The sequence below is a fragment of the Lepisosteus oculatus genome, chromosome 14 (assembly GCF_040954835.1).
Source record: "Lepisosteus oculatus isolate fLepOcu1 chromosome 14, fLepOcu1.hap2, whole genome shotgun sequence".
NCBI lineage: Eukaryota > Metazoa > Chordata > Actinopteri > Semionotiformes > Lepisosteidae > Lepisosteus > Lepisosteus oculatus.
Window position 1 is genome coordinate 49,468,482 of NC_090709.1, and position 129,645 is coordinate 49,598,126.

The 129,645-nt window shown below is 46.2% G+C and overlaps 1 protein-coding gene, 2 long non-coding RNA genes and 13 other non-coding genes across 18 annotated transcripts; 7 read left to right on the top strand and 9 right to left on the bottom strand.

The window, feature by feature from the left end:
- Positions 1-2,774: 2,774 nt before the first annotated feature.
- trnal-caa (transfer RNA leucine (anticodon CAA)) lies at positions 2,775-2,887 on the bottom strand. Its single transcript has 2 exons — positions 2,850-2,887; positions 2,775-2,820 (listed from the first exon to the last, which is right to left on the bottom strand). It is a non-coding gene; the product is annotated as a tRNA-Leu (tRNA).
- A 15,135-nt stretch (positions 2,888-18,022) lies between these two features.
- On the top strand, positions 18,023-18,135 carry trnal-caa (transfer RNA leucine (anticodon CAA)). Its single transcript has 2 exons — positions 18,023-18,060; positions 18,090-18,135. It is a non-coding gene; the product is annotated as a tRNA-Leu (tRNA).
- Positions 18,136-20,890: 2,755 nt separating this feature from the next.
- On the top strand, positions 20,891-21,003 carry trnal-caa (transfer RNA leucine (anticodon CAA)). The gene is made up of 2 exons: positions 20,891-20,928; positions 20,958-21,003. It is a non-coding gene; the product is annotated as a tRNA-Leu (tRNA).
- Positions 21,004-36,734: 15,731 nt separating this feature from the next.
- Positions 36,735-36,807, top strand: trnaf-gaa (transfer RNA phenylalanine (anticodon GAA)). Its single transcript has one exon. It is a non-coding gene; the product is annotated as a tRNA-Phe (tRNA).
- Positions 36,808-39,569: 2,762 nt separating this feature from the next.
- Positions 39,570-42,106, bottom strand: LOC138243399 (zona pellucida sperm-binding protein 3-like). Of its 2 annotated transcripts, XM_069198967.1 has the most exons (9): positions 41,385-42,106; positions 41,168-41,283; positions 40,989-41,095; positions 40,735-40,909; positions 40,540-40,657; positions 40,241-40,341; positions 40,087-40,160; positions 39,737-39,919; positions 39,570-39,661 (listed from the first exon to the last, which is right to left on the bottom strand). In XM_069198967.1, exons 1-9 carry the CDS (start codon positions 42,018-42,020, stop codon positions 39,654-39,656), a joined length of 1,518 nt encoding a protein of 505 aa, XP_069055068.1. In that variant the 5' UTR covers positions 42,021-42,106; the 3' UTR covers positions 39,570-39,653. The 2 variants fall into 2 exon arrangements, with proteins under 2 accessions (XP_069055068.1, XP_069055067.1); XM_069198966.1 differs by having other exon boundaries at positions 39,570-39,919.
- An 8,304-nt stretch (positions 42,107-50,410) lies between these two features.
- On the top strand, positions 50,411-50,504 carry trnai-uau (transfer RNA isoleucine (anticodon UAU)). The gene is made up of 2 exons: positions 50,411-50,448; positions 50,469-50,504. It is a non-coding gene; the product is annotated as a tRNA-Ile (tRNA).
- A 6,680-nt stretch (positions 50,505-57,184) lies between these two features.
- Positions 57,185-57,266, top strand: trnal-aag (transfer RNA leucine (anticodon AAG)). Its single transcript has one exon. It is a non-coding gene; the product is annotated as a tRNA-Leu (tRNA).
- A 1,013-nt stretch (positions 57,267-58,279) lies between these two features.
- On the bottom strand, positions 58,280-58,353 carry trnat-agu (transfer RNA threonine (anticodon AGU)). Its single transcript has one exon. It is a non-coding gene; the product is annotated as a tRNA-Thr (tRNA).
- Positions 58,354-62,708: 4,355 nt separating this feature from the next.
- trnad-guc (transfer RNA aspartic acid (anticodon GUC)) lies at positions 62,709-62,780 on the bottom strand. The gene has a single exon. It is a non-coding gene; the product is annotated as a tRNA-Asp (tRNA).
- Positions 62,781-63,801: 1,021 nt separating this feature from the next.
- Positions 63,802-63,874, top strand: trnag-gcc (transfer RNA glycine (anticodon GCC)). Its single transcript has one exon. It is a non-coding gene; the product is annotated as a tRNA-Gly (tRNA).
- Positions 63,875-70,285: 6,411 nt separating this feature from the next.
- trnav-aac (transfer RNA valine (anticodon AAC)) lies at positions 70,286-70,358 on the bottom strand. Its single transcript has one exon. It is a non-coding gene; the product is annotated as a tRNA-Val (tRNA).
- Positions 70,359-70,467: 109 nt separating this feature from the next.
- Positions 70,468-70,540, bottom strand: trnaf-gaa (transfer RNA phenylalanine (anticodon GAA)). The gene has a single exon. It is a non-coding gene; the product is annotated as a tRNA-Phe (tRNA).
- Positions 70,541-71,564: 1,024 nt separating this feature from the next.
- On the top strand, positions 71,565-71,636 carry trnad-guc (transfer RNA aspartic acid (anticodon GUC)). Its single transcript has one exon. It is a non-coding gene; the product is annotated as a tRNA-Asp (tRNA).
- A 266-nt stretch (positions 71,637-71,902) lies between these two features.
- trnav-cac (transfer RNA valine (anticodon CAC)) lies at positions 71,903-71,975 on the bottom strand. Its single transcript has one exon. It is a non-coding gene; the product is annotated as a tRNA-Val (tRNA).
- A 13,305-nt stretch (positions 71,976-85,280) lies between these two features.
- On the bottom strand, positions 85,281-92,905 carry LOC138243402 (uncharacterized). Of its 2 annotated transcripts, none has more exons than XR_011192113.1 (3): positions 92,825-92,905; positions 90,507-90,562; positions 85,281-86,036 (listed from the first exon to the last, which is right to left on the bottom strand). It is a non-coding gene; the product is annotated as an uncharacterized lncRNA (long non-coding RNA). The 2 variants fall into 2 exon arrangements; XR_011192112.1 differs by lacking the exon at positions 92,825-92,905 and adding an exon at positions 92,293-92,792.
- Positions 92,906-95,972: 3,067 nt separating this feature from the next.
- On the bottom strand, positions 95,973-108,003 carry LOC138243401 (uncharacterized). Its single transcript, XR_011192111.1, has 5 exons — positions 107,940-108,003; positions 97,223-98,271; positions 96,798-96,853; positions 96,241-96,404; positions 95,973-96,112 (listed from the first exon to the last, which is right to left on the bottom strand). It is a non-coding gene; the product is annotated as an uncharacterized lncRNA (long non-coding RNA).
- Between the last annotated feature and the right edge of the window lie 21,642 nt (positions 108,004-129,645).

The following is a 129,645-nucleotide window of genomic DNA, read 5'->3' on the forward strand; positions in this document are numbered from 1 at the left end:
GGTAATAACACTAATTAGCGATTTGGTAACCGAACGATATATATTGACATATATTCTCTGTTGTGTATCTCTTTGTGTTTGCATCTCTTCGAGATTATATACAGTGCCTTGCGAAAGTATTCGGCCCCCTTGAACTTTTCAACCTTTTGCCACATTTCAGGCTTCAAACATAAAGATATAAATTTTTTATTTTATGTGAAGAATCACCAACAAGTGGGACACAATTGTGAAGTGGAACGAAATCTATTGGATTTTTGAAACTTTTTTAACTAATAAAAAAAGGAAAAGTGGGGCGTGCAAAATTATTCGGCCCCCTTGCGTTAATACTTTGTAGAGCCACCTTTTGCTGCGATTACAGCTGCAAGTCGCTTGGGGTATGTCTCTATCAGTTTTGCACATCGAGAGACTGAAATTCTTGCCCATTCTTCCTTGCAAAACAGCTCGAGCTCAGTGAGGTTGGATGGAGAGCGTTTGTGAACAGCAGTTTTCAGCTCTTTCCACAGATTCTCGATTGGATTCAGGTCTGGACTTTGACTTGGCCATTCAAACACCTGGATACGTTTATTTGTGAACCATTCTTTTGTAGATTTTGCTGTATGTTTGGGATCATTGTCTTGTTGGAAGATAAATCTCCGTCCCAGTTTCAGGTCTTTTGCAAAGTAATACTAATAGGTTATAGCAGTATAACCCTGTATATGCGCGGACAGCACATACAAGGGTTAATTGCACAATGAACTGCGCCAAGAAATTTAAAATAGTCTTCTTTAGGTGTGATACAGTCTTTTAATACAGTCTTTGCTGTGCTCTTGAGGGTCCTTGTGGTATTTCGAGCTCTGGTTGAATGATAAGTGTCGCAGTTTAAAGTGTCGCAGTTTATTTATGGATTGCAATTTAGAAAAAGTCAAAAACCCGCACTCAAAATGCAATTTAGAGCTTTCTGGCAAGAGGAGACACCCAAATTAAAAATGTAACATGCCACTGCTTGTGCATGAACAAAGTAATACTTGTATGTACTTGATATCTCTAATCAATCCACGGCGATATAGTTAAAGCAGAGTCCCCGCACAAAACGAAACTAAAACGCCCTGGGCATACCGTTTCGCGCTTCTTATCAGATGCTCAAAAGTAATTTGACCGTATGAAATGCATAATATAAACCTAGAAACATATACGTGAGCAGTATTTACGTAGTATCGGTGTCAAGACATACCTCTCAAATACTGTAAATCAAGTTAAAAATATCTCAAGACCGATTCTGGTCATAATGAAACCATGTTTCGTGTATGTTTTCTTTAAAGTACCGAGACCAGCCATATACTGTATGTTTATGTTCCAAAATTAATATTGTTTATGGCCTTCACACGCCTTACAGTATGCTCCTATTCTTTTTATGCTCAGCTATTAAGATTTCCCTTCAGTGGTAAAATTCCATATGAATATTCAATACTACAACGGGCACAGTAAAGACGTTAACAGTAAATTTTTCTACGACAGACCAACAGACCAAGAGTGCCCCTGTCGGTCAACCAATCACATACCGCGGTACCCCGCGTCATCTTGCATCATATTCCTCCAAAATGCGCAACGCCGTAGCCAATTACCTCCAGTACGTGTCTGTACCGGGCACTTTGAATGGCTGCATCTGTATAAATTGAATTGTTCTATTTTTCAGGCTTGCATATCATATTTCAGTTAAACCTTTTCTTCTATAGTAATTTCATTTGATATTAAAATTAGTCCTGATTTAAGAATTTTATAATAAGTTTCAGTTTCAGTTTAATCATGCCCAGAAGCTACCAAAACTGGTAACGTTCACATAATGTGTAATGCAAAAGCAGCAGTTGGGGTGGGAAACAAAAGGCATTTCTTGGTATGAATCCTAAAACTTCATAGATGGCGTTCTAGGACTTCTCGCTTCAGATAAAGCTGTCAATACATCATAGATTTCTACTCAATCAATATAAGCAGTGTTATCACCACCGAACGCTAAATATAGATCCTGGCAATAATTCATGAGTTGTTTGTTAGAAAATTGTTTATGTTTTTTTTTTAACATATTTTCAATACCAGACAAAAAGTCGGAAGTTTCAATTTCATGCAACTGATGAAATCTCTCTTCGATGGAAGTTATAAGTACAGTACATCCAAAATACTGCGGAATCAATCAAATTTACATGTTTCTTGTGGATCCAGTAGATCATTTTGAGACTCAAAACATGCCTGTCTTTTCTTTTTTCGAGGACGAAGGAGTAGCAGCAGGAGTAGCAGTTATGGCAAGAACGTGTTTAGAGTTCAGCACTTCTCATTTCTAATGCAGAGCCATCGACTCGGAAAGCACCGCCCGCGATAAAAGAAATTGCAGAATTGGTCTGTTCATGCTGCCTACACGCTTTGAATTGCTGGCATTTTCTGCAAGCGTTCCTTTTTGAGGGTTCATGAAATTCCTCACATTTGAGCCAACACTAAAATATTTCATTCGGGGTCGCCTAATTCATAGTGCAAACCAAATCTACAGGGGAATGCTGTGGCACATGAAGCCGTTTGTTATTCTGTTGTGAGGTGTGAGGGGCGGAATGCAAATCGAGTTGGTGAATAGAAAATGAAACAGGAGTGACTTCTTGAGCTACGAATTCCAAAAAGTATGAAAACCTGTGCATTTTAACAGTGCAGAATACTCACAAATTGCACTGAGTTGCTTGCTTTCTTCTGCTGCTTTTATATTTCAGTCATTCACTGTAGCACTGGAACAATTCAAGAGAGGTAAAAGCAGAAGCTGTCAGGAGTGGGATTCGAACCCACGCCTCCATTTGGAGACCAGAACACCCAAGCCAGCTGGAAAGACACATGTCCTTGAGTCTGGCGCCTTAGACCACTCGGCCACCCTGACAAGCAAGAGCAAGTGGTGTGCTGAATGCACCAGTAGTTGACTAAACTGAGTTTCTTCCCTGAAATGATTTGCTTGCGAAGAGCCAAGTTGCCTTGAATGGATCTTGGAAATCAAATATACAGATGGATTGTTATTCGGTTGTGAGTTTTGAGGGGCATATTATAAATTGAGTTGGTGAAAAGGCGCTTTTTGTTAGTCTGTCGGGAGGCTGCACAAGGTGTTTAGAGGGAGAACTTCTGAAAGGCAGGCTCTCTATGTTTAACATCAAGAAAGATTTTTTTTCTCAATGGAAATGCTCTTTGGCGCTTTCAGCTTTACGTAGGGAACAACGTCTGCCAAGACCACTTTTGAGCCAGTGCAAATGGTAATGTGCCACCAAGTACATTTAATATTGGCTGTGGTAGCGAGCTGCTTTTGTTTGTGAAGCTTTTACTTCTTTAAGCTGAATCATCGGCAGGAGTAGCTTATTAAATCTTTGCTCATAGCTCTCCATCAGAAATACCTTGTCCATGTTCAAAAGAGATCAGAGGATTTACTTCATGCTTTCACATGGCATACCTAACACGAAAGATTTAAATGGGGAATTGATTGTGCTTCTTGATGTTGTTCCTGTGGTTGCCTCGGTTACAATGGTGATCGTTCTACCACGTTCTGCTAGAGTATCCACTGGGTGGGCTTTATCAATTGGCTCGGATAGGTCATCAGTGCTCCGTCTCCAGAAAAATAATCAGCACTGTCTTTTTTCTGTGCGCATGACCGTCTTTTAAAACATATAAAATCACAAGTTCATTGATTTCTCCAAATAACAACAATACATTTTAACCCTTCAATCCAATAGTTTTACTCCAAGTAAAAAGCAGCGCAATATATAGAGAGATGATATTCAAAGATTTCAACGTTCTTTTTGGATTGCCTGTATGCAGATATCGCTCAGAATTGCTAATATGATTTTAATTCAGTTTTTCTCTACTTCTTTCAGAGTCTTTTATTGACCTTGCTGAAGCAGAGAAGTGACATAATCACAAATGCAACCAGTTGTGCAGCTGTTTCTGGATAATAATCATTAATGCGAAAAAAAAAAGCTCCTTGCATTAAGATCAAGAGCAACCAACGCGCTCGCTTGTTGAGTTGGGTATTTTCCGAGCTACTCTTCCTTAGCTGTGTAGAGGTTTGATGGGTTTACTGAGACAATTATTCATTGCAGCAGCAATCACGAGATGATTCGTTGTGGCTTTTAGAAAATCAATTGTCAGAACAACTAACAACGCACACACACGGGTTCAATACACGAGATACAGTTATTAATATAAATTGTGCACCAAACATATACCAGTCTGCCTGGATACAAGCGGCAGACCTTACTGTGAGGGTTATCAATACACAAGGTATATAATCTCGAAGAGATGCAAACACAAAGAGATACACAACAGAGAATATATGTCAATATATATCGTTCGGTTACCAAATCGCTAATCAGTGTTATTACCCACTGTTACTCTAAACTCGGAAGTAAATGCAATACTCATGAATTAAATTGATAACAACTTATGTTGAGGTACAATTGAATTCTCGAGACGCAATGTAGAACATGGGGTTTACTTATCCGCTGTGTATGGATTTGGAATTTCCCGGCACGAACACCAAACCAGCTGACAGGCTCTGTTGCAGCCTCGGTTCCAGCGGTTATCCAATGGGCATTGTCCCGGCGTCCTCTGGCTACCGACCAACCAGTCGAGGTGCAGCTCAGAGTTGGACGGGCGGAGGAATCTGATTGCGGCGCGCAGGGCAGTCATTGCTCCGAGGGGATCTACCAGCAGTCCGGCTGGCTAGTAGAAAGTGTCTATGCACAGAGTGTGACCGCGAGTCCTCACAAGTCACTCTTTTGCCCGGGAAGAAGCTGGTCCGTTCCCGGACCAGCGCTGCTTCTGAATAAGCTATTCAGGTTGTCGACGGGGGTCCAACTGTAGGCTGCCATTGATCAAGCAGAGCATTCACGTTGGTAGAATTCTGAGTACGTACGGGATCCTCGGCCTCGCGCTTAGAACAAAGTCCAAGTCCCAGTGCAGACAACAGCAGTTGTCACGTGATTGTCTTTAAGGATGCGCGAAAATGGCCAAGGAGAGCCCCGATCTGAGCTTGCGCTCCCTTTTTGACCAAGACACAGATGTGTGCTGATTGGTTGAGAGTTTGGCGGGCATTGGAGACCCACGTGGTGTTACCACGCCCTGCCAATCCCTGATTGGTTGATCAAGGTGAGATATGAGTCACTTACTCCTGACACTTAGGAATACAGTCCAGATGTCCATTCAGCACTCCCTAGACAGATAGGCGCCAATGGATGACCATTGATCATGATAGTTAGGCTTAGCTAAGTGCATCTCCGTTTAAGAGCTGTCCCTTATCAAAAGAAAACATCTTAAATCAGCCTGCATGAATACTTTCTCAGTGGCTGCACCACAGAGAGGGAGAGTGAGATGGGGCCTCATTTAGGAAAGCTCAGCAATGCTTAATTCTGTCTTATTAACAAGCATTGCCGCTACAGCTGTAAACTTATTTGGTGAGCATGGACCTCTGAGAAGGAGTCTGAATCCATCAAGAAGACAGGAATTCTAATATCGCACTGCCGTCTTGTGTACAAAATATTTGTTCAGCTCTAACGTCTGTGTGCGTTGACAAGGCATCTCAAAAGGACGTATTAAATAAGAAAATTATCCTTTCTGTTACCATTCCTGCGGTTGGAGCGTTGTTTCACCCTTTTACGTTCTACAATATTTACAGACAAGGTTTTATCACTGGAGTTGTGAACAAGTGTGCATCAGTCCATGAAAATCATCAGTACTGCTGTTTTACTATGCATAGTTTAATCAAGAGCACTTAAAAGATGCAAAAGATGGATTGTGTTCTGTGAGCACCTGCACATCTCTAAGTCACTTCCACAACCTTCTATGTCGGGGATGTTCAGATGCAGCCATTCAAAATGGGTGAGGTATTTCGCGGCATACCGCGACACGCCCACCGGGGTATCACGCGGTTCACGTGTGTCACGTGACTAACTATCCGGCGTCGCCTTGTAAAACCGCCAGGGGGAGCTTAACGTCTCATGTACAGCATTTGAGCCTTTAATTTTGAACTGTGTATTACAGCATGTTAATCATCAGTCATTAAAATGTTGGTATATTTTATGAAAGCAAGATTGCTCAGTTGGACAAAAGTACACAACCTACCTTTATCAGAAATATTTATGCATCAAAGCCTTTACTGAAGATATTACTAATAGTATTAATAATGGATGACTTTGGACAAGCTGAATACTCAAAGTATAATTTCTTTAGCACATTTGTACAAGCACTTGGAATCTGTCCAAGCCATACTTTGTCAGGCATTTTGTTTTACTTCAACGGGCATAAAAACTTCCTTGCTTTTAACAGGGCGTTTCATAATTTCTAACTACGAAAATGATTTAACATGCGACACCTATCATGAAAAGAAAAAAATACACACCAGTATTCCATTTCTCCCTAAACATTGTAAGCTTCGAAGTCTTTAACTAACGTGATACCGGAGTCAACAAGCATACTTTTAGAATTTGATTAAAAGGGAATATAATATGGAATCGCGTATCTCAAGAATTTAATAACGGTATGATTATATCTGTGTACTGCGGCAGGGCTGTGTAGGGCTGTATCGCCTGCCTGTTCATGCGAGCTGTCTTGTAGCCTACTGGTCTAGGTGCGTGACTACCAGCTAGCAGGTTGTGTGTTTGAATCCAGCTGGTGCTGGACCTTCCAGTTTTATTTATTTATTTTTTAATCGCGTAACATAAACATATTACCGTATGCAAACTGTACTGTATACAATATGTATATGTATATTTAATGTCTTAACTGTGCCCGTTTAAGTATTGAATATTCATATCTAATTTTACCACTGAAGGGAAATCTTAACATAAACATACAGTATATGGCTGGTCTCTGTACTTTAAAGAAAAAAATACACACCAGTATTCCATTTCTCCCTAAACATTGTAAGCTTCGAAGTCTTTAACTAACGTGATACCGGAGTCAACAAGCATACTTTTAGAATTTGATTAAAAGGGAATATAATATGGAATCGCGTATCTCAAGAAATTAATAACGATATAATTATATTCATGTTGCAAAAGAACTGCAACGGACATAAAAACTCCCTTGCATGGTTTCATTACGACCAGAATCGGTCTTGAGATATTTTTAACTTGATTTACAGTATTTGAGAGGTATGTCTTAACACCGATACTACAGTGCTTAAGTACTGCTCACGTATATGTTTCTAGGTTTATATTATGCATTTCATACTGTCAAATTACTTTTGAGCAACTAATAAGAAGCGCGAAACGGTATGCGTTTTACTTTTGTTTTGTGCTGGAACCCGTGGATTGATTAGAGATATCAAGTACATACAAGTCATTTTTTAAATGTTGTAGTTCGTCTTGAAAAAATGTTACGAGTACATCATCTATCAACAATCACACAGGTTCTGTTTCCATATTGCGGATTTTGGTTAGGTATTATCAAATCCAGTGGCGCTGTGTGTTACTTTACTGAGTCCTATGTCACATGGTCTGTGATTGAAACCTGTAAAACCGGTTTAATTCGTCACAGCCAGCACTCTTCAGGTGTGAGGGTCTTCTGCTCAGAATGAAACGCTAAAATGTTTGTGTATATTCTAATGGTAGTGGGGGCAGGGTGTGTGGGAACAGGTTTGGTTGAAATTGCATTGGAGATCTATGTTCTTCACACCTGAAACATTTTCTCTGAAAGCATTTTCTTCGCAGTTTAACCAATCTTGCTACAGCATGTTACAGTTTACTATTATTAACCATATTAATTTTAAGTGCTTAATGTAAAATCTTGTGAAAATATATTTTCATTGTTCAAATATACATTAAGTCTGACTATCATATAATAAGTTAAATACAAAACTAAAGAAAAAATAGGGTTAAATATAATTCAAAATATTTTGCTAAAAATGTTAACTGTTTATGAATAATAAAATGTATTAACTAAGGAGTAGGATGGCACAGTTGTTAGTATGTTTTTTGTTTTGTTTCTTTTTCATAAATACAACAGTAGTACCTGATGTCTCAGTGGCTTTCAAAATTAAATTATGCATGCAAACCTGTGAACTAGAAAGATAACTAACATATCCATCCATTATATTCCATAATATCCATGAAATATATGGCGCCAGGGCACCTCACCGTGTCAGGCCACCAGTGTGTCACACATATTTCAGCGCCATATACGCGATTAAAAAATAAATAAATAAAACTGGAAGGTCCAGCACGAGCTGGATTTGAACACACAACCTGCAAGCTGGTAGTCACGCACCTAGACCAGTAGGCTACAAGACAGCTCGCATGAACAGGCAGGCGATACAGCCCTACACAGCCCTGCCGCAGTACACGGATATAATCATACCGTTATTAAATTCTTGAGATACGCGATTCCATATTATATTCCCTTTTAATCAAATTCTAAAAGTATGCTTGTTGACTCCAGTATCACGTTAGTTAAAGACTTCGAAGCTTACAATGTTTAGGGAGAAATGGAATACTGGTGTGTATTTTTTTCTTTAAAGTACCAAGACCAGCCATGTACTGCATGTTTATGTTCCAAAATTAATATCGTTTATGGCCTTCACACGCGTTACAGTATGCTCCTATTCTTTTTATGCTCAGCTACTAAGATTTCCCTTCAGTGGTAAAATTCAATATCTACAACGGGCACAGTAAAGACGTTTACAGTAAGTCTTTCTACGACAGACCAACGGACCACGAGTGCCCCTGTCGGTCAACCAATCACGCACCGCGGTACCCCGTGTCATCTTATCTGCGGTACGTGTCTGTACCGCTCACTTTGAATGGCTGCATCTGTACACACATAGACACCGCATCCACTCTTAGGTACAGATACACTATAACTAACACTAATGCAGATACTGCCAATATTACAACACTAACACTATCATCAAACCCTATCATTGTTACTAACACTGACAAAAACAACTACTAGACTAATAATATGTATAATAACAGTAATACTGTCATGAAACCTAACATGATGATGAGTGTTAATACTCTGACACTAACAGTATAATTATCACTAAATTTAACATGAAAACTAGCATTAAAACTAAATTTAAAAGTATCTATCATCACAAAGTCACATGTATACTTGTATTATTAGTAAAACTACCAGATATACTCTCATCAATATTAACATGAATACTAGCATTAATACTGAAACTATCAGTAATGTCATGATCATTAATACTCACATAGACACTACACACAGTCTATTTCCCTGCACTATTTCACTCTTGCTTCCTTCCAATAAGGACGGAGCTGCGGGAGAAAGGGCGTTATAGATGATCGCTGTGAAGAGCTGCTGCTGTGCTTTGACATCTGAGCTCTGTGGAAAACGATCTCAATACAATTCTGAAAAACGCGACTCCCAGAACGCCAGCCGAACAAGTCTCCACAGCCGAAGCTGTATCTGCTAGGCGGCGCAGTTGTCGTGCACAAAGAAGGCTTTGAAAAGCATCAAAAGCATGTCATTCCGAGTTGGTCGTTTGTGTTTTCCGTTCAGATGTGAAATACCGGGAGACAGAGAGCGATGTCTTCCTCGTTAGAGACCGTGGTTTGATTCCCCGACAGCGAGTTGCTCTCCTTCTACCTCCTTATAGAAAGGACTGCCTTTCACTTCTTTGCATTTTCTTTCACAGCGTCGTGCACCTTTTAATCACTTTCAGAGCCTGTGCACAGCACACGACTCGACATCAGGATGCGCATTGAAGTGACAGCAGGAAGCTTTGTGACATGCACTGTGCAGATCCCATAGATCCCCACACTAGGAATCCCCAAACAGTGAGCGTGGCCACTGTGTTTCCACCCAGTTTTGAACCAGCGACCTTTCGCGTGTGAGGCAAACGTGAGAACCACTACACAACGGAAACGATGGGAAACCATGCACAGTGACCCAGCCCTGAGCTTCGCCAATGCTATTCAGCTGCTTCCAGTGCCTTCGTTGGAGTGCGCTGATTGACCGTGCTCACCAGAGACCAGCACGCCTGTCATGGACGGAGCAGGAAAGGCTGCGCCACATTCTACAGCCCTCTCCACGCAATCGACGCAATCGGGCTACTGAAGTGGAGAAAATCTCCTCTCCAGAAAGTGCAAATATCATCTTGGAGAGTATAAATTCTATTGCCGAAGGTCAACACTATCTACCAGAGTCACCCCTCCCACCTCCTGCAGGTTTCCGAGCTGCAGTGATGATCACTTCGGCTCACAAGCGAGAGGTCCTCGGTTGGAAACACGCGCCCCTTCTTCTTGTACGTTTTGCACATGATCGAGTGGTTTTAGTGTGGCTCCTTCGTACACGGTGCTGATCTTTTGGAAAGCAGGAGGCAAAACTGACACATTCCCATACCAGGAAATGAACCTGGCCCGCCTGGGTGAAAACCAGGAATCCTAACCACTAGCCCATATGGGAGCATGCAGCCTTCTTCCGTGTGTCATGCAAGCAAACTGTAATTGCTGTTTGCACTTAGAGTGTCGAAGGGTCGATGTATACTGGGGCTCAGTTGAAATGCAACATCAGGACTTTTCCGACTCCTGTCACACGAAGAGAGCACAGCCTTTTCTGCCCTGCACGTGTGTATTGGTAACTCGCCGTAATTGTATAGTGGTCAGTACTTTGCGTTGTGGCTGCTACAACCCCGGTTCGAATCCGTGTCACAGCAGAATAGGGGTGTCTGCTTTTACTACTTGCACAAATGAAGGCAAAAAAAAGCCTATCGATGTGAACAAACGGCGGAGTACTGCCTGAGTGGATCGTTGATGAACGACAGAGGCCACTCCGACCTCTTCTCGGTTTTCTTCAATGACTTACTAAGGATCTTCTTCACATTTGCCCATGCAGGGGAAGCCAGTTACACCAAAGCAAATGCAGGAAAGTGCATTTCAAGCAGAGACCAGTGCATTTCAAGGAGGGACCTGTTTACACCGAGAGTGGTCGGAGTATGGAACAATGCGCCAAATGCTGTTGCTGTATACGATTCTTGATGAGATCTTGGGCTCACTAAGCAGGTAATGACAGGTACCGCTCGCTCCCAATGCTCGCTCGAAGACAGCCTTTTCCATCGGCCAGGGCCCCTGGCACTTTACTGTCATTCCCATTCCCTCCGTGCTAGCCTATCCCGATCCGTGGTTACCGTATATCCTGGATACCGATGCAAGTGACTTGGGGGTGGGCGTGGTGCTGGCACAGGAGGGGCCAGATGGGAGCGGGTAGTTGCCTTCTACAGTCGGGCTTTGAATAAGGCTGAACGGAACTACTGCGTGGCCCGTCGCGAGCTTCAGGCCATACCTATTCGGGACCCGATTCCTGTTGAGGACCGACCATGCGTCCCTCACCTGGCTGCTCCACTTTAAGGAGCCGGAGGCGCAGATGGTGCGATGGATAGAGGTCCTGCAGGAGTATGACTTCACTGTTGTGCACCGTGCTGGATCTCGCCATCTCAATGCCGGCATTCTCTCGCGGCGCCCCTGTGAGGTTGCGGACTGCCACTACTGCGCCCGGTGGGAGCAGTGTGAGGGAGCCGTCTGCACAGTGACGGAGGCGAGCACCTCGGCCACAGCCCTGGAGGGGCTGCTGGGGGTGGGCATGTCAGACCTGGCACAGCAACAGGCAGCTGATCCTGACGTGGGGCCGGTGCTCCGCTGGAAGGCAGCAGGAGCGCGGCCTGTGCGAGAGGAGCTCCCCCAGCACCCAAAGTCCGTCAAGGCCCTCTGCGTCCTGTAGGAGGCCTTGGAGGTAAAGGACGGGGTGCTGCGCCGGGGGTGGCAGGTACCCTCCAGTGGCGAGATATGGTGGCAGCTGGTGGTGCCACAGTCGCTCCGCGTGGCTGTGCTCAGAGTGGTGCATGGCCAGCCGGGCATGGGGGATTTCGGCTGTAAAAAAACCCTGCAGCGTCTCCGAGGCCATTTTTATTGGGGTCTTTGCCACCGGGACGTGGGGCGGTATTGCCAAACGTGTGCGGTGTGCGTGGCGCAGAAAGGTCCCCTCGAGTGCTCTCGGGCCCCCCTCCAACAACACCAGGTGGGGGCTCCTATGGAGCGGGTGGGGGTGGATGTTTTGGGCCTGTTTCCGCGCACCGAGGCCAGAAACCACTATATCCTGGTAGCAATGGACTATTTCACGAAGTGGCCGGAGGCCTATGCCCTCCTGGACCAGAGTGCCCCCACGGTGGCCGATGCACTACTGGAGGGGATGTTTGCCAGGCTGGGGGTGCCGGAGGAGTTACACAGTGACCAGGGGAGTAACTTCAAGTCCCAGGTCTTCGCCAGAGTGTGCCAGCGCCTGGGGATCTCTAAGACTCAGACCATCCCGCTGCATCCCCAGAGCGACGGGTCTGTGGAGCGGTTTAATCGGACGCTCCCCACCCAGCTGGCCTCCCTGGTGTCCTGTCACCAACGGGACTGGGACCGCCACCTCCCCCTCGAGCTCTGGGCTTATCGGACCACAGTCCAGGAATCTACCGGGTGTACCCTGGCCTCACTCATGCTGGGCCGGGAAATGCAAACCCTGGTGGACCTGGTCTTCGGCCCGCCGCCCGGAGACGAGTCGGCACCACCAGCTGGACCGGACTACGACCGGACAGCTTAACCCGGACCCATCTGACTCAGGCGGGAGTCCGGCAGAAGCGGCACTACGACCTGCTCTGCAGGGGGCCTGCCTTCCTGCCCTGGGACTTGGTTTGGGTGTACAGCCCGCACCGCCGCAAAGGCCTCAGCCCTAAGCTGGCGCCTTTGTGGGAGGGGGCCGCTGAGGTCCTCAGGGTGGTAGGCAAGGACTGCTACCAGGGGAGAGTGGTGGTTCTGCACCGAGACCGCCTGGCCCCCTACTGGGACCGGGAGGAGGAGCCCCGCGGGGAGGCTCCGGAGGAGCAGCCAGGGCCGGAGCCGACCGACAATGGGGTGACCGCGGGCCGCCGGCAACCACCGCTTCGTAACAGCTGCTCACGCAGAGTTCCACAGCCTTTAGCCTAGTATGAGTATAGCCTGAGGGGGGTGTTCGATGTCGGCGGGACGCCAGACGCTTCAGGTGGGGACAGTGTAACCCCCCTGGCCCGGTGGTGAGGAGGAAGTGCACCTAGGCACTCATGGTACCGTGGAGCAGGTTGGGAGATGTAGCCGGGGAGAGTGAGGGTCAGCTCGATGACCAGCAGCTGACTCTGCATATGTGAATAGTGTTATAGTAGTTTTAGTGTCCTGTGTAGCCTTATAAGTGTATAGCCTGTTGTTAAGTAATTACCACCCTAAATATGTGAACGTGTTCCATCAGTCTCCTCATGTGTGTGTATGTCCTGTGTTTGGTTTTGTGTGGTTTCGATAAAAGAATAAAGCTGTCGCTTGGTTAACTATCACGTCGCCACTTGTCCTTTTCCTGAGGGAACCTGAAAACAGTACAGTATTATAGCATGAACCCCTGACGATTTTCTTGATACGTTTTATGTGCTCGTTTGTATTGTATGTATTTTTGTTGTTCAAATTAAAAGTAAAAGACACAACTTTCCGGATGCGGCTGCTGTAAAAATAAAATGACATCAAGGGTGCTGTACGCAGAGGTCTGAAACCTGCTCCACAGAAGATCTTTATCCAGAGGTGTTAAAGAAGTCGAGATCTCGCCATGAGAGGGGAAGCATCTCAGAAAAAGCAGGTGCAGTCGGTTCCATGGTCATAACGCCACTAAGTCGGGCGACAAGAGCAAAACCCACCCGGCTTCCTCCGGGCAAGTAATGACCAATAATATTTCAAAATTACAGTTCGGATTTATTAGAAAACTTCACAAGCATTATTAGGTTAGGACTGTAAAATTGTTTTTTAATATCTTGGTATATTTACCTTCATTTTAATATAGATATAACCATAAATGATGTTAAGCATATTGAACTTTTGTCGTACTTTTTAAAACATTTTAGCTGAGGACACACGGCGACTATTATACCTTGTGATACATGCAAGACATCTGTAAACGAAGATGTAATTACAATAAAATTGGCAATTAACAGAAAACCACAATTTGTATAATATTATTCCTCAATATCAATGATCAATTGAAGGATTTGAAGAAACTATCAAAGAAACAGCAGCAATAGCAGATGATTTTGGTTTTGAACCCATCTTTACACCTCAATAATCCATTTGTCCTCGAAAAAAGAAAAGACAGGCATATTTTGAGTCTCATAATTATCCTCTTCTCGATCCAAAAGAAACGTTGATTGCTTCTGTACTTTTTTGGATTTTCTTACGAAGATCTCACGAAGTATTGCCAGGATCTATATTTAGCGTTCGGTAGTGATAACACTGCTGATATTGATTGAGTAGAAATCTATGATGTATTGACAGCTTTATCTGAAGCGAAAAGTCCTAGAACGCCATCTATGAAGTTTTAGGATTCATACCAAGAAATGCCTTTTGTTTCCCACCCCAACTACTGCTTTTGCATTACACATAATGTGAACATTACCAGTTTTGGTAGCTTCTGGGCACGATTTTCCTAAACTGAAACTTATTACAAAATTCTTTAAGATGAACCATGTCCAAAAATTGTAAATCAGGACTAATTTTAATATAAAATGAAATTACTACAGAAGAAAAGGCTTAACTGAAATATGAATAAGACTATGCAAGCCTGAAAAATAGAACAATTCAATATTTATATCTTATTTTTTTATTTTTTGAGAAATGGGCTCACACACCGGAAGACACTAACGTTTCTCTTCGTTAGAGTATGTGAATAACAGTTTAACCCCAAATGTTTGTAATTGTGATTCTGTTCAAATTTAAAAAAGCATCTATTAATAGTAAGAAATTATTAAGAAAGTAAGAAATTGTGTTATTTCATAAACTGTAAGACATGAAGACATTTACAGGTTATATCCTTTGCTTTGTCTTTTAATGCAAGCGGTCAGGATCCAAGCCCATGTTCGGACGGTTGTGTTTCTCTTGTACTCATCAAATGTCATTGTTTTGTCCGTCAGTTCTTTCCCGAGTTGTACCATGGATATTTTATACCATCAATACTTTTCATGCTCTTTTGCATTTTTCTTCACATACGGAAAAGAACTCAAGGCGTTCTTGTCACTGTGCTGCACAGTACAGGACACGCAGTGAGGAATTCGCTAACATAAGAGATACTCACATAAAGTGCTTTTACTGACCATATTACAAATCACAGGAAGTAAGGTCTTAAAACATTGGGCAGTAGTGGGATTTAAACCCACACCACTGAGTGAGTGGAGCCTAAAATCCAGCATATTAGACCATTCAGCCACACTACCTCTGGCCCCCTCGCCTTTCCTCACGTTGCTTATAGGTGCCTTCATGAAATTGAGCCAGGTTTGAATCCCAGCCAATGCATCTCCAAATCTTTTCAATTGAATCTGTGATCCTGTAGCACATCCTCTGAAACCAGCAATCGAAATTGGAAACATCTTCTTCAACACTGAAAAGCTCAATTAGGACGAAGCAGTTGTACACAGGACAGCAGTACCATATGTGTTCTTGATTGATTCAGACTCGTTCTCAGTGGTTCTTGCTCACCAAAAATCTTAAAAGCTAAATGAGGCCCCATCTCACTCTCCCTTTCTGTGGTGCAGCCACTGAGAAAGTATTCATGCAGGCTGATTTAAGATGTTTTCTTTTGATAAGGGACAGCTCTTAAACGGAGATGCACTTAGCTAAGCCTAACTATCATGATCAATGGTCATCCATTGGCGCCTATCTGTCTAGGGAGTGCCGAATGGACATCTGGACTGTATTCCTAAGTGTCAGGAGTAAGTGACTCATATCTCACCTTGATCAACCAATCAGGGATTGGCAGGGCGTGGTAATACCACGTGGGTCTCCAATGCCCGCCAAACTCTCAACCAATCAGCACACATCTGTGTCTTGGTCAAAAAGGGAGCGCAAGCTCAGATCGGGGCTCTCCTTGGCCATTTCCGCGCATCCTCAGAGACAATCACGTGACAACTGCTGTTGTCTGCACTGGGACTTGGACTTTGTTCTAAGCGCGAGGCCGAGGATCCCGTACGTACTCAGAATTCTACCAACGTGAATGCTCTGCTTGATCAACGGCAGCCTACAGTTGGACCCTCGTCAACAACCTGAATAGCTTATTCAGAAGCAGCGCTGGTCCGGGAACGAACCAGCTTCTTCCCGGGCAAAAGAGTGACTTGTGAGGACTTGCGGTCACACTCTGTGCATAGATACTTTCTACTAGCCAGCCGGACTGCTGGTAGATCCCCTCGGAGCAACAACTGCCCTGCGCGCCCGTCCAACTCCGAGCTGCACCTCGACTGGTTGGCCGGTAGCCAGAGGACGCCGGGACAACACCCATTGGACAACCGCTGGAACCGAGGCTGTAACAGAGCCTGTCAGCTGGTTTGGTGTTCGTGCCGGGAAATTCCAAATCCATACACAGTGGATAAGTAAACCCCATGTTCTACATTGCGTCTCGAGAATTCAATTGTACCTCAACACAAGTTGTTATCAATTTAATTCATGAGTATTGCATTTACTTCCGAGTTTAGAGTAACAGTGGGGAATAACACTGATTAGCGATTTGGTAACCGAACGATATATATTGACATATATTCTCTGTTGTGTATCTCTTTGTGTTTGCATCTCTTCGACATTATATACCTTGTATATTGATAACCCTCACAGTAAGTTCTGCCGCTTGTATCCAGGCAGACTGGTATATGTTTGGTGCACAATTTATATTAATAACTGTATCTCGTGTATTGAACCCGTGTGTGTGCGTTGTTAGTTGTTCTGACGATTGATTTTCTAAAAGCCACAACGAATCACCTCGTGATTACTGCTGCAATGAATAATTGTCTCAGTAAACCCATCAAACCTCTACACAGCTAAGGAAGAGTAGCTCGGAAAATACCCAACTCAACAAGCGAGCGCGTTGGTTGCTCTTGCTCTTAATGCAAGGAGCTGTTTTTTTTTTCGCATTAATTATTAACCAGAAACAGCTGCACAACTGGCCGCATTTGTGATTATGTCACTTCTCTGCTTCAGCAAGGTCAATAAAAGACTCTGAAAGTAGTAGAGAAAAACCGAATTAAAATCATTTTAGCAATTCTGAGCGATATCTGCATACAGGCAATCCAAAAAGAACGTTGAAATCTTTGAATATCATCTCTCTATATATTGCGCTGCTTTTTACTTGGAGTAAAACTATTGGATTGAAGGGTTAAAATGTATTGTTGTTATTTGGAGAAATCAATGAACTTGTGATTTTATATGTTTTAAAAGACGGTCATGCGCACAGAAAAAAGACAGTGCTGATTATTTTTCTGGAGACGGAGCACTGATGACCTATCCGAGCCAATTGATAAAGCCCACCCAGTGGATACTCTAACAGAACGTGGAAGAACGTTCACCATTGTAACCAAGGCAACCACAGGAACAACATCAAGAAGCACAATCAATTCCCCATTTAAATCTTTCGTGTAAGGTATGCCATGTGAAAGCATGAAGTAAATCCCCTGATCTCTTTTGAACATGGACAAGGTATTTCTGATGGAGCGCAATGAGCAAAGATTTAATAAGCTACTCCTGCCGATGATTCAGCTTAAAGAAGTAAAAGCTTCACAAACAAAAGCAGCTCGCTACCACAGCCAATATTAAATGTACTTGGTGGCACATTACCATTTGCATTGGCTCAAAAGTGGTCTCGGCAGACGTTGTTCCCTATGTAAAACTGAAAGCGCCAAAGAGCATTTCCATTGGGAAAAAAAAATCTTTCTTGATGTTAAACATAGAGAGCCTGCCTTTTAGAAGTTCTCCCTCTAAACACCTTGTGCAGCCTCCCGACAGATTAACAAAAAGCGCCTTTTCACCAACTCAATTTATAATACGCCCCTCAAAACTCACAACCGAATAACAATCCATCCGTATATTTGATTTCCAAGATCCATTCAAGGCAACTTGGCTCTTCGCAAGCAAATAATTTCAGGGAAGAAACTCAGTTTAGTCAACTACTGGTGCATTCAGCACACCACTTGCTTGTGCTTGTCAGGGTGGCCAAGTGGTCTAAGGTGCCAGACTCAAAGACATGTGTCTTTCCAGCTGGCTTGGGTGTTCTGGTCTCCAAATGGAGGCGTGGGTTCCAATCCCACTCCTGACAGCTTCTGCTTTTACCTCTCTTGAATTGTTCCAGTGCTACAGTGAATGACTGAAATATAAAAGCAGCAGAAGAAAGCAAGCAACTCAGTGCAATTTGTGAGTATTCTGCACTGTTAAAATGCACAGGTTTTCATACTTTTTGGAATTCGTAGCTCAAGAAGTGACTCCTGTTTCATTTTCTATTCACCAACTCGATTTGCATTCCGCCCCTCACACCTCACAACAGAATAACAAACGGCTTCATGTGCCACAGCATTCCCCTGTAGATTCGGTTTGCACTATGAATTAGGCGACCCCGAATGAAATATTTTAGTGTTGGCTCAAATGTGAGGAATTTCATGAACCCTCAAAAAGGAACGCTTGCAGAAAATGCCAGCAATTCAAAGCGTGTAGGCAGCATGAACAGACCAATTCTGCAATTTCTTTTATCGCGGGCAGTGCTTTCCGAGTCGATGGCTCTGCATTAGAAATGAGAAGTCCTGAACTCTAAACACGTTCTTGCCATTACTGCTACTCCTGCTGCTACTCCTTCGTCCTCGAAAAAAGAAAAGACAGGCATGTTTTGAGTCTCAAAATGATCTTCTGGATCCACAAGAAACATGTAAATTTGATTGATTCCGCAGTATTTTGGATGTACTGTACTTATAACTTCCATTGAAGAGAGATTTCATCAGTTGCATGAAATTAAAACTTTCGACTTTTTGTCTGGTATTGAAAATATGTTTAAAAAAAACCATAAATAATTTTCTAACAAACAACTCATGAATTATTGCCAGGATCTATATTTAGTGTTCGGTAGTGATAACACTGCTGATATTGATTGAATAGAAATCTATGATGTATTGACAGCTTTATCTGAAGCGAGAAGTCCTAGAACGCCATCTATGAAGTTTAAGGATTCATACCAAGAAATGCCTTTTGTTTCCCACCCCAACTGCTGCTTTTGCATTACACATTATGTGAACATTACCAGTTTTGGTAGCTTCTGGGCACGATTTTCCTAAACTGAAACTTATTACAAAATTCTTTAAGATGAACCATGTCCAAAAATTGTAAATCAGGACTAATTTTAATATCAAATGAAATTACTACCGAGGAAAAGGCTTAACTGAAATATGAATAAGACTATGCAAGCCTGAAAAATAGAACAATTCAATTTATAGAACTTATTTTTTTATTTTTTGAGAGATGGGCTCACACACCGGAAGACACTAACGTTTCTCTTCGTTAGAGTATGTGAATAACAGTTTAACCCCATTTGTTTGTAATTGTGATTCTGTTAAAATTTAAAAAAGCGTCTATCAATAGTAAGAAATTATCAAGAAAGTAAGAAATTGTGTTATTTCATAAACTGTAAGACATGAAGACATTTACAGGTTATATCCTTTGCTTTGTCTTTTAACGCAAGCGGTCAGGATCCAAGCCCATGTTCGGACGGTTGTGTTTCTCTTGTAATCATCAAATGTCATTGTTTTGTCCTTCAGTTCTTTCTCGAGTTGTACCATGGATATTTTATACCATCAATACTTTTCATGCTCTTTTGCATTTTCCTTCACATACGGAAAAAAACTCAAGGCGTTCTTGTCACTGTGCTACACAGTACAGGACACGCAGTGAGTAATTCGCGCAGCTTTCAGAGGAATCCAGAGGGAGGACCCTTAATGCAAGGAGCTTGTTTTTTTTTCGCATTAATCATTATTAACCAGAAACAGCTGCACAACTGGTTGCAATTGTGATTATGTCACTTCTCTGCTTCAGCAAGGTCAATAAAAGACTCTGAAAGTAGTAGAGAAAAACTGAATTAAAATCATATTAGCAATTCTGAGTGATATCTGCATACAGGCAATCCAATAAGAACGTTGAAATCTTTGAATGTCATCTTTCTATATATTGCGCTGCTTTTTACTTGGAGTAAAACTATTGGATTGAAGGGTTAAAATGTATTGTTGTTATTTGGAGAAATCAATGAACTCGTGATTTTATATGTTTTAAAAGACGGTCATGCGCACAGAAAAAAAACAGTGCTGATTATTTTTCTGGAGACGGAGCACTGATGACCTATCCGAGCCAATTGATAAAGCCCACCCAGTGGATACTCTAGCAGAACGTGGAAGAACGTTCACCATTGTAACCAAGGCAACCACAGGAACAACATCAAGAAGCACAATCAATTCCCCATTTAAATCTTTCGTGTAAGGTATGCCATGTGAAAGCATGAAGTAAATCCCCTGATCTCTTTTGAACATGGACAAGGTATTTCTGATGGAGCGCAATAAGCAAAGATTTAATAAGCTACTCCTGCCGATGATTCAGCTTAAAGAAGTAAAAGCTTCACAAACAAAAGCAGCTCGCTACCACAGCCAATATTAAATGTACTTGGTGGCACATTACCATTTGCACTGGCTCAAAAGAGGTCTCGGCAGAATTTGTTCCCTACGTAAAGCTGAAAGCGTCAAAGAGCATTTCCATTGAGAAAAAAAAATCTTTCTTGATGTTAAACATAGAGAGCCAGCCTTTTAGAAGTTCTCCCTCTAAACACCTTGTGCAGCCTCCCGACAGACTAACAAAAAGCGCCTTTTCACCAACTCAATTTATAATACGCCCCTCAAAACTCACAACCGAATAACAATCCATCCGTATATTTGATTTCCAAGATCCATTCAAGGCAACTTGGCTCTTCGCAAGCAAATCATTTCAGGGAAGAAACTCAGTTTAGTCAACTACTGGTGCATTCAGCACACCACTTGCTTATGCTTGTCAGGGTGGCCAAGTGGTCTAAGGCGCCAGACTCAAAGACATGTGTTTTTCCAGCTGGCTTGGGTGTTCTGGTCTCCAAATGGAGGCGTGGGTTCAAATCCCACTCCTGACAGCTTCTGCTTTTAGCTCTCTTGAATTGTTCCAGTGCTACAGTGAATGACTGAAATATAAAAGCAGCAGAAGAAAGCAAGCAACTCAGTGCAATTTGTGAGTATTCTGCACTGTTAAAATGCACAGGTTTTCATACTTTTTGGAATTCGTAGCTCAAGAAGTGACTCCTGTTTCATTTTCTATTCACCAACTCGATTTGCATTCCGCCCCTCACACCTCACAACAGAATAACAAACGGCTTCATGTGCCACAGCATTCCCCTGTAGATTCGGTTTGCACTATGAATTAGGCGACCCCGAATGAAATATTTTAGTGTTGGCTCAAATGTGAGGAATTTCATGAACCCTCAAAAAGGAACGCTTGCAGAAAATGCCAGCAATTCAAAGCGTGTAGGCAGCATGAACAGACCAATTCTGCAATTTCTTTTATCGCGGGCGGTGCTTTCCGAGTCGATGGCTTGCATTAGAAATGAGAAGTGCTGAACTCTAAACACGTTCTTGCCATTACTGCTACTCCTGCTGCTACTCCTTCGTCCTCGAAAAAAGAAAAGACAGGCATGTTTTGAGTCTCAAAATGATCTTCTGGATCCACAAGAAACATGTACATTTGATTGATTCCGCAGTATTTTGGATGTACTGTACTTATAACTTCCATCGAAGAGAGATTTCATCAGTTGCATGAAATTGAAACTTTGACTTTTTGTCTGGTATTGAAAATATGTTAAAAAAAAAACATAAACAATTTTCTAACGAACAACTCATGAATTTTTGCCAGGATCTATATTTAGCGTTTGGTAGTGATAACACTGCTGATATTGATTGAGTAGAAATCTGTGATGTATTGACAGCTTTATCTGAAGCGAGAAGTCCTAGAACGCCATCTATGAAGTTTTAGGATTCATACCAAGAAATGCCTTTTGTTTCCCACCCCAACTGCTGCTTTTGCATTACACATTATGTGAACATTACCAGTTTTGGTAGCTTCTGGGCACGATTAAACTGAAACTGAAACTTATTACAAAATTCTTAAATCAGGACTAATTTTAATATCAAATGAAATTACTACAGAAGAAAAGGTTTAACTGAAATATGAATAAGACTATGCAAGCCTGAAAAATAGAACAATTCAATTTATACAGATGCAGCCATTCAAAGTGCCCGGTACAGACACGTACCGGAGGTAATTGGCTACGGCGTCGCGCATTTTGGCGCAAGATGACGCAAGATGACGCGGGGTACCGCGGTACGTGATTGGTTGACCGACAGGGGCACTCGTGGTCCGTTGGTCTGTCGTAGAAAGATTTACTGTAAACGTCTTTACTGTGCCCGTTGTAGTATTGAATATTCATATGGAATTTTACCACTGAAGGGAAATCTTAATAGCTGAGCATAAAAAGAATAGGAGCATACTGTAAGGCGTGTGAAGGCCATAAACGATATTAATTTTGGAACATAAACATACAGTATATGGCTGGTCTCGGTACTTTAAAGAAAACATACACGAAACATGGTTTCATTATGACCAGAATCGGTCTTGAGATATTTTTAACTTGATTTACAGTATTTGAGAGGTATGTCTTGACACCGATACTACGTAAATACTGCTCACGTATATGTTTTTATTATGTATAGGTTTATATTATGCATTTCATACGGTCAAATTACTTTTGAGCAACTGATAAGAAGCGCAAAACGGTATGCCCAGGGCGTTTTAGTTTCGTTTTGTGCGGGGACTCTGCTTTAACTATATCGCCGTGGATTGATTAGAGATATCAAGTACATACAAGTCATTTTTTAAATGTTGTAGTTCGTCTTGTAAAAATGTTACGAGTACGTAATCTGTCAACAATTACACAGGTTCTGTTTCCATATTGCGGATTTTGGTTACGTAATATTATTTTCTAATTTCACGTTGTGAATATATGATTTGGGCAAACAGAGCCGCAAAGAAGTACATTATGGGTTGTTGTTTTTTTTTGCAGTTTTATCTAGAACAAGCGATGCTTAAACCTTTGTCTGATTCTTGTGAAACTATCCACACGAGAGTTACCTAGGAGTTGACTTCAGTGATGTCACTGATGGGATGTTTCTAAAAATCCGTCCACTGTAAAACGTCTTCTCCACTTGTCCTGCATATGTATTCGCTAATGAAGCTGTGTGTTCTGAGCCTGGTTCTCTATATTTCTGTATGAACCAGCTAAAGACAGCTTGTGTTTAAATTGAGTGTAAGGTAATTTATGCTTCTAAAGTCGTGGTCAGCATTTATTATTGTACTGTGCTGTAAACTTGTTCTGTGCCTAATTACATTATTTTATAGCTTTATCAAATCTGTACATTGTCTGTCGATAATTTTTCTGTAGTGCTTTTTCAGCCCTCAGCATGTGACTGTGCTGGTGGCTCTGTGGGTTAGTTTCCTGATTCCCATGTAACTATGACTTTATTTTTTAACAAACATTTCTTTGAAAAAATGAAACGTTTCCCTTGGTCAGAGATTAAATAAAACCTCACTCGCACCAAACAAATTTATATTTCTAAATATCACAACATGATCGAATTTAAGTATTTTTATTAACAATGAATAGTCACCTATGCGTTACAAAATAAACATTTATATTGATTTGAATCGCGTTTTGATTTAAATCGTAAATGCGTGTTTAAATATATGTGTTTAAAGGCGATATACTGTATAAATGCGCTGATTCTTATGGAATGTGTTCCGCCGGGGATTCAAAAAATTATATTTTTTTAATCGCGTATCTAAGGAAAATTGCAGTATAACTTTGTTCATGCACAAACAGTGGCATGTTACATTATTAATTTGGGTGTCTCCTCATGCCAGAAAGCTCTAAATTGCATTTTGAGTGCGGTTTTTGACTTTTTCTAAATTCTAAACTGTATTACAGCAGCACATTGGACAATGCAACGTAAATTGCAAAAATGCACTTGGAATCTGTCCAAGCCCTACTACAAAAATTATTTAAACTGCGACACTTATCATTCATCTTTAAATAAACTTTATTTTATATAGCGTTTTAAGCAAATAGGTAATTAGATTGCTCATAAACCTAATTGCTTTTTCTACATAAACACAGCGTGATTGCTCTCTGAAAATGCTTTTTCTTTATATTTAGGCTCAGATTTCAACTATAGATCGTATTATTATAAACTTTCTTGGAAAAATGTCTTTTACGTAAACCATGTTTGCTATTAATTCATTTAGGGCTAGAATACGTTCATTGTCTTCCAATCGAGTCGAGTTGACATTGGAAGCTTGCCATGCCCGGACTGTTACACCAACGCATTAGCATGTTAAAGCGATTTCATTGATTTATTTTAGTTAAAATTTTATATATCACCTTTAAAAGTGGAATCTCAAAGCAAAGTAAATACCCAACAATGATTGTACCCATCTGTCATGCTAATAAAACACCTTGAATTGAATTGAATTGAGGGAGAGAGGGGGGGAGGGCGAGTGAGATAACCAGGACATAAGGCAAATAAGATACAGTACACTCCACAGACATTCACAACAGCGACATATGAAACGTTTGCACATATAGTTAAGTTATTACTTGGTTTTCAAAGTTCAATGAAATACAATATTGTTGTTGTTGCTGTTCTTGTTGTTTTTATCCTGTAAAGCGTTTTGAGAAGCCACCTTTAAAGGCGATATATACTGTAAAAGCGCTGATTCTTATGGAATGTGTTCCGCCGGGGATTCAAATTTTTTTAAATTTTTTTTTTAATCGCGTATCTAAGGAAATCTCAGTATAACTTTGTTCATGCACAAACAGTGGCATGTTACATTATTAATTTGGGTGTCTCCTCTTGCCAGAAAGCTCTAAATTGCATTTTGAGTGCGGGTTTTTGACTTTTTCTAAATTGCAACCCATAAATAAACTGCGACACTTTAAACTGCGACACTTATCATTCAACCAGAGCTCGAAATACCACAAGGACCCTCAAGAGCACAGCAAAGACTGTATTAAAAGACTGTATCACACCTAAAGAAGACTATTTTAAATTTCTTGGCGCAGTTCATTGTGCAATTAACCCTTGTATGTGCTGTCCGCGCTCAAAATGCAATTTAAAAAAAGTCAAAACCACGCTCAAAATGCAATTTAGAGCTTTCTGGCAAGAGGAGACGCCCAAATCAATAATGTAACATGCCACTGTTTGTGCATGAACAGGGTTATACTGCTATTCCCTTTGATACCCGATTAAAAAAAAATAAAAAATGTTTTGAATCCCCGGCGGAACCAGGCATCCATATGAATCAAGTAACAGGTTTATTCCATGCTGAAAAAAAGAAGAAAGAAAACACATTCCATAAGAATTGACTGAGCTCCGCTCTGTACCACGCAATGATCCCCCCAGAGTCTCAGCCCCAGGTTATTTGGGTTTTTAGACAGAGGGTAAAAAACTCTCTCCCTGGCTTGACCTCCCCCTCCCTGTGTATTGTCTGTTTTTTTGTTAACAAGGCTCGCCAGCTAATGTGAATCGAAACCTGTCTTTCTAGCTTTTAAAGTCGTGCGAAGTGTAAGCCACAATTCAAATAGAGAAAAAAGAGCTGACTGACAAGATTTAAGATGTGGCTATCAATGTTGGATTAAAAAAAACACATTGCCAGACGTTTGTTGCATTCCTTGAAAAAAAACTTTATTTCGAGAGACTGGATAAGTATTTCAAGTGTTTTTTTTTTAACTTCCTGAAAAACAACTAATAATTTAACTATATGTGCAAACGTTTTATGATAAGTCACTGTTGTGAATGTCTGTGGACATGTGCTGGCTGGACAGGAGGCTCTACTGTACACAGAGAGGGGCGGGAGGAGTGGACAAGCCGGTACATACTCTTAGAGTTTGATTAATAGGGAATAAAATACAAACGTTGTTTGGTGTTAATGTGTTGTTAAGTGTGAATTTGTACCTGTTTCCCTGAGGTCTGTCTTTTTTTCTGGAAAACCATAACTCTGGTCTTGTCCAGATTGACTGTCGGCGCCCAGGTCTGACAGTAGTGCTCCAGCAGTGCCAGGTTCTGGCGCAGCCTCTGTTCTGTGGGCGACAGCGGGACCAGGTCGTCTGCAAAGAGCAGGAACTCGATTTCCATAATTAATGCAGATCAGTAAATCAAGGGACAAAACAATTATTGCGCCCGGCTCCTCAATGGGCTTTGACGTGCTAATGCGTTGGTTTAACAGTCCGGGTGTGGCAAGCCTCTAATGTCTCCCGACTTCGGCAAGAGGCACCCGCCTTTCATTGGAAGACAATGAACATTCTAGCCGTACATGTGAATATAGCATAAATACACAAAGGGATTGGGTGAGCTCCCATCACAAAAAAAACTGCGAACCTGCACTACAGCGACCACAGTACAGTATGGAGACCAAGACCTTTTACGGGAAGAGACGGGGTGCTTCTGCCGCCCCAGCTTCCAAAGAGCGAAGGGTCAGCAAATACAGCAGACTTCATCTGAAATACGTGATTACAGCGTATATTACAAGGTATTATTGCCATTTTGAATTTTAAATTCAATTATAATTATTTCTTCGTAGCCTGTTCTTCAAGAAAACACCGCACGGGCGAAACGATCTACCACCAGGACAGTAAAAAAGAAAGCGGTAAGACGGAAAAAAAGAAAAGTTAATTTTGACTTCTGTTCCGCGACTGATGAATACTACTGTGTGACTTTATTTCTTACATGAATTATGTTATTTTGCCACAGGCCGTGGGTCTCTGCTCTCGGCCACTGGCCAGGGTGCCAACCTGTAGAAGAAGCACCTGTGTGGAGACATTTCGGCAGCAGTGGGAGCAGTACGATGCATTACTGGGGAGGACTGGGAGGCTAGAGACACTCCTGAAAATGCAGAGGAAGGAGACAGTATGTTCCAGCAGTCAAACAGTTGAGCAGCTGTCTCCTGAAAAGTGCCTCCCCCCGCCGCACAGGTTGCAATGCCTGGCGAAAGCTCTGCCCCCCGCAGAGCACACACCGCCTCAGGACACTCCATCCCGGCCTCTCCGTTCACCACCGCATGGGAATTGGTTGATGCTGTCCCCGCCGTCTATCTCCCCCCAGGAAGCACAGCGGAATTCACAGACGCCAGTGGGACGAATAATTCTCCCAGATGTCCAACTGCTACCCATCACTCAGGAGATGGAGGGGGGGTTGTACTTGCAGTGCATCGGCATAGACGGGAAAGCAAGAGCCGACTGCTACGCCGCCCTCATGTTTCGAAATCTTGTGACTTTTGAAATTTACTGGGGGTGGACCACGTCTGTAAATTTCGATGGGTCCAGAGGCAAAAGTGCCTTGCCTTGCAATCTCCGGGAAACCATTAGTAGCATGGTGAATCGGAGATTCTCAACCCCTACTTTGTGCGACTGGAAAATAATTCGTGATCGGATCAACGAAATGCTTCGTAGAAGGAGGTGCTCTTTTCCTCTCGTCTAACAGTCTGTCCAGAAACAAAACATTCCTGTTAGACAAGAGGAATGTAAAAAAACAATTACGTTTGTCAATGGAAACCTGTGTGTGTGTCTCTCTCTGCTGGATGTCCCTCTCACTCTCTGCTGAATGAATAAAAGCATTTCTATTAAAAACGCGTTTGCGTTTGTCTGGTATTTACTTTGGTCCCTTTTAACTGTTTTTTCCCATCTACTTTTTTGCTTTGAGATGCCACTTTTAAAGGTGATATGTAAAATAATGTTTTTTATTATTGTTATAGAGAAACATGATCAGATTTTCCCTGGTTCAGAAAAAAAGATCTAAAGTGCTACATCTAACTTTCTTAATTCGATGTATTTAAAGCAGTGAACTACTGTAGATGTAACATAACATTCAGAAATACAATCGAGAATAGTTTTGTGGTGTTTGTTTAGATGAAATGTTCCTAAAACGTATAACGTAACAAAATTAAAGACGATTAAAATCTGTAATCTTTCCACTTGTACTGTATGTCATCGGAAAGTTCCTGCTTTGTGTAAGGATGGTATAGAAAAGTAATCTTAAGTGGTGAGAAAGCTGTGCTCAATGTATTTAAGGGACTTAAAAGTAAAAGAAGATGCTTCATATTGCTTGACTAATTTTAAAAACTAAGTTATAAATGCAGACGCTCCCTCGGTGCCACGCCGGATGTAAAGATCAAAATATACATTCGTCCCGGGCAGAGGCCGAAGAGTGCCCGGCTGGGGTGCGCGGGGAAGAGCAGGACAGGAGTGAAAGTGGTCAGGGCGGGGTTTAGGAAGGCGTACAGTCTGGGCAGGTATAGATTACACTTTTCTAAAACGTATTTGAAAAATAAAAACGATTACAATCTAATCCTTCCACGTTTGATCCCAAAATCCCAAGAAAAATTAATCTAAACGGGTAGAAAGCTATGCTGAAATTTTATTAAGATACTTAGAAGACAAAGATACTGTATCAATTTATGTTGCATTAGCCTGATTATGATTAAAAAAACACATATAATTAAACATGCGTTTGCGATTTAAATCAAAACACGATTTAAATCAATATAAATGTTTATATTGTAACGCATACTGTCCAGCCTCCATTTCTCTATAAAAATTTACTCTATTACACACACACACAATAGAAGCAGGAAGCAGAAGCAGGGACCGTTGTCAGAAGGGAAGAAGGTGACTATTCATTGTTATCAAAAATGACTTAGAATCGATCATGTTGTGATATTTTGAAATATAAAAGTCAATTGATTGTCCATAATATTGCTATTCTATTTTTTCGAAGAAATGTTTGTTAAAAGAAAAGTCCAGCACCAGCTGAATTTGAACACACAGCCCGTGAGTTGGTAATCGGGCACATAGACCAGTGGGCTACAAGGGAAGTCGCATGAAGAGAGAGGCGAAACAGCCCTACACAGCCCTGTCGCAGTACACGACTATAATCATATCGTTATTAATTTCTTGAGATACGCAATTCCATATTATATTCCCTTTTAATCGAATTCTAAAAGTATGCTTGTTGACTCCGGTATCACGTTAGTTAAAGACTTCGATGCTTAAAATGTTTAGTGAGAAATGGAATACTGGTGTGTATGTTTTCTTTAAAGTACCGAGACCAGCCATATACTGTATGTTTAAGTTCAAAAATTAATATCGTTTATGGCCTTCACACGCGTTGCAGTATGCTCCTATTCTTTTTATGCTCAGGCACTAAGATTTCCCTTCTGTGGTAAAATTCCATATAAATTCCATATAAAGAATGTTGACCAGGCCAATACTTTGAGTTTACACTTACAGCTCGTCCAAGGTCATTCATTATTACTACTATTAGTAATATCTTCGTTAAAGACTTTGATGGCGACAGCTCAAACATGAGAGGTTGAGCTTTATTAGCTCCACCTTGCGGAAATTCCGGATACTATAATTTTGCTTGCCGTATTATAGGAGAATTTACGGTAACTCGCGGTAGACTGCGTACAGCGTACTGGAAAATAATGCGGTATCCCCCACGCATTTTGAATGGCTGCATCTGTATGTTCCAGCAGTCAAACACTAGGGTGTCAGCCGTCTCCAAACAGACCTTCATCTCCTGAAAAGTGCCCCTCCCTGCCACACAGGTTGCTGTACCTGGTGCAATGCGTATCTCCATACGACCCTCCACCCCCAGCAGAGCACACCCCTTCAGGACACTCCATCCTGTCCTCTCTGCTCACCACCACTAATGAATTGGCTGGTGCCGTCCCCACTGTCTCTCTCCCCTCAGGAAGCACCATCTACACAGCAGAACTCACAGATGCCACGTACAGTTCTCCCAGATGTCCACCTTTTGCCCATCAGTCAAGAGAAGGAGGGATTGAATGTGCAGTGTGTCGGCACAGAGGGGACAGCCAGAGCCGACCGCTACGCCACTCTTCTGTTTAGCAATTTTGGGACTGGGGGTGAACCACATCCATAAATTTTGACTGGTCCAGAGGCAAAAGGGCTTTGCATTCTCCAGGAAAACATAGGTATGTTGAATTGGAGATTCTCAGAACTTACTTTGTATGATTGGAAACCGATACATGATAGGATAAACAAAATGCTTCAAAGAAAGAGGTGCTATTTCTCTCTGGTTTTAGTCTGTGCAGCAATAAAACAATCAGATTAAACAAGAGAGAGTGCGACATTACTTTTCGTCAATGAACAAATAGTCTTTTCATGTTTATTTAAGTGTCCTTCTTTCATTTGGATTGCATTAAACAACTCGGGAGTTATTGTTATGATTACTCTATTATCGAATCCTCAACTCGTTCACTTTTTGTTATTTTGGGAACATTTTGACATGTTGCTTTTAGCCGTCGATTCTGTTGAATTCACTCAGTTTGTAATGTAGGGTAAGTTAAACTTTGATACAGGACAAATGTATTTCCCACAAGCTGTACTGTAGTAGCATTAAAAATATACAACATGACACTGTATGCATGTGGCACATCTTTGTTCAACTTAAGAAAAAACAGGACATTTGATTGCTGATTGCCTTATGTTAAAGGCCAACAATGACATCAGAAAACTGAAAGTTCCTTCCCCTCCCCAAGTAGAACTGTCTAATCTACATAAACACAGTGGGGTGTAACACCTAGCCTAGACTTTGTGAGAAGTATGGAGCTGCATTGCATTAAAATGGCTGCAATGGAATATACATAGTAGGCAAGAGTTAATTTCAAGCTGAAAAGAAAAGACTCAACATGTCCCATTAAAATCAGAAATTTTCTTACAAGTGTAAATCCAACTATTTTCTAATTGCTTTATCCAGGACAGGTAACAGTTTCACCAATATTATTTGGTAACTTTTTACGATTGTCAGACTTCAGAATGCTTCAACTGATGCTTAAAGATATGACATAATGTGTACTGTGTTAAAGAGCTATTGAGCACAGAACATCTTTACACTTGTGAAAAGATTTGCACGTGCAGTTTATTCTTATCTGTGTGAAAACAGGAAATATCGATGGAGTTTCAGAAAGTAAACAGAGGTCTGGAACACCATATCTAAGATGTTTAATAAATTGAAGTTTGTGAAAACAGTGACAAATCACCCGCAAACAAAATACAATTTTAGAATACAAGCAGTTTGAAATTATTAGTTGTTATTAATAAATCACTTAACTTTGAACATCTTGTGATATTTAGAAATACATTTTCTAGCAACAGCGCAAATGCTGCACATGAGACATTAAGCTTTCATAGCTCCGCCTGGCGGTTTTACAAGATATTTCACCCTACTTTGATACATCATGCGATATCCTACAGTTCTTTGCAGAACAAGCACTGCTATTTACTGCACATTTTGAATGGTTTGATCTGTAGTTCTACTCAGTTTGGTGTATTCTTGATAAACCAAACTGGTGCCCTCCCTCCAACTCACCATTCCTCCCTTATGGTAGTGTATGCAGAGAAACCCATGTATATAAACCCACAGGGTCAATTGCAATGGACATCCCAAGTTAAAACACAGCCGCGTGCTAAGTTAGTACGGTACATTCTGGAGATCATCTCCCGCTCCGAGTTCAATTGCAGCAAAAACATGTGGAACAAAGCTGGAGCTCAGCTCAACTTGTGCTTAATCCGGTTCCAAGGGCTTGGCCTTGTTGAACTAATTAGCCCGAACTGGAGAGGACTGTACATCAGAACACTTCTGATTAGTAGAATAATACATAGGCCACATTAATATACACTTACTTTTCTGTTTCTTCTTTATATTCAAACTAAATTTCCTGACAAATCAGTTAGTTTTTAATTTAAGAATTGCATTTAGGCTACAATTCACCTGATGAGGCTACGTCATTATTAAATGAGATACCCAATTGTAATTAGTCATGAAACAAATGAGAACCGCAGCTGTGCATTTGAAATTAAACACTACTGTATTATTGCAGCATTAATTTTGTTTAACACTCCAGATGAATAAGTGGACACATCGTTATAGCTAAATCATTACAAAACACACCGACTAATAACCAGTAAAGTTAAGTTTAATTTTTAACAGAACTGTAAATTAAACTTGTGCAAAAAAAAAAACAATTGTTCCTCTGACCTAAGCATTTTTTTTAAGGCAATACATTTCTTTAGCAGGGTGTGCCTTGTGCTTACTTTTCAGAACTTTGATTTTCTCCCTCTCCTGTATCAGTAGGAGCGTACATTTCAAATTAAGTTATTTTTTAGTCAGTTCCAATGTCTTCCTTTCAGTTCAGCTCAACTTGTGCTTAATAAACATTTAGAACCAAGTTGGAGCTCAGCTCATTTAGTTTAAATATAGTTTTAAAATGTAAGAATTGCATTGAGGCTACAATTCACCAAATGAGGGATACTCAATTGCAATAAGTCACAAAACAAATGAGAACTGCAGCTGTGGGCTTGAGACAGGACACTACTGTATTAATTTGACATTAATTTATTTTTAACAGAACTTTACTGAAAATTAAACTTATAAAACTACCTGAGCAAATAAATACAACAATTATTGTTCGTCTGACCTTCTCAGAATCAGTTCCAGCATCTTCCTTTCAAAGTGGGGAAGTGCTTGCTGGCGTGTTGTTTTGCTAACTCATGCTTATCCTTTATGACGGTATCTTCTGACACCTGCGCACAATCCAACAACATTACAAGACCAGCACTATAACAGGAGTCATAAAAACACAAGAAGCCACATTGAACGAGCTTTCAGAATTGTAAAACAACGCTTTGCTTGTCTGTCATTTGGTTTGCATACCAGTCCATCAAGAGCTAGCACAACCCTGGCTGTTTCAACACAGTCATTGGATCACAGCCACAGGACAGAAAAGGGACTGTAAACCATCATAAATCACTTAAGATGCCGAGTTTTTTCCTTTAACATGCTTGGGTGCCACCTATTTCCTCCTCATCCCTGCTTTCCTCTGATAACCGCAAATACGGAGACCCATCACTAAAATATTTAACAAATCTATCCAGTTGACTCCTCGATTTTATAAAACACATTAAAGGCTCACGCTACATTTATATAAATAATAGCTTAGGTTCTGTTCTCTTCACTCCCTAGCACCTTAAACTTCACAGCTACTAGTAATGATTAACATTCAACATAAGTAAATGTCACTTTTGTAAATACACATATTAATCAACTTCATCATGAATAAATGTTGTATGAGTGTTAAGCAATTTTAATTAAATATTACAATGTTTCCAAGCGACGGATGCATAAATTCAGTACGTGGTAACGATATTATTTCCACTATATTCTGGAGCCTTCTAATGCAATTCATCGTTACACCAAGTATGGTACTAAGTTGCTCAAGCCATATTAAGAGGTGGTTTAAAATAATTCACTAGTTTAGTCACTTCTAGAGGGCAACAACTATTACTCTGTGTTCGTTGCAATTGAGAACAGGTTTAGTACGGTGCTGGACTAAGCACAGCAGCAACGTTCGTTGCAATTGGACTTAAGATGGAGCACAACTTCAGACCACAGCTGCGTACTAAACACGGGTTGAACGCCTGTTAGTACTTCACTTTCAGTTTGTTGCAATTAACCCCTAGACTTTGCACTATGAAGGTGTAAATCAAGCTCAAGCAGAGACAACCCATTAATGGCTTTCATAACTTCCATTAGTCTCCACCTCTGTCTTCCCTAACTCATTCTTGATCTTCCTAAACTAGGCGTTTAACTGAAATTCAGCCCAATGATACTGTTTAGTCTGAGAAAAAAAAAATATAATAAGCGCTATTCCTGACAGCCTGAAAAGAAACACAGATTCCTATAGCCTCAACTGAGCAAAAGAGTCCGTTTCTGCACCTTCTGAAGTATTATTTAAAAAAAAAACTCCAGCACTGGCTGGAGAGGCTGTGGGTGTCCGGGCTCAGCGGTTATATAGGACAGGACTCAGCGCGCAGCAGGTGTGACTCATTGCTCTGCGCTGCCCGTGAGGAATGCGCGTCTCTTCCCTCGACACGCCACCGCCTTCATACTCCCCAGCGGCAATAACATCTCCATTTATTAAATTTATTCTTCCATCTTAACCCAGAAACCTCCTGGGACGTTTCTGTGAACCGGTAAAGCTCTCTCTGTTGGTGGTCACAAGTAGAAACAATGCACGAGCTGAAAGCAGGAAGTCAAAGCACTCCTCCCTCACTGTACGAGCGTATCTGGGTCCTGACTTCCGAAAACTCCTAAAAGTGAATTTCCAGAAAGCCATATTAAAGTCTCCCATCCGTTCGTTTCAAATACATAAATTAGATGAGTTCGGGTTCTTTTCTGATGTATTTTAATAGTTTGGCACTGTACCTTGTTAAATATGTTACAGGCAAAGTTTATCAACTTCATGCGAGGTTTTGCGTGGATACAAAAACATTATATGATATCTATAACACACGTGAAGAGTGAATCTGAATTAATCAGAATGCCTCGCTGCACCAGAATTGTTATTTACGTATTTTAAAAATACATCTGGTGCATCTGAAGACAGAATAAAACCCAGAACTGTAAAAGGACGACAGACCATTAAACTGTCTGGTGATATTGCTGCATGGGGCGCAAGATCACAATAGAACACGTTATTGTAAAAAATGTTTACATTCGTGAATGAGTATTTTTTTTTTAATTATACCAAATGTCCGTTAAATAATGAATTACGTTTATCAGACCATAAACACTATTATATGAAAAAAAAAACATTTACTATATATGCATTTAACTTGCTTTTTTAAAAAACATGACAATACGGTAGATAAAAATTGTTGTTCAGCGCTCTTGCATTAAATATACTCTACCAGCCTTTTAAGTCATGTGTCAGAAATAAAGTGTATAAAATTCGCTAAATCAAACAAAACACAAGCGCTACGAAAAAGAAAAAAATGTGTTTATCCTGCAATTTTATCTTGCTGAAACGTTTTTTTTTCTGTGGCACTAACGGGCTAACGGTTAGGATTCCTGGTTTCCTGATTACATAGAAATGTGTCTCTCTTGTCTTACGGTGTCCAAATGACCAGTTCAGTGTAGAAAGGAGCAGTGTAAAACACCGGGGTAAAGTTAGCTTGAAGTTCGAAAACGATTTTGCCACGCCTGTAGCGTTTACACGAAACCTCTTAGAATCGCGAGAATACTTGCTTTGTGCATAAAATACATTGTGAATGCTTTCTCAGCCTTTACTTATTCGTTTATATTACATTTCTTGGACCAAGCACGAATAGTCTTTTGTCCATATCTTCGCAACGGACGCACAGAACGCCTTCAAACCAAATGCATTTTAAAGACCACGACGTGGATATTTCCACAGCCTCTACATCAAAGTATCAGTGAGCTAATTATCTTTTTTTAAACCTCCGGTTTTTCATCGATGCGTAATTACGCACTAACTGGAACCCGGGGGACCGCTGTATACACAAGTTCACAACGCGAGAAATACTGTTCAATACGGCTTCATGCGAAAAACCCGTATATGACCATAGGCAACAGAATAGCGCAGTCTCCAATTACTCAGACTGTAAGCACGGGAATAAAGCTTTGTCTGAATTCTGAAACCCTTCCTTTACGTCCTGTTTTCATTCAGGTAAGAGTCAACTATATGCACAATACTACTGACAGCAGGAAGATTAAAATATTCTTTACTCAGCAGCTTATTAAAAACAGCTCCCATGATGTTCAAACCGATTTTTTACACAGAACACTGACACAGCTTTGCGTTCTGAATCTCTTTTTCTCGTGTGTTTATTTAATGTGGCACAATGTACTGGGATAGGGGTATTCTGTTCACAAACCAATATCATTTAAACCACAGCACCCACAATGCTGCAAGTAAGTGTTTTGCACACTAAGCAGAGAGCGATGTCTTCCTCGTTAGTATAGTGGCAAGTATCCCCACCTGTCACGCGGGAGACCAGGGTACATCAGGACATGCATTGAAGTGAAAGCAGGATGCGCTGCGACATCCACTGTGCAGATCCCGCCACACTAAGAGGTGAGTGGGTCTGTTCGATCACAGCGCTAGGCGAATCCCCAAACAGTGTGCATGGCAACAAACGAAACGGGCCTGTTTCCGCCCGGTTTCGATCCGGGGAAATCGGGCCCAGTAGTGGCAGGATCTGTACAGTGCATGTCGCAGCGCTTCAATGTGCTTCCTGATGTCCTACCCCGAGAACAGAAAAGACAGCATCCACAGCAACAACAGCTCAGGTCTCTGAACAGGAGCTAAGCTGCCCTCATCTCCTCTGCTCTGCGGCTCCTGCGGAGTGGAGTCCTGCCTGGAGCCGTGTTTGCAGGCGGCGGCTCCCCGCGCCCTGTCTGGGCGTCGTGTCCAAGAGCTCCTGGGAGGAAGAGCGAGCCCTCCCACTCGGGGGCTTTTCCACGGTCTGTGTGAGGAGGGGCGGGTGTGTCCAGTAGCTTATCGAGCGGAAGCCTGGGGCGGCGGAGAGCTGTGATCGTGCAGACCTTGAGGTGTCACCTCTTTGTCTGCTTTCCCGCCCCCCCTCCGCCCAAGCTCTGCTCCAAAGTAGCCCGGCAACCCCTCACACCTGCACGTGTCACAACCTAAGGTGCGGTCATGAGACACCCATGGGGTGTCGTTCTGTTCTTGCTAATTGTTTCCTGCCCGTCGCAGGCAGGAGTCCATGCGAGGAAGATGCGCTGGACAGAGCTCAGAGGGCGCAGCTGGGTGGCTTTCCTTCTGAGTGACGTTCCTGCAACACTCTCCCGCTACTCTTGGTGCGCTCATGCCACAACACAGGAAGGCTGGAGCAGGTGGCTGTGGGCTTTGCGCACCGCCGAAATAGCTCAGTTGGGAGAGCGTTAGACTGAAGATCTAAAGGTCCCTGGTTCGATCCCGGGTTTCGGCATTTTGTTTCATCGCGCCCTTTGTTCCTCTCTCCAGCGCCCCCTTCCTAAAGTGACGCGTCCCTTTCTCAGTGTACTCTGAATGATGTAGTCTCACATCAAGATGTACTCTGGGTAGCATGAATGAGTCAAAGGTAGCATGTCAAAAGAAAGGAAGTGACTTCTCCCCAAATATCTACTACAGAGGTATCAGATATTGACAGTGAACTTCCTCATGTGTAATTCCTAGACTGAGATAATGTCTCCTACCGTGTTTATACATACTCCAGATGTTATTCATCCTGTTTGTTCCCAATGCTGGTTCTGGTATGAATTCTCGAGGAGTAATGTAGACATTTAAGATTAGTGTTCTAATGACAAGGGACATCACTTAACTCTGTTTTGTTTTGAAGGCAACAACACCTCAGGACCTCGTGACCTTCAAAAAGGGGGGATATGTAGCGGCGAGGCTTAATAATAAGGCAGAATTAAGTGTTTCTGAGCTATCCCAAATTAGGCCTCATTTCTCTGTTCATCTCTGTGGTGCAGCCACAGAGAAACCATTCATGCAAGGTGATTTAAGGTCCAAGGACAGCTCCCAAAGGGGATGCACTTAGCTAAGCCTGGCTATCATGATCAATGGTCACCCATTGGCGCCTATCTGTCTAGGGAGTGCCAGTTGGACATCTGGACTGCATTACTAAGTGTCAGGAGTAAGTGACTCATATCTCACCTTGATCAACCAATCAGGGACTGGTAGGGCCGAGTAACCCACGTGGGACTCTGATGCCCATGGAACTTTCAGCCAATCAATGAGCTGAAGTTCCTCCAGGTAAAAACAGGCAACACAGAGATTCAGATTCAGATTGAGATTCAGCAAGATTCTGGAGAGGATTCTGTGGACTGTTCTAAAGGGAATTCAAAGGAGAATTCCAGGGCAGGACGGCCCAGGAGCAGAAGGCTCCCAAGGGCAGGACATTCTCGCAGCGCGCCTCCTGACCATCCTGAGACTCAGCCCGGACAACCATGGAACGGCCAGTGTGTCCGAGTGCCAGAACCTTCCTTTGTTCGAAGAGTCTAGAGTGGAGGTTGCCAGAGAGTAACCAGCAGCAGGCCTCGTGAACAGGTCGGAACTGTGGAAAGCTGAATCACTATTCAGAACTAGCTCTTCATCAGGAACGAACCGGTCCTCTTCCTGACTTGCTGGGACCCACAGTCATCTTTTCTCCTGTGCACAAACTTTGCTAGTTAAAGCCAACAATGAGCATCAGCAGCGCACCGTCGCAAGCCGCACAGCACAGCCTGGCACCGAGCCAGAGAGCGCGGATTGGACAGCAACAGCCTGCAACTGTTCCTTTGTGCCCACAGGAGATCTGAATCCCCAAAGATTGGATGAGTATTCAACTTCAATGCATTACAGCTCGAGAATTCAATTGTTATCCCAACCAGTTGATATCAATTTAATTCCTAAGAGTTATGTACTTGTTTGAGTATCTAATGTAGAAGTTGTAACCAAGTCCACTTTACGAAACGGTCTTAATGAATGATATACTGAACGTATGTCCTCTTGATGTGTAACTCTTTGTAACTGATTGAATATATATCTTTTGTATTCTGATAACCCTCTCGATAAGATCTGTTAGGTTTATATGCATATTCTATGTATTAATAAATGTATCCTTGTGCATTAGTACCTGTGTGTGCGCGTTGTTTGAGTTATGTCGCATGGTTGGATTCTAAAGCCATCAAAAGAATCAACTTTGTGATTTACTGCTACAATTAAAAATTGTCTCAGTAAATGCCCAAACCCTACAGAACTGGTGCCTTCAGAGAGCCACTATGATTACATATTTGGCGTCCCTGAACCGGCATAATCTACAGTACCACCATCCATGGTCTCCTCTGTCTATTGGAATTGTTTTATCCTGTGTATTCTTATTGTAATTATTTCAAGTGCTTTGCGAAGCCACCTTTGGAACCATTATATAAAATAGTTTATCCTAAATCCTTGAAACTTTAATAGGGCATTGCAGTAGGGCTAAAAATTAACAGTGTTAGTGGGCCAGCAGGATTTGTGCAAATTATAGGTAGTCACAACGGGAGACTAGGATTCACTTGAAATTCATGACATGGGACACTGAAACAGTGGAGAGGCTTTGTGTAGTAAGCGTTCAGTCTCAATCTACACAGTCTGTGCTGCTGGTAGAGGTGGTTGTGAACACCCGTCCTCCCAGTCAAGTACTGGGATCTCCAGTCTCAATCCTAATACTTCCCGTGACTGTCCAATACTGTGAAACCAACACCCATAAGACAAGACCTCCAAGATTCTAACTGTACCTTTATTCACTGATGTTTGGGCACCAGAATTGTTCCTCTGCTAAGGAAGGGAAGGCCTACTTTACACCAAGCCCCTGTTGACAATCCCTTCCTTGTGTTTCTTTTAGGAAGTTTGTGCAGCCTAGAATAGGACATCAGATCTCACTCTTACTGGGCACTACAGTAGCAACTCACACTCCATAAGCACTACCCCTCTAGGAAACAGGAGGACTGCCAGTATATTGAACACCTCTGTCTCTCCCCCAGTAAAAAAGTCACAATGACCTGCCCAAGGAATAGTGCGGCTATCTTCCCCCAGTACAATGCTTTATTACTCCAGCCATTTTCAGTCCTCATTGGCAGCAATACGGGAAGCATTCTTGAAAGGGGAACCCCCACAAATACTTCCCTTGAATTCCTCCACCCCATTCAAACCTATAAACCATAAAGAAACAAGGGCAGACAGAAGGGTCTTTCACAGCTTTATTGAGATGTTGCCATTACAAGGCAAGTGGAGGCAGGAGAGTCACAAGGGCCAGGCTGGAGCCTTCATTCAGGCACCTGGGGAGGAAGGAGAACAATCCAGCTACACTGCAGGACACCACCCCTACAGGAGCTCCTCCTGCCAGACCCTACCTGTCCACTGGCCAACATCTCCAAAGTCATCTGCTCCCTCCACATCCTCACTGGTGCTCTCAGCATCTTCACTGGAGGTCTGAGGGTCTCCTTCCTCATCCTCAGTCCAGTCAGCTCCCACATCCAGAGGAGCTTCTACTGGTGCCACAGCCACCCGACTACTGGTCACCAGGCTCCTGGGACCTGTGGACAAGCAGCACCCAGGAGTGAGGGATCCGCTATACCAAGAGACCCACAGTCTACTCATCTAAACAGTCCCTTTGTCCAGCACGGGATCATTCCTCAGTTGTCCAAGCATGGTTGTCTCTTGGGCAGAGATGCATCCACAAGGGATAGAGAACCAGACCCACCTTCATTCCGACTGCCAGCACACCTGGACTCACAGCAGGCACAGACCTCATGGTCACCATACAGCTCCTCCCACCTGGAGGAGAGGAGGAGGACAGGTGAGGCCTAAACCTGGCATGTCCCAGAGCACCCTCAGCAGGCTCCTTGCAGAAGTACCTCTTAGCCTCCCTGTTGTAGGTGCAGGACTTGGTCCCTGGTGTTGCTTTAGCAGGAGCCACAGCCATGACACAGTGCATGTACAGCTCAGTCACTTCATGCTGCAAGAGGGAAGGTCACAGCATTAAGGGATCAAGGCCAATAGAGGGACAGAGAAAGACCTTCTGCCATCAGTGAAGGCAAGCTGGCAGCTCTAGGCACTACAGCTGCCACAGTCTGGTTCACATCTAGATCATGGATGTGAAAGCAGACCATGGATCAGTAGAGCAAGAAGGCTGAGCAGCCTTTGAGAGCAGTACCTTCCTGGACAGCTTCTTCTGGAAGAGGAAGGCATCAATTGTGAAGCGGAGCACATCCTTCTGCTTGGAGGGGACAAACCTGGACAGGCAGCCATCTGCCTTGCTGTCCACCATGCACCTGGGGACAAGGACAAGGATGAACCCCTGCAGGCTCTCAGGGCTCCTGCCCACCTCCCTTCCCAGAAGGGGCCGTACCCCAAGTTGTCGATCACAGGGAAACGGGGCTGGGAGTGCTGGTCTGGTTTCTCCGTTACATAACACGAGTGGATGTACAGCCTCTGCTCTGCTGTGGCAAAGTAGGCAGTGGCCTGGAAGTACATGGGCTGACCCAGGAAGTACTCATCCTTAGGAGAGAGCCGGACCCAGCGGGCTGGAGAGAGAGAGGCAGCATTACACCTGCACACAGCACCCCCTGCAGGCAGGAGGAGCCACTCACTCAAGGAGCTTACAGTTGGTGGTGAGCAGCACAAAGCTGTGTTTGTTCTTCAGGTCCTTGAAGAAGGTCCTTCTCCTGGCCCACGTGGGGACATAGCCAACCTTGTAGGAGTAGTGGAACCTGCAGAACAGAGGGGATGAGGGGCATCTGGACACTTTCCTAGTGGCTTCTCAGCAGCAGAGCCCTGCCTACCTGTTGTAGGAGCACTTGACCGGCACAGAGAAGGGAATGAAGCGATGCACAGGTGCACTGGAGGAGGGCGGGGCATAGCGGAGAGTGTTGGAGTACACCAAGCGGCCCTGGACAACCTGCAGGGTCACAGAGGAAGGGATATTCCCAGGAAAGGCAACCCCGACACTGGCCCTACAGCTCACGTCGATACACTGCCTGTAGATGAAGACCCGCTTACCGATCGCTCGGTGCCGCACTCGTGAAGCCCGTAGATGAAGTAGAAGTAACTGCGTGTGGTTCGGCTGACGCTGCAGTTGCCCAAGGTCACCTCCGATGGCCGACAGCTGAAGCCGAACAGGAGCCGACTGACCCTCACGTACATCCTGCTGGAGTCGCACCACACAGCCACTCCTCGGGTGCCCCCGATGGCCGGGCGAGCCGGCTGCCGCCCTCGCTGGGGAGGAAACAGGACGCTCTTGATGTAGGCGGGTAAGGGGCGGCTGCCGGCTTCGGGCTTCATCTTCTCCTTGTCGAAGTAGGGCGAGTACGCGTCTCTGGACACGGGAAGGCGGCGAAAGTCGGGAGCCAAGGACTGCGAGTCGTTCTCGCTTGCAGACAGGTCTTCGGAGGGCGCATCTGCCAGGTTCAAGTCCTCCAACTGGGCTGCGTCTTCAGGAGCCGGGAGGTCGGCCTGGAGCGCCAATTCCCGAGAGTCCCAGCCAGCCGGCCCGGCGGAAACCAGTGCGGGGAGCCCGGCCCCTGTGCACAGGCACAGCATAAAGAGAAACGAGCGCATCGCCAAATTAACGTCCCGCTCAATTGCTACAGGAGTAAAATAAGTAAACCAATAAACTGTGTTGAAGCAAGAAAGCATAAAGTGTGAACGCGGTGACTAGGTTTTTATACTGGCAGGACCTGTTACCGCACACCTGGTCACACAATCAACACAATCAATTACATACAGAGATCCGGATTGTTCTCAGCGTCTAATTAGAACCTGATTTCAGTCTGAGGCGGGACTCCGTGAAGCCGCCTGAACATTTTCCCGTGTGTATCTGACCTCAGCGGAGGAGTTCCACGCAATTTCGACAGAATTAAATCACCCACACGTGTAAAATTTGCTCAGATTAATTTATTGTTCAATTAGTTTCTAATTTCCGTGGAAAGTGTGTTAAACTCGCTGTCAGACAGAGTACGGAACATGCGACAAGTCCGTCCACACTTTCTTTTATCGAGGGGGCTGTTCTATCAACACGTACCGCAATGAAAATAATTTTACTATTTTTCATGTGTAATTGCATGTCATATTAAAATGTGTAATACAAGCATTTCTTTGCTTCCCAGTAAAGAAATACTGATCAGCTTTTGACATGATCTGATAATAATTTGTCTGATTTTCCAGAGATTGCTTTTGCTTCGCAGCACTGAGAACCTATGGAAGCCCGGTTCCGCCAGGGAGTAAAAAAAACGCACTATGGTATCTCAGAATTGTGACTTAGAATCATAGAATTGCGACATAAAAACTCAGAATTTTGACTTTATCTCTCACATTTGCGACTTCGAAAAGCCCATATTTCATTGTCTGACCTTTTGTTATTGTAACGAATTCGGGTTCTAGGGCTTGTGCCCTCGCCGCTCCCACCCTACTTCGTGCCTCACTGTATTGGCTCAAACCCAGGCCTTGCTAGCTAGAACCCGAATCCGTTACAATAACAAAAGGACAGAAAATGAAATATGGGCTATTTCGAAGTTGCAAATGTGAGATATAAAGTCGGAGTTGTGAGTTACTAAGTCGCAATTCTGAGTTACTTAGTCGGAATTCTGCGATACCATAGCGCGTTTTTTTGTAACTCCCTGGCGGAAACGGGCTTTCATACATTTCAATTAGTCTGATCAGTGCAGGACAAGTTAATGTAGAATCATTACTATGTCTGTCTCTTGTTTGTATATAAATGAATGTCTTTGACAACTTAATGTTAGTTTTTAATTTAGTTTTACGATGTAGGTCATGTGTTAACATATGCACGAGCATACGAAATGTCTCACTCCTGATTCAGCTCATGCTCCATAGGAGAGAAGAGATTCCTCCTGCTTCTCGTACAATCATATCAGAACAGAAGCCCGTGTCGCCCAGCTTTGATTCAAGAGCGACTCGCATCTTCAGCCCTTTTTTTCTTCGTGATCCTAATTTTCTTTAGTTATGATCAATATTGAACTTTTTCTAAATAAAACGACAATAATCAAACATGCAGGCAGACTTTTAAAAAGTATTAGGAGCTGACAGGGTGCCCCTTTGGAATAGTTGTCAGAAAATGTGAGAAAAGGAAAGGTACGTAAGCTCTCACACACAGCATTAGAGATTGGCATCTGATGAAAAAAAAACTACCTGTCTCCCCGGCATTTATCGGTGCTGTTGTTTTGATTTTACATATTGTTAGCATTTTAATGAATTGTTAAAAGATTGATACACAAATCGCTAAATAAGAAAACGTAAAAACCCTAGCTGTAAGCAATTGGCCATTCATATTCCTGAATTTTAAATCCCTGTGTTTTTCTGTATCCGAATGCCTGGTGCAGCTCATTTGAAAGCAGAGTCTACCATTTACTGTATTACAGAAGCGTATTGTTGCCACCAAGGAAAAAAAAATCCTGAGTTTACAGGAGTAAAGAGGAAACAAATGCAAACACCGTTTAGAAAAAACACACACGTCTCAGGCCTTAACCATGACAAGGATAGGATTTGAACCTAGACGAACAGAGCACAATGAATTAGCAATCCAAAAAGTGACTCCTGTTTAATTTTCTTTTCGCTTGCTCGATTTGTAGTACGCTCCTATATCCTTACAACCGATAAACAAAACGGCTTCATGTGCCACAGCATTCTGCTGCAGGTACGGTTTGCACCGTGTATTAGGCGAACCCGAATTAAATATTTCAAATATGTGAAGAATTACATGAAACCTGAAAAAAGATCACAGCCAATGTCAGCAATTCAGAGCCTGTAGGCAGCTTCAACAGAACAAAACGATCTGAAGCCGCAATAATTTCACAGAGTGTATTGTGACACTCAAACCACGTTGTTGCTATTACTGCTACTTCTGCTGCCGTTGCTTTAAACTCTACTCAGCGGGCAAGTAAAGTCGTACAAAGAATAGACTACTTTGAGCAGTCCAAATTCCATTATGTGAATTTAAGCTTTTTTTTTATTAATAACAGCATTAGTAATACAATGCGTGCTCAGAAACCTTACTTATTAGCTTATGAAGCAATAGTGTTTCGACAATTTGCGGTCTTCAAAAAGTAAACGCTGAAGTTTTTATACTTCCTTGTGAGCAGATCACCTTTGATTTAGAAAAGGAAAACTTACTCCCCTGTTGCTTTCATTGCAATATCTGAATCGAGACCCAAGCGCTAAGAAAGCTGAAAAACGCAGAAGTCATAAACCCGATTTTAATTTAGACACACATTTTCTAATGCAGCCTTCATTACAAGACAGTCTATTTCTCGAAAGCGTGTTATGTAAAAAAGAGAAAAACGAAAATATATGGATGACAATATTTAAAAGCTGAAGATTTTACTTTTGAGAAATTGTCATTTTATGTATCTAGACGCTTTTCAACCACTGCTTTTAGAACTTTGCTGTGCTTCCTGAATCATTTTCAGCGTTATAAACTGGGTGTGGAAGTAGCGATCACTTTGTAGAGCAGTTGATAGACTGGAGCTGTTCAGACTACTCTTGTTATTCCTCAAGTGCTTCCATCATTTTTCTTTCAGGCTAGGACGCGAGTGTGTACGTGTTTGGTTTTCGTTTCACTGATTCCCATTGAAGATTTGTGAATTAACAAGGAAAGAATCAGTTGCCTCGGAAAGCAAAAGGTTTGGTTCTCAACGATCTTGAAGACACGCCCATGTAGAGCAGCGTGTGATGATTCGTACTATAAAAGACCAAGTGCTCAAAGTGACGTCTGTGTTTGCCGTTGAAACTTTTCATCTCGGGCGCACTTTTAGAAAGCAAAGATAGAGCAGTTGTGTTGAATCACACCATGACAGCTGTCAGCAGAGTGGTGCAGCGGAAGCGTGCTGGGCCCATAACCCAGAGGTCGATGTATCGGAACCATCCATTGCTATACACACCGTCAGTCTAATGAAGTGAATTTACACTGATCTTTTTCTCTCGTTCACACAAGATACATTGTTTAGTCTCCCCTAAACAATGTATCTTGTCAGATTATGATGTCAGTCGGTTTAATAATGTTGTTGAACTCCCTTCAGCCAAAATACAGAGGAGCCCAGGCCCAGAATGTTACACATACTGACAGAGAGTGATCTCATTATGTGTGTCATGATGGTGCTGTCTGGCTGTCCTGCTGGTCTGGATGAGGGGTGCGTAGTGTGGTGCAGGTACTTGTCCCATCCTGCTCTTGGTCCAGGTTGGAGGGTTGCACCGATTCTGAGTCTTGTTAGCTGGTATGGATTGGTTTGGGGGTGTTGATACCAGAGTGGTCCAAGAGGGGGGTGCAGATGTCTCGGGGGCATTCTTGATTTTCTATGACTTCACGTTGATTCTGTTGGTTCTGAGTGTCTTGGTTACATACGCTTGTGTGTATAGATGAAAAAGCTATTGAAGAGCACCTCATTCATCTCGGTGGAAGTTCCCATGTTCAAAAAATCCTAAAAAGAGAATTAAAGTTTCTAACAACAAAGCATGACTGTGAAAGGTCAGGAGGCCTGCCTTGTGTGCACAACACTTGATTACAGTCAAAAAATCATGAAGCCATGAAGACGACCCACCTGTCCCAGTGTATTACCTGTAGTGTAATCTTCAGAAAATCATAAAAAATTAAAGAAAGGGGCCACAGCCACAGCAAGGTTGTACGAGGTCCAGGGGCATGTCTGGTGTGTAAAACACTTGGTTTCAGCAGAGTGGGTGCTGTATTTAAAATGCTATTGAGCCATGAAGACGACCCACCCGTCCCAGTGTATTACCTGTAGTGTTATCTTCAGAAACTCATTACCAAATAAAGAAAGGGGCCACAGCCACAGTAAGGTTGTATGAGGTTTGGGGGCCTGTCTGGTGTGTAAAACACTTGGTTTCAGCAGAGTGGGTGCTGTATTTGAAATGCTATTGAGCCATGAAGACGACCCACCTGTCCCAGTGTATTACCTGTAGTGTAATCTTCAGAAAATCATAAAAAATTAAAGAAAGGGGCCACAGTAAGGTTGTATGAGGTTTGGGGGCCTGTCTGGTGTGTAAAACACTTGGTTTGAGCAGAGCGGGTGCTGTATTTGAAATGCTATTGAGCCATGAAGACGACCCACCCGTCCCAGTGTATTACCTGTAGTGTTATCTTCAGAAACTCATTACCAAATAAAGAAAGGGGCCACAGCCACAGTAAGGTTGTATGAGGTTTGGGGGCCTGTCTGGTGTGTAAAACACTTGGTTTCAGCAGAGTGGGTGCTGTATTTGAAATGCTATTGAGCCATGAAGACGACCCACCTGTCCCAGTGTATTACCTGTAGTGTAATCTTCAGAAAATCATAAAAAATTAAAGAAAGGGGCCACAGTAAGGTTGTATGAGGTTTGGGGGCCTGTCTGGTGTGTAAAACACTTGGTTTGAGCAGAGCGGGTGCTGTATTTGAAATGCTATTGAGCCATGAAGACGACTCACCTGTCCCAGTGTATTACCTGTAGTGTTATCTTCAGAAACTCATTACAAAATAAAGAAAGGGGCCACAGCCACAGTAAGGTTGTATGAGGTTCGGGGGCCTGTCTGGTGTGTAAAACACTTGGTTTCAGCAGAGTGGGTGCTGTATTTGAAATGCTATTGAGCCATGAAGACGACCCACCTGTCCCAGTGTATTACCTGTAGTGTAATCTTCAGAAAATCATAAAAAATTAAAGAAAGGGGCCACAGCCACAGTAAGGTTGTATGAGGTTTGGGGGCCTGTCTGGTGTGTAAAACACTTGGTTTCAGCAGAGTGGGTGCTGTATTCGAAATGCTATTGAGCCATGAAGACAACCCACCCATCCCACCTGTAGTGTTATCTTCAGAAAATCATAAAAAAATAAAGGTTCCATAACCCAAAACAAAGCTGGGAATAGTCAGATGACCTGCTTAGTGTGCAAAACACTCACCTGCAGCATTGTGGGTGCTGTGGTTTAAATGCTATTGGTTTGTGAACAGAATACCCATACCCAGTGCATTGTGCCACATTAAATAAAAGCAAGAGAAGAAGAGATTCAGAACACAAAGCTGTGTCAGTGTTCTGTGTAAAAAGTCGGTATGAACATCATGGGAGCTGTTTTTAATAAGCTGCTGAGTAAAGAATATTTTTATCTTCCTGCTGTCAGTAGTATTGTGAATATAGTTGACCCTTACCTGAATGAAAACAGGACGTAAAGGAAGGGTTTCAGAAATCAAAAAAAGCTTTATTCCCGTGTTTACAGTCTGGGTAATTGGAGACCGCGCTGTTCTGCTTCCTATGGTCATATACGGGTTTTTCGCATGAAGCCGTATTGAACAGTATTTCTCGCTTTGTGAACGTGTGCACACAGCGGTCCCCCGGGTTCCAGTTCGTGCGTAATTACGCATCGATGAAAAACCGGAGGTTTAAAAAAAGATAATTAGCTCACCGATAGTTTGATGTAAAGGCTGTGGAAATATCCACAAGTCGTGGTCTTTAAAATGCTTTTGGTTTGAAGGCGTTCTGTGCTTCCATTGCGGAGATATGGACAAAAGCATATTCGTGCTTGGTCAAAAAAATGTCATAAAAACGAAAAAGTAGAGGCTGAGAAATAATCCACAATGTATTTTATACACAAAGCAAGTGTTTTTGTAACTCTAAGAGATTTCGTGAAAGCGCTACAGGCGTGCCAAAATCGTTTTCGAACTTCAAGCTAACTTTACCCCGGTGATTTACCGAGTTTAATCGTTTTCAGAAAGTGTAATTGTATTATTTTATGTACCCTTGACGATTCTACTGATGTTATAAGTGCTCTTGTTTATATTGAATCTATTTTGTTGTTCAAATAAAAAGTAAAAAAAAAACATTCCGGATGCGTCTGCTGTAGAAATAAAATGACATCAAAGGCGTTGTACTTAGAGTTCTGAAGCCTGTTCCACAGAAGAACTAGCTGAGATGAAAAGTTCGATATTCTACTGACAGGGCTATTCCCATCAACTCAGTTTCTTTCTGAAACAACGTTTTCCAAGAAAAACTTACACTATGCAAAATTTGAAATAAAATACTTGCTTAAAAGTGCAGATTATTTTTTCCCAAAAACTGTAAAAGGAGAAAACCGACCCGTTGGAGTCTCTGTCGTACCATTGCTCAGTGCGGTCAGGTCGGGACTAAAACGATAGTAAGGTGCTGGTTCAAGCACATCTAGGCATGCCTTTCTCACTGTTCCATCGTGAATATCATCTAGAGAAAAAGTGGCATGTAATGTTTAATACATTATTGGCCTTATTAATAATTTGAGGGAATATAAATGCTTTGCATGTATCGAATTACAGCACGTAACAACTGAGTACCTGAGTCGATATCACCGGGCAATTTCCAATAACGACCAACATCAGACACTTCAAGAAAAATAAGATTCCATATCTTGGAATGTAGGGCGGGAGAATTCATGTATACTCCTGTTGCATCTTGAGCTAAACTTTTAAAAAAAAAATATGACGCAGATTTGCTCAAGATACTTGTAATCGCCTTAAAGAGAGTTTTCATGAAAACGTACATCGGCTAGCTCTCCACTGTTAATTGACAGAACTTTTGAAGAAACTGTTCTTATATAAGCAACATACAAATTACACATCTTAATGAACATGAAGGGAAATCTATGGAAGCCCGTTTCCGTCAGGGAGTAAAAAAAAAACGCGCTATGGTATCTCATTGTATGTCCTTTTTTACTTAAAAAGGGTCTTCTTTAGCTCAGCTGGCAAGACCTGGGTTCGAGCCAATGCAGTGAGGCACGAACTAGGGTGGGAGCTGCGAGGGCACAAGCCCTAGAACCCGAATCCGTTACAATAACAAAAGGACAGACATTGAAATATGGGCTATTTCGAAGTCGCAAATGTGAGATATGAAGTAGGAATTCTGAGTTACTAAGTCGCAATACTGAGTTGCTAAGTCGGAATTCTGAGATACCATAGCGGGTTTTTTTTTTTTACTCCCTGGCGGAAACGGGCTTCCATAGAAATCCGGGTTGTGAATAACAACTGTAACTACACACGATTGAGTTCTTGAGGCTGGCATCTAAGACCACTCAGCCATCCTGACAAGCAGTGAAGGATGCCCGTTACTTTGTCAAAGGATTATTAACTACTTTTCTTTTCTTATTATTACAGAGATTTCTACATTGCAAGACAATTGACGATTTAGATAAAGGTATATCGTGGTACGCAAACCAGGCACGGACAGGGTTTGAACCCGCGCTCTTCGGCTTACAAGACCGGTGCCTTACCACTTGGCCACCGCGCACACAATTTAGTTTTTCTCCCATCAAGGCTAATATATTTTGAAAATAAAATGAAAAATCTGTGCGCAAATTGCAATGGCAGGAGAAGTAAAACAAATATGATTATGATGTACAGTAATTGTTCACTTAGTGAAATACTCACTTTTTTGGACCACTGAATATAGTTCTTCTGTGGAGCTGGCTTCAGACTCTGCTTATAGCGCCCGTCAAATAAAATAGATATTTAATTTTTACAGGAAGACGCATTCCGAAATGTATCTCTGCAGTTTTAGAAAAGTTTTGAATGGCATATTTTATACAACGCACAAACCGTATTCTAATTGCAGACTGCAGATCTGTGCAGCAATCGTACTACATTTCACTGTGATTCTGAAATACGTCTAGCAAACATATTCAGGTTTCCTTGAACTTTTAATAAAAAACGACTTCGCTTTCAATCTCTGATGTCACTGTAAACATCGGGCGTGATGTTCCGCAGATGTGCAGTGTGTGCCTTCTTGTCTTATTCAAGTTTATTGGATTTTTGAAACGAAAATACAAACTGGACAGTTTCAGACACATGAAGACTCATAAATAGTGTAAATCCGCCGAGCTGATTTACGTGTCTGACCATCTCTCTCCTCCCTCTTTTGCAGTGAGCACTATTTTTTCATTTTCTTCCCTTGTAGTTTCCTCGCTCTTTTACTGTCCCTTTCTCCCACGGAGAGACGGAAAACGTGCCGAAATCGTTTTCACCCTGTGTTTGTGCAACGTCAGTGTGTGAAGGGAAAGCACTTTCCGCGGCTCCAGTGGCGCAATCGGTCAGCGCGCGGTACTTATACAGCAGTGCACAGCGGAGTCATGCCGAGGTTGTGAGTTCAAGCCTCACCTGGAGCAGCGTGTCCTGTCTTTAGCTACTGAAAGCAACTGTCCACTTTAGATACTGCTACTTATAGGTCGTCCTTAACACTTTATCTAACGAGATTGTAGCCTGTTAGGTATTTGCTGGAAATCCGGTCTAAATTAACATCAAAGGAACAGGTAAAGGTTTATTCCACGTCACACCCGAAGAAGGTTCCATGTTGTGTTTCCTTCTCCTTTCAGCATGGAATAAACCTATACTTTTTCCTTTGCAGCTGACGCAGGTCACTACTTAAATTCCCATCAGCTGTGGACCCCCAGCTGATCTCTACACAGATAGATGAGAGATATCTTCTTAGATGAGAGGTCTACTGGGACTAAGGGAGCATGATGGGGTACCAAAGACTTGAAAAAGCTCTGGCATTAGATTCTGTTTTTGTTGTTTCCCAGATTTGTTTTTAATGTTCTTTTTGTTTTGAAGTTGTTCCTTTAAGTATTTTTTTTATTTTATTTTCTGTAGTCGTTAGACTACTACACTGATTTACCTAGGTTCCCGGAAGGCTTCTCGCATCGTGGTTGTTGTGTTTTTGGGTTACAAGTATTTTTTTTCTATTGATAGGACCCCACGCATTACTGTGGGACTAGTTAACTTAAGTTCTTACATTGTACCTGAAATTACCACATAAACTACTACTCTGTTTTTCTTTTTTTTAAATAAAGGCACAAATTATGTTTTTTTTTCTTGCAGCTGATTGGCAATGACCCTACAACGGGTCATTGCAACGAACGTGGCTGCTGAAATTTGTCAGCAGCTCCATACTAAACCTGTTCTCAATTGCAACAAACCTAAAATAACATATGCTGCCCATTAGATGTTACCGATGTAGGAGACTAACTTAAACCACCTCTTCACAGGGTTTATGTAGCTCAGTAGAGGAACAGTCGATCGCATTTGAACTGTTCTGAATGTAGTGGAAATAATATGGTCACAAAGTAACGAACAAACGCACCACTCGCTTGAAATATTTACTGTAGCTAAAATTGTTTTCTAGACACCACAACTATTCACAATGAATTTGATCAATACATGTCTTTATTAATAAAAGTGTAATTTATTAATAATTAAGATTAATGTATATCTTTATTAGTAGCTGTATTACCGGTAATGCATGTACAGTCCTTAATATGGGATAGTGAACTTTCAGGTATCCTGGGGAGGTAAGAAAACTGAAATGAAGGAATTACATATTTAAAGGGGGTGTAAGTCTTAAATGTGTTCTGTTACATCTGGGTGTTAACTGAATAGATTGTATTACTTATTGTGATTTGACACATGTCTTTCTCAGGAGACAGCAGAAAAATTGGGGAATTTGCAGGTACAGAAAATAACTTGAACTGAACAGGCAAATGTAAGGTTATCTTAAAGAAAAAAAAAACGTTGTCACCTTTTTCAACATGATTATTTAAGACAGTTTATCGGAACCGTATCTCTCCTCCATTCTGTGGCTGTGGTCCAACAGTAACGGTGGTGAAACAAGCAGAATGTGCGGAAAGAATTGGAGACGTAACGGGAGACTCATCCACTCGATAGAAGGGTTGTGTACACTGAGAAGTGTAGTTTAAAAACTTAACAAGCCAGGGAGGAATCAAACCTACAATCTTCTGATCCAAAGTCAAACATATTATCCATTGCACCACTGGCTCTGATACCCTAAAGCCACCACTGTGAGCTTTGCGCTGCTATTAGTAATACTGTAGTACTCCAGTGTTCACAACAGCCCCCCACCACCAGGGACTCAAACCCAGGCCTCCTGTATCACTCAACAAGGACCTAGCCTGTTGAGCTAAAGAGCAATCTCCCTTCAGTCCTGTGGCTGTGGCCCTGCTATTACAGGGAAGGGTGGTGACATCACCGCTCTGGTAAGCCGGCTCTTACACACTCAATGGTGGCCGTATGCGTTACACTCTCCCCCGCTTAACTCACCAACCTTCACAAAGGGCTATCCCATCCCACTGCTGACACCAATGTAACGCTCCAGGGTTCACATGGGCATCCTCGCCACTGCCACATCAGGTCAGTCCCCCAACGTCAAGGACTCAAACCCAGGCCTCTGGCATCACTCAACAGGGACCCAGCTATGGTGGCGGTTGAGCTATGGTAGCGGTCGCAGGTTTGAGTCCCCGACGGTGGGGGGCTGACTTAAGTGGCAATGGCAAGGGTGCCCACCTGAGTCCCCAACCATTACAATACTATACATTGCTCCGGTCCTAATTTTCTCAATTAGATTCCTGTGTTTTCTACTTGTATTTAGCTAATAGGTCTTTCATTTGGTCTGTTTTAAAAATAGCATCTCAAACGATGTTATGTGTCATGCTGAAATTCACACACGGGGGATGTCACATGAAAGACAATCACAGATAAGATGTTGCATTTAAAAAGAAATCCAGAGTGGCAGTAGAAAACAAAGCCTTATACACGAGATGCAAGTGCTCTACCACTGAACTAAACTGACAGGCACTTTTGCCTGTGGCTCTTTAATTGAGTTAGGGAGAGTGAAGGGTCTACACAGTGTACAATTTAAAGGTCGAAGCAAGACAATCTGATGCGAGGAGAATTCACAAAACGAGCCACTGCTTTATCGTTTACTGAGCTTTCAATGAACATCTAAGTGAAAGACAAATTCACTATTTTCACTTTTTGTTTAAAGAACACTTTTATCACCTGTCTGAACTTTTATCGCCCTACTCCCCACCTCGCAACCTCCGCTCTTCAAATTCTGCTCTCCTTACTGTCCCCCAAGCCCGTCTACATTGTATGGGCGACAGGGCCTTCTCCTGCTATGCCCCCAAGCTCTGGAACTCTTTGCCCAAGGATATTAGAGAGTCACCTTCTCTAAACTCCTTCAAATCCAGACTCAAAACCTTCTTCTTCAGAAAAGCCTTTACTTAACTGGTTCCATTCTTCACCCCTCTGCTCTTCTTAATACCATCTTCCACAGTCTCCTCTATCTTTATTGTTGTATTGTTGTAATTATAATTGTGTCCTGTCTTGTGAAATTTTCTTATTTATTGTTTAGTCTTCTTATTTATTGTTATTGTCATCCTGTAAAGCGCTTTGAGAAGCCACCTTTAAAGGCGCTATATAAAATAAAGTTTATTATTATTATTATTATCACGTTCTGCACTCCCGATGGTATTTAACGGTGCTCTTTTCTACACTCCTGATTTGAGGATCCCGAGCTAAAATATTTTTTAAATACAACAAAATTCTAATATATTGAATAGTATTTATGTTTACATTTATATTCACTCGTGCCAAAAGCTTGTGTTCTCTGCATATATCAGGATGTGGAAAGAGGCCCAATCACATCTGGAGTAGATAGGATTTAGGTCAAAGCTAATTCGAAGTGCATCTCTGGGTGTGTTTGAATTACCTACGTGTTTGACTGAAGGACAAGCTCACGGTGCCATAAAAATTGACATTCGTCATCTTTTCTTCTACATTCACAGGTTTTACGCTAAAGACAAAAAAAAATTGTTGTCGTTTTCATACCAGCTGGCACTAATTATTCTGCACCAACAGGGAAGATTAGTATTTTATCTATCGCAATATGTGTGGAATTTGTTTTTAAAAAAGTTGTTCCAGAAATGAACACTTCCATTAAAGTTAAGGCAGACACCTGTTGCTGTCCACAACGACCAACTCTGCATGGCAAGAGAGGAAGAAAAGCACTATGGTGATTTGAACCCAGAAGCTTATTTACTAGACATGCACGTTAACCAGCTAAGCCACAGCACCAACAGAGCACTCTCCTTTTACGGCCTCTTAGACACACCGCTCTGAGATACCTGCGTTCTGTGTGCGCTGAAGCCTGCTCGCTGAGCAAGTGATGAGAAATGGCTTTTATCTGGTAATTTCAAGTCCAAGGAGCTCAATATGCTTTTTATGTTTGACATCTTCAAGGAAAATGGTGAAATCGCAGGTGGAAGAGGAAAATGATCCTTGAGTAGAGGAAAGACGACCATCTTGAGCACTAACTCATGTCAGGAGGCTAACTTCTGGGATGAGGTGGTGGAGTGGTAAGGCGATGGACTACTAATCCATTGTGCTCTGCACATGTGGGTGTGAATCCCATCCTTGTGAAGTTCAGCAGTTGACAAATGTGCCTTTTTAAACTGGGTGTGCTTTCGTTTCGTCTTTCGCTCCTGTACTACAGCAGTAATATTTCTAGATGTGCATGAACATGGTATAGTAGGCTGACGGCAGGAACATGTGGCCCACAAGCAGTGACAGTATCAGAGGTGTCTGCAGTGTGTTGGTTTGTGAGCACTAATAAAATAACTTGCCGTGGAAGCACGTGTGCCTGCATTAATACAGCTCCATTGAGCAGAAAAAGCAACACAAACACCAACTTGTCAACAGGAAGTTTCCGTAGCTGAAAACACAGCCATTGTGCTCCAGGTGAAGCTTGTGTCGCAGGATGTGTGTCATTGAGGCAGTCACGGTCTGGGATTGATTGGGTTATGTTGATTTGTGTTACAGGGTGTGGGTCATTGAGGCAGTAACAGGCTGTGATTGATTAGGTTATGTTGATTTCCAGGATGGTGTCAATGTTGCCTCTCACTCAAGGGGGTGACTGCAGTTGTCCCAATACAGGAACAGTCAGTAAAAACAGTCAAACCCAAGTCGTTCAGGGAGCAATTAGGTATCGAGACTTGGAGGTGTGAGGAGTCACTGAGCCAGTTTTAGCCAGACCAAGGGGTGAACTGATAAGGTTCCATGACACCTAGCTCAGCACTCCAACACCCCTCAAACAACACAAGCTTCCTCCTGGACCTGTTTCTGACAGGGACAGTGGAAACCCCCCTGAAAGGGATTGGCTAAGGAGAGGGATAAAAAGACCTGAGACAGAACAGAGGGGGCTCCCGATTCCCACTGGACCCTGGAGACGACACAGGCAGCACAAGGGAAGCTGCAGAGTGCAAGACCCCGGAGGTACTCTGCAGAGACTTCTAATACCTGGAGGCAAGGATCTACTGGTTCAGTAACTGACGACAATGAGAGACATTGGCATTGAAACAGAGGTACTGTACAGAGACTTTTAACACCTGAAGGTGAGGAACAAGGAAACTGGCACAGTTAGCCGATTCAAACTGAGAGGAATGTAATACAGTCGCAGAGGATTGCTATTGTTACCTGAACAGAGACTGGGGAAATAGGACTGGGCGATACCCCTCTCCTCAAAGTGGGCCATCAGAGACTACAGGTACTAAGTAGAGACGTTCGAGTGACCTCTCTTTAGTATTTTACAGGAAAGACTGCTGCCCCTCTCTATTCATTTTGACCCTGGGAAGGACCTCTTGCTGCTGTGAATTCTGTTTTCGTTGTGTTTTTGGGTGATAGTGCATGTGAATGTAGTTGGAAAATAAACAGGGCACTTATACAATACAAATGCTTGTCGCTGGTCTGTGTGTGCATTGGTAATTCTAGGAGATAACAGAACCTGTGGTAATGTAGAGGGGCCCTAGCACCCCGTTTGTATTGCTAGGTGGTGTAGTCGTACACGAGGCAGGAACATCCCTCGCCCATAGGGTTCACCTTACTGTGACACCTTCTTCGTCTATGTTTTTTGAGTGTACTGCAAATGATCTTAGTATCGAAGTGCCGTCCCACATAACCGATCCGAACAGTCTGCTTTACAGAGGAGCACTGCCGGAGCTTATCGTTGGCAAACTGAAGACCAGGCTGACCTCTTCTGTGACTCTTGAACACTGAGCCTCAAGGTTGTGAATTCAATCTCCACGCTGGCGGGAAATTCCATAGGTAATGATCACATTTTCTTGCATGCTAATCAAAAGAAATATTAAGAAACTCTTCCCGATACCAGTTTTTTACAAAAGTAAAGGCACATGGCACATGTGTGCCACATCACGTCCAAGTTTAGTGACAACTACCTCAGAGATTGTAAGCTGGGTAGTTTCAGATCAGATCACTTTTTATATCAAAGGTTCAAGCAAACCCAAATACTTTTGCAAGAGACATTTCAGAATCCCAGTCAAATCCAGTACGATTGCTGGATCCTTCGAATTCGACTGAACTATAGCACAGATCTGCAGTCCACCATTAGAATACTGTGGGTGTGTTGTATAAGCCATACCGCCCAAAATAGTTCTAAAACAGGAGATGCATCCTCGTTTAGGAATGTGGTATAAAGTGAAATGGTCTGGGAAGAGTCCTACGTTTGAACAGTTCAAAATAGATGTAAAGGGGTATTTACGGACTCTTTCGAAATGTAAGAACAACCTGTGCGGACCTTAATTGTATTTACCTTGTGTAATAGTTTTTCATAAAGTATAATTGTATTATAGCATGTACCCCTGACGATTTTCTTGATACGTAATATGTGCTCTTGTTTGTATTGTATGTAGTTTTGTTGTTTAAATAAAATGTAAAAGACACAACTTTCCGGATGCGGCTGCTGTAAAAATAAAATGACATCAAGGGTGCTGTACGCAGAGGTCTGAAACCTGCTCCACAGAAGATCTTTATCCAGAGGTGTTAAAGAAGTCGAGATCTCGCCATGAGAGGGGAAGCATCTCAGAAAAAGCAGGTGCAGTCGGTTCCACGGTCATAACGCCACTAAGTCGGGCGACAAGAGCAAAACCCACCCGGATTCCTCCGGGCATGTAATGAGACAAAGAGACAGCACACAGTGGGTAGCGTGGCCGAGCGGTCTAAGGCGCTGGATTAAGGCTCCAGTCTCTTCGGGGGCGTGGGTTCGAATCCCACCGCTGCCAGGTGCTTCTGTCAAGACCCCTTTTCAGCTGGCTTCAGACAAAAGGGAGGGAACTGCTTTTTGGCAGTCTCTCGAGAAACTAAGCAGAGTGTTTAAAGATACTTTCTCAGCTTGACATCAAGGCACAAAACAAAAACCTTCTTGCGTCCTCTCAACCCAAAAGCGCTTTGCCACTTTTTGCGTTATGCAGGGAACGACGTCTGCCCAGATCCCTTTTGTGTCAATGCAAATCGTAGTGTGCCCTCCGTTTTAATGTTGGCTGAGCTGGCGTGCTGTTTCTGTCTGTGAAACTTGAATGTTCTGCTTGTTCACACCGAATCGTCGGCGGGGGTTGAGCTTGTTAAATCTTTGCGCATAGCGCTCCTTTGGAAGTACATTGTCCAAGTTCAAAAGCGATCGTGGGATTTACTTCATGCGTTCAAAAAGCATGCCTCGCACGACAGATTTAAATGGGGAATGGAGCCTGCTTCTTGCTGTTTTTCCTGTGGTTGCAGTTACAAAGTTGATCGTGCTTTCACATTCTGTTAACAGTATTCACTGGCTGAGCTTTATCACTTGGTTCGTAAAGGAATCTCTGCTTCGGTTCCAGAAAAGTCATCTGTAGTGTGTTTTTTTCCGTGCCCATGGCAGTCTTTTAAAGCTGGTAGTAATGGCGGCGAAGTTAATTTTTTATCCTCTTTAAAAGAATAAGATCGGGCTGGGGCGAGCTCCATTTACCACTCTTTCAGCTAACCGCCGAACTCGCGAACTGATTACACTGCAGAGCCACAGGCGCCTCGCTTTTGTCCATTCTCTGGGTTAGGGTGAAAAAAGAACTTTGCTGGTATTAGCTGGCCTGCTGGGAGTACCTCTTCTTCACTGATAAGCAAGATTTGTGTTTCATCTTTCGCAAGCTGTATAGATTTCTTTCAAAACAAGTTGTTCCAGAAAGGAAACGAACACTTGCATTCACCTGAATTAAAAGGCATGGGATTTGCCCATAAGGATAAATTCTGTACAGTAAGACAGGAAGAAAGGCACCGCTGGGAATCGGACCCAGGATCTCCTGTTTACTAGACAGGCGCTTTAGCCAACTAAGCCACGGCGCCGGCAAAGTGCTGTCCTTTGACAGCCACTTGGACACGTCTCAACTGCTCTGAGACATCTGCGTTCGGTGTGCACCGAGCCTGCTCGCCTTGCAAGTTGCCTCATTTACATGCGATAGTTCCACCACTAAGAGAAAGGATGAGAAATGGCTTTTATCTGTCACTTTTCATGTCAGAGGATCTCAATCTGCTTTCCCTGTACAAGAGGATGTCCAACTCATGTAGCTAAAGACGTAGACGACAGTGCTCCACTGAAATCTTGATCTCACAACCCTCGGCATGACTCCGCTGTGTTCTGCTTTAGACAAAGGGGGGAAAAGACTTCTTTCATCACACGTTTTGCACTGTTTACGGTGTTTGCAGTGCTCTTTCTTAAATGAAAACCAGGAATCGGCACCATATGAGGTGAGACTAGATAATATTGGAACAAGTAGCCTCGCCATTCCATGCGTGACGTGAGCAAAGTGTAATTCCTGTCTTTATAGTGTGCTTGTTAGAGACATAGCTGGCACCCAGAGCGCTTTAAATCCGGGAGTCAGCAGCCCAAGACAAGAGAGTTTCCTTCGTCTATGTTTTTTGCGTGAAGGGGGAAACCACGCGTGTGCTGCAAACGATCTTAGTATCGAAGTGCCGTCCCACATAACCGATCCGAACAATCTGCTTTACAGAGGAGCACTGCCGGAGCTTATCGTTGGCAAACTGAAGACCAGGCTGACCTCTTCTGTGACTCTTGAACACTGAGTCTCAAGGTTGTGAATTCAAGCTCCACGCTGGCGGGAAATTCCATAGGTAATGATCACATTTTCTTGCATGCTTCTGTAGGGTTTGGGCATTTACTTGGACAATTATTAATTGTAGCAGTAAATCACAAAATTGATTCTTTTGATGGCTTTAGAATCCAACCATGCAATATAACTCAAACAACGCACACACACAGGTACTAATACACGAGGATACATTTATTAATACATAGAATATGCATATAAACAGATCTTATCGAGAGGGTTATCAGAATACAAAAGATATATATTCAGTCAGTTACAAAGAGTTACATATATCAAGAGGACATACATTCAGTATATCATTCATTTAGACCGTTTCGTAATTGAACTTGGTTATAACTTCTACATTAGATACTCAAAACAAGTACATAACTCTTGTTGGGATAACAATTGAATTCTCGAGCAGTAATGCAGTGAAGTTGAATACTCATCCAATCTCTGGGGATTCAGATCTCCTGCGGGCACAAAGAAACAGTTGCAGGCCGTTGCTGTCTAATCCGCGCTCTCTGGCTCGGTACCAGGCTGTGCTGTGCAGCTTGCGACGGTGCGCTGCTGATGCTCATTGTTGGCTTTAACTAGCAAAGTTTGTGCACAGGAGAAAAGATGTCTGTGGGTCCCAGCAAGTCAGGAAGAGGACCGGTTCGTTCCTGATGAAGAGCTAGTTCTGAATAGTGATTCAGCTTTCCACAGTTCCGACCTGTTCACGAGGCCTGCTGCTGGTTACTCTCTGGCAACCTCCACTCCAGACTCTTAGAACAAAGGAAAGTTCTGGTACTCGGACACACTGGCCATTCCGTGGTTGTCCGGGCTGAGTCTCAGGATGGTCAGGAGGCGCGCTGCGAGAATGTCCTGCCCTTGGGAGCCTTCTGCTCCTGGGCCGTCCTGCCCTGGAATTCTTCTTTGAATTCCCTTTAGAATTGTTGGATCTGAATCTGAATCTGAATCTCACACGCTCTCTGTGTTGCCTGTTTTTACCTGGAGGAACTTTAGCTCATTGATTGGCTGAAAGTTCCATGGGCATCAGAGTCCCACGTGGGTTACTCGGCCCTACCAGTCCCTGATTGGTTGATCAAGGTGAGATATGAGTCACTTAGTCCTGACACTTAGGAATGCAATCCAGATGTCCAACTCGCACTCCCTAGACAGATAGGCGCCAATGGGTGACCATTGATCATGATAGCCAGGCTTAGCTAAGTGCATCCCCCTTTGGGAGCTGTCCTTGGACCTTAAATCACCTTGCATGAATGGTTTCTCTGTGGCTGCACCACAGAGATGAACAGAGAAATGAGGCCTAATTTGGGAAAGCTCAGAAAGACTTAATTCTGCCTTATTATTAAGCCTCGCCGCTACATATCCCCCCTTTTTGAAGGTCACGAGGTCCTGAGGCGTTGTTGCCTTCAAAACAAAACAGAGTTAAGTGATGTCCCTTGCCATTAGAACATTAATCTTAAATGTCTACATTACTCCTCGAGAATTCATACCGGAACCAGCATTGGATACAAACAGGATGAATAACATCTGGAGTATGTATAAACACGGTAGGAGACATTTTCTCAGTCTAGGAATTACACATCAGGTGTTCACTGTTCACTGTCAATATCTGATACCTCTGTGGTAGATATTTGGGGAGAAGTCACTTCCCTTCTTTTGACATGCTACCTTTGACTCATTCATGCTACCCAGAGTACATCTTGATGTGAGAGTACAGCATTCAGAGTACATCCAGTCATGATCCAGCTACCCGGCAGTAGTGTTACAATAACAACAGTTCCTGTTCCCAGCCCCCCGATAAACCACAACTGGATATATCAATGGATAGATCCCACACTGTATTATTATTATTTAGAGATAGGCTCGCTGTTTGTTCCTCAGGCTAGTACAGGAGATCACGCACTGTATTATTATTATTATTATTGAGATACAGGCTCACTGTGTGTTCCTCAGGCTGGGACAGTAGATCACACTGTATTGTAATTATTGAGAGGCTGACTCACTTTTTCCCAGACTGGGACAGGAGATCACACACTGTATTATTATTATTGAGAGACAGGCTCACTGTCTGTTCCACTGGCTGGGGCAGGGAATAACACACTGTTGTAGTGTGCTCTCATGAGGCACCAGTTCTGTAGGGGTTTGGGCATTTACTGGGACAATTATTTTTGTGGCAGTAAATCACAAAATTGATTCTTTTAATGGTCTTGGAATCCAACCATGCGATATAACTCAAACAACGCACACACAGGTACTAATACACGAGGATACATTTATTAATATATAGAATATGCATGTAAACCTAACAGATCTTATCGTAAGGGTTTCCATAGTGTAGTGTAGCCACGCACAAAAGGGGATTGGGGATTCACCTAGCGCTGTGATCGAACAGACCCACTCACCTCTTAGTGTGGCGGGATCTGCACAGTGCATATAGCAGCGCTTCCTGCTTTCACTTCAATGTGCTTCCTGATGTCGAGTCGTGTGCCGTGCGGAGGCTCGGAAAGCAAGAGCAATGAAAAGGTGCACGACCATAGTGCCTTTAGTGTAAATAATGTTCAATCTGAAATTAAAGAATTATTATTCAAATGATTGTTTAGGCATTGTATGCTAGAGCTTAAAAATTCTGTTCCAAGTTGATAAATTTGTGTAGGTAACAGTTTAAATGCATTTTTCCACTGTTTACAAATCATCAGTATGGTAACCACAGCAACAGGCGCCACGTCACTGTCCACGGCTAGGTGTCTCGCCTTCGTCACAAAGAGCGGTGTGACGTCACGGACAGCAACTAATACTAATCTTAGTGTCTTCATGTTAAATTTAGTGTGAGTATAATCGGTAGTTTTAATATTAATGATAGTTTTCATGTGAGTATTAATGATGATAGTGCTATTGATTGTTTTAATGCTAGTATTCCTGTTAATATTAGTGATAATTACAGAGATAAGGTTAGATTATTTACACTAGTAGTCATGTTAGTTTTAGTGATAGCATTACTGTTATTATTAGTATTATTAGTGTAGTAGTATTTTGTGTCAGTGTTAGGATGATAGTGTAAGTCTTAGTGATAGTGTTACTGTTGCAATATTAGTGGTATTTGTATTAGTGTTATTTATAGTGTATTTGTAGTTATGAGTGTATGTGTCTGTTTGTGTGTGGGGTTTGTGAGGAGTGTGTGGTGTCTGTCAGTGTGTGAGTGTGTGTTTGTGAGTTTGTGGATGTGTGTCTATAAGTATTCGTAGTGTCTATGTGTGTGTCTGTGAGTGTGTGTAGTGTCTTTGTGTGAATATTTGGATGTGGGTCTTTCAGTGTGTGTGCATATATCTGTCAGTGTGTGTGAGTATGTGTATAGGTGGGCTTGGGATCCACTGCTGTGTCTGACAAAGGTGACCCATCAACAGGTGTTGAGGTCCAGAGTCACTTGTGAGCGATTCCTGCTTTCACTTCAACGCGCGTCCTTATGTCGAGTCGTGTGCCGTGCAGAGTCTCTGAAAGTGAGAGCAATGAAAAGGTGCACGGCGCTGTGAAAGAAGACACAGAGAAGTGAAAGGCAGTCCTTTCTCTAAGGAGGTTGAAGGAGAGTGACTCCCCGTCAGGGAATCGAACCCCGGTCTCCCGCGTGACAGGCGGGGATACTCACCACTATACTAACGAGGAAGACATCGCTCTTGTCGACACCCAGCATCGTGTCCCGACCCAGCATGCTGGAAGCCGACGCGTGCTGTGATTCCTTTACGGAGCAGAAATGACAACCAAGGAGCCGAGAGATCATTTCAGCATTTCGCGTCTGAACGGAAAACACAAACGACCAACTCGGAATGACTTGCCTTTGACGCTTATCAAAGCGTTCTTTGTGCACGACGACTGCGCCGCCTAGCAGATACAAATGGGTTGTACAACTTTGAACTAGCAAATGGAAGAGGGCTGAGCCCCCTATCTTTTAGCCCAGGTTCGATCTGTCTCCCAGAATCACCAGGGCGCACGCACACACACACACCAGTAACGTCGAAGTGCTCTGCTTCATTTCTAAGGGCAACTCAACTTTCACTCCTACCCTGAGAAAAGAAAAGACAGCGTCTGCAGCAACAACAGCTCAAGTCTCTGCACAGGAGCTAAGCTGCCCCCATCTCCTCTGCGGCTCCTGCGGAGCGGAGTCCTGCCTGGAGCCGTGTTTGCAGGCGGCGGCTCCCCGCGCCCTGTCTGTGCATCGTGTCCAAGGGCTCCTGGGAGGAAGAGAGAGCCCTCCCACTCGGGGGCTTTTCCACGGTCTGTGTGAGGAGGGGCGGGTGTGTCCAGTAGCTTATCGAGCGGAAGCCTGGGGCGGCGGAGAGCTGTGATCGTGCAGACCTTGAGGTGTCACCTCTTTGTCTGCTTTCCCGCCCCCCCTCCGCCCAAGCTCTGCTCCAAAGTAGCCCGGCAACCCCTCACACCTGCACGTGTCACAACCTAAGGTGCGGTCATGAGACACCCATGGGGTGTCGTTCTGTTCTTGCTAATTGTTTCCTGCCCGTCGCAGGCAGGAGTCCATGCGAGGAAGATGCGCTGGACAGAGCTCAGAGGGCGCAGCTGGGTGGCTTTCCTTCTGCGTGACGTTCCTGCAACACTCTCCCGCTCCTCTTGGTGCGCTCATGCCGCAACACAGGTAGGCTGGAGCAGGTGGCTGTGCACTTTATGCAGCGCTGAAATAGCTCAGTTAGGAGAGCGTTAGACTGCCAATCTAAAGGTCCCTGGTTCGATCCCGGGTTTTGGCATTTTGTTTCATTGCGCCCTTTGTTCCTCTTTCCAGCGCCCCCTGCCTAAAGTGACGCTTCTCTTTCTCAGCCCGAAACGCAAGCGAGACACCAGCAGTGGTCCCTGCAGGTTTCAGTAGTGTAGTGTCTATCACGTTCGCCTAACACTCAAAAGGTTCCCGGTTCGAGACTGGGTGGAAACAGCCTCGTTTTGCACGCTCCTGTACTTCACAGAGGTCTTGAGCGACCGGTCATTTGTTCCCAATGTATTTCCGGTGCCTTCGTGCACTCTTGTACCAAACGCACGTTCCTTCTGTACGCGGAGCCGATCATTTGCAATTGGGCTGTGCCGACAGACCAGGACGAGCTCTGTCGGCTCAAAAGCAGCGCAGGACCTGCAAGAACAACAGAAAGATTAGCATCCAGCGGGTGCTTCTTAGTGAGCCCAAGATCTCATCAAGAATCGGCTCCAGCAACAGGGCTGGGCGCATTGTTCCATTCTCCGACCACTCTCGGTGTAAACAAGTCCTTCCTGGTCTCTGCTTGAATTGCACTTTCCTGCGTTTGCTTTGGTGTAACTGGCTTCCCCCGCATGGGCGAATGTGAAGAAGATCCTTAGTAAGTCATTGATTCTGCCGTGGCCCTATTCTGCCGTGACCCAGATTCGAACCGGGGTTGTTGCGGCCACAATACAAAATACTGACCACTATACGATCACAGCGAGTTACCGAGACAGACACAGGGGGGTTGGAAAGGAAGTACTCTCTTCGTGTGACACTAGTCGGAAAAGTCCTGACGTATTTCAACTGAGCCCTAGTATACATCGACCCTTCGACACTCTGAGTGCCAACTCTCTTGTGTGTTTTCTCCACCAAGCAGGTCATGAAGGCAGCAATTACAGTTTGCTTACATGACGCACGGCACAACATGGCTGTATGCTCCCATATGGTCTAGCGGTTACGATACCTGATCTTCACCCACATGGCCTGGGTTCAACTCCTGGTATGGGAAGGTTTCCATTCTGCCTCCTGCTTTCCAAAAGATCAGCACCATGTACAAAGGAGCCGCATTTAAACCACTCGATCATGTGTAAAACGTACGAGAAGAGGGGGCGCATGTTTTCAAGCGAGGACCTCTCGCGTGTGAGCCGAACTGATCATCTCTGCAGCTTGGAAACTTGCAGGAGGTGGGAGGGGTGACTCTGGTAGACAGTGTTGACCTTCGGCAATAGGATTCATACTCTCCAAGATGATATCTGCACTTTCTGGAGAGGAGATATTCTCCACTTCAGTAGCCCGATTTTGTCGATTGTGTGGAGAGGGCTGTAGAATGTGGGACCCTGGTGTGAGAGCATGGTCAATCAGCGCACTCCAACAAAGATACTGGAAGCAGCTGAATAGCATTGGTGAAGCTCAGCGCTGGGCCACTGGGCACAAGTTCCCATCGTTCCCTTTCTCAGCCCAAAATGCAAGCAAGACACCAGCAGCAGCCCCTGCATGTTTCCGTAGTGTAGCAGTTATCACGTTCGCTGTGTGACTCTGTTGGTGAAGCTCTTCTGTGCCTAGACCTGTAGGAGGAGCTTCTCCCACACAGCCCTGTCAGTTTCACAGTGCCCATCCTCTCCCTGAGACACTGACACAAGGAGGGTCGGGACCTCAGTTTTCCGCCTCCCCCGAAGGACAGCGCCTGTTTGCGCAGTAGAGTGTCGCCATCAGGATGCTGGGGCATGAGAAAGCCACATGGACCGCAGGGTGAGTGCTCCATACTGGTCCCAGTAACACCTCTTGCAGGAGCAGCAGCAACATGAGCTTTTCAGGGGGGAATCTCCCATCCTGATGCCGGCCAGTCTCACACCTGCTGGGCTGCTGTGGGTGAGCCCAGTCATGAGTCGCAGTTACCAGGGAGAAACGATACAAGCGAAGGATTACTCAGCTCTCAGCACTTGAAAAGACCAACAAATGACTCGTTCCCGCCGGAGCTGAATGTACCTGCATGTGTTGTGTCGTCTACTTCCTCCGCCCCGTTGTGTTTGCGGTTATTGTCTTTGAAGCCGGCCCCCGAGACGAGACGGGCTGTTCCTGTGCCCCAATTAACACTTTACAGGTGCATTGTGGCCATTGTCGGTGGTCACACGCGATAAGATAAGGTGGAGGAGAGCGGGGCATGCCCAGCGCCAGACATTCGAAGAGGGGGCTGTGCGAGGTGAGGTGAGGTGCAACATGCCGGAGCCCTGACGCTGCTAATGCGGAGCACTTGTTGAACTGGCATTGAAAGGACGTGTGCGCACGGAGCGAGCCTTCCCTGCGGCGGAGCGTGGAAACTTTCTCCCCGCGCTGCAGGAGTTGTGTGCGCTGCAGTGGTGCCGAGAGAACAGCACAGAAGGCAGCAGGCTCTGGAGAGCGGGTAAGAGATGGAGCCTTGTGGGCAGGCGAGCAGGCCCATTTTTTGGAAATTGCTGAAAAGGCTCCAGTGTTTGTTCGCTGCGTGGCAGGCGCACGACGCGAGCTTGCGTAGCGATTTGGTGTTATGCAAATGAGGCCAAATTGCATCCCGGGACATGCTGCGAATGCGCATTGGTGACTGCAGATGTGTAGGAAACGGCGTGCTCGTTTTCTCGTTTTGCCCACCCTTTTGAGTGTTAGTGTGGCGTGTGAGTGTGTGAAAGAGTGGGCCCAGCAGGAGGCGGTGGTGTGCGGTGCGAGGAGCTGGGCTAGGCTGTGCACTTTGTGCTGTGGGTGTGGGCCGCTTGCAGGGCCTTATACAACTTATACTTACCTGGCAGGGGTGATACCTTGATCATCCTGTAGGTGGAGTAGTTGGATTGTTTGCTTGTTTTGTGGAAGCAGTGTTTGTTTTGCAGTTTACGAAATGGCAACTTTTGGATCCCGCAAGAATGCTGTGCGTTTTGAGGTTTTGGATGACCTCTTCATGGATCGCATGCAGTTCAGTAGAAAAGTGTTGCAGAAGGAACTTGGCTTTGAACCTCGGCACTTGGATTTCATCTTCGGTCTCCCAGGTCAGAAAGCATTTGAGGTTGTTTTTGCTACCTATTCTCTGTTTGAACGATGTGTGGATGTGTTTGAGGCAAAAAGAGGGAAAGTTCCTGCCCTTGAGAAGATCAACTTGCAGCCTCTGACACAGAGAGAGAGGAAAACAGTGCATGTTGTTATGTTCTCGAATCTGGCAAAGACGGAGGACATTCAAACCTGGCTTAACCAGTACTGCACCGTCCACCATGGAACTGAGGTTAGAGATGTTGACAGTATAAAAACAGGAGGCAAGGAAATTCGAGGTTTGTTTGCTACCGGACAATGTAAATGGAGGCTTAAGGCACCTGCCCTCTACAATCCGGCTGGGCACCTGCAATGGCTATGTTTTTTATGTGGGACAACCAAAGGTGTGTCAGCGCTGTGGTGCTGTGGGACACCTGGCATTGTCCTGCACTGTGAAATGCTGCAAGACCTGTGGCAAACAGGGACATTTATCCTCTGACTGTTCAATGCTGCCAAATTGCAATTTATGTGGCTCGGAAGGACACGTTTTTAAGAACTGCCCTCACGCCTACGCCAATAAACTCAAAATAAGAAAGGATGAGGCAGTGCTTGTTTCAGCCAAACCGGCCTGAAAATCCAAAGCAAATAACAAGTCAAACAAAGAACCCTTGTTGGACAAAGACTCTCAGCCTCCAGCCAGGATCAGTCCTGCTGTGGCTCCGGGGCCGGTGGAAGAGAAATCCACTACGCCCCCACAACTGCAGACTGCACCAGACAAGCACGAGGGTTTGAAAACCCCCGAGAACAGCGAGGACCCCTCCCCCACTCCTGCTCCTCAGAACGAGGGCCAGTGTGGGGCCCCCCGGTGAAGCGGGTCCAGCGAGGATACCCAGGATTCAGCAGAGCTGCTTTTCTCAGACTCTGCAAGTCCTACAGATGCCCTCCTCTCCTCCATCCAGTCCATCACGGAGGATCTGCAGCAGCTGGTGGGTGAGGGGGAAGAGGAGACTGGTGCATCGGCTGCACCCCTTTCCCCTCAGTGCTCCCAGGAGCTGGACTTGAGGAAAAGGAAAAATGACTCTGTTTTCTCCCCGAGCGAGGAGGAAGGAGAGCATGGTGATGGGGACAGCTGGAACCCCTGCACCCCTCCCTCTACCCCCTTCCCTGAAATGGACTCCGTGAACGCTATTACTGCTGCCACCCTGATGAAGGCTCATTCAGAGGATGGCTGGCAGGAAATTGGTAAGAAGAAAAAGAAAAAGAAGTAAATCAAGAGAGGTATAAAAGCTTTGAAGATAGGTGGGATAAAGGGCCTTCTGATTGGTCAGGGGACAATAACAACAGAACCTCTGGCGTGGCCATTCTTTTCAAAGGATGGGCATTCAAATTGAAAAGTATTCAGAGGGTCATAGATGGCAGGTTGCTGTGTGTGGATGTGGAATGGGGGACCGTTAACCTGCGTCTAATCAATGTGTATTGTCCTACTGACGTTGGAGGAAGGGTGGAGCTACTCAAAGCACTCTCTCCCCTATTGTTATGTAGCACAGACGTGATAGTGGGAGGGGATTTTAATTGTATCTTAGAGCACACAGATAGGCAGTCTAGCTCTCCGATAAAATTGGATTCCAGCTCACTGGCCCTGCAAAACTTAGTTCAAGACTTTAAACTCTCAGACACATATAGATGTATATATCCCACAATAGCAGGATATACATGGTCAGGGAGGAATAGCAGCTCCAGAATTGACTATTGCTTTGTCTCAGAGAGAGTGAAAGTTGTTGGGGTCACTCTTCAGCCTGTCTTCTTCTCAGATCATCAGGCTTTAGGGTGTAGAGTGGAACTCCAGGGCGGGACTGTCTTTGGCCCAGGCCTCTGGAAACTCAACACAAAGCTGCTAGAGAATGAGGGGGTAGTATCCCGCTACAAGGAGAAACTATCACAGTGGCTGTCCTTGCAGTGTCTGTACGAGTCAGTAGGAGAGTGGTGGGAGGAGGTGAAGGTGAGGACAAAGGCCTTTTTCATGGATGAGGGAAGGAAGGCTGCTGCCAGACGGAGAAGAGTGCTAGCCAGGAAACAGAGGCAGCTGCAGCGTCTCTACACGAGACAGTGGCTTCGATGTGCTCGAGGATATCACCCTTTTAAAAAAGGATGTCCGGAGCATAGCGGAAGAAAGTAGTCGAGGAGTGCTGTTAAGAAGCAGAGTGCAGTTCTTGGAAGAAAATGAGAAGTGTACTTGCTTCTTTTTCAGGAAAGTGGTAGGCTCCAAGTCTGTCATGGAAAGTGTAGTTGATGAGGAGGGAAGAGAGAGAACAGAGCCGAGTGCTATCCTCTCCTGCATCGAGGCCTTCTTGTCACGGACGTCCAAGGGGACTAACCGTGGGGAGCAGGAGGGCGGAAAAAGACCCATATGCTTAGCGGCGATACGGGAAAAAGGCCCGGGCTCATTAGTGCAAAGAGTTCAGGAATGCCGTATAGAAACCTGTGCCCTCAGGGAGCGGACGTGGGGCGCCCTGGTGCTAGGCGGGTCTCAGGACATCCGAACGTCAGTGCTGAGCGAGGACAGAGTGCAAGACCCGGAAATATTTAGCCAAGGGAAAGAGAGGGACAGGAAGGACAGCAGACCGGAAACTAGGGACAGGACAGAGAAGGACCGCCCTCTGGCTGCAGAGGGCGTGACACTTCTACTCAAGACTGTACAGCTCTACAGAGGTAAAGGATGAAGAAATTCATTTTTTTACCTCAAAGCTAGAAAACGTTTTGAGTGAAGAAGATAGGGAAGTACTTGAGGGGGATTTGACAGTAGAAGAGCTGAGAGGCTATGGAGAGCTTACAGAAGGGGAAAACGCCGGGTGCTGACAGGCTCCCTAAAGGGGTGTCTGCTTTTACTACTTGCACGAATGAAGGCAAAAAAAAAGCCAATCGATGTGAACGAACGGCGCTTTACAGAGGAGTACTGCCTGACTGGATCGTTGATGAACGACAGAGGCCACTCCGACCTCTTCTCGGTTTTCTTCAATGACTTACTAAGGATCTTCTTCACATTCGCCCATGCAGGGGAAGCCAGTTACACCAAAGCAAACGCAGGAAAGTGCATTTCAAGCAGAGACCAGGAGGGACTTGTTTACACCGACAGTGGGCGGAGAATGGAACAATGCGCCCAGCCCTGTTGCTGGAGCCGATTCTTGATGAGCTCTTGGGCTCACTAAGAGGCCCCCGCTGGATGCTAATCTTTCTGTTGTTCTTGCAGGTCCTGCGCTGCTTTTGAGCCGACAGAGCTCGTCCTGGTTTGCCGGCACAGCCCAATTGCAAATGATCGGCTACGCGTACAGAAGGAACGTGCGTTTGGTACAAGAGTGCACAAAGGCACCGAAAATACATTGGGAACAAATGACCGGTTGCTCAAGACCTCTGTGAAGTACAGGAGCGTGCAACACGAGGCTGTTTCCGCCCGGTCTCGAACCGGGGACCTCTCGCGTGTTAGGCGAACGTGATAGCCGCTACACTACGGAAACCTGCAGGGACTGCTGCTGGTGTCTCGCTTGCGTTTCGGGCTGAGAAAGGGACGCGTCACTTTAGGGAGGGGGCGCTGGAGAGAGGAACAAAGGGCGCGATGAAACAAAATGCCGAAACCCGGGATCGAACCAGGGACCTTTAGATCTTCAGTCTAACACTCTCCCAACTGAGCTATTTCGGCGGTGCGCAAATCCCACAGCCACCTGCTCCAGCCTTCCTGTGTTGTGGCATGAGCGCACCAAGAGTAGCGGGAGAGTGTTGCAGGAATGTCACTCAGAAGGAAAGCCACCCAGCTGCGCCCTCTGAGCTCTGTCCAGCGCATCTTCCTCGCATGGACTCCTGCCTGCGACGGGCAGGAAACAATTAGCAAGAACAGAACGACACCCCATGGGTGTCTCATGACCGCACCTTAGGTTGTGACACGTGCAGGTGTGAGGGGTTGCCGGGCTACTTTGGAGCAGAGCTTGGGCGGAGGGGGGGCGGGAAAGCAGACAAAGAGGTGACACCTCAAGGTCTGCACGATCACAGCTCTCCGCCGCCCCAGGCTTCCGCTCGATAAGCTACTGGACACACCCGCCCCTCCTCACACAGACCGTGGAAAAGCCCCCGAGTGGGAGGGCTCTCTCTTCCTCCCAGGAGCTCTTGGACACGACGCACAGACAGGGCGCGGGGAGCCGCTGCCTGCAAACACGGCTCCAGGAAGGACTCCACTCCGCAGGAGCCGCAGAGCAGAGGAGATGAGGGCAGCTTAGCTCCTGTGCAGAGACCTGAGCTGTTGTTGCTGTGGATGCTGTCTTTTCTGCACTCGGGGTAGGAGTGAATGTTGAGTTGCCCTTAGAAATGAAGCAGAGCACTTCAACGGCACGGGTGTGTGTGTGTGTGCGCCCTGGTGATTCTGGGAGACAGATCGAACCTGGGCTAAAAGAGAGGGGGCTTAGCCCTCTTCCATTTGCTAGTTCAAAGTTGTACAACCCATTTGTATCTGCTAGGCGGCGCAGTCGTCGTGCACAAAGAACGCTTTGAAAAGCGTCAAAGGCAAGTCATTCCGAGTTGGTCGTTTGTGTTTTCCGTTCAGACGCGAAATGCTGAAATGATCTCTCGGCTCCTCGGTTGTCATTTCTGCTCCGTAAAGGGATCACAGCACGCGTCGGCTTCCAGCATGCTGGATCGGGACACGATGCCGGGGGTTGGAGAGAGCGATGTCTTCCTCGTTAGTATAGTGGCAAGTATCCCCGCCTGTCACGTGGGAGACCGGGGTTCGATTCCCCGACGGGGAGTAGCTTTTCTTTCACCTCCTTAGAGAAATGACTGCCTTTCACTTCTCTGTTTTCTTTCACAGCGTCGTGCACCTTTTCATTGCTCTCGCTTTCAGAGCCTCCGCACGGCACACGACTCGACATCAGGAAGCACATTGAAGTGAAAGCAGGAAGCGCTGCGACATGCACTGTGCAGATCCCGCCACACAAAGAGGTGAGTGGGTCTGTTCGATCACAGCGCTCGACGAATCCCCAATCCCCTTTTGTGCCTGGCGACAAAAGATGTCTGTTTCCGCCCGGTTTCGAACCGGGGACCTTTCGCGTGTGAGGCGAACATGATAACCACTACACTATGGAAACGGTGGTAAGACGTGCCCAGCGGCCCAGTGCTGAGCTTCGCCAATGCGATTCAGCTGCTTCCAGTGCCTTTATTGGAGTGCGCTGATGGACCGTGCTCTCTCTCCAGAGACCAGCACGCCTGTCATGGACGGAGCAGGAAAGGCGGCGCCACATTCTACAGCCCTCTCCACGCAATCGACGAAATCGGGCTACTGAAGTGGAGAAAATCGCCTCTCTAGAAAGTGCAAATATCATCTTGGAGACTATAAATCCTATTGCTGAAGGTCAGCCCTGTCTACCAGAGTAACCCTCCCACAGCGATGATCAGCTCGTCTCACACGCGAGAAGTTTCGGTTGGAAACAAGCGCCCCCTCTTCTCGCACGTTTTGCACGTTCGAGTAGTTTTAATGCGGCTCTTTCGTACACGGTGCTGATCTTTTGGAAAGCAGGAGGCAAAACCGAGTCGAACCGCCTGGGTGAAAACCAGGAACCCTAACCGCCTTACTATATGGCAGCGAACAACCATGCTGTTCCCGGCATCATGCAAGGAAACTACATAAATATGAGAAAACACGCAAGAGAGTTGTCACTCAGAGTGTCGAAGGGTCGATGTATACTGGGGCTCAGTTGAAATGCAACGTCAGGACTTTTCCGAATTATGTCACACGAAGAGAGCACAGCCCTTTCTGCCCTGCCGCGTGTGTCTCGGTAACTCGCTGTGATCGTATAGTGGTCAGTACTTTGCGTTATGGCCGCAACAACCCCGGTTTGAATCCGGGTCACGGCAGAATAGGGGCGTCTGCTTTTACTACTCGCACGAATGAAGGCAAGAAAAAGCCAATCGATGTGAACGAACGGCGCTTTACAGAGGAGTACTGCCTGACTGGATCGTTGATGAACGACAGAGGCCACTTCGACCTCTTCTCGGTTTTCTTCAATGACTTACTAAGGATCTTCTTCACATTCGCCCATGCAGGGGAAGCCACTTACACCAAAGCAAACGCAGGAAAGTGCAATTCAAGCAGAGACCAGGAGGGACTTGTTTACACCGAGAGTGGTCGGAAAATGGAACAATGCGCCCAGCCCTGTTGCTGGAGCCGATTCTTGATGAGATCTTGGGCTCACTAAGAGGCCCCCGCTGGATGCTAATCTTTCTGTTGTACTTGCAGGTCCTGCGCTGCTTTTGAGCCGACAGAGCTCGTCCTGGTCTGTCGGCACAGCCCAATTGCAAATGATCGGCTCCGGTTACAGAAGAAACGTGCGTTTGGTACTGTTGTAACAGAAGGAATAAGGTTCTTGATCCCAAGATGAAGTAAAACAGATGAGTTTATTGCATGCAAGGAACAATAAAGCCGAAGTCTTGTTTCCCGCAAGAAACAACAAAACCGAAGTATTGTTCGATGTGCCGGTACAAACTTTTAGGTTATATAGTCCTTGCTTGCTGCTTCAGACGTCATTCAATGTTATGGTAAGGGGTGGGGTCATGGTATTTGGCCAGTTAAGAGGCCCTGGCCAAATGGTCAGTCTAAGATTATGCCCCCAGGGGGTTCCTTGTTCGCATCTGGAATCCTTATCAGTTAACCCCCTTTCCTGCCATAAACCCCTGTTGCTTAGAAGTCTAATTTTCAGGCAGAACTGACTTAAGTTAACCCTTTTTACATCTTATCTCTTACTTCATTCCCCCCTTATAAAATATGGCATACGTCAGGACTGCCTATTTTTACACATACAATGTCAGGGCAGATCTTTCCTTTTTAGATGTACAGGCATGCATTACCATGACATTGTGTGTTCCACAGTTACAACAATATGTTATTGATGTTTTTGTACAAGTGATAGTTACAATTATACATATAAAACAACCCTAATCCTACAAATACATAAAGTCCTACTCCAGGACCCAAACGCAGACCTCAGCCATGTGGAGATCTATCGTCAGGATCTTGGAACAGCAATACTGACCCAACTCCGATTATAATTTTTTGGCTTATAGATATGCCAACACCCGGAATGTATTGATACCATATCCCCAGAAATGCTCCTCAGGCCTAACAAGCACACTGTTGGTCTTAGGAAACATCAGACACAGAAACGGTAACAACATCCTTCTTTCTGTTCACTCAGTCTCTGGTGCCGTGGGTCGGTGAAAGTGCGATACGCGGATCCAGCGATCTCATCCTGTCACTCAGATGGCACAGTCAGTAGTTGGTGGCACTTGATATGGTCCCTCCCAGCAGGATTGCAACGTCTGGCAGGGTATCTCTTCTTCACCTACACCCACTCACCAGGTATCCGGTCGTGTCTCACCTCTACTGGAGGTCCCCAAGCGTCCGGCACCTGTTCACGAGCCCTGTGCACTGCTTCAGTTAACAAACCTACAATACTTTAATAGAGAGTTAGTTAATTCATCAGTGCGTTAGCCAAACTTGGCCTCCAGGGAGTTTCTTTGGCTGCCCGTGATGATCTCAAATGGGCTCAGTCTCACAGTTCTGTTTGCTCCAGCCCGCAAACCGCACAGGACTGCAGGTAGAGCATCTACCCACGGTGTTCCTTCAGTTGATATTTCCTTAGTTGGTCTTTCAGACTGTGGGTGATGGGGGCAATGTGACTTCTAACTTACCCCTAGTGAGGCAATTACAGCCTGGCACACCTTCCCAGTGTAGTATGCCCCTAGATCAGTATCCAAGGGGAAGGGCAGTCCGTACCACGGGATCATCTTTGTCATACACTTGGGTATGTGCCAGCCCACATCCCATCATTATACAACCCCACATTTTTACACATTTGTTCTAACCACTATTAAACATCTATTAAAGCCCTCAACCTGAATTCTCCCCTTTCCCCAATAGAGGTTTCACAGGGGTCTCAGACTCCCGCTCTCCCAGTGCCGCTCGTCTGGCATCTGCATCTGCATGGTTGTTACCTTGAGTTACTGGAATTCTTTATTTATTGTGTTATTTACACCTTACTCAAGCTGCTTCTGTCGGCAGCTGTAAAACTACAAATCAGTTCAGAGACAAGCCCAGTATTCTTAACTGGAGTCCCTGCCGTTGTGAGAGAATCCTATTTCTCCATAGCCATCCAGAATTGTTGCCTACATGCAACAAATACATACATTATATACATATACAGTAACCCTTTGTCCACACTTACATATAAAGGAATTGTTGATCCATCTGAGGAAACCCCAGTCTCAGCACCTGTAAGAGAGCTTGTTTCAAATTATTACAGGCGGCTTTTGCTGCTGGAACCAAGGCAATCTTGTCCTTGTACTGCACTCCCCCCTTAAGCAGATCTGTTAAAAGTTGTGCTCACCCCGTAAAAACATTGCACCCTGGCCCTGTTAATATTCCACAATGCTCGACACAAAAGGGCCTTATTATAACTGCTTAATATTAGACACTCTAAAGCTGAAGCAACTCAGACTTGTGGGTTTCCTCGTCAGGGGAAGAACTCAGAATACTATCAACATACTGCGTGATCACAGTCAGTTGAAGCCATGTGATACCCTGTTCTGGATAGTCATTCTTTGTAATGCATAATATTCCAACCCAATAGATCTGGGATAAAACCACCCATTAAAATCTGGTACTCGGCAAGTAAAACTTGCTGCCCCAATACTCCTGTGGCTTCCTGCCGTCTCCCCATATACATTACTCTATAGGACACTGTTGAACAGAGGAGTGAAACAAGCATGACAGTAGTGCTCCAGTATCCCCTAACAGAGAAACCAACACTCCATTAACAATACATTTTTATCCACTGGACTGGGACAGACTTAGGGAGGCTACAAGGGATTTACAGGATCTAATCGTTAGGTAAACAGATCTTCTCACAAGACGTTATTCTCCCCAATCTCGATTCTAAACCTACAGCGTTTCAGCATGTCTGGTTTCGAGACATTCGAAAAAATCCAAATTGTTTCCACTATTGCAACTAATTGTATAAAAATACAAAAACTGTTTATCTAACTACTTTTACGTCCACCTGTACTGTACTTATACGTTTCAGACGCTCTTATATTTTCCAATCTCCTTACAGATGCAGCCATTCAAAGTGCGCGGTACAGACACATACCGGAGGTAATTGGCTACGGCGTCGTGCATCGTGACGCGCGATGACGCAAAATACCGCGGTATGAATGGTTGACCGACAGGGGCACTCGTGGTCCGTTGGTCTGTCGTAGAAAGACTTACTGTAAACGTCTTTACTGTGCCCGTTGTAGATATTGAATTTTACCACTGAAGGGAAATCTGAGTAGCTGAGCATAAAAAGAATAGGAGCATACTGTAACGCGTGTGAAGGCCATAAACGATATTAATTTTGGAACATAAACATACAGTATATAGCTGGTCTTGGTACTTTAAAGAAAAAAAGACACACCAGTATTCCATTTCTCCCTAAACATTGTAAACTTCGAAGTCTTTAACTAACGTGATACCGGAGTCAACAAGCATACTTTTAGAATTTGATTAAAAGGGAATATAATATGGAATCGCGTATCTCAAGAATTTAATAACGGTATGATTATATCCATGTACTGCGACAGGGCTCTGTAGGGCTGTTTCGCCTATGTGTTCATGTGAGCTGTCTTGTAGCCCACTGGTCTAGGTGTGTGACTACCAACTGGCAGGTTGTGTGTTCAAATCCAGCTGGTGCTGGACTTTTCATTTTTATTTATTTATTTTTTAATCACGTAACATAAACATATTACCGTATGCAAACTGTATACAGTATGAATATGTATATTTAATGTCTTAACTGTGCCCATTTAAGTATTGAATATTCATATCTAATTTTACCACTGAAGGGAAATATTATTACATGGGGATTCAGTTGTCTGAAAAAACGCGTTTATTTCGGGCTGAAAAACACGTTTTGAAAAGTGTGCTGTTACTGCCCCATAACTTACATGGGGTTGACCAAACTTGCAGAAACATGTTTATTTCTGCTGAGAAACACGTTTTGACCCTTTCTGCACACTGGGGTTAAGAGCTGAGTGTGTGGGCTCTTCTGAGCATAAAAAGAATAGGAGCATACTGTAACGCGTGTGAAGGCCATAAACGATATTAATTTTGGAACATAAACATACAGTATATGGCTGGTCTCGGTACTTTAAAGAAAAAAATACACACCAGTATTTCATTTCTTCATAAACATTGTAAGCTTCGAAGTCTTTAACTAACGCGATACCGGAGTCAACAAGCATACTTTTAGAATTTGATTAAAAGGGAATATAATATGGAATCGCGTATCTCAAGAAATTAATAACGATATAATTATATTCATGTTGCAAAAGAACTGCAACGGACATAAAAACTCCCTTGCTTTTAACAGAGCGTTCCATAATTTCTAACTACGAAAATGCCAGGTGAAAGGATTTGTAAACATATTTTGTTAAAGCAAGTCAGTTTTTTCCGCAACACATAAAATACATTTTTCCAAGAAAGTTTAGCCTTTGTCACTAATGAAACCACTAAATAAAGACATAAATATAGAAATCTTAAGATTTGTTTTATTTAATGTTGGTAGCAGGATGAACTGTCAGAGTGTATATTTTGTCGCAGAGTTGCTACCAGATGTTAACAGTGAAAAAGGTATTTAGAAATGAGTTATTTCAAGATGAAAAAGAAAACATACACGAAACATGGTTTCATTATGACCAGAATCGGTCTTGAGATATTTTTAACTTGATTTACAGTATTTGAAAGGTATGTCTTAACACCGATACTACAGTGCTTAAGTACTGCTCATGTATATGTTTCTAGGTTTATATTATGCATTTCATATGGTCAAATTACTTTTTGAGCAACTAATAAGAAGCGCGAAACGGTATCTGTTTTAGTTTCGTTTTGTGCTGGGACCCGTGGATTGATTAGAGATATCAAGTACATACAAGTCATTTTTTAAATGTTGTAGTTCGTCTTGAAAAAATGTTACGAGTACATCATCTATCAACAATTACACAGGTTCTGTTTCCATATTGCGGATTTTGGTTACGTAATATTATTTTCTAGATTTCACGTTGTGAATATATGATTTGGGCAAACAGAGCCGCAAAGAAGTACATTACTGGTTGTTGTTTTTTTTTTGCAGTTTTATCTAGGACAAGCGATGCTTAAACCTTTGTCTGATTCTTGTGAAACTATCCACACGACAGTTACAGTACCTAGGAGTTGACTTCAGTGATGTCACTGATGGGATGTTTCTAAAAATCCATCCTCTGTAAAACGTCTTCTCTGGTTGTCCTGCATATGTATTCGCTAATGAAGCTGTGTGTTCTGAGCCTGGATCTCTACATTTCTGTATGAACCAGCTTAGAGGGCTAAAGACAGCTTGTGTTTAAATTGAGTGTAAGGCAATTTATGCTTCTAAAGTCATGGTCAGCATTTATTTATGTACTGTGCTGTAAACTTGTTCTGTTAAAGTCACATTATTTTATAGCGTTTTTATAGCGTTATCAAATCCAGTGGCGCTGTGTGTTAGTTTCCTGACTCCCATGTCACATGGTCTGTGATTGAAACCTGTAAAACCGGTTTAATTCGCCACAGCCAGCACTCTTCAGGTGTGAGGGTCTTCTGCTCAGAATGAAACGCTAAAATGTTTGTGTATATTCTAATGGTAGTGGGGGCAGGGTGTGTGGGAACAGGTTTGGTTGAAATTGCATTGGAGATCTATGTTCTTCACACCTGAAACATTTTCTCTGAAAGCATTTTCTTCACAGTTTAACCGATCTTGTTACAGCATGTTACAGTTTACTATTATTAACCATATTAATTTTAAGTGCTTAATGTAAAATCTTGTAAAAATATATTTTCATTGTTCAAATATACATTAAGTCTGACTATCATATAATAAGTTAAATATAAAACTAAAGAAAAAATAGGGTTAAATATAATTCAAAATATTTTGCTAACAATGTAAACTGTTGATGAATAATAAAATTTATTAACTAAGGAGTAGGATGGCACAGTTGTTAGTATGTTTTTTGTTTTGTTTCTTTTTCATAAATACAACAGTAGTACCTGATGTCTCAGTGGCTTTCAAAATTAAATTATGCATGCAAACCTGTGAACTAGAAAGATAACTAAGATATCCATCCATTATATTCCATAATATCCATGAAATATATGGCGCTGAAATATGTGTGACGCAGTGGTGGCCTGACACGGTGAGGTGCCCTGGCAGCTGTATGATGCAGTGGTGGCCTGGCACAGTGAGGTGCGCTGGCAGCTGTGTGATGCAGTGGTGGCCTGGCACGGTGAGGTGCGCTGGCAGCTGTGTGATGCAGTGGTGGCCTGGCACGGTGAGGTGCGCTGGCAGCTGTGTGGTGTGACGCAGTGGTGGCCTGGCACGGTGAAGTGCGCTGGCAGCTGTGTGTTGTGACGCAGTGGTGGTCTGGCACGGTGAGGTGCGCTGGCAGCTGTGTGATGCAGTGGTGGCTGGGCACGGTGAGTTGCGCTGGCAGCTGTGTGGTTTGACGCAGCTGGTGGCATGGCACGGTGAGGTGCGCTGGCAGCTGTGTGATGCAGTGGTGGCCTGACACGGTGAGGTGCGGTGGCAGCTGTGTGATGCAGTGGTGGCCTGGCACGGTGAGGTGCGCTGGCAGCTGGGTGATGCAGTGGTGGCCTGGCACGGTGAGGTGCGCTGGCAGCTGTGTGGTGTGACGCAGTGGTGGAAATGTTCACCATGTTTCACCATGCTGAAAATGTTTGTACCAGACTTTTTTGAGGCCTGTTTAATTGTGTCTGAAGTCTGATGTTGTAAATTTTATTGTTAAAAAGATCCATGAAAATGTTACTACTGAAGTTAGCTGGTACTGTTGGTATTGTAAGTGGCAAGTAGAGCTCATATTTTAGATTTTGTGTAGTTGCTAGCTGAACTGTGTGTTGGATGCACATGAATATATTCATTATATGCCAGCGCACCTCACCGTGCCAGGCCACTACTGCGTCACATAGCTGCAAGCGCACCTCACCGTGCCAGGCCACCACTGCATCACACAGCTGCCAGCGCACCTCACCGTGCCAGGCCACCACTGCGTCACAACACACAGCTGCCAGTGCACCTCTACATACCCGACCACCACTGCATCACACAGCTGCCAGCGCACCTCACCGTGCCAGGCCACCACTGCATCACAACACACAGCTGCCAGTGCACCTCTACATACCCGACCACCACTGCATCACACAGCTGCCAGCGCACCTCACCGTGCCAGGCCACCACAGCGTCACAACACACAGCTGCCAGTGCACCTCTACATACCCGACCACCACTGCGTCACACAGCTGCAAGCGCACCTCACTGTGCCAGGCCACCACTGCATCATAAAGCTGCCAGGGCACCTCACCGTGTCAGGCCACCACTGCGTAACACCACATAGCTGCCAGCGCACCTCACCATGCCAGGCCATCACTGAGTCAGAGATTAAATAAAACCTCACTCGCACCAAACAAATTTATATTTCTAAATATCACAACATGATCGGATTTAAGTCATTTTAATAACAATGAATAGTCACCTAGGCATTACAATATAAACATTTATATTGATTTAAATAACGTTTTGATTTAAATCGCAAATGCGGGTTTAAATATATGTGTTTTTTGATTCACAATCAGACAAATGCAACATAAATTGATATCTTTGTCTTCTAAGTATCTTAATAAACTTTCAGCATAGCTTTCTCCCCGTTTAGATTTATTTTGGGATCAAACGTGGAAAGATTAGATTGTAATCGTTTTTATTTTTTAAATACATTTTAGAAAAGTGTAATCTATACTAAAAAGCTGTACACCACCTGCTATAAAGATACATATTGTATTACTTTCGGGTTCGGAAAGGACAGACACAAGAACTCAGACTTGCGGAGTTAAAGCAAGTTAAAGCCTTGATTTTATATATCACCTTTAAAAGTGGCATCTCAAAGCAAAGTAAATACCCAACACTGATTGTACCCATCTGTCATGCTAATAAAGCAGCTTGAATTGAATTGAGAGGGGGGGGGGGTATATTTGCTTTGTGTATAAAGTACATTGTGAATGTTTTCACAGCCTTCACTTTGTCGTTTTTATGCCATTTTTTGACCACGCACGAATATTCCTATGTCCGTATCTTCGCAAGGGAATCAGTGTGAATTTTAATACTAATTAAATGACCGCGGGCACTTTCCACCCCCTCTACATTCTCAGAGTAGAACAGACTAATCTTCTAATGAAAGACGGTCCACCCCCCACGGACAGGAAAAGTGCCCACAGGCACTTAAACTTAATATGGTCAGTAACAGTAAACAGTAACATGGTCAGAAGGAGCACGTACAAACGTTTCCGAAATAACCACATGTAAGACTCTGATGCTTAAAATGTTTAGGGAGAAAGTGGAATACTGGTGTGTATTTTTTCTTTAAACTACCAATACCAGCCATATACAGTCTGTAACGTAGGGATTTCTATATGTCTTTATTTAGTGGTTACATTAGTGACAAAGGCTAAACTTTTAGCTTCAGTAACGTGTACATATCTCCCCTTTTTATAAAACGACTTGGTTGAAAACTGTTCCAGAGCCACTGTTGTTTCATCAGTGAAAAGTACATAATGAAATGCCTCTCCCTGTTCAATCCACTGGAAAAAAGAAAAGGAGCATAAAGCTTCTGATGGTCATAAACGATATTCATTAAGGAGCAGCATCAGAGGTATGTTTTTAACTGCACTGCATTGGAGAGAATACCATAGTGTGTTTTTTTTTTACTCCCTGGCGGAAACTGGCTTCCAGAAGAATCAGTATGGCTCAGAGATTAAATAAAACTTCACAGACATTAATGAAGAGCATAACGCGTGTACTGTATACACTGCAAGTACAACCCCCCTCTCTGCAGGAGTGCTGGCTGTGACGAATTGAACCGGTTTCACGGGTAGGAGGCGAGATTTCCAGCGAAAGACACCTCCCCCCCCTCAAAAACCCAGTAAGTACAGTACTTACTAGTTAAAGGCTAGGCTCCCGACTACGGCGAAAGGAACCCTTCTTTCATTAGAAGACAATGAACATATTTTAGTCCTGAATGAATTAATAGCAAACATGGTTTACATAAAAGACATTTTTCCAAGAAAGTTTAGCCTTTGTCACTAATGAAACCACTAAATAAAGACATAAATATAAAAATCTTAAGATTTTTAAAATACATGACTCTGCTAAAATGTATTTGAAAATAAAAACAATTACAACCGCCAGGGGAGAGAGAGAACAGGGGAGGGATGTTGGTTTTGCATAAGGGGCGGGGCTATGGAAATTAGGTCTGTTTGGGAATGTGTAGTTACATGTTCTGGCTGTTTGTGAATTACGGTTGTTGAGTATGGAGTGTTGAGGTATTGATTTTGTGTAATGCTTTATGTTGAAAATTGAGGTGGATTTTGTTTATGAGAAACAGGATAAACTGGGATGGGAGGAAGGTTTGGTTTTGCATAAGGGGCGGGATTATGATAATTTGGATGACTGCGAGAGTAAAATGGTTTGATTATTTGATTTTGTATTGTGGTTGTTATCTATGTTTTTGGTTGGTATTATGTTTATATGGTTGTTTTTGTTGGTTGGTTGTTATTATGGTTATTAATAATACGATCTATAGTTGAAATCTGAGCCTAAATAAAAAGAAAAAGCAAGTGATTAGGTTTATGAGCAATCTAATTACTTATTCGTTTAAAACGCTATATAAAATAAAGTTTATTATTAATTTGCTGGACAGAGCGGTGAACATTATTATGCATAAGACAAAGATAACGATCCTGATCAGTTTAGAAATCTGTGTACGCTGTAAGGTTTTTACTTCTTAAACTTTTAAAATACACGTTTTGAATAGAAAGAAATCCTCTTCCTGGTACAGTATGTATAGCAAACCAGCACGTCTTTTTTCTCCAATCAGAGGGGTGTCAGATGGTGTCAGCCAATCACCATTCTGAAGCCCTACCATAATCTCTGGTATGGGGAGACACCAGAATTCTGTCCCATAGTTTAGACAGATGATAGATACTTTTATTGATCCCGTGAGGGAAATAAAGTAAATCATTTTCATTTTAGGAAATTATTAAACGCCCGGTTAAAAGCAAAGGAGATTGTCTGTTATAGTGGACATAAAAACAAGAGTTCGCTGGCATTATATCCTGGAAGACACAGACCGGCGCCAGACCGGTAAATGCTTGATGAACTAGGGATTGGACAGTTTCCAAGTGCTTGTACAATCGATGGAAATGTTCAAATAAATGTGCAAAAGAAATAAACAAAATAATCATTTATTTCTTTATCATATTGGGTAGCTAATGTCCTCTCTTTGCTAGTTAGTGGCTGTGTTTCTGCGTTGGGTAGCAACGGGTGACTGTTCTCAGGCGGAAGATGTAAACAGCTTAATGTTCGTGTTAAATAATTTTTTTAAATTAAAATTCATTCTATACAGCAATCGCATATTTGGGTACCGTTTCATAAAACTTTCATGCTTAAAATGTTTAGGGAGAAATGGAAGACTGGTGTGTATTTTTTCTTTAAACTACCAAGACCAGCCATACACAGTACAGTTTACATACATACAGTAATGTTTATGTTCCTAAATTAATATCGTTTATGACCTTCAGATGCGTTATGCTCCTCTTCTTTTTATGCTCAGATACTAAAATTTCCCTTTAGTGGTAAAATCCATATAAATATTCAAAACTAAACAGATTAAAATGTGCACAGTAAAGACATTAAATGATTAAATCTTTGCACTACCAACCAATGCACCACGAGTGCCCCTGTCGGTCATTTTGGCCAGCCAATCACTTGCCCTGCGGTGCCCTCCGGTGCCCCGCGGTGGCTTGTGGGTAGGTTACTGTACCGCGGATTTTTACCGCGCATTTTGAATGGCTGCATCTGTATCTGATCTCCTCCATGAGGACTCCTTCACCGTCCTGACTCTCCACTGTGTCTCTGATCCGGTCTCTGTCTGTCTGTGGCTCTTCTGTGAGTTTGACCTTGAGAGATCTGTAATACGGAGTTCTCACTGGAGCAGTCCGATATGATGGTCAATAAAAGGTCCAGCAAAATCAAAGCTGGTCGCCTGTATTCATGAAGTTTGTGGGTTTTAATGGATCCGGCCTGAGCAAGCCTGGTTCAGTTAGCAAACGGGCGGCCCACGATCGGCTTTCAACTCATTTCACAACTGCGGTCTCTCACCCTGTGTTTTGGGTTGTTTCAGAACGCCTGGAGAAAACGGACTCCGACTACTGCCTGGCGCAAACCCCACTCCCAGCCGGTAACGGTGAGATCCGAAGACCTTTTAGAACAGGACTCGTAAATATTCCCATTCCATCGTCGTCAGAAGTATGAAGTGGCTCTGCGTGTTTTTTTAAAAAACCCAGCGACGCCGACTTTGTCTTCACCCGCAGCAGAGCAGGTCAAGGTTTATCCCTGCGCTGAAAGGACAGGAAAAGAGACGCGGCGTTTCGGCCGCGGAGCCTCCTTCGGACGCATGAAGCCGGAAAAGACCACAGTCGAAATGTCGAAATGCGCGGGCTTGCTAGGTCAGTGCGAGGTGAAGTCGGGGCAGAGCCCCTGGACCACAGCCCCACCACCGGGAGCTCTGCTAAGTGGTGGGTTGGGCAATCATTACTGGATACGAGTGTCAAGTGTCGACACGAGTGTGAGCAGCGTCGATTCGAGTGTGAACGGTGTTGACACGAGTCCTGTTGGTCAGTACAGTGTCAATACGAGTGCGAACAGTGTCGACACGAGTGTGAACAGTGAGTCCTGTTGATCAATAAAGTATCAATAGAAGTGTGAACAGTGAGTCCTCTTATCTTTACAGTGTCAATACGAGTGTGAACAATGAGTCCTGTTGTTCAGCACAGTGTCAATATGAGTGTGAACGGTGAGTCCTGTTGTTCAGTATAGTGTCAATACGAGTGTGGACAGTGAGTCCGGTTCTGTACAGTTTCAATACGAGTGTGAACAGTGAGTCCGGTTCTGTACAGTGTTAACTCATTGAATTCCTTCTTGCTCTGCACAGTGTTAACGGGTGAGAACACGTGTTTTATTCTTTGCAGAATTAACACAGACAGGTACTGCTGTTGAATACTCCACAGTCAACAAACCCCGAGCCGCACAAAGTGAGGATCTTTTACTTCTATCTATTAAACTAGCAGAAATAAAACATCATGATAACTTCTTGCTGCTCTGTCCAGTTTTAACACAAGTGTGAACATTTGTAATAATAGTGAGTCCTGCTGTTGTGTACAGCGTGAATACAAGCGTGAACAGTGAGTCCTGTCGTCTGAACAGTGTCAATACGCGTGTGAACAGTGAGCCCTGTTGTTCAGTATGGTGTTAATGTAAGTCTTATCCTGTATAGTATAAGTTAACATAAGTATTGACCCGTATCCTGTTCTCTACAGACATCACACTACCCAACAGTGATGTGGAGTACGCCACCGTCAACAAACTGAGAGAAGCACAAAATGAGGACTTTTTTAACTCTTTACCACAGTATAAAGTAATGAGAATGACACTAAAAACAACAACACTGATAGTGAACAAAAGATTTTGAACAATACACATTCTAGTCAGATTTAAATACCCAAAGACCTGACAGTAAAAAAAATGCAAATTATTTTTTTTCTGCGTGCAGGTTTTCTAAGAACTGAAGAAAGGTTAAAAACGAGAGAACGCCATTCGGTTTTTCAAGCCTGTCTGGTAGTTAGTGATTAATTGGACCCATGATTTAATCCACCTGTATCTGGAGAGAAGCCAGGGTATCGGCATGAACAACAAGGCTGGGCAGCTTGTTCCCGACCCGCCTCTGTGTAAAGACGCGTCACCCATTCTTGGTTTTATTTTCACCTTTCACTATACGTGAAGAATTCCAAAAGGTGCACAAATGCTCTGGAGCTATTCTGTGGTTCGGCGATGTCTCTAGAGCCTTTTGTCACAGTGTGCGACTTCCCTGTGTGTCTCCCTGAACACAGGGTCTTTCTGAAGGGGCACTGACCTGGAGGAATGGGAGGAGACCGAGCTGGGACGGTTCGGCCATGTCAGCGAAACTCTGGACCCCGACTTCATCTGCCAAAGAAACAGCAGCGTCAATTAACTCAGCCAGCGAGTTCAACTGTCGCCTCCCTTCTCTCCATCTCCTACTGTGTTTCATAGATCCAAGATGGCGCCATGTTAGTGGCGGCCTGCTACAGCAGCTCTGTGTCTTTTTGTTGTCTTTTTGTTTCTTTCAGTTAGTTAATGCTAGTGTGTTAGTGTTTTTTCCTCATACCTTTGCCGGCAACTAGATTTGCGATCACAACATGATGGATACTAGGAAGCTGAGAAACTTTTTCTTGTTTTTTCTGATACTCGGACCTCTGTGGCTATCGAGTTGCAATGCCGATAGCCACAGAGGCATTGTCTACACGCGGGACCAGCTGATCGCGCTAGCGCGTCTGGCTCTACTCACTGGAGAGAAGCCATCGGTGCCGGAGGAGCTGAGGAGGAGAAGCCGAGGCTGTAGGGCTGGTTTGACGCGAAAGGCGAAGAGAAGGAGATTTAAACCCTACCTTCCTTCGATCATCATGGGAAATGTGCGGTCCTTAGCGAACAAGATGGACGAACTGGGAGCATTGGTGAGAAGCCAGAGGGAGTATCGTGAATGCAGTATCATGTGTTTCACCGAGACGTGGCTGCAGGAACTTATTCCGGACTCGAACGTTACCATCGGCGGCTTTCAGACGGTGCGGGCGGACAGAAACACCGAGAGCGGTAAGAGGAAAGGAGGGGGGCTCGCGGTGCTTGTAAACAACAGATGGTGTAATCCTGGACATATTCATGTTAAGGAGCACGTCTGTAACCCGGACATCGAACTGGTAGCCGTAGGACTGCGTCCGTACTATCTGCCGCGGGAGTTTACATGCGCCATCTTTGTTGTTGTTTACATTCCACCTACGGCAAATGCAGAGGTAGCGTGTGACGTCATAAACACAGTCACAGTCAGGCTACAAACAAAGCACCCAAGCGCTTTTATAGCTATTTCAGGAGACTTTAACTACGTTTACATTTCCACCACTCTGCCTACTTTCCACCAGTTTGTTAAGTGCCCGACCAGGGAAAACAAAACACTGGACTTATTATATGCCAATGCTAAGGATGCATATAGTTCCACAGCCCTTCCCCCCCTTGGCAGATCAGATCACAACCTTGTCTTGCTTACACCACTATACAAGCCTATTGTCCAGCGCCAACCTGTGACCATGAGGACCATGAGGAGATGGTCTCAGGAGGCTATGGAGGATCTACGTGGTGCTTTGGAGGCCACCAACTGGGATGTGCTGTGCGAACCACATGGGGAGGACATAGACAGCATGGTGGACTGTGTCACTGACTATATTAACTTCTGCGTAGACAACACCATCCCCACCAAAGACGTACACTGCTTTTCAAATAACAAACCCTGGATCACCAGCGACCTGAAGGCTCTTCTGAATGACAAGAAGAGAGCCTTTAGGAGGGGAGATAAGGAAGAGGTCAAGCGTGTACAGAGGGAGCTAAAGCAGAAGTTAAGAGAGAGCAAGGATGCCTACAGGAGGAAGGTAGAGGACAAGCTGCAAAGGAATAGGGTGAGAGATGTATGGAGCAGCATGAGAGAGATCACTGGCTTCAAACAGGTTGGGGTTGCAACAGAAGGGAACCTGGAGATGGCCAACAAGTTGAACCAGTTCTTTAACAGGTTTGATTCTGGGTCCTCTGTGGCGCAACACCCATCCCCCCACAGCCACACGCTCCCTAACCCTTCACAGCTGCAACTGCCCAACACCTCCTCCATCCCCCCACAAACATGGCCGCCTACAGCTACAACCCCCGACGGCTGCTCACCCACCCATCCCCCACAGCTGCCACTCTCCAACACCTCCGCCATTAACACCTCCGGCACTGAAAGCACTATGAGCATCATCCCCCGGGCCAGGCTGACCATCACAGCTGACCAGGTGAAGAAGGAGCTGAAGAGGCTGCACGGGGGTAAGGCCACAGGACCAGATAACATCTGTCCCAGAGTTCTGAGGGCCTGTGCTGATCAGCTGAGCGGAGTGCTCCAGCGACTGTTCAACCTGAGCCTGCGCTTGGAGAGAGTCCCGGTGCTCTGGAAGACATCATGCCTGGTCCCAGTACCAAAGAAAGGGCGCCCCTCTGTCCTCAACGACTACAGACCAGTTGCACTGACTTCTCACATCATGAAGACACTGGAGAGGCTGGTCTTATCCCACCTGAGACCCCTGGTCAGCTCATCACTGGACACCCTACAGTTTGCCTACCAGCCCAGTGTTGGTGTGGAGGATGCGATCATCTACATGCTGCAAAGGGCCTACTCACACCTGGACAGGGCTGGCAACACTGTAAGGATCATGTTTTTCGACTTCTCCAGTGCCTTCAATACCATCTAGCCCTTACTTCTAAGGAGGAAGCTGGAGGAGATGCAAGTCGATGCCTCCATGACCTCGTGGATCACTGACTACCTGACGGGCAGACCACAGTCTGTGAGACTTCAGAACTGCGTGTCTGAACTGGTAGTGAGTAACACAGGGGCACCTCAAGGGACAGTTCTTTCTCCATTCCTCTTCACTCTCTATACTTCGGACTTTAAGTACAACTCAAAGTCATGCCACCTGCAAAAGTTCTCAGATGACTCTGCAATTGTGGGATGTATCAAGGGTGAGCAGGAGGAGGAGTACAGAGGACTGGTCAGCAGCTTTGTGGAGTGGTGTGGGGTGAACCACTTGGAACTGAATGTTACAAAGACAAAGGAACTGGTGGTAGATTTCAGGAGGAAAAAGGTCAAACCTACTCCTGTCTACATCCATGTGAGTGGCGTGGAGATGGTGGACTCGTACAAGTACCTGGGAGTGCACATCGACGAGAGACTGGAATGGTCTAAGAACATCGAGGCCATCTATAAGAACGGACAGAGCCGACTTTACTTCTTGAGGAGGCTCAGGTCCTTCAATGTGTGTAGTAAGATGCTACACATGTTTTATCAGTCGGTGGTAGCGAGTGCCATTTTCTACGCAGTGGTGTGCTGGGGCTCTGGGATTAGAGCAGTAGATTCCAAAAGGCTGAACAAGCTCATCAGGAGAGCGAGCTCTGTCATTGGGTCTGACCTGGACCCCTTGGAGGTAGTGGCTGAGAGGAGAATGATGTCCAAACTGGAGGCCATCAAGGACAACTTCTCCCATCCCCTCTATGACAGGCTTGCAGGAATGAAGAGCACGTTCAGCAATAGACTGATTCATCCATGGTGCGACAGGGAGCGCTACAGGAGGTCATTCTTGCCGTCTGCCATAAGACTGTACAACGCATCCACCTTGCGTCTTGGCAGAGGCAACAGCGACAGTGACCTGTTTCTGGACTAAACGCATATACACATCTACTGCTAGATTTGTTCTCTTTCTTTTTCTTTTTCCCGTTTACAACCACTTTTGTGCAATATATGCCAGGGACCTGTGCAATACATTTATATTTATATTTATATCATGTATATTTATCTATTCTACATCTATATTTATATTCATACGTGTGATACGATTTTCTGTGTACTGTTCTGTTCTAGTTTCCTCTTGTGTGTCCGGACTGTGAGTAACTCTTGTATTGTATTGTATGTATTGTACTATTAGTATATAATTCGTTACACTGTGGCTGTGTTGTGTGTGTCAAGCTGCTGTTGCACTGCAATTTCCCTCACGGGATCAATAAAGTATCTATCTATCTATCTATTTACTCTTCCTCACTCTGTCTCCTGTCCGGTTGTCTGCACTTAAAACTGAGGTATTTCTTGTGATCTCCTCTCTCTCGCTGTGTCTCCTGTCCTGTGGGTTTGTTACTGAGGGATTCTCTGTGATCTCCTCTCTCTCGCTGTGTCTCCTGTCCTGTGGGTTTGTTACTGAGGGATTCTCTGTGATCTCCTCTCTCTCTCACTGTGTCTCCTGTCCTGTGTGTTAGTATGTTTGTTACTGATGTATTTCCTGTGATCTCCTCTCTCTCACTGTGTCTCCTGTTCTTCAGTGTTTTAATCCTCTTAAATAATTTAGCTCATTCCTCTCTCACTCACTGCGACTCCTATCCATTCTGTGTTCAGTTCCTCTGACTTGCCTCTTGCATCAGCGCTAGCAATATCATGCATCTATTTAATTTAAAATTATTGATCTGTCACCTTGATAGTTCGATCTCGGCTACAGTTAGCATAGATGGCACAATTAAAAGGACGATGAGCGCATCTGTGCGCGTCTAATTAACTGAACCGTACAGAACATCCTGCCTCAGCTAGTCTCTTGCTGGCGGAGTCGCCCATCGGCTAGGCCACGTCTCCAGGAAAATCTGCAGACTGGACACTGCGGGAGGGTGGGGCTGTGTTTCCGCACGAACGCCGGAAATCACTCAGGATCTCCAGAGAAACTCCTGTAGCCTTACAGCATCACAGTCACAGGCCTCAGCATTGCAACTGTATAATATCAAACGCCCAGACACCCTGAGGTGAGACCGACCAGTCTGAAGTATTACCTGTAAACACCTGTAAACGTCCACTTAGCGCAGAGGTGGGGTGGACAGTCAGTTTTCTGGGGAGAAAAAAAACAACACCAGGAATTTAGCATACTGAAAGGATCATGGAGTGATGATCTGGCTGAACCTGCTTGGCTGAGGGCTCCTGGCCAGAGGACGAGGAGGCTGGGACCCCCCCTGCACAGCGAGGAGGAGTTACCAGGGGGGGCAGCTACACAGGTGGAGACGGGGTAAGAGGGGGACGCAAGGGTGAGAGGGGGATCACGTGCAGTATTGACAGTGTTTCAGGAGAGGAGTCAGGAGTGATTGCTAAAATATCGACAGCCGAGTCTGACCGAACTAGGGTGTGGCCATCCCTCTCGAACTTTCATCACAAACTCCTGTCTTCCTGCGGTGTCTCTGAGGAAGCTACCATTTTTCACTGGCTAATAAGAGGTGGAAGAGGTGTTAGTGGAACAGCAGGGGGGCGCTCATCCTGCGGTCTGATACCCCAGTATAGTGACGGGGGACACTATACTGTAAAGAAGCGCCGTCCTTCGGATGAGACGTAAAACCGAGGTCCTGACTCTCTGTGGTCATTAAAAATCCCAGGGCGTCTCTCGAAAAGAGTAGGGGTGTAACCCAGGCGTCCTGGCCAAATTTCCCATTGGCCCTTACCAATCATGGCCTCCTAATAACCCCCCTCTCTGAACTGGCTTCATCCCTCTGCTCTCCTCCCCACTGAGAGCTGCTGTGTGGGGAGCGTTCTGGCGCACTATGGCTGCCGTCGCATCATCCAGGTGGGGGCTGTACATTGGTGACGGTAGTGGGATTCCCCATTCCCTGTGCAGCGCTTTGAGTGGAGTGTCCAGAAAAGCGCTATATAAGTGTAAGCAATTATTAGTAAGGCCCCTCAGTAGTTGAGATCTCTGTTATACCCATCTAGAAACATGCAATCAGCATGTTATTGATGAAGCAATAGTCACAACATTATTCCACACTTCTAACCCTGCACTAGGGGGCGTGCTTCAGGCTCGGGCCAGGGTGAGAGGCGGGTTATGATGACAGTCATGCTTTCTACACCTTATACTGAGCTCAGAAATGGACCGAGCGGACATCTCACGAGCAGATCCCTCCGCGTATAAGAAAGGCAACTTGTCTCGGCAAAAATTTCGGATGTGAATCCGTGGTATATGATAAAAAGGCAAAAACCCCACACTTGGAATGCAAACGTACCCTAAAAAGGAAACACGGTTTTAAAACCAACTTGATTTTCCCCTGGAGAAACCTTTTTATGGACACATATCGCATCTATTACACATGTATAGCTAAATATAAAGATAAAACTTGATATAAGAAGTCATGACATATCACACATGACAAAGTCTGGTCCAGAATAAACAGTTTACACTGACCCACCTTTATTTACCCTGGTCACTCACTTCTATTAACTGTTTTAATAAGGGTAACAAATGAATATTTGTTTCAATTTGTGATCTACATCTGGGAGCCCTGAAATGTTGGCCAGAGGGGAGAAGCTGATATTCAGACGTGAGAATATATTAAAAACAAGGATCTGATGTTGTTTTTCACCTGTCTAATCAAAGCTTGTTCAAAAATTATCTAATTATAGGACACACGAGTTTATAATCATACTCATTCCACTTTTTAACCCCGTATATATGCACAATATGAAACGTATATACACTAAATTTCACGTGTGACTCCCATAATATACATTTCTTTACGAAAATTAGGAACACTTATTACAATTATCAACCCCCCATGACGAGGCAATATTTCATACCTTTGTTTCTTTGTGGGTTCAAAGTTCTGTCCTGTCGTTTCACACGTAATGTTTTGGTAGTTATCTCAATTTTCCTTTGCAATTATCTCCAAGATCATCCTCAACTTTTTGTAAAACGCTATGCCCAACTGATATTTAAAGAAAGTCCTGTACCAAAACGTCTTCGTAGGGAAAGATAACTTTTTTTTCCTTACGTTAGTTGCTACACGCTTACTCATAAAATCCATTCACCGCCTTTAAAAAAAAAGTTTCGTTTTTTGTGGTTCACTGACATTCCTGTCACAATTCTGAGGGACCGCAAATAAAATTCACTTGCCGGTATAAAGACGCCGGCGAGGTTAAGACAGGTATCGAGCCACCTGCGTATCTAACGGACGTTTAAAATAAAAAAAATGGCGTGTAATGTTGCGAAGGGCTACTGTTTTTTATAGTTTGTCGATTGTAAGGGACGTGGGCCGCAACAGAAATACTGGTCGGGTGGGAAAAGGTTTATTGATGGTTTATTGTACCGCAACGGTCACAATTGACTCACCAGCAAAGATGGCGCCGAGGCCACATCGACTCCCTCCCGCCCTGCCTCGCACCGAAGCTCGAGCTGCGGAGCGCGACGCCGAACCGCCGGTCCGCGGGCGCGGGCGCCGGACATAGACGTCATAACCCCTTCCGAGGCGCAGGAATTATAGATCACTGTAGTTTCTTCTGGACCCGGGTTAGGGACAGTGTGCCCTCCGTGAGAGTCTTCCGAGGAAGCCAGTGTCTCATGGGTGTCCAGGCTGGGTACCATCTGTCCATCACAGGACACACAGACATACACACTCACACACCCTGGACAGGACACCAGTCCATCACAGGACACACACACACTCACACACCCTGGACAGGACACCAGTCCATCACAGGACACACACACACTCACACACCCTGGATAGGACAGCAGTCCATCTCAGGACACACACACACCAGGTCCAGTTTTCCCAGAAGCCAATTAGCCCAAAAGCCTGTCTTTGGACCCAGAGAACACAGGGAGACCATGCAGACTCCACACAGACAGTCGTCCCCCCCCCCCCCCCCCCCGGGGACCAGACCCGAGCCCGGAGCCCCCCCGCGCTGAACCCCTCCGTACAGACGGCCGCACACAGCTCCGTTGTTCCCGATTCCCGAGGTGATTTGTTAAAAGAAGCCGGTGTGTTGTCTCCAGGTGAGGCCCGCGGCCCGACGCCGGTGGTGGCGGTGCTGGCGGCGGCAGAGAACGAGCCGGTGCAGACGACGAGCGGGGCGCCCCCCCCCCGAGAGCCCCTCGACGTCGGGGGCCGCGGCCCGCCCCGGCGACAGCGCCCCCCGATCCGGCAGGCGGCCGGTCTCCCGCAGGGAGAAGACGATGGAGCAGCTGGGGAAAGTGTCTTCCGTCCAAGGTAGGAGCAGCAGGGCTGGGCGTTTTGTTGGAGCGAAGTCCCCCTCCAGATAACCCATGAACCCCGTCTCTACTGTCACTCCAGTCAGGACAGGAGGCTCTACTGTACACAGAGGGTGGTGGGGGTGGGGAACAAGCTGCCCAGACCTGTGGTTGAAGCCGATACCCTGGCTTCTCTCCAGACACAGCTGGCTGAGCTCCTCCAGTCAGGACAGGGGTGCTCTACTGTACACAGAGGGTGGTGGAGGTGGGGAACAAGCCCAAGCCGCCCAGCCCTGTGGTTGAAGCCGATACCCCGGCTTCTCTCCAGACACAGCTGGGTGAGCTCCTCCAGTCAGGACAGGGGGCTCTACTGTACACAGAGGGTGGCGGGGGTGTGGAACAACTCCTTTGTTCGGGGCCTTGGGGCATTCTTGTTGTGAAAGGCGCTATATAAAACAAACTCAATTGAAATTGAATCTTACAGGTTTCGGTTTTTCGGAGATCTTGTCAGAGATCTTGTCTGACATGCCCGTTTCAAAAACGTAACGACACTCCTCACGCCCGAGCGCCGCCGGTCTGTGACGTAACGTATCCTTACACAACCATGACGGTTTCATCATGGACAGCACGAAAGCCCGAAAAGTGGTTGACGTTTTAATTTGGCAACGCCACGATGGATCCCAGTTTTTTTTTATCTTGGAGGCCAAAGAGGACAAAAAAGGAAACGTCCGGAGTCTTGTAGCGTGAAAAGGGTTTAAATTTCGACTTAAGGAGTTGGCCATCGTTATATTTCGCGAGGTATAATACAGGGGGAAAAAGAACATTTATATTTATCAACCTACTAGTAATACTGGGTGGATGTCACGTTCCCCAAAGTTCAGTGCCTCTCTCTAATAAAGTAGAAACGCGACATTAAACTCCGTTCGAAACGGGAGAAATCACAAGGACACGATACAACTGACGTCCGGAAAAAAAAGAAAAAAAGAACTCCTATTCCCATTTGTAATGACCCTGTCGTGTTTTTCCCGGTGTACGCATCTCTTTCGGAGACCGTTTCTCTCTGGTGTTGTTTTGCTGTTGGAATAAATGCCGAGGTGACCCTTCTGTGTGGAGTCTGCGTGTTCTCTCCAGCGGGTCGTTTCCTCCACCGCAGGGGCTGGTCGAACCGGGGTCTCCCAATCGTCACAGAAGTGTGTGTCGTTTTGGGTGGTGGGGGGTGCATCGTGGATACTGCGCCCCGAGGGTGTGGCCTCTCACCTTACTACGGACGATGGAAGAAGACCTGTACCTTCACGAGTCCGGGTTGTGAAAACGTCTTCTGGCAGTTCAAAACGTTTCGAAGAGACTACAGCGCTACCCTGTTTCCATTTCTATCGTGTATTATTATACAGTCATAAGTATCTGTACTGATCACAGAGTCCCCCTCTCACTGCCAGGACTGAAGCCCAGTGCAGCACGAATAATAATAATAATAATTAATAAGTCTGGACCCTCCACTCATGGCTCTTCCCAGGTCAGGGGGATCCCCTCCAGCCCCCCCAGTGTGCAGCCCCCACCTGGATGATGCTCCAGTCCGCTCAGCACACAGCAGCTCTCAGTGGGGAGGAGAGCAGAGGGATGGAGCCAGTTCAGAGAGGGGGGGTGATTAGGAGGCCATGATGGGTCAAGACCATGGGGGGAATCAGGCCAGGACACTGGGGTAACACCCCTACTCTTCTCCAGAGACACCCCGGTATTGTTAATGAGCACAGAGAGTCAGGACCTCGGTTTGACGTCTCATCCGAAGGACGGCGCCTGTTTACAGTCCAGTGTCCCCCGTCACTATACTGGGGCATCAGGACCCACACAGACCGCAGGGTGAGCGCCCCCTGCTGGCCCCACTCACACCTCTCCCAGCAGCAACCTCAGTTTTTCCCAGGAGTCTCCCCTCCAGGTACTGACCAGGCTCCCACCTGCTGGGCTCCAGTGGGGGGGGGGGCTGCCAGCTGGGAGCTGCAGGGTGAGATGGCTGCTGGGCAAACGATGGCTAAAGAGCTTCCTAGGACACCCTGGACTTCGTGGTCGACTTCCTGCTCTTCAGACGGAGGTGGCTTGAAATCTGTCTCGTTTCAAGTAGTATTGGACACGATGCCCCCCCTGCTATATTCTCGCCAACTGGTGGCTCGCCGACGACGAGGGCTCTCGACCTTAATCCGTCAACCACAAACTCTCCGGGATGAAAGAGAAGGACAGACTCTGTTCATTCGTTTCGGTGGGGGGGGAGGGAAAAAAACAAAAGCTAAACAGATTTTTTTTTAAAACCATTTTAATGATGCTTAACAAAAGAACAAAAATTACAATACAGATTAAGTCCAGTCTGGGGACCCTCAGCTTAGGTCCAGTCCAGTCCAGTCCAGATCTTAGCAGGCACAGAACCAGGAAAGGAACCTGGAAAGAATATTGTTATTGCAGGTGTGAGGGACATAGACACAGACGTCACCATGACATCAAACAGCAAGAGGAGACTCCTCCTTGAATCACAGACATGACCGGGCGGCACCCCCCTGTCTGCTCACCTGCCCCTCCTCTTCCTCTTCTTGTCCTTCCCGGCAGCCTGCTCCTCTTCTCCCTCGCTCTTCCTCTCCTGAGCAACGGTCTCCGCCACTTCCATTGGCTCGTCCTGATCTTCTGTCTCCACCGACATGCAGCTCAGGGACTTCAAAAAGATGCACCAGCGCTTCTGAAGCAGAGACAGGAGAGTCACGTTAAGAGTCGGACTGGACACTCCAGGACATGAACACTGCACTGAGAGAGAGAGGGGTTCATACAGACACATGACTGGACACTCCAGTACATGAACACTGCACTGAGAGAGAGAGGGGTTCATACAGACACACTGACTGGACACTCCAGTACATGAACACTGCACTGAGAGAGAGAGGGGTTCATACAGACACACTGACTGGACACTCCAATACATGAACACTGCACTGAGAGAGAGAGAGGGGTTCATACAGACACGCTGACTGGACACTCCAGTACATGAACACTGCACTGAGAGAGAGAGGGGTTCATACAGACACACTGACTGGACACTGGACAGGAGTAAAGAGAGGATCAGAGCATTACCCACCTTCTTTTTCTTCTGTCTCACAGGAGGTGGTGATTGGACCTCCTCCAGCTGGAGTCCTTGGAGGGAGAGAGGGGGCAGGAGAGGGACAGCACAGGGAGAGAAAGAGAGAGACAGGTGAGTCAAGTGTCCCAAGAGCACAGAGACTCTGCTGAGATCACACTCGCAGTGAGTGAGCCTGGGTGTAGCCCACTAATACTGACCCACTGGACACCACAGGACAGAGAGGAGGAGGAGGAGAGAGACACACTGCCTGGACACCACAGGACAGAGAGGAGGAGGAGAGAGACACACTGAGGACAGAGAGGAGGAGGAGAGAGACACTGACAGACAGGGCTGAAAGAGAGAAACACTGAGACCCAGGGACAGACAAGACGGCCAAACTCCACCACAGACAGGACAGGAGGCAGGGTGGGACCAGCACTGACCTCCTTCCTCTCTCCTGCCAAAGGAGCTGTCTCCACCTCCTCTTCCTCCTGCAAGTCAAGAGACAGGCTGAGAGAGAGACGGGCTGGTGGGACATCGGCGAACAGAGCTGAAGGCAGAGAGCCGGGGAGACAGGCCCAGCTGGGACAACGCAGGACAGACAGAGAGACAGACAGAAAGGAAGGAGAGAGAGAGACAAAGATGAAGGCACAGAAAGACAGCAGGCAAAGAGAAAGATTGAGATTGAGGGACAAACAAACCGAGAGAGAGAGAGGAAGGAGAGAGAGAGACAGAGATCGAGGGACAGACAGACTGACAGACGGGGCTGAAAGAGAGAGACAGAGAGGCAGGGACAGACAGACAGCAGGACGAGAGAGAGACAGAGATCGAGGGACAATAATTTGGTTTCAAAATTTATTCTGAAAATATACAATCATTCTCTCCTGAAAAATATCGAGTTCAAATTATACATTATGTACAATATTATAATCAACATATGGCTAATCATCAAAAATAAAAAAACTGTACTGGGGGACACAGCTGGCTGTGCTGTTCTGGACAGAACACACTGAGGTCCAGTTTCCACCTCCTGCAGGATCAAACAGCACCCCCACTGGCTCTCCAGTGAACAGAGGGACAGACAGAGAGGCTTCAGGCTGCAGGGTGACAGTGTCTCTGTGAGCTGAAAGACAATCAGGACAGAGGATGATAGAAGAACACACTCTGTCAAGAATATAGAGCCCTCTAGTGACCCTACTGTAGACCTGCTCACCGCCCACAGTGACGATCACAGTGCTGATACTGCTTCCCTTAAGGTCCCTCACTGTGTAGTTGCCCTGATCAGCTGGAGTGAGGGAGCAGAGTGTCAGAGAGCTGTTCTGCACTGACACTCACTGTTCGTACCTGGGGCCAGGGAGCCCTGTGTTGCTCAGTAAGACTATACAAGACTGGACAGATCCTGCAGGATCAAACAGCACCTCCACTGGACCAGCAGTGTGGAGGGGGAGAGACAGAGAGGCACCAGGCTGCAGGCTGTGGACTTCTGAGTGAGCTGAAAAGGGACAGGTAGAAACATGTTGAATATTTAGTTTTACAACAATACCTTGAGTTTGGACTGCGATCAGCTTCATTTTGTATTTCAGCTGTGAAAATGCAATTTCAAAAATGCACGCCCCAGTCATGTTAGGTTCAAGTTACAGTTGCATCACAACTCAATACATTTGCAATTCACTTCAAATGTTGTTTTTGTTTGATCCAGTCTGTCCTCACCTAAAGGAGATATGGACTCAGTCTTTGGAATTTGTATATATATATATTTCAGTGATCCCTCAGCCATTCCTTCTGTTTTGTAATTCAATTTCTCTTTTAAAATTCCTTCCCCACTTCTAGGACCTGCAGTTGCTGAACTCCACAATGGCTTCTAATGGAAAGTCTGTGACTGAGACCAAGTAAGTGTTCACTTTTTTATGAAACCATTATTTATTTTGGAGCAATGAGCAATTCTTATATAAATACAATAAAATCATTATGCTCAAACTATGAGAGAGAAAATTAAGGATAATTTAAGAAATCAGTCTTAGCTTGTTTCTATACACAGATGGTATTATTTATTTTCAAAGGAAACCCACGAGGATTCCCCTGGTGTGCAAGATGTGCCTGAATACTTTTGATCAGCTTCCTGCTCACTTGAAGAGGGCGTGTATGAAGCACGCCACGGCAGAAAAGATCAGGATGGCTTCTCAACAGGCGAGGAAGGACATGATAAATCACCTGAAGAACATCGTGGATTACAACAGAATAGAGATCGTGTCTGGCGAGGCAAACAGGGCAGTGGTTGTAAGACTGCTGGAGTCCTTGGCATTAGGGACTAAATATACTAAACGTATGATGCTAAAATGTTATTTTCACATATATTAATGTAATAAATGATTGCTTATGCTTTATGCACTACTTCACTGCTTCACTGCTCTATGCTGTCTGGAAATAAATCCTCAGACTGCTTACTGCCCTGGGCATGTACCAATAAATCCGAATGCACATCTGAATCCCAAACAGAATCTCTAGTAAAATACGATCATTTGTGAAACAGGCAAATGACTGTCTCAGGGGCCCATTCCTCATTCTCAAGACACATGTATGTAGGACGTACACCATGCATTGAGCAATAGGGACTGAAGACACCACAGGTAAGGTTAGAAGTCATTCTGAGGTGCCACATGTGGGGGATACAGCTAGGCATCTGAAATGCAGGGTTTGAGAGCCTTCAGGAGCACTGCATCCTTTGAGACAGACCCGTGCGTGTTAAACAAATGATCATTTCTTTCAGCATTAGGGACTAAATATACTAAACGTATGATGCTAAAATGTTATTTTCACATATATTAATGTAATAAATCATTGCTTATGCTTTAACAACAAATCTTATTAAAATAAAAGCTTAAGTTTTGTATTTATCTTGTACCATAGAACATGATTTTCTTTGTATTTCATGCCCACAAAGTGTCCAAATGTTCTATGATCATTTCTTTCAGCATTAGGGACTAAATATACTAAACATATGATGCTAAAATCCTGAAACAATGATGTGCTCCATCTCGTCAGTAGATTGGATTCCAAAACTGATTTGGGTCAATATACATTACCTTTGAAGATAAGGTACAGTCTACTGTAGGGAACCATCAACGTAGAAAGCATTGGCCTTCCCTGGGGGGCAGGTAGGTGCAAAAGATAAACCTTTATCCTATCTTTATCCTAAGATAAGTGGCTAAGCTCATCATGTTGCCATAGTAGACAAAGTTCTAAAAAATGTTAAATAACTTTTAAAAAAAGCATTTTGGTCTTTCAGTACTGTATGAAGAAAGATGTGAAGACGGGGGTTTGAATTTAATCCTTTCTGTAGGGGGTTTAGACTTCTAAGTCACAAGCTGGGGTTTATGGCAGGAAAGGGGGTTAACTGATAAGGATTGCAGATGCAAGCTAGGAACCCCCCTGGGTGTAATGTTAAACTAGGAACCCCCCTGGGTGTAATGTTAAACTGACCATTTGCCCAGAACATCGTAAACTGGCCAAATACCATGAACCCCCCTCTTTACCATCAGACCGAGTGACGTCAGAAACGGAGAAGAAAACACTATATAACCCAAAAGTTTGTAACAGTACATTGAACAATACTTCGGTTTTGTTGTTTCTTGCGGGAAACAAGACTTCGGCTTTATTGTTCCTTGCATGCAATAAACTCATCTGTTTCACTTCATCTCGGGATCAAGAACCTTATTTCTTCTGTTACAACAAATTTGGCGTAGTCGGCGGATGCTCCAGAAGGCGCAGAACTTCCCATCGGCAGGAGAGACGGTCAGCGCGCACATAACTAAGAGGTAAGGACTCCTCTTTTATTTAAAAGTCCCGACTCTCTCTGACCGATTGGGAAATCTCTGCTCCCTGCGAGAATCGCCCGAGATGACGGAGTAAACGTGAGTTTCTGAATTCCTCTGGCCCGGGGAAGGCACCGGTGTATGTAATGGGTTGTTTGCTGTAAGCCCAGAATTTGGTCTGGCAGGGGTTCCGCGGTATTGTGTACAGGCGTTCGAAGCTGGTGTATGCCTTAATTGCGCGTGGAGTTTTGAACGGGTTTTGGACCCTTACCGTGAAGTCAGGACTGGTGTGGGTCTTAATTGCACCCGGAGTTCTGAAGCTCAGAACTGGTTTGGGTCTTAATTGCACCCGGAGTTCTGAGGCTCTGAATCGGTGTGGGCCTTAATTGCGCCCGGGGTTCTAGAGCAAGTGGTGCATTAAATGCACGTAGTTCAGGACTGGTGTGGGTCTTAGTTGCACCCGGAGTTCTGAAGGTCAGAACTGGTGTGGGTCTTAATTGCACCCGGAGTTCTGTGGCTCGGGATCGGTGTGGGCCTTAATTGCGCCCGGGGTTCTGGAGCTGAGTGGTGCATTAAATGCACGTATAATCCAGGATTGGTGTGGGCTTTAATTACGCCCGGGGTCCTGAGATTAGCTACGCCTTGATCGTGCACAGATTGGCGTGGCGTGGTTTTTTTTTGTTTTAAAGGAAGCAGGAGTGGAGGAGATATATGTATGTATGTTTTTGGTGTTTTCCTTGTTTGTGAAATACATATACACACGCGCGACACTGGCATGGGCGCACCTCATAGTGGGGAGCGGGGCATTAAGTGGCAGGATTTGGGGGACCCGAGAATCGCCCTGATTGAGCTCAGTGCGTAAATCCACCCCGGGGCAAAAGCAGCGATGCTGGCGTTCTGGGGATGGTGAATTACTGATCAAGAAAGGGGGTTTTCGAGGTCTCGTTTCTTACCTGTGAACAGTGCGGTGTAAGTCCTCTCTAAAGTCTCGGAGAGGCATTTAGATCCTGAGGTAACAGACGCCCTTGGCTGAATGAGTGCAGGAATGCACAGGTTTTTCAAGTGAAAGCATCCCCCTACTGAATGAGCTGTTACCTCACCCACGACAAAAGTAAATCTTAAAGAGACCGAACATGTGCGCTAACTGATGGTTTGAGAAAGTGGTGGAAGGGTCCGTTTAAATATCGGAAAAGTGTAAGTTGACGGAAAAGAAGGAGAAAAATATGGAAAAAGCTGAGTTTGTCAGAGGGAATTTGGGGCGAAGACGCCTGTAAAGAAAGCATATATGAGTATTGATTGGCAAAAGCACAAGCATGTAGCTCCCACCCTGGTGCACGGCCGGCACCAGTAGTGGCAGATACATGACGAAAAAAAAAAAGAAATTGGGATGTGACTTAAAAGTGTGTTTACGGGGAAAATAAAACCCGGAAGAAGATATACTTTACTCGCTACGAAAGAGTATAGGAAAAAAAAAGCTAAAAGAGGCAGTACAGGAGAATGAGAAACGAATTAGGAATTAACTCCTGGTCACGCTGCACTGGTTAATGTGCTGCAGCCAGCGACTAAGTTATATCCTGCTCTCCCACAGGGGAACAAACAGGCAGGAAACGAAAATAATCGGGATCAATTCCCTCAGTGGCCATATGGAGAAGGGGGGTCTGATTGGGATAACACTTGGTATGAGTGTGATAAAGACGGATCAGGGTCTCCCCTGTTAGAGGGAGGGTGCCCGCAGATCTGTACTCTCACTCGAAGTGGGAAAGGACTTGATGTAGCAGGGGCTGGCGCCGTTGATGACAGCGCCACTCTAACACTGTCTCGCACCCCGTCGAGGGGGTCTGCAATCGCACCTACCTTCCCTGATTTCCCCCATACGATCAAATCCAAAACCGTAAGATATTGACCGGTGGGCTAAAGTACCGCACCCGAAATTAGAAATGCAGCGAACCTGGAGTGCGCTTCAGGAATTAAAAGGATTCATGTAGAAGTAAAACAAGAATACAGCACATTGTATTACGAAGAGAAAAATATATTCTCGATGTGTATGTGTGTTTTATGAATTTGTGTGCCGGCATGTATGTGTGTAACTGTGAGTTTTGGTATACTAAATGACGGTGTGAGTGTGTTTAGCCAGCGGGACTGGCTAGAGACGTAACTAAAGAGACTTGACGAAAATCAACTTAAGGAGATTGGAAAATATAAGAGCGTCTGAAACGTATAAGTACAGTACAGGTGGACGTAAAAGTAGTTAAACAGTTTTTGTATTTTTATACAATTAGTTGCAATAATGGAAACAATTTGGTTTTATTCGAATGTCTCGAAACCAGACATGCTGAAACGCTGTAGGTTTAGAATCGAGACTGGGGAGAATAACGTCTTGTGAGAAAATCTGTTTACCTAACGATTAGATCCTGTAAATCCCTTGTAGCCTCCCTAAGTCTGTCCCAGTCCAGTGGTTAAAAATGTACTGTTAATGGAGTGATGGTTTCTCTGTTAGGGGATACTGGAGCACTACTGTCATGCTTGTTTCACTCCTCTGTTCAACAGTGTACTATAGAGCAATGTATAGGGGAAGATGGCAGGAGGCCACAGGAGTATTGGGACAGCAAGTTTTACTTGCCGAGTACCAGATTTTAATGGGTGGTTTTATTCCAGATCTATTGGGTTGGAATATTATGCATTACAAAGAATGACTATGCAGAACAGGGTATCACGTGGCTTCAACTGGCTGTGATCACTCAGTATGTTGATGGTATTCTGAGTGCTTCCCCTGACAAGGAAACCCACAAGTCTGAGTTGCTTCAGCTTTAGAGTGTCTAATAGAAGCAGTTATGATAAGGCCCTTTTGTGTCTAGCATTGTGAAATTTTAACAGGGCCTGGGTGCAATGTTTTTTACAGGGTGAGCACAACTCTTAACAGATCTGCTTAAGGGGGGAGTGCAGTACAAGGACAAGATTGCCTTGGTTCCCGCAGCAAAAGCCACCTGTAATAATTTGAAACAAGTTCTCTTACAGGTGCTGAGACTGGGGTTTCCTCAGATGGATCAACCATTCCTTTGTATTATTGCAAGTAGCTGACAGAGGCCACCCAAGGAGCCCGCGAGCAGGTCCTGGAGGCGTGGGGACCACCACCTGAAGGAGGGCACAACCTCATCCCAGGAGAGTGGGTGTGGATCAGGAAATTTCCTTCACAGGTTCTCCAGCCCAGGTGGGACGGACCCTACCAGATCCTGTTGACAACCGAGTCTGCGGTTCGAGTGGAAGGAAAAGATCGCTGGATCCACGCGCCACACTGCCGATGAGCCTCATCCCCATTTACAGACTCAGAATGAAATAATTTCTGTTTATAACAATAATTGTTGCTGTAGGACTATGTTCCGCAGGAATTAATGATCATCTCTCCCACAAAGGAGAACATGGAATTAATTCCTTTTTAGGCCTCTCCTATCTGACAGCTAAGAAAACCAACCAAAGTGCCTGCTGGGTGTGTGCCGCATTACCCAAATATGTACAGGGAGGACTTCCTATGGGAGCCATTACTTGGCGTCGCGAGGAAGTCATAGGCATGATCATTTGGAGGGATAATTTAGGAGATTTTAATATGACAAACTATGGGGGTTGCCATAACACGACTTTAACCTGCAAAACATTACATATCTACAGGAGCGAGGCTTAGAGCCCACGAGTTTCACAGGCTCTTATGCTCCTAAATATAACAGAAGCCATACACCACCATACCTGACTCTCAATAAGGAACGTGAGGGGAAACGTATGTTTTCAGCACACTAATTGGTGCAACCTTACCATCGCTGCAAATATATCCACCTCTACCTTCCAAATTCCAGGATGGGATCGGCACACCCCACAATTCGGTATAAGCTTCTTATTTTCAGAGGCATGGGGAGCGCCAAACGGAACATCTTTCATTTGTGGAAAACGAGCCTACCCATGGTTGCCAGCCCAGTGGTCTGGCTCATGTTATTTAGGATATGTGGTTCCTCATATCCATGTTCAAATCCACAGCCCCTTCGGACCTAACCACAGACCACAAAGAAAATTGGCTGATTGGGAATATTATTTAGGTATAATATTTCCACAAGCCGGCATGAACTTTCTGAGTCGAGAGTTAATTCAAATGGCCTCGACTTTAGAAGAATTAGCAAAGTCTACCTCATCTAGTCTGAAGGCTGTTAATGATGAGATGGTAGCCCTCAGAACAGTGGCCATGCAGGCCCGACTAGCTTTAGATTATGTACTGGCGGCCCAAGGAGGAACTTGTGCAGTAATTGGCACTGAATGCTGCACATATATTCCTGATAATTCTGAGCACATCTCAGATCTGGCCCAACACATTTACAATGAGGGACAGAAATATCAGGACTATTATACTGAAAATTGGGGAATTGGGCCTTGGGTAAAGTCTGTGTTTGGGGCCTGGGGTGGAACCTTTTTATAGTGTTTATCTGTAGGAGTAGTATTGTTTATATGTATAATTGTAATCATCACATTCACAAAAACATGTATCACATCTTGCTATAACCGTGGAACGTACAATGACATGGCAATACATACCTGTTCGCCAAGAAAGGAAAGATCTGCCCTGACATTGTATGTATAAAAATAGGCTACACTGACGTATGCCATATTTTATAAGGGGGGAATGAAGAAAGATGTGAAGACGGGGGTTTGAATTTAATCCTTTCTGTAGGGGGTTTAGACTTCTAAGTCACAAGCTGGGGTTTATGGCAGGAAAGGGGGTTAACTGATAAGGATTGCAGATGCAAGCTAGGAACCCCCCTGGGTGTAATGTTAAACTAGGAACCCCCCTGGGTGTAATGTTAAACTGACCATTTGCCCAGAACATCGTAAACTGGCCAAATACCATGAACCCCCCTCTTTACCATCAGACCGAGTGACGTCAGAAACGGAGAAGAAAACACTATATAACCCAAAAGTTTGTAACAGTACATTGAACAATACTTCGGTTTTGTTGTTTCTTGCGGGAAACAAGACTTCGGCTTTATTGTTCCTTGCATGCAATAAACTCATCTGTTTCACTTCATCTCGGGATCAAGAACCTTATTTCTTCTGTTACAACATGTACAAGGTGAATTAAACTGTCCCTGGTAATGCAAAGTAATTAGAAGCATCCCAGAAACTTTATCTCTAGAAACATTAGCTGTTTTATATCATGTAATTTAGTGTGATGTTGTCAGAATTCAAGGACATTATCACACACAGAAATTGGTTCAGTTATTTGGTTCAGAGTATTTTGATCCCGAGTTCTGAATCCCAAACAGAATCTCTAGTAAAATAGGAGGCACTGGACTATAAATACCCATCCATGTTATAACACACTCACCAAGGGTTTTTTAGTTTAACTCTGAGCTTTGAGAGATTTAATACCTATGGTACCCATATTCATCCTTTATTTAAGGGAAGTACACATCCTAGACACACAGGAAACCCTCTTGCCCCATGGGAAGACCGATACTTTGGATGGTAATGATTGAACCTGGCTTACAACAGACATCTTTTGAAATGGTAATTCTTTCAGGTGGCTTGGCAAACTTCCTGCCCCAGCTAAGACAGGTACTTTGGATGTTAATGCTTGAGACTAGACATCTTTGGAAATGGTAATTCTTTCTGAGGGCTTGGGAAACTCTATTTCTTTGAATGCACCTGCACTCTTGAATATACTTTAAACCCATGCTTAGCCATGTTTTTAAAATTAAATTATAACGATTTCTGTGTTTGATAATGGTAGCAAAGGCTTACTGGATACGAGTGTCAAGTGTCGACACGAGTGTGAGCAGCGTCGATTCGAGTGTGAACGGTGTCAACACGAGTCCTGTTGTTCCGTACAGTGTCAATACGAGTGTGAACAGTGAGTCCTGTTGGTCAGTACAGTGTCAATACGAGTGTGAACAGTGTCGACACGAGTGTGAACAGTGAGTCCCGTTGATCAAAAAAGTATCAATAAGTGTGAACGGTTAGTCCTGTTGTTCAGTATAGTGTCAATACGAGTGTGAACAATGAGTCCTGTTGCTCAGTACAGTGTCAATACGAGTGTGATAAGTGTCGACATGAGTGTGAACACTGAGTCTTGTTGATCAAAAAAGTATCAATAAGTGTGAACGGTGAGTCCTGTTGTTCAGTATAGTGTCAATACGAGTGTGAACAGCGAGTCCTGTTGTTTAGTACAGTGTCAATATGAGTGTGAACAGTGAGTCCTGTTGTTCAGTACAGTGTCAATACGAGTGTGAACAGTGAGTCCGGTTCTGTACAGTGTCAATACGAGTGTGAACACTGAGTCCGGTTCTGTACAGTGTAAACTCTTGCTCTGCACAGTATTAACGGGTGAGAACATGTGTTTTATTCTTTGCAGAATTAACACAGACAGATACTGCTGTTGAATACTCCATAGTCAACAAACCCCGAGCCGCACAAAGTGAGGATCTTTTACTTCTATCTATTAAACTAGCAGAAATAAAACATCATGATAACTTCTTGCTGCTCTGTCCAGTTTTAACACAAGTGTGAACATTTGTAATAATAGTGAGTCCTGCTGTTGTGTCCAGTGTGAATACAAGCGTGAACAGTGAGTCCTGTCGTCTGAACAGTGTCAATACGCGTGTGAACAGTGAGCCCTGTTGTTCAGTATGGTGTTAATGTAAGTCTTATCCTGTATAGTATAAGTTAACATAAGTATTGACCCGTATCCTGTTCTCTACAGACATCACACTACCCAACAGTGATGTGGAGTACGCCACCGTCAACAAACCGAGAGCAGCACAAAGTGAGGACTTTTTTAACTCTTTACCACAGTATAAAACCCACAGGAGTAATGAGAATGACACTAAAAACAACAACACTGATAGTGAACAAGAGATTTTGAACAATACACATTCTAGTCAGATTTAAATACCCACAGACTTGACCGTTGGAAGTAGTAAAAAAATGCAAATTATTTTTTTTCTGCGTGCAGGTTTTCTAAGAATTGAAGAAAGGTTAAAAACGAGAGAACGCCATTCGGTTTTTCAAGCCTGTCTGGTAGTTAGTGATTAATTGGACCCATGATTTCATCCTCCTGTATCTGGAGAGAAGCCAGGGTATCGGCATCAACAACAAGGCTGGGCAGCTTGTTCCCCACCCGCCTCTGTGTAAAGACGCGTCACCCATTCTTGGTTTTATTTTCACCTTTCACTATACGTGAAGAATTCCAAAAGGTGCACAAATGCTCTGGAGCTATTCTGTGGTTCGGCGATGTCTCTGGAGCCTTTTGTCACAGTGTGCGACTTCCCTGTGTGTCTCCCCGAACACAGGGTCTGACTGAAGGGGCACTGACCTGCAGGAATGGGAGGACACCGAGCTGGGACGGTTCTGCCACGTCAGCGAAACTCTGGACCCCGACTTCATCTGCCAAAGAAACAGCAGCGTCAATTAACTCAGCCAGCGAGTTCAACTGTCGCCTCCCTTCTCTCCATCTCCTACTGTGTTTCATTTACTCTTCCTCACTCTGTCTCCTGTCCGGTTGTCTGCACTTAAAACTGAGGTATTTCCTGTGATCTCCTCTCTCTCGCTGTGTCTCCTGTCCTGTGTGTTTGTTACTGAGGGATTCTCTGTGATCTCCTCTCTCTCGCTGTGTCTCCTGTCCTGTGTGTTTGTTACTGAGGGATTCTCTGTGATCTCCTCTCTCTCTCGCTGTGTCTCCTGTCCTGTGTGTTAGTATGTTTGTTACTGAGGTATTTCCTGTGATCTCCTCTCTCTCACTGTGTCTCCTGTTCTTCATTGTTTTAATTATTTTTAAATTAAAAATAATTTAGCTCATTCCTCTCTCACTCACTGCGACTCCTATCCATTCTGTGTTCAGTTCCTCTGACTTGCCTCTTGCATCAGCGCTAGCAATATCATGCATCTATTTAATTTAAAATTATTGATCTGTCACCTTGATAGTTCGATCTCTGCTACAGTTAGCATAGATGGCACAATTAAAAGGACGATGAGCTCAACATCTGTGCGCGTCTAATTAACTGAACCGTACAGAACATTGTGCCTCAGCTAGTCTCTTGCTGGCGGGGTCGCCCATCGGCGAGACCACGTCTCCAGGAAATTCTGCGGACTGGACACTGCGGGAGGGTGGGGCTGTGTTTCCGCACGAACGCCGGAAATCACTCAGGATCTCCAGAGAGACTCCTGTAGCCTTACAGCATCACAGTCACAGGCCTCAGCATTGCAACTGTATAATATCAAACGCCCAGACACCCTGAGGTGAGGCCGACCAGTCTGAAGTATTACCTGTAAACACCAGGCACACTGGAACCTGACTTCATCGTCCACTTAGCGCAGAGGTGGGGCGGACAGTCAGATTTCTGGGGAGAAAAAAAACAACACCAGGAATTTAGCATACTGAAAGGATCATGGAGTGATGATCTGGCTGAACCCTCTTGGCTGAGGGCTCCTGGCCAGAGGACGAGGAGGCTGGGACCCCCCCTGCACAGCGAGGAGGAGTGACCAGGGGGGGTCCCGTCGCATCATCCAGGTGGGGGCTGTACATTGGTGGCGGTAGAGGGATACCCCATTCCCTGTGCAGCGCATTGAGTGGAGTGTCCAGAAAAGCGCTATATAAGTGTTAGCAATTATATAGCTCAGCCCCTCAGTAGTTGAGATCTCTGTTATACCCATCTAGAAACATGCAATCAGCATGTTATTGCTGAAGCAATAGTCACAACATTATTCCACACCTGGGTGAGAGGCGGGTTATGATGACAGTCATGCTTTCTACACCTTATACTGAGCTCAGAAATGGACCGGGCGGACATCTCACAAGCAGATCCCTCCGCGTATAAGAAAGGCAACTTGTCTCAGCAAAAATACCACGGATTCACATCCAAAATATGATAAAAAGGCAAAAACCCCACACTTGGAATGCAAACGTACCCTACAAAGGAAACACGGTTTTAAAACCAACTTGATTTTCCCCTGGAGAAACCTTTTTATGGACACACATCGCATCTATTACACATGTAGAACTAAATATAAAGATAAAACTTAATATAAGAAGTCATGACATATCACACATGACGAAGTCTGGTCCAGAATAAACAGTTTACACTGACCCACCTTTATTTACCCTGGTCACTCACTTCTATTAACTGTTTTAATAAGGGTTAAAAATGAATATTTGTTTCAATTTGGGATCTACATCTGGGAGCCCTGAAATGTTGGTCAGAGGGGAGAAGCTGATATTCAGACGTGAGAATATATTTAAAAAAAGGATCTGATGTTGTTTTTCAACTGTCTAATCAAAGCTTGTTCAAAAATTATCTGATTATAGGACACACAAGTTTATAATCATACTCATTCCACTTTTTAACCCCGTATATATGCACAATATGAAACGTATATACACTAAATCTCACGTGTGACTCCCATAATATACATTTCTTTACGAAAATTAGGAACACTTATTACAATTATCAACCCCCCATGACGAGGCAATATTTCATACCTTTGTTTCTTTGTGGGTTCAAAGTTCTGTCCTGTCGTTTCACACGTAATGTTTTGGTAGTTATCTCAATTTTCCTTTGCAATTATCTCCAAGATCATCATCAACTTTTTGTAAAACGCTATGCACAACTGATATTTAAAGAAAGTCCTGTACTAAAACGTCTTCGTAGGGAAAGACAACTTTTTTTTCCTTACGTCAGTCGCTACACGGTTACTCTTAAAATCCATTCATCGCCTTTAAAAAAAAAGTTTCGTTTTTTATTGTGGTTCACTGACATTTCTGTCACAATTCTGAGGGACCCCAAATAAAATTCACTTGCAGGTATAAAGACGCCGGCGAGGTTAAGACAGGTATCGAGCCACCTGCGTATCTAACGGACGTTTAAAATAAAAAAAAATGGCGTGTAATGTTGCGAAGGGCTACTGTTTTTTTATAGTTTGTCGATTGTAGGGGACGTGGGCCGCGACAGAAATACTGGTCGGAGTAGGAAAAGGTTTATTGATGGTTTATTGTACCGCAACGGTCACAATTGACTCACCAGCAAAGATGGCGCCGAGGCCACATCGACTCCCTCCCGCCCTGCCTCGCACCGAAGCTCGAGCTGCGGAGCGCGACGCCGAACCGCCGGTCCGCGGGCGCGGGCGCCGGACATAGACGTCATAACCCCTTCCGAGGCGCAGGAATTATAGATCACTGTAGTTTCTTCTGGACCCGGGTTAGGGACAGTGTGCCCTCCGTGAGAGTCTTCTGAGGAAGACAGTGTCTAATGGGTGTCCAGGCTGGGTACCATCTGTCCATCACAGGACACACAGACATACACACTCACACACCCTGGACAGGACACCAGTCCATCACAGGACACACACACACTCACACATCCTGGACAGGACACCAGTCCATCACAGGACACACACACACTCACACACCCTGGACAGGACACCAGTCCCTCACAGGACACACACACACACAACCTGGATAGGACACCAGTCCCTCACAGGACACACAGACACACACACTCACACACCCTGGACAGGCCACCAGTCCATCACATGACACACACAGACTCACTCACACACCCTGGACAGGACAGCAGTCCATCACAGGACACACACACACCAGGGCCAGTTTTCCCAGAAGCCAATTAGCCCAAAAGCCTGTCTTTGGACCCGGAGAACACAGGGAGAACATGCAGACTCCACACAAACAGTTCCGAAAGCCCGAAAAGTGGTTGACGTTTTAATTTGGCAACGCCACGATGGATCCCAGTTTTTTTTTATTTTGGAGGCCAAAGAGGACAAAAAAGGAAACGTCCGGAGTCTTGTAGCGTGAAAAGGGTTTAAATTTCGACTTAAGGAGTTGGCCATCGTTATATTTCGCGAGGTATAATACAGGGGGAAAAAGAACATTTATATTTATCAACCTACTAGTAATACTGGGTGGATGTCACGTTCCCCAAAGTTCAGTGCCTCTCTCTAATAAAGTAGAAACGCGACATTAAACTCCGTTCGAAACGGGAGAAATCACCAGGACACGATACAACTGACGTCCGGAAAAAAAAGAAAAAAAGAACTCCTATTCCCATTTGTAATGACCCTGTCGTGTTTTTCCCGGTGTACGCTTCTCTTTCGGAGACCATTTCTCTCTGGTGTTGTTTTGCTGTTGGAATAAATGCCGAGGTGACCCTTCTGTGTGGAGTCTGCGTGTTCTCTCCAGCGGGTCGTTTCCTCCACCGCAGGGGCTGGTCGAACCGGGGTCTTCCAATCGTCACAGAAGTGTGTGTCGTTTTGGGTGGTGCATCGGGGATACTGCGCCCCGAGGGGGTGGCCTCTCACCTTGCTCCGGACGATGGGAGAAGACCTGTACCTTCACGAGTCCGGGTTGTGAAAACTTCTTCTGACAGTTCAAAACGTTTCGAAGAGACTACAGCGCTACCCTGTGTTCCATTTCTATCATGTATTATTATACAGTCATAAGTATCTGTCCTGATCACAGAGTCCCCCTCTCACTGCCAGGACAGGAGCCCAGTGCAGCACGAATAATAATAATAATTAATAAGTCTGGACCCTCCACTCAGAGCTCTTCCCAGGTCAGGGGGATCCCCTCCAGCCCCCCCAGTGTGCAGCCCCCACCTGGATGATGCTCCAGTCCGCTCAGCACACAGCAGCTCTCAGTGGGGAGGAGAGCAGAGGGATGGAGCCAGTTCAGAGAGGGGGGTGATAAGGAGGCCATGATGGGTAAAGACCATGGGGGGAATCAGGCCAGGACACACTCATCTGTCCAGACCCTACTCTTCTCCAGAAACACCCCGGGATTGTTAATGAGCACAGAGAGTCAGGACCTCGGTTTGACGGCGCCTGTTTACAGTCCAGTGTCCCCCCTCACTATACTGGGGCATCAGGACCCACACAGACCGCAGGGTGAGAGCGCCCCCTGCTGGCCCCACTCACACCTCTCCCAGCAGCAATCTTAGGGGGGGGGAGGGAAAAAACCAAAAGCTAAACAGATATTTTTTTAAAAAAATTTATTGATGCTTAACAAAAGGTCATCAGTCCAGTCTGGGACCCCTCAGCTTCAGTCCAGTGCAGTCTGGGGTCCCTCAGCTTCAGTCCAGACTGGGGTCCCTCAGCATCGGTCCAGCACAGACTGGGGTCCCTCAGCTTCGGTCCAGTCTGGGGTCCCTCAGCTTCGGTCCAGCACAGACTGGGGTCCCTCAGCTTCGGTCCAGACTGGGGTCCCTAAGCTTCGGTCCAGCACAGTCTGGGGTCCCTCAGCTTCGGTACAGCACAGCCTGAGGCCCCTCAGCTTTGGTCCAGTCCAGTCTGGGGCCTCTCAGCTCCAGTCTAGTGCAGTCTGGGGCCCCTCAGCTCCAGTCCAGTCCAGTCTGGTGTCCCTCAGCTCCAGTCCAGTCCAGTCTGGGGTCCCTCAGCTTCGGTCCAGCACAGACTGGGGTCCCTCAGCTTCGGTCCAGCACAGTCTGGTGTCCCTCAGCTTCGGTCCAGACTGGGGTCCCTCAGCTTCGGTCCAGCACAGACTGGGGTCCCTCAGCTTCGGTCCAGCACAGTCTGGTGTCCCTCAGCTTCAGTCCAGACTGGGGTCCCTCAGCTTCGGTCCAGCACAGTCTGGGGTCCCTCAGCTCCAGTCCAGTCCAGTCTGGTGTCTCTCAGCTCCGGTCCAGTCCAGTCTGGTGTCCCTAGGCTCCTGTCCAGTCCCGTCTGGTGTCCCTCAGCTCCAGTCCAGTCCAGTCCAGTCCAGTCCAGTCCAGTCCAGTCCAGTCCAGATCTTAGCCGGCACAGAACCAGGAAAGGAACCTGGAAAGAATATTGTTATTGCAGGTGTGAGGGACACAGACACAGACGTCACCATGACATCAAACAGCAAGAGGAGACTCCTCCTTGAATCACAGACACGACCAGGCGGCGCCCCCCTGTCTGCTCACCTGCACCTCCTCTTCCTCCTCTTGTCCTTCCCGGCAGCCGGCTCCTCCTCTCCCTCGCTCTTCCTCTCCTGAGCTACGGTCGCCACCTCCATCGGCTCGTCCTGGTCTTCTGGCTCCACCGACACGCAGCTCAGGGAGTTAAGAAGGGCGCACCAGCGCTTCTGAAGCAGAGACAGGAGAGTCACGTTAAGAGTCGGACTGGACACTCCAGGACATGAACACTGCACTGAGAGAGAGAGGGGTTCATACAGACACATGACTGGACACTCCAGTACATGAACACTGCACTGAGAGAGAGAGGGGTTCATACAGACACACTGACTGGACACTCCAGGACATGAACACTGCACTGAGAGAGAGAGGGGTTCATACAGACACACTGACTGGACACTCCAGTACATTAACACTGCACAGAGAGAGAGAGGGGTTCACACAGACACACTGACTGGACACTCCAGTACATGAACACTGCACTGAGAGAGAGAGGGGTTCATACAGACACACTGACTGGACACTCCAGTACATGAACACTGCACTGAGAGAGAGAGAGGGGTTCATACAGACACACTGACTGGACACTCCAGGACATGAACACTCCACTGAGAGAGAGAGAGGGGTTCATACAGACACACTGACTGGACACTCCAGGACATGAACACTGCACTGAGAGAGAGAGAGAGGGGTTCATACAGACACACTGACTGGACACTCCAGTACATGAACACTGCACTGAGAGAGAGAGGGGTTCATACAGACACACTGACTGGACACTCCAGTACATGAACACTGCACTGAGAGAGAGGGGTTCACACAGACACACTGACTGACTGGACACTCCAGTACATGAACACTGCACTGAGAGAGAGAGGGGTTCATACAGACACACTGACTGGACACTCCAGTACATGAACACTGCACTGAGAGAGAGAGGGGTTCATACACACACACTGACTGGACACTCCAGTACATGAACACTGCACTGAGAGAGAGAGAGAGAGAGAGGGGTTCACACAGACACACTGACTGGACACTCCAGGACATGAACACTGCACTGAGAGAGAGAGGGGTTCACACAGACACACTGACTGGACACTCCAGTACATGAACACTGCACTGAGAGAGAGAGAGAGGGGTTCACACAGACACACTGACTGGACACTCCAGTACATGAACACTGCACTGAGAGAAAGAGGGGTTCATACACACACACTGACTGGACACTCCAGGACATGAACACTGCACTGAGAGAGAGAGAGGGGTTCATACAGACACACTGACTGGACACTCCAGTACATGAACACTGCACTGAGAGAGAGAGAGAGGGGTTCATACAGACACACTGACTGGACACTCCAGGACATGAACACTGCACTGAGAGAGAGAGGGGTTCATACAGACACACTGACTGGACACTCCAGGACATGAACACTGCACTGAGAGAGAGAGGGGTTCATACAGACACACTGACTGGACACTCCAGGACATGAACACTGCACTGAGAGAGAGAGGGGTTCATACAGACACACTGACTGGACACTCCAGTACATGAACACTGCACTGAGAGAGAGGGGTTCACACAGACACACTGACTGACTGGACACTCCAGTACATGAACACTGCACTGAGAGAGAGAGGGGTTCATACAGACACACTGACTGGACACTCCAGTACATGAACACTGCACTGAGAGAGAGAGGGGTTCATACACACACACTGACTGGACACTCCAGTACATGAACACTGCACTGAGAGAGAGAGAGAGAGAGGGGTTCACACAGACACACTGACTGGACACTCCAGGACATGAACACTGCACTGAGAGAGAGAGGGGTTCACACAGACACACTGACTGGACACTCCAGTACATGAACACTACACTGAGAGAGAGAGAGAGGGGTTCACACAGACACACTGACTGGACACTCCAGTACATGAACACTGCACTGAGAGAAAGAGGGGTTCATACACACACACTGACTGGACACTCCAGGACATGAACACTGCACTGAGAGAGAGAGAGGGGTTCATACAGACACACTGACTGGACACTCCAGTACATGAACACTGCACTGAGAGAGAGAGAGAGAGGAGTTCATACAGACACACTGACTGGACACTCCAGGACATGAACACTGCACTGAGAGAGAGAGGGGTTCATACAGACACACTGACTGGACACTCCAGGACATGAACACTGCACTGAGAGAGAGAGGGGTTCATACAGACACACTGACTGGACACTCCAGGACATGAACACTGCACTGAGAGAGAGAGGGGTTCATACAGACACACCGACTGGACACTCCAGGACATGAACACTGCACTGAGAGAGAGAGAAGGGTTCATACAGACACTGGACACTGGACAGGAGTAAAGAGAGGATCAGAGCATCACCCACCTTCTTTTTCTTCTGTCTCACAGGAGGTGGTGATTGGACCTCCTCCAGCTGGAGTCCGAGGAGGGAGAGAGGGGGCAGGAGAGGGACAGCACAGGGAGAGAAAGACAGAGACAGGTGAGTCAAGTGTCCCAAGAGTACAGAGACTCTGCTGAGATCACACTCGCAGGGAGTGAGCCTGGGTGTAGCCCACTAATACCGACCCACTGGACACCACAGGACAGAGAGGAGGAGGAGGAGAGAGACACACTGCCTGGACACCACAGGACAGAGAGGAGGAGGAGGAGAGAGACACACTGCCTGGACACCACAGGACAGAGAGGAGGAGGAGAGAGACACACTGAGGACAGAGAGGAGGAGGAGAGAGACACTGACAGACAGGGCTGAAAGAGAGAGAGACAGAGAGGCAGGGACAGGCAGACAGCAGGCCGAGAGAGACACTGACAGACAGGGCTGAAAGAGAGAGAGACAGAGAGGCAGGGACAGGCAGACAGCAGGCCGAGAGAGACACTGACAGACAGGGCTGAAAGAGAGAGAGACAGAGAGGCAGGGACAGACAGACAGCAGGCCGAGAGAGAGACACTGACAGACAGGGCTGAAAGAGAGAGAGACACTGAGACCCAGGGACAGACAAGACGGCGAAACTCCACCACAGACAGGACAGGGGGCAGGGTGGGACCAGCACTGACCTCCTTCCTCTCTCCTGCCGGAGGAGCTGTCTCCACCTCCTCTTCCTCCTGCAAGTCAAGAGACAGGCTGAGAGAGAGACGGGCTGGCGGGACATCGGCGAACAGAGCTGAAGGCAGAGAGCCGTGGAGACAGGCCCAGCTGGGACAACGCAGGACAGACAGAGAGCAGGGAGACACACGGAGAGACACAGGGAGAGAGACAGGGAGAGAGGGACAAACACAGAGACTCAGACAGAAGGACAGAAAGACAGAAAGAGAGAAGTACAGACGGACAAAAAGACAGAGAAAAGGACAGATGGACTGATGGACAGAAAGAGAGAAAAGGACAGAAAGACAGATGGACTGAAGGACAGATGGACAGAGAAAAGAACAGAAAGTCAGAAGGACAGATGGACAGAGAAAAGAACAGAAAGACAGAAGGACAGTGAAAGGGACAGATGGACAGAAGGAAAGATGGACAGAGAAAAGGACAGAAGGACAGAGGGACAGATGGACAGACAGACAGATGGACGGACAGACAGATGGACAGAGAAAAGAACAGAAAGTCAGAAGGACAGATGGAAAGAGAAAAGAACAGAAAGACAGAAGGACAGTGAAAGGGACAGATGGACAGAAGGAAAGATGGACAGAGAAAAGGACAGAAGGACAGATGGATAGAAAGATAGAAGGATAGACGGACAGACGGACAGAAAGACAGATGGACAGAAGGACAGATGGACAGAGAAAAGAACAGAAAGTCAGAAGGACAGATGGAAAGAGAAAAGAACAGAAAGACAGAAGGACAGTGAAAGGGACAGATGGACAGAAGGAAAGATGGACAGAGAAAAGGACAGAAGGACAGATGGATAGAAAGATAGAAGGATAGAAGGACAGACTGACAGAAAGACAGACGGACAGATGGACAGAGAAAAGAACAGAAAGTCAGAAGGACAGATGGACAGAGAAAAGAACAGAAAGACAGAAGGACAGTGAAAGGGACAGATGGACAGAAGGAAAGATGGACAGAGAAAAGGACAGCAGGACAGATGGACAGAAGGACAGACAGACAGACAGACAGACGGATGGACAGACAGACAGACAGACAGACGGACAGACGGACAGACGGACAGACAGACAGACAGACGGACAGACGGACAGACGGACAGATGGACAGATGGACAGACAGACAGATGGACAGACGGACAGACAGACAGACAGACAGATGGACGGACAGACAGACGGACAGAAGGACAGACGGACAGACTCTGCCCCACTTGCCTCGTCAGACATCTCCGCCTCTCTCCTTGCCCTCCGCACCGGGGAGCCCCAGGCGGGGCCTGGCGGGGCCGGGCGGGCGATGGGGGGCAGGACGGGTGGGGGCAGGGGCAGGGGCACCGCCCCGGGCAGCAGGGGGGGCTCGAGGGGCATGGCGGCGAGGAAGGGGGGGCGGCGGGGCGGGGCGGGCAGGGGCCTGAGGGGGCCGGAGGGGGGGGCCGGGGGCGGGGGGCGGAGGGAGCTCTCGGGCGAGGACGGGGGGGACACCGAGCGGAACGAGCCGGGCGAGCCCGAGCGGGACGAGCCGGGCGACTCTGGGAGCTCCAGATGCAGCTCGGCCGCCCTCTCCAGCTTCTGGACGAGCTCGGGGAGACACGAAGACACCTCGGGATTCTGTCCAGCGGGGAGAGGGGGAGACACAACGCAGGGGGGATGAGACTACGCCTGGACAGGTGAGTGTGGACAGTGAGAGTGTGGACAGGTGAGTGTGGACAGTGTGTCCAGTGAGAGTGTGGACAGGTGAGTGTGGACAGTGTGTCCAGTGAGAGTCTGGACAGGTGAGTGTGTCCAGTGTGTCCAGTGAGAGTCTGGACAGGTGAGTGTGTACAGTGTGTCCAGTAAGAGTCTGGACAGGTGGGTGTGTCTCTACAGTGTGTCCAGTAAGAGTCTGGACAGGCGAGTGTGTCCAGTGTGTCCAGTAAGAGTGTGGACAGGTGTGTCCAACAGTAAGAAGCTGTCTTACCCTGTAACCCAGCTCAGGGGTGTTAGGGGGTGCTCTGTCTCCTCCCCAGATCTCACCTTCAGGCCTGCTGAAATGCCGGACCACTAGGAGACGCTGGAAACGAGGACACAAGACAGAGGTCAGGTCCACAGAGCTCACTCAACCACTACAGCAAGCAGAGACCTCTCGGCCATCAGGACTGTGGGGGTCAGTGTGGGGAGCTGTAGGGTATCGGGAGTTTAGGGGTCAGTGTGGAGCTGTAGGGTATCGGGAGTTTAGGGGTCAGTGTGGGGAGCTGTAGGGTATCGGGAGTTTAGGGGTCAGAGTGGGGAGCTGTAGGGTATCGGGAGTTTAGGGGTCAGTGTGGGGAGCTGTAGGGTATCGGGAGTTTAGGGGTCAGTGTGGGGAGCTGTAGGGTATCGGGAGTTTAGGGGTCAGTGTGGGGAGCTGTGGGGTATCGGGAGTTTAGGGGTCAGTGTGGGGAGCTGTAGGGTAGATGTGGGGCACCGGGCCCACCACAGGGCGGCCGGTCCAGTCTCGCGGAAGGCGACCGGGTCAGACTTACGGAAAAGCACCGGGACTTGGGCCGGGACCTCTCCCGCTGCCAGTCCGGGTTCGGCCTGACCGGTGTGACCTGTGAAGACGCCAGACAGCCCATCTCTGAGACAGCTCTAACCACACAGCCCAGCCCAGTCGTGTCGAGACTAGGGGCCTTGGGCAGTCTCTACAGTGTGTCCAGTGAGAGTGTGGACAGGTGAGTGTGTACAGTGTGTCCAGTGAGAGTGTGGACAGGTGAGTGTGTACAGTGTGTCCAGTGAGAGTCTGGACAGATGAGTGTGTCTCTACAGTGTGTCCAGTAAGAGTCTGGACAGGTGAGTGTGTACAGTGTGTCCAGTGAGAGTCTGGACAGGTGAGTCTCTACAATGTGTCCAGTGAGAGTCTGGACAGGTGAGTGTGTCCAGTGTGTCCAGTGAGAGTCTGGACAGGCGAGTGTGTCCAGTGTGTCCAGTAAAAGTCTGGACAGGCGAGTGTGTCCAGTGTGTCCAGTAAGAGTCTGGACAGGTGAGTCTCTACAGTGTGTCCAGTGAGAGTCTGGACAGGTGAGTGTGTCCAGTGTGTCCAGTGAGAGTCTGGACAGGTGAGTGTGTCCAGTGAGAGTCTGGACAGGTGAGTGTGTCCAGTGTGTCCAGTGAGAGTCTGGACAGGTGAGTGTGTACAGTGTGTCCAGTAAGAGTCTGGACAGGCGAGTGTGTCCAGTGTGTCCAGTGAGAGTCTGGACAGGTGAGTGTGTCCAGTGTGTCCAGTGAGAGTCTGGACAGGTGAGTGTGTACAGTGTGTCCAGTAAGAGTCTGGACAGGCGAGTGTGTCCAGTGTGTCCAGTGAGAGTCTGGACAGGTGAGTGTGTACAGTGTGTCCAGTGAGAGTCATGACAGGTGAGTGTGTACAGTGTGTCCAGTGAAAGTCTGGACAGGTGAGTCTCTACAGTGTGTCCAGGAAGAGTCTGGACAGGTGAGTGTGTACAGTGTGTCCAGTGAAAGTGTGGACAGGTGAGTGTGTACAGTGTGTCCAGTGAGAGTGTGGACAGGTGAGTGTGTACAGTGTGTCCAGTGAGAGTCTGGACAGGTGAGTCTCTACAGTGTGTCCAGGAAGAGTGTGGGACGTCCAGAGGCAATCTGTGCTCTCAGAAGGCCATGATGGACCTGCAGCTTGGTGTTCCTCGGACCCGCGACCCTGTCTCTTGAGCCGAGGCGTGTCCTCAGTCAAGATCACCACTGGAAGTGTCTCTCCTCGTCTGGAGGTGTTACCGTGAGACCTGGTCTGTCAAGCGCTTTGCGCTGCTATGTGTGTGAAAGGTGCTCTATCAGTGAAGTTTATTATTATTATTATTATTATAATACAGCGAGCGCTGCTGGGGGCGGAGAGGCCAGTCGGAGGAGGGCTGGACACTGGACACTGGACGGCGGGCGGGAGGGGAGGACTTACGACGCCTCGCCGGGCCCGGGTCCTGCTGCGACCGCGCACGGCCGTGCGGCATCTCTGTCGGTCCATCGTCCTGCCGAGACAAGCAGAGTCACAGAGGGGAGGGGAGGGGGCGGAGCCACACCGCTGGGCGGCTTGTTCCCCACCCCCGCCCCCCTCTGTGTACAGTAGAGCCTCCTGTCCTGACTGGAGGAGCTCACCCAGCTGTGTCTGGAGAGAAGCCAGGGTATCAGCTTTGTTCCACACCCCCGCCCCCCTCTGTGTACAGAAGAGCCCCCTGTCCTGACTGGAGGAGCTCACCCAGCTGTGTCTGGAGAGAAGCCAGGGTATCGGCTTCAACCACACGGACTGGGCGGCCTGTTCCCCACCCCCACCACCCTCTGTGTAGAGGTGCAGCTCCTCTCAATATCTTTTTACAGCACGATCACACCCATAAGAGTGGAGTAACGGTAAAAAAAAAACAACTTATTTCTCCACTTATTTTGTTATTTCTTGCCAGCGGCGCTTTTGACTGACTTACCGATTTCACGGGGATACTGAAGAGCGATTCTGTTTATTAAGCGCTATATAGCGCTTTCCTCCTCTTCTCTCTTCACTCCTCTGAGCTCACGGGGCTCCGGCGCCGCCCCCCGCTAGAATCCGCCGCTCTGTGACGTCAGGCGGCTCATTGTGACGCCCCCGTGACGTCAGCCCCCGACGCGCTCACGGCTCGGCCGCGAAACAAAAATGGCCGCCATTTTTCGCGGTTGTTTTTTTGGGGGGGGGCGGACATTTTATTTTTCCAACTCTCGGCGGCCAGCCGGGTGTCCCTGTACGACCCCGGTAGTCGCCACCTCGGACAGGCAGGGGAAACGGGTCCAGGTGTTTCCGGCCCAAGGGTGACAAAAGCTGCACTTGAATTTAAAGACAAAATCACGTCGAGGGCGCATTCAGCACCCCCACGTCCAACACGGGTTTCCGTGGGGTGGGGTTCAGTGAAAGTAGCACCCCCCCCGACCCCCAAGTCGAAGAAAGACCAACCTCCACCCCCCTCTAGCGCCCAAGGGCGGACATTTCGGGCCACGCCACGTCCAAAAAACACGGGTTCCCCCCCGTCCTGCGGGGAAAAGAGACGCCATTTTCTTTTCCGAGCGCTGCGTGGGACCTCACGACCCCCCCCCCCAAAAAAAACGGGCTTCGCAGACGAGGAAACCCAGGCACGTCGACCTCTCTACAACACCACCCGGCCGGTTCTGTTTCAGACCGTGGGAAAAAAATAAATAAATAAAATTTCGCACCTCACCGACCGCCGCGCAAAAAAACACAACTTCACGCTACAGAAACGGGCTGTGTGTGTGGGGGGGGGGACACGGGAAAAAAATAAAACCTGCGTGTTTTCGGCAGAGTAAGCTCAGCGGGGAAACTCCCTGAATCTCGGGGTTGCTTCTTGAACCCCGAAAACGACCTTTTTTCTCTCTCTCGTTTTCTTGGTGTCTGGGACGTTCACGAACTCCGCCGCGTCGGTGCGATTCCCAGCGGGACGTGAACATAACCCCCCCGTGGGGCCACAGCGCCCCCGTGTGGCCGAGAGGACCACCACCCGCAGGGCTGAGCTTTTACTGCCGTGTCCCGCTTTCACTCTGGCGATGAAGGAGGGAATCAAGGAGGAGAATTAATATTGTGATCCACCAGTCCATCACAGGACACACATACACCCTGGACAGGACAGCAGTCCATCACAGGACACACACACACCCTGGACAGGACACCAGTCTTTCACAGGATACCAGTCCATCACAAGACACACACACACCCTGGACAGGACACCAGTCCATCACAGGACACACACACACCCTGGACAGGACACCAGTCCATCACAGGACACACATACAAACCCTGGACAGGACAGCAGTCCATCACAGGACACACACACACTCACACACCCTGGACAGGACACCAGTCCATCACAGGACACACACACACTCACACATCCTGGACAGGACACCAGTCCATCACAGGACACACACACCCTGGATAGAACATCAGTCCATCACAGGACACCAGTCCATCAAAGGACACACACACCCTGGACAGGACACCAGTACATCACAGGACACACACACCCTGGATAGAACACCAGTCCATCACAGGACACCAGTCCATCACAGGACACACATACAAACCCTGGACAGGACAGCAGTCCATCACAGGACACACACACACTCACCCACCCTGGACAGGACACCAGTCCATCACAGGACAAACACACACACTCACACACCCTGGACAGGGCAGCAGTCCATCACAGGACACACACACACACTCACCCACCCTGGACAGGACACCAGTCCATCACAGGACACACACACACACTCACACACCCTGGACAGGACACCAGTCCATCACAGGACACACACACACTCACACACCCTGGACAGGCCACCAGTCCATCACAGGACACACACACACTCACACAACCTGGACAGGACACCAGTCCATCACAGGATGTTCAGTGCCTCTCTCTAATAAAGTAGAAACGCGACATTGGACTCCGTTCGAAACGGGAGAAATCACCAGGACACGATACACCTTGCTCCGGACGATGGGAGAAGACCTGTACCTTCACGAGTCCGGGTTGTGAAAACTTCTTCTGGCAGTTCAAAACGTTTCGAAGAGACTACAGCGCTACCCTGTTTTCCATTTCTATCGTGTGTTATTATACAGTCATAAGTATCTGTCCTGATCACAGAGTCCCCCTCTCACTGCCAGGACTGAAGCCCAGTGCAGCACGAATAATAATAATAATGAATAAGTCTGGACCGTCCACTCAGAGCTCTTCCCAGGTCAGGGGGATCCCCTCCAGTCCCCCCAGTGTGCAGCCCCCACCTGGATGATGCTCCAGTCCGCTCAGCACACAGCAGCTCTCAGTGGGAAGGAGAGCAGAGGGATGGAGCCAGTTCAGAGAGGGGGGGGTGATTAGGAGGCCATGATGGGTCAAGACCAGGGGGGGAATCAGGCCAGGACACTGGGGTAACACCCCTACTCTTCTCCAGAGACACCCCGGGATTGTTAATGAGCACAGAGAGTCAGGACCTCGGTTTGACGGCGCCTGTTTACAGTCCAGTGTCCCCCGTCACTATACTGGGGCATCAGGACCCACACAGACCGCAGGGTGAGAGCGCCCCCTGCTGGCCCCACTCACACCTCTCCCAGCAGCAACCTTGAGGGGGGGGAGGGAAAAAACCAAAAGCTAAACAGATTTTTTTTTATTTTATTTTTTTTGATCCTTAACAAAAGAATAAAAATTACAAGCTTCAGTCCAGTCCAGTCTGGTGTCTCTCAGCTGCGGTCCAGTCCAGTCTGGGGCCCCTCAGCTCCAGTCCAGTCTGGTGTCTCTCAGCTCCAGTCCAGTCCAGACTGGGGTCCCTCAGCTCCAGTGCAGTCCAGACTGGGGTCCCTCAGCTTCGGTCCGGCACAGTCTGGGGTCCCTCAGCTTCAGTCCAGACTGGGGTCCCTCAGCTTCGGTCCAGCACAGTCTGGGGTCCCTCAGCTTCAGTCCAGACTGGGGTCCCTCAGCTTCGGTCCAGCACAGTCTGGGGTCCCTCAGCTTTGGTCCTGTCCAGTCTGGTGTCTCTCAGCTCCAGTCCAGTCTGGTGTCTCTCAGCTCCGGTCCAGTCCAGTCTGGGGCCCCTCAGCTCCAGTCCAGTCTGGTGTCCCTCAGCTCCAGTGCAGTCCAGACTGGGGTCCCTCAGCTTCGGTCCAGCACAGACTGGGGTCCCTCAGCTTCGGTCCAGACTGGGGTCCCTCAGCTTTGGTCCAGCACAGTCTGGGGTCCCTCAGCTTCGGTCCAGCACAGACTGGGGTCCCTCAGCTTCGGTCCAGCACAGTCTGGTGTCCCTAAGCTTCGGCCCAGCACAGACTGGGGTCCCTCAGCTTCGGTCCAGCACAGTCTGGGGTCCCTCAGCTTCGGTCCAGACTGGGGTCCCTCAGCTTCGGTCCAGCACAGTCTGGGGTCCCTCAGCTCCAGTCCAGTCCAGTCTGGTGTCTCTCAGCTCCGGTCCAGTCCAGTCTGGTGTCCCTAGGCTCCTGTCCAGTTCAGTCTGGGGCCCCTCAGCTTCAGTGCAGTCCAGTCTGGCGTCCCTCAGCTCCACTCCAGTCCAGTCCAGTCCAGTCCAGTCCAGATCTTAGCCGGCACAGAACCAGGAAAGGAACCTGGAAAGAATATTGTTATTGCAGGTGTGAGGGACACAGACACAGACGTCACCATGACATCAAACAGCAAGAGGAGACTCCTCCTTGAATCACAGACACGACCAGGCGGCGCCCCCCTGTCTGCTCACCTGCACCTCCTCTTCCTCCTCTTGTCCTTCCCGGCAGCCAGCTCCTCCTCTCCCTCGCTCTTCCTCTCCTGAGCTACGGTCTCCATCGGCTCATCCTGGTCTTCTGGCTCCACCGACACGCAGCTCAGGGAGTTAAGAAGGGCGCACCAGCGCTTCTTAAGCAGAGACAGGAGAGTCACGTTAAGAGTCGGACTGGACACTCCAGTACATGAACACTGCACTGAGAGAGAGAGGGGTTCACACAGACACACTGACTGGACACTCCAGTACATGAACACTGCACTGAGAGAGAGAGGGGTTCACACAGACTACCTGACTGGACACTCCAGTACATGAACACTGCACTGAGAGAGAGAGGGGTTCATACAGACACACTGACTGGACACTCCAGGACATGAACACTGCACTGAGAGAGAGAGAGAGGGGTTCATACAGACACACTGACTGGACACTCCAGGACATGAACACTGCACTGAGAGAGAGAGGGGTTCATACACACACACTGATTGGACACTGGACAGGAGTAAAGAGAGGATCAGAGCATCACCCACCTTCTTTTTCTTCTGTCTCACAGGAGGTGGTGATTGGACCTCCTCCAGCTGGAGTCCGAGGAGGGAGAGAGGGGGCAGGAGAGGGACAGCACAGGGAGAGAAAGAGAGAGACAGGTGAGTCAAGTGTCCCAAGAGCACAGAGACTCTGCTGAGATCACACTCGCAGGGAGTGAGCCTGGGTGTAGCCCACTAATACTGACCCACTGGACACCACAGGACAGAGAGGAGGAGGAGGAGAGAGACACACTGCCTGGACACCACAGGACAGAGAGGAGGAGGAGGAGAGAGACACACTGCCTGGACACCACAGGACAGAGAGGAGGAGGAGAGAGACACACTGAGGACAGAGAGGAGGAGGAGAGAGACACTGACAGACAGGGCTGAAAGAGAGAGAGACTGAGACCCAGGGACAGGGAGACAGCAGGCCGAGAGAGAGACACTGACAGACAGGGCTGAAAGAGAGAGAGACACTGAGACCCAGGGACAGACAAGACGGCGAAACTCCACCACAGACAGGACAGGGGGCAGGGTGGGACCAGCACTGACCTCCTTCCTCTCTCCTGCCGGAAGAGCTGTCTCCACCTCCTCTTCCTCCTGCAAGTCAAGAGACAGGCTGAGAGAGAGACGGGCTGGCGGGACATCGGCGAACAGAGCTGAAGGCAGAGAGCCGGGGAGACAGGCCCAGCTGGGACAACGCAGGACAGACAGAGAGCAGGGAGACACAGGGAGAGAGACCCAGCTGGGACAACGCAGGACAGACAGAGAGCAGGGAGACACAGGGAGAGAGACAGGGAGAGAGGGACAAACACAGAGACTCAGACAGAAGGACAGAAAGACAGAAAGAGCGAAGTACAGACGGACAAAAAGACAGAGAAAAGGACAGATGGACTGATGGACAGAAAGAGAGAAAAGGACAGAAAGACAGATGGACTGAAGGACAGATGGACAGAGAAAAGAACAGAAAGTCAGAAGGACAGATGGACAGAGAAAAGAACAGAAAGACAGAAGGACAGTGAAAGGGACAGATGGACAGAAGGAAAGATGGACAGAGAAAAGGACAGAAGGACAGACGGACAGAAAGACAGACGGAGAGAAAGAGATGGACAGAAGGACAGATGGACAGAGAAAAGAACAGAAAGTCAGAAGGACAGATGGACAGAGAAAAGAACAGAAAGACAGAAGGACAGTGAAAGGGACAGATGGACAGAAGGAAAGATGGACAGAGAAAAGGACAGAAGGACAGACGGACAGATGGACAGACAGACAGATGGACGGACAGACAGATGGACAGAGAAAAGAACAGAAAGTCAGAAGGACAGATGGAAAGAGAAAAGAACAGAAAGACAGAAGGACAGTGAAAGGGACAGATGGACAGAAGGAAAGATAGACAGAGAAAAGGACAGCAGGACAGATGGACAGACAGACAGACAGATGGACAAACGGACAGACAGACAGACGGATGGACAGACAGACAGACAGACAGACAGACGGACAGATGGACAGACAGACAGACAGACGGACAGACGGACAGACAGACAGACAGACAGACGGATGGACAGACAGACAGACAGACAGACAGACGGACAGATGGACAGACAGACAAACAGACAGACAGACGGATGGACAGACAGACGGACAGAAGGACAGATGGACAGACAGACAGACGGACGGACAGAAGGACAGAAGGACAGACGGATGGACAGACAGACAGACAGACAGACGGACAGACGGACAGACGGACAGACGGACAGACAGACAGACAGACAGATGGACGGACAGACAGACAGACGGACAGACTCTGCCCCACTTGCCTCGTCAGACATCTCCGCCTCTCTCCTTGCCCTCCGCACCGGGGAGCCCCAGGCGGGGCCTGGCGGGGCCGGGCGGGCGATGGGGGGCAGGACGGGTGGGGGCAGGGGCAGGGGCACCGCCCCGGGCAGCAGGGGGGGCTCGAGGGGCATGGCGGCGAGGAAGGGGGGGCGGCGGGGCGGGGCGGTCAGGGGCCGGAGGGGGCCGGAGGGGGGGGCCGGGGGCGGGGGGCGGAGGGGGCTCTCGGGCAAGGACGGGGGGGACACCGAGCGGAACGAGCCGGGCGAGCCCGAGCGGGACGAGCCGGGCGACTCTGGGAGCTCCAGATGCAGCTCGGCCGCCCTCTCCAGCTTCTGGACGAGCTCGGGGAGACACGAAGACACCTCGGGATTCTGTCCAGCGGGGAGAGGGGGAGACACAACGCAGGGGGGATGAGACTACGCCTGGACAGGTGAGTGTGGACAGTGAGAGTGTGGACAGGTGAGTGTAGACAGTGTGTCCAGTGAGAGTGTGGACAGGTGAGTGTGTACAGTGTGTCCAGTAAGAGTCTGGACAGGTGAGTGTGTCCAGTGTGTCCAGTGAGAGTGTGGACAGGTGAGTGTGTCCAGTAAGAGTCTGGACAGGTGAGTGTGTCCAGTGTGTCCAGTGAGAGTCTGGACAGGTGAGAGTGTACAGTGTGTCCAGTGAGAGTGTGGACAGGTGAGTCTCTACAGTGTGTCCAGTGAGAGTCTGGACAGGTGAGTATGTCCAGTGTGTCCAGTGAGAGTCTGGACAGGTGAGTGTGTACAGTGTGTCCAGAAAGAGTCTGGACAGGTGAGTGTGTACAGTGTGTCCAGTGAGAGTCTGGACAGGTGAGTGTGTCCAGTGTGTCCAGTGAGAGTCTGGACAGGTGAGTGTGTACAGTGTGTCCAGTGAGAGTGTGGACAGGCGAGTCTGTACAGTGTGTCCAGTGAGAGTGTGGACAGGTGAGTGTGGACAGTAAGAGTCTGGACAGGTGAGTGTGTACAGTGTGTCCAGCAAGAGTCTGGACAGGTGAGTGTGTCCAGTGTGTCCAGTAAGAGTCCGGACAGGCGAGTGTGGACAGTGTGTCCAGTAAGAGTGTGGACAGGTGTGTCCAACAGTAAGAAGCTGTCTTACCCTGTAACCCAGCTCAGGGGTGTTAGGGGGTGCTCTGTCTCCTCCCCAGATCTCACCTTCAGGTCTTGAGAAATGACGGACCACTAGGAGACGCTGGAAACGAGGACACAAGACAGAGGTCAGGTCCACAGAGCTCACTCAATCACTACAGCAAGCAGAGACCTCTCGGCCATCAGGACTGTGGGGGTCAGAGTGTGGAGCTGTAGGGTATCGGGAGTTTAGGGGTCTGTGTGGGGAGCTGTAGGGTATCGGGAGTTTAGGGGTCAGTGTGGGGAGCTGTAGGGTATCGGGAGTTTAGGGGTCAGTGTGGGGAGCTGTAGGGTATCGGGAGTTTAGGGGTCAGTGTGGGGAGCTGTAGGGTAGATGTGGGGCACCGGGCCCACCACAGGGCGGCCGGTCCAGTCTCGCGGAAGGCGACCGGGTCAGACTTACGGAAAAGCACCGGGATTTGGGCCGGGACCTCTCCCGCTGCCAGTCCGGGTTCGGCCTGACCGGTGTGACCTGTGAAGACGCCAAACAGCCCATCTCCGAGACAGCTCTGACCACATAGCCCAGCCCAGTCGTGTCGAGACTAGAGGCCTTGGGCAGTCTCTACAGTGTGTCCAGTGAGAGTGTGGACAGGTGAGTGTGTACAGTGTGTCCAGTGAGAGTCTGGACAGGTGAGTGTGTACAGTGTGTCCAGTGAGAGTGTGGACAGGTGAGTGTGTACAGTGTGTCCAGTGAGAGTCTGGACAGGTGAGTGTGTACAGTGTGTCCAGTGAGAGTGTGGACAGGTGAGTGTGTACAGTGTGTCCAGTGAGAGTCTGGACAGGTGAGTGTGTCCAGTGTGTCCAGAAAGAGTCTGGACAGGTGAGTCTCTACAGTCTGTCCAGTGAGAGTCTGGACAGGTGAGTGTGTACAGTGTGTCCAGTGAAAGTGTGGACAGGTGAGTGTGTACAGTGTGTCCAGTGAGAGTGTGGACAGGTGAGTGTGTACAGTGTGTCCAGTGAGAGTCTGGACAGGTGAGTCTCTACAGTGTGTCCAGGAAGAGTGTGGGACGTCCAGAGGCAATCTGTGCTCTCAGAAGGCCATAATGGACCTGCAGCTTGGTTTTCCTCGGACCCGCGACCCTGTCTCTTGAGCCGAGACGTGTCCTCAGTCAAGATCACCACTGGAAGTGTCTCTCCTCGTCTAGAGGTGTTACCGTGAGACCTGGTCTGTCAAGCGCTTTGCGCTGCTATGTGTGTGAAAGGTGCTCTATCAGTGAAGTTTA

Coding starts and splice junctions, on each gene's coding strand:
- LOC138243399 (XM_069198966.1), bottom strand. CDS start 42,020: ATGCTTTCTTGCTTCAACACAGTTTATTGGTTTACTTATTTTACTCCT. Junction 40,161..40,240: donor TACAACAGGGAGGCTAAGAG/GTACTTCTGCAA, acceptor CCTCTCCTCCAG/GTGGGAGGAGCTGTATGGTG. Junction 39,920..40,086: donor TGCTGGCAGTCGGAATGAAG/GTGGGTCTGGTT, acceptor GCTTGTCCACAG/GTCCCAGGAGCCTGGTGACC.